Raw genomic sequence first — 140,149 nt, forward strand, 5'->3', positions numbered from 1 at the left:
TGTTCCAGTTCCTGGGAAAGGGGCCAATGCAGAATGAACCATTTATATCATTGCTTCTCTGGAAAGCTAAAACTTGCTGAAATCCTGAGATCTGTGTTAAGTGAAATTTTTGTTCGGATAGGCCAGATGGGCCTATGCTCAAAAGTCCTGCACTTTTTCCTGAACTCTGATTTCCCTGGTACAGGAGGTTACAAACAAGAGCCGTAACTGGTGAGTTTTGTGTGCAACAGTCCCTTGGAGTAGTTAATAACCTAAAAAGCCGTCAGAGTGCCTGCATTATTTGAGCACAAAGAAGGCAAAGCACTAGGTAAAACTGGGTGTAATTTGGCAGTGATTTCAGGCAATTTGTGACATGGATATGAAATTTAATATTTAATCACAATTGATGGCGTAATATGCTCCCACACTTGAGCAGATGCATGAGAGGAAGGCAAGCAGTGTTTAACAAAGCTGATTCTTTTCTTCTGATAGCTAATTGTTATTTTAGTCTTACCTTCGTGCTAGCTGTGGTTAGATTAAATATCTGGTTTGTGTTCATGCCTCATGAGTTACACTTTACAGGCGACTTACATGAATATTTGTCTGCACTACAGAATATTTGCCTGCACGTACTGCTTCTTAATGACTTTTTAATAGTGCTTGGTCAGTATTGAAAAGCTTTCTATATGTTTGCCAAACAGTCACAGTCCCTATTTTTTATGCAAGTAGCTAAAGGTGCTGAACTGATTGCTGTTCATAAAGCTCACTTGAAATGTGAAGCAGTGAGACAGAAATCCTCATCTGATTGTTTGGGAGTAGCTGGAGAAACCTGATAATGGAAAATGTACTTGGGCACGAGAGAGGCCATCTGATTGTTGATATTAAGTGTTAACATATTTAATTGTAGATTCTTGGCACTGTGGGACGTGTTGCAGCTGTTTTGATTCTGACCAAATGGTCTTCCCTGCATGTCCTTTGTGGTTTTGGTGACACTGGGCCAGTCTGCAGCGTCGGAGCATTGGTTGGAGAACATGGGATCTGGTAGTTCTGTAAATGTCAAGTACAAGTACTCCCTGCAGAAGTCTGAAAATGGTGAGTTATTCTTAGAAAAGTGATCTTTTCCTGTTTTCTCCTGCGTGTACGGTTGTGAGGTTGCATTGAATGTGTTTCTCCTCTGGGTTCCCTGGTTTTCTTCATAGCATTGAAGTGAGATTTTGTCTTTCAGTATCCTGTGACAAGGATTGTCAGGTGTCAGGCAGAAGACAACAGGCTTGAGGAAATAACAGCTATTTAGGCGAGGAGTAGGTTAAAATCCACCCAAGCCTAACCAGAAATGAAGCAACAGTTAGAACCAACACCTGCTGGATTAAACACTTGCTGGGTAATGCAGGTGTTGTGTCTGCTGACAGTGAGACAGATGTCACCCTGCTGCTTCCCCTGGATTGTTTTCCAAGGCTCTTACTGGCACAGGATTGGTTAAACAAAAGCGTTAGCAAAGGCAAAATAAATCTGGTTACAAAGAAGGTGAGATGGTGTGGCTATGAAAAGCTGTAAAACAAAAAGTGTGCATTTTGTCTCATTACGTCGGCACAGTGCTCTTAATCTCTGCTAATAATCTAAACTTGTTTGTGGCTCTCAAAGCTGTGGTGATTTATTTTTATGAAGCCCTATGTAATTGTATCAGGTTTGAGGGTGTGTGCCTGTGTCTGCTGTGGAACAAAGGGAGTTGATGAGGGAGACCTTAGATGTAAGGAAGAGTTTAAATAAGCAGTCTTGTCTTTGTTGTTTGAACCATGCAGTCAGGAGCACTGGCAGAACAGCAGCACGGGGCAAACCGTTTGCAAGTGCTTGGAAAAGAAAATAAGGATTGAAAGTGGGGATAAGGTTGTGACTCAGACTTTTGTTTGTTACTGTACACTGTTGAAAACTTTTTACTAAAGTTAGTTTATTTAACTTTTTATTTAAGTTAGACTTAGTATGACCTGTCACCCATAGCACCAGAGGTCCATGGACTTTCCCAACAAGTTCAGGGTTATTTTAAGATGATCAAGTGTAACACAACACTAGTTACTTACTTGAACCCGTGTATTACATCTGATACCTCAGCAAGTTTCCCACAGCAGTAAAGCCTCTCTGAATTTCTAGCTTTTGGTTCTCAACGCCCTTCAGACTGGCCATCCGCAGCAGGGCAGCTGCTTAGCACTTTCTGCCCAAATGCAGTGTGCCTGATGTCATCCCTGTCCCCCCATACAAGGTCTGAAGGCTGTTCTCAATGGAAAATGTAGGAGCAGAGCTCTTCAACTGGCCCTGCCTTGGAGTGAAATCTGGTTTGAGTGCTGCCACTTTGGTATATTTTCAGCAGCTTATATCATATACGGTTCGGATCATCATAAAATGTGGCTAAGTCTTTCTCTGTTGAATTTTTTTTTTTCCAAACTGACACAAATACTTGCAGGTATAACTCACCCAGGTAAGCTGCAAAATTAGAATACCTGTTTTTTTCAGTTGCAGAGTCAGTCTCTGTAAAAGCAGAGTAAAAACCAATGCCTTGCCTATCTGGGGCTTACATGCTGTGGATGGTGGTATTTATGTTAACTGTCATTCATAGGTTGATAACATGTCTCTCAGAGGTTTAATTTTTACTGTTTCGAAGGTTCTGGTTTTCATTGGTATGTGTGGAGTCAACACAAGGAATTTTTTCAAAGCCCAGCAGATCAATAAGCATTTTCTTAGCAAGAGAGCAGGCAAAGAATACAGAAGTTATTCCCGAGTTAAGGCTTGCCAAATCTTACCTTCTTGCCCACAACTTCAGCATGTCTCAGCCCCCTGCTGAACAGCAGCTGTAGATCTTCCTTTTTTGAGCTGTGCAATTCCCAGTGCTGAAAAAGAATCATAATTGATAAGGATTACTATTTTCAATATATAATCCATTGAGATCCCTTCTTTAGGGAAAGGCTGTTGTTTCCTGCTGAGGTACCTGGAGGGCCATTTGTTGTGTAATTAACGCAAGCTGACTGAATTAATACGGTCTTTGTCTCTTACCAGTGTATAGCAGCCTTTGGGTAGAGGTGAGGGATTTTCCTCTTTTTAATGAAGATTTTCCCACACACCTGCCGTTGCTCTCCCTGCTTGGGTGAATGTGGCAAGGGGATATTCCTTCTGCTGCAGGCCTAGTTCCCTACCTCTGTTGTTTCCCTTGGATTTTGAAGCCAGCCTGTGGATACGGCAGTCATCCCTTTCCCCCCTCAGCTAAAGATGACAGAGAAGCAGCGTTACAAGATGTTTTAAGTATAGGGCTCACGGGTGGGGCTCCAGAAAGGAACAGGAAGGGACCCAGTGTAATCCAAGGAGAGATGCCAAGTTACAGAGCAGGTCCAAGTGGGATCAAGGCCAGCTAAGGAGGATGAGAGATTCTAGAGGTAGTGAAGTTCTGTGGAAGAACTTGAAAAAGGAAATGTGAAACTACACCAGTGTATTTCACTTGAAACACGCACACCCCCCATCTGAAATGATCTTTGAAGGGAACACACTGGAAGTGGGAGAATCCAGAGGCTGTGTTCTAAAGATCAAAGGGCAGAGAGCCATAATTTGGTGGGAAGCACCTGGTGTCAGCACTGGCTGTGACTTGAACCTCAAACAGGCACCTGCAAATTCTGGCATCTCGTTCATTCTGTGTGATTAAATGGCAAAAGTTCAGCCTCCCTTTATTCACTGTGGGTATAGATTTGTCTTTATTTTATGGTAAGGTAATTGTATGTTGATATTTCTGCTACAATAGACTCCTTCTGAAGTTCTTCCTCAGCTGCAAAAGCTGAGGTATTTATTTGGCATGCAGAGAGGTAGAAAAACCCCACATTTTTAAGGCTCTAAAAGGAACCTTGGTATCTTGCCTTCTCCCAACTCTTTGCATGGCCTGAGTTAAGTTTCTGGTTTCCTGAAGCCCCAGCAGCTAGAGATGGTAAGATGGACATAAAAATGATCAAGGTAGGTAGAAAGGGAGGATATTGTCTAATAATACTGATAAACTTGTTAGAGCTTTTAGACCTTAAGAGTTTGTTGTTAACGCTGGTGCTGAGGGATCAGCAGTAATGGTTGGAAGTGCTTCAGAGGTGTCAGGTCAACCTCTTGCAAAAAAGAAGGCAAAAAGAAGAGGGCTTTTTACCCTTAGGCACAAGAATACAATTCCTGGAAACTTCTTCCTGAGAAGGAAAGGTTCTTTTCCATGTTCAGGCGTGGGGAAGGAGCCACTGCAGGTACCTCAGCTGCCGGCAGTGCCCCTCAGCAGCTTGGCTCTGTTCTGTTCTGGTCCTCCAGCTTTCAAGGCAGCCGTCTTGATCCAGCAGTGGTATCGGCGCCACGTGGCTCGGCTGGAAATGCGCCGCCGCTGCACCTGGAGAATCTTTCAATCCATTGAGTATGCCTGCGAGCAGGATCAGATCCAGGTATGACGCCAGGGAAAAGAGCAGGTAGGAAAGCAAATAGGAAAGGGGTTTCTGTGCCAGACTTTGGCTTGCTGGCTGGCAGCCCTCTAAGTGCTTCAGTGGGCCAGGGACTGGCCCCTTTCTAACCTGTTAATTCCCTGTCTGCTTGTGTTGCATAAAACACAAAGTAATGAGCCTCAAAAGCGAGCCATTGAACAGAGCTTTTCTGGAATCTGAACAGAATAGGCAAGTCTGTTTGCTCTGTTACGTTTTAACTCGGATTAAAATTCTCTTACACGGCTGCCTTGCTCTCAGGGGGAGGGAGGGCTCATAGCATACTTCTGCCTGTGGTTGAAGGTAAAGCCACTGTTTTGATTTCATCTCAAGATAGTCAAAACTTAAATTGGTACAGTGAGAGCTGCTGTACATACCAGACAGCATGGGAAGGGCAGAGTTAATACTTCCAGAAAGAAGATCATGATAGGTTGCTACTCTGTTGAATTTCATTCCGGGGTGAGTGATGGGGTCTCCCTCTTCCTGCAGCTTCACAACTTCTTCAGTTACCTCATGGACCAGTTCACACCAAGCAGCAGCAAAGAGAGTAAGTTTGTTTGCTGTTTGTTAGATGTGGTACCAGCAGCTCCAAAGGCTGCACCCTGTATTATTCATTGTGCAGTGCTGGGCAATCTTCTGGATGGCACATGTGGCCAAGAGTCTCAAGAGTATAGAATAGAGAATCAGGAATAGAGAGTGAATTATCTGGAGACTACGAGCTGTGCAAGGCATGTGGGGCAGTTTCTGCTCTTAGGAGCTGGAAGAAGGCGTAAAAGCTCAGTATGTTTTCACAGAACGGTGCACACTGCACCATGAAGATTTGTCTCTGCAGCCTTTCCCCCATGGCAAGTTTCGTAGCAGTGCCAAGCAGTGCCCAGCATCCATGGCTCTGATTGCTCCTGAGTGCCAGCCTAACCAAACAGCTCTTCTGTAGCAAACTATTACAATAGTACCTGGAGCCAATCAACTACTTTTTTTTGTGTCTCTCTCTCTCCTTTTTTTTAATCAACCCCACTAATCTGATACCAGGGGATTTTATCAGTCGCATGTTCATAAGTGGGGAAAGTTACAAAGAGGCAGAGCTGGAAAAATACTGTGACTATGAATCTATAGAGGTGCCAGACTCCTACACCGGACCCCGTCTCTCTTTCCCACTCCTCCCTGACCATGCCACGGCCTTGCTGGAAGCTTTCCAACAGAAACAAGTAAGGATCCCAAAAAGGTACCATGCTTTCTCCTTCTCTGAACAGGGCTGTAGAATCAATAATTTGGTCTTAGCTTTCTTACCAAGCTCAGTTGATTGGAGTATAACAAGCTGGCTGGCTGTTAAACAAAATGAGGTTGGAAACTATATGGTATTTCCTAATGGCATAGAGATGTTCTTTCTGAAAATATACTCCTGACAAAACGGAACACTTTACATAGGGGTGTACCAATATCAACCTGAATTTCATTTTCAAAGGGAAAAATCAGCAACAGCTCATGCTGAAACTTTTCATCATTTTTTGTTCAAATTTCTCAATTTGTAAATAAATACAGGATGGCCCGGAGGGAAACAGCCAATTACAATGTTTTGTGCTATGCAACTTGTACTCAGATTTAAAATGTAAATTGTGAGGTTTTTGATGAGGAAGTTTAGTGCCACTCCAGCACTAACAAGATGAGCCTTCATACAACTGCAGTATTCTTCTGCCATCCCTCAGCTGATGTGCTGAACTGCAAAATAGGCCAAAACATCCCTTCTCCAAAGAGAACTTCTAAACCTAAGGTTTCTCCTGTCCCAGCTGTATTAAATGCCTACAGCCTGGCTTTGAGCATGTCTATCACTGCAGGACATGTGGAAACTCACAGACTGGTTCAGTGTGGAAAAGCCAGGAAAGATCTAGAGGAGCAACTTCTTACCTGTGTTACTGGGCTGGATTTTCTGCTGCTCCTGGAGGTGGTGTGGTCTAGTGGGTATAGCCTCGTCCACAAGGTGCTGGGGCTTTAGGGTTGCCTTGCCAGCCCTCTCAGTCCTGAGGCTAGGCTGCCTTGGGCAAGTGTCTGCCATCCTGCTGTTTCCCAATATTTCCCTCATCTTGTTTGTAAGCCCACAGGTCAGCACAGACTGCCATCCCAGGGAGAGTTTCTGCCATCCAGGCTATCCTGGTGGAGTCTTTGCAGCCACTGTGGTGCTGCTCAGAGGCCACTGGTTTCCTGCTTTAATGCCTTCACTTTCTCCTAGTAGCAGCTCCATGCTCGCTATGTCTTAAACCTCCTGCATGAGACCAGGAAGCACCTCAAGCAGTTGCCAAACATCAGCCATGTCTCCACCTGCTACAGTGAGGAGGTCACCGTGTGTGGTGGGTGCCTGGCAGCCTCCGGGGTGGAATGCTCCTACGGGAGGGTGGGGCAGAGAGAAAATGACAGTGAGAGCACGACGCCCCCCTCTGTACGTGGAACACAAATGCTCTCTGTGAGCAAAGTGTGTGATGCTTTGAGAGGCAGCTCGGTCTGTCTGAAATAGCCAGGTGGTCTTTTTTCTCTCACCCCAAACTCGGAGTTGTTTTACTAAACCACAGAAACCACACCCAGCTGAGAACTGGTCACAAAACTAGTAGTGGTCCGATCTGTTCTGTGGTCTGGGATTATATAAACAACAAAATCTTGGAGGTGTTCTGGGTGAGCACCAGCACATGCATGCAGATCCAAAATGTTAATGCATCTTTGCATCCTGTAAGTAAATTTCAGGCTAAGCTTTTTAATGTTCTCCTACTCTTACTAATGTTAAAATGTTGAGATATTTCTGAAAAATAGGTAGCACAGACTTTTGCATGCAGTCAGCCTCTGGAAAACAAACCTCTCTCTCCAATATTATGTTAAATGAGAATTAGATTGTTATTTTGAATGCAAAGCTTTCTCCCATATAATAACAATCTTGTGCAATGTTGTGCCATCACAAGGGATAAATGAACAAAGCTTCTAAATCAGTGTTCAGCAGATGGTATAGGGTTTTTTTACTGTCCTTCTCAGACTGCAACTCAAGCCTTACATCATGTCCTTTTCTGCTAGGCTTGCACTTCCCAAAGTATTTCAGTGGTGATTAATTTGTAAAGGACATAGTTCATAGGAAGTTGTGTATTGGGTTTTTTTAGGTTTAAGGTAAACATAGTGTGACTTGTCTCTTTGTGCCTGTTAGGAGACTTGCATGGCCAGCTGGATGACTTGTTCCTCATCTTTTACAAGGTAGGCACTAAATTTGGAGAGGGATGCTGTCCAGGCATTGCAACGGGTATCCCATGGGTCATGTTGAGAAGTGTTTGCAAAACTGGGCCATTCATGTGCAGTTCTCCAAGTCAATTTGATTAGTTTTAAATGGCTTCACAAATCAGTAGCTTATTCCCTTACTGACTTGGGAATCTGATCTCCATGTCCGTTCTGTTAGTGCCAGTGGGTATTTTTCTAGTGCAGATACCAGTGACAACCCTTTGTGACTGCCAGTTTCACTGCTGGGGCAGGATGAAGATGAGTAAGGATGTGTTGTAACCTGGGACAGTAACGAGAGACTATGCACCTTGGGGAGGCCTCTCGGGTGACATCTGCCTGTTCCTTGCTTTTACAGAATGGCCTTCCTTCCCCTTCCAAGTCCTACGTGTTCAATGGGGACTTTGTAGACAGAGGCAAGCAGTCCCTTGAGATCCTTGTTATCCTCTTTACTTTCCTCCTGATCTATCCCAAGGAGGTTCATCTCAACCGCGGGAACCACGAGGACCACATGGTGAACTTACGGTACGGCTTCTGTGCAGGGCTGAGCACGATGCCGAGGGCGTTGTGCAAAATCCCACTGAGCCTCCTTTCTCCTGTTCCTTTAGATATGGTTTCACCAAGGAAGTGATGCAGAAATACAAGGTAGGCTTATGTTTGTAAGCTGCTTTACCATGTGAGACATGCACTTAGAAGACTTGATGCTTTATCTCTTTTTTCTTTCTCTCAGGTGCATGGGAAGAAAATCTTGAAGATGTTTCAGAATGTCTTCTGCTGGCTGCCCCTGGCCACCCTGATTGATCAGAAAGTCCTCATTATTCACGGGGGCATCTCTGACACCACTGACCTGGACATGCTTGAGAAAATTCAAAGGGACAAAGTAGGTTTTATTTCCCAGTTACTGCAAGAGACAACAGTGTTGCTGATTTGTGGTGAGGAGCTTGTTTCTACATGTCAGCTTAGCTGTTGACAAGACAAATTTAACAGGTCTTCCTAGACAAACTTGTGTTTTAGGGATAGGTTTTGGTTTGTTATTGTGTGTGCATGAGCTGTGAAGGGCTGAAGCATTGTTCGCTTCTGAAATATGTGCTGGTGCTGAAGTAAAAATACAGTGATGATGAGACATTGTCCCACAGTTCCTCAGCCTGTTTTTACTCCCTAGGTTTCCAGAAGGATTTTGATAAATCATTTAACTTGTCTCTGCCTCACTCTCTAGTTGGGAAATACCACTTTCTTTCTCCAAATATAACGACAACTCTTGCATTAATTAACTCTGCATTCTAGTCATTAATGCTTCCTTTGCTCTACTGCATAGTTCCCACTGCAGAAGAAATCTGTGTGAAGTCAGTGAGGAAGGGTGAGATGTGATGGATGTGGGGCCTAGCTGTAAAGGCAGGATGGCTTGTCTGAGAGGATGGCACCAATAGTCCCCCACAGTCAAGCAGCAGCTGATGGCGGAAGGGAGTGGGGCTTGGAGGCTTGGGTCACTTGAAGTCTGCCAACGGAAGCTGTTAGAGTTGGAGATCTGGGTTTGCATGCTGTGTTATCAGCTCCATTTCTCTCATATCTTTCAGTTTGTTTCTGTGTTAAGGCTGAAGAAAAGAAAGGAGTCAAGCAGAAAACCAGAAATACAGGCCATAAATGGGGAGAGGGAATCAGGCGCTGATGCAGCAGGGAATGAGGCAGCTCCCAGGTTATCTCTGCAGCCCCAGTCAGCCCAGGCTCCCAGCACAGCCAACAGGCTGGAGTTCTCCAGGTGGCTCCGACAGACGGTGCAGGAGCAAATCGACACGTGCCGCCGGCTGGTGGACGTCAGCGAGTCAGAGCCAGAGGAGCTCACCTATTCCAGCATGGTCTCCTTGAAGGATGTGGATGAGCAGTGCTGGACTCGCCAGGAGGAGTGGAAGCAGGTGAGGAGTCTAAGCAGGCTCCTGAGCTGGGTGTGCTGTGGGCGCCTCCTGCAGCAGTTGGTCCTTGAGTGGTAGGTAGCCGGAGGGGCTGCTCTGCGAGGCTGTGGGGATGTTTTGTTGGGTACCTTTGTTACCTCCTGGGAGGGGCAGCTGGGGACTTCCTTTCCTTGTTTTTCCAGCCTGAGAGTCTCCTCTGTGTGCTCTGAAACCACAGTTACTTAGTTCACGTTACATGTGACCTTCCAGTGCTGCACACCTTTTCACTCTAGCGCTATATATTGAAGTCAAGGTTAAAGAGATTAAGCTTTAATCCAAACAGTGGTTACTGAGTCAGCACTTGTATTTCTGGAGGCTGCAGAATGTCCTGGCTGGAGAACAAAGGCGTTTAATACTAAGACTGCTAACAGCCTCAGGATCTGCTGGTTGTTCTTGCCCTGGGACTTGTGTTTTGGGATGGAGGAAGACAGGCAAGGTCCTTGGACATCTTAAAGCTAGCAAAGGCAAAGCTTGTATCAGGCCTGACTTATGCACATCCCTCTTTCCCCAGACACTTCGGATGTGCCTGTAGCTCCTGGCCAACAATATTGCCACTTCTGAGGTGGCCCAGATCTGTGACAGCCTCCAGCTGGAATGCAGGAAACATGTTTCTTCCTCTGCACTATGGTTATAGCAGCAGTCTAGGGAGGAATTCAGAGACTGAGCTGTGTTTGCTTAGAGAACTTTTCCAATCCTTTCAGATTTTAGATGTCCTCTGGAGCGACCCCATGCCTCAGGAGGGCTGCAGAGAAAACAAGGTGCGAGGTGGCGGCTGCTACTTTGGGCCTGATGTGACGGAGAAGTTCCTTGAGAAGCACAGCTTGCAGTTCCTGATCCGCTCTCACGAGTGCAAGCAGGAGGGCTATGAGTTCTGTCACAACCGCAAGGTCAGTTGGGGGTGGTGCGAAGGATACTTGGGTTTCCATCCTTGCCAGAGTGGGGTTTCCAGGGGGGATGGCTTGTCTCAGTTCTGCGTTTCGTCCAGTGGGGCTTTAAGCACATGAAAAATCCTTGAATAAGCTTATTGGGAGTTAACTGAAGTGTGTTTCCATCTGAAGTCTTAGTTCAGGGCAGTCTGGAGCCACCTGCTCTGCTGGGGACATGGCTGTGCAGGCAAACCATGTCTCTGGAGTTTGAGAAAAGTTCTGAGCCCACTTGTGCCACGGCCCCCACTTAGTGCAGCTGTTCCTGCAGATGAGCTACAAAAGGGTGTTACTGAGCTGCTGCAGCCAAGTTCTGTTCTCAGAAGATTCACACTCAGGTCAGTGGCTTCGTCAGGGCACTCAGACTCTGGAGAGTGGAATTGTTGGGAGAGAGCACAGGACAATTGCAGAGGCCCAGCACATGGCCAGATCCACAAGTGACCAGTGCCACCCATGAGGAGCTCACACCTGCAAGGCTTCCAGGCCAGCTGCTAACTGACTCTCCCTCTTCTCCATTAAACATGGTGCTTTCACAGTCTGTGGGCTCCGGAGGGGATCGGGTGCGTTGTTTACATGTATATAAATATTACAGGATGTATGTACTGACTGCCAATGCCTCTTTTTTTGGGATTAGGTGCTGACCATCTTTTCAGCCTCAAACTACTACGAGATTGGCAGCAACAGGGGAGCCTATGTGAAGCTGGGACCAGACCTCATCCCTCACTTTGTTCAGTACCAAGCAAACAAGACAGCCCATATGCTCACTATGACCCAAAGGCAAGGCTTTCCAGTTGCTCTGTATTTGCCAAGTCAAAATTCCCAAAGGGAAAACTTCCCGAGCTTTTAGAAAGTTTGACTCTGGGCATGAACTTTCACAGCTTGATTTTCTAAAGAATAGCTCTAAAGGAAGGATCAAGCTCTGTACTTGAAGTTACTGAGGAAAGCTCAAGGGTCGAGAAGGGAATGTTAACAAAATTCCAAAGGGATTTTTCTAAAGGTTGCTGATTTTTCAGCTTTTCTTCTCCGTGTCAGGTTTTAACTTCTGACCTTTGCTGAGGTTCTCTCTTGCTTTGTTACTTCACAAATGAACGCAAGGACTCATGGCATCAGCTGCAGGGAGAACTGTGCCCTGGGCATGCAGTGCCTTGTCACAAGCACTGAGATGCAGTTGTAGCTGTGCAGAGCAGTTGTGTGAGAGTCTGGGAAATCCATGGACAAGCCAGGTAGAGCAGTGAGAGGGAAGGTGCGGATTTTCTTGTGATTCGTGGCAAGTCCTTAACGTGCTTCTCTCTGTTCTGCATCCTCCAGAATCAGCAGAGTAGAGGAGTCAGCCTTTCGAGCCTTGCGGGAAAAGCTCTTTGCTCACACCTCAGCCCTCATCAGTGCCTTCAAGGCCTATGACGGGGATGATACAGGTAACTCAGAGCTGAGGGACGCACGGGTTCATTGCCTGGTTGGATAGGGCTGAAGTGACTCAGTTGAGTTGAAAAGGGCTGGGTGGTCTCTAGAGCCCCTTCATCCCTGGAGTCTAAAATCACTGGGAAGAGGGAAGTGAGGGATGTCTTCCTTGACAGCTGTCTTTGTCAGAGCCTTAAGGAAGGAGCTGAGAGTTCTTACTTCTCTGGCAGACAGGAGTGCTGTGCTGGTGCAGTGACCAAGAGGTGTTGCTGAGAACTGTCCATTGCAGCAAAACTGCCCATAGGAGCCCAGCTCAGTTGTTACAACAGCTGCTAAAATGGGCCGTGGGCTGCAAATTTCTAATGAAATAGCCCAAGTTAGTGACTTGTCTTTGTTCAAATGTTTACAGCCTCATAGCCTGGATTTGCTGCAATGATGAAAAGCTTGCTGAGGCTTGGGTGGGAAGTGTACATGTGCCTGCACTGCAAAATAATGCTGTGCTGTCAGCACACCTAGACTGTGCATGTGCCACAATTCAGGCTTTTTCTTTGCCTTTATGTGCTTTCCCCTACTGTGTCCCAGAGGTGTCTCCCTTTTCCCTCCAGGAAGGATCACGCTGAGCAACTGGGCGACAGCAGTGGAGTCAGTGCTGCGGCTGGGACTGCCCTGGCGAATGCTGAGGCCGCAGCTGGTGCGCAGTACCGAGGACGGCATGCTGGAATACAAATCGTGGCTGGACGACCTGGCCATGGAGCAGAGGAGCCAAGAGGTAAGCACTCACTCCCTTCCATCAAAGCATGATGTGAGCAGCTGCTCACCAGATCCCCAGCACGTGCAAATCCATTATGGTACGAAAGGACAGTGGATGGTTCATGCATAATCCAAAGGCAGTGAAGTTGATAGAAGTCTTGCCTGAGCTCAAATAGTCCTGAGGCACCCAGCCCATTTTACAAATAGGTGATGGATGTGAAATCAAAACTTAGAAGTAGTTTTGGATGCATGCTTGTGAGTAGGAAACTGTATTCCACTCTCCAAGTAGCAGTTTCTTAATTATGCCCAGCAAACGCAGCTCTGCAGTGCTTATAAAAGGCAGCCTGGCTCGCTGTGAGCCCAGAAGAGTGCTGTTAAAAAGGGACAAGTTGCTGATGGTCTGTTCTGCAGCTGCACAGAGGACCCAGTCATCACACACCTGGTTGATAAGGCACTGCTTGGCAAGTTCTTGAGAGCAAAAACTATTCTTATTTGTGGAGACATCTGCAGTAACAACTCAGAGAGAGCGGAGGTGTCAGAAGGATAAAAACTGTGATCGTGTCTTTCAGCACATCCAGTCGAGTTTGCTGGAAGTCATTTATCGAAACAGATCCAACTTAGAGACCATATTCAGGATCATAGACAGAGACCATTCAGGTAAGCAGGTGTGCAGGGGGTGTTGATCACTGTCCTGTGTTCCCTTCTGCTTTGGAGCTTCCTTTAGTGTGTATAGAGGCGTTTTAGTTTAGGCTTGGGTCCTCCTGCTCCCTCCCACACTGCTGAAATATCCTTTTGTATTATGCCTCTGCTGCTTTGAGTTGTGTTTTAGCCAGTGCTCTCCACATTAGGAGATGTAGCTGCAGCATGTAAAACACTCCTCCACAGGTCTCATCTCCTTTGAGGAATTCCAGCAAACCTGGAAGCTGTTCAGCTCCCACATGAACATTGAACTCACGGATGATGGCATTAATGACTTGGTTCGCAGCATTGATTTCAACAAGGATGGGAACATTGACTTCAATGAGTTTCTGGAAGCCTTCCGCCTCGTCAAACAGTGCCCGGCGTGAGAACCTGCTGACGGTTGCCACGTCCCATGCCTTGATTTCTACAAAGCCAGGACTGTCCCACCTAAACTGGAGCGTGCCTGCAGATGGCAAGCGGGGAAAGGGAAGGCAGGTGCCCAAAACAGACATCACTGTAGGCAGCAGCTGTGACCCATTTGGGGAAGGTAACGAGTGAAATAGATGAGCTGCACTTCAATTTGGACTGTTTAAAATAAGCTGCATTTTAAGTAGTTTCCTGCTCAAAGGGAAGATGCAACTTAGCTTCTCTTGTCAAAGTGAGGAAATGTTACAGGTATATTCAAGAGCAGTAAAGTGGAAGTCAGTGTATTTGCTGTAGTTTTAAGGAGGTAGCATCTGCTTGCTCGCAGCTTTCCTTTTAATAAACCTTTTTTTCTAGATTGCTGTTGCTTGGCTGTTCATTTCTTCTCTAGTTAACCTTGTGAGCAGCAGTGCTGTTCTAGTGATGATGCCTACTTCCCTGCTGGTGTTCCTCTGCTGTGGTAAGCTTGTTCTGGAAGTCTGGAGCTACTAAGTACATGTAGTAGAGCAGAATGTTGGAAAAAATACCTCAAATGTGCAACACTGTCTCGAGCAGGGGGACTTGTTTAAGAAATCTATTGAGATAATTTCATTCTCAAAGCCCAGGGTAGTAGATCAACTAGCCCCCTGCTAGGAAGCCTATGCTGCACATTCAAGTTATTTTCAAAGCATGGTAGGACTGCAGCTTGTGAAGTGGGGTGGAGCATGAAGAATTTGCAAAACAAGAAACAATGTGTTTCTCAAATACAAGCAGCACAGTCTGGCAGGGGCCCCAGGGCAGAAGACTTAAGACTGCTACCCTAGCCCCCAAGAGAGAATTCCAGTCTCACTGAATTTCTTAGAGCTCATACCCAGTGCAGACAGTTTACTAACTGGAACTATGGTACCAAAAGGAAACTAATCCTGTTCTCCTTAACTAGAGTTCCACATATGCTTTTCCAATTGTAATGGAATCATGGTTCCACAAACACTCTCAAACGCACAATACAGGTCCCAGCGGATTGCAGCTGTATTTCTGTTTTTCCATCCTTCAAGTTTAATGAATGAAATTAATTTTGATGGCTAATGAACAAAATGATTTTTGCCTCTTCCATGTTTGTTTCTGCTGTACAAACTCCTACTGCAGAGAACACTGTTTTTTTTTTTCAGTTATTTTCAGTGACTTTTGTACTGAGGGGAAAAGCAGGTCTCTCTCCATGGCATGGAGTGAGTAGGTACCTGCTCTGCAGTGCTTGCTACCAGGTAGGATCTAAGGGCCACACCTTTCATTTTGGTTTGGGGACTGAGGCTGCCAAGCAGCTCTGTGGCACTGCGTTTGACAGCCCGTTTCCTGCAGTGCCCGGAGCAGAGTGAAGTGCACTTACCTGCAGTTGTGAGCAGTGTCGCTGCTTTGCTGATGTCACTGAGAGCCAACACCACACACCACTTATTACAAAGTCAGACTGAATTTATTACTCTTGGGCAATTTAAAAAAGGCAGGAGACAACGTCCAGACATTCTGTTACTTAGAGGGGCAGCAAAGCTTTGTATAATTCACAAACATAAAGTGATCAAAACACAACCTTCAGATCCTTGCAGTCCGAAGGAAGGACAGAAACTGGAAACATGAACTTTCGGCAGAAACTGGAAACGTGAACTTTCTGCGGCTTGCCCCAGTAATCAACTGGTATTGCAGAGAACAACATAGCTACAGCAACAAACATCTCTGTAATGATTTAAATTAGCTGTTTACACAATGGTGCTACTTGATTGTTCTGCCAGAAACACAGAAGCGGGCTAAGCTTTCCACAAACCGAGTCATTAGTGAAACAAACCCCTCAGCACTGCATTTGTAGGACAATGCTATTGTAAAAAAAAGAAGAAAAAAAGAAAAAAATGTACAATAGTACATATAGTTTTATAGTAAAGTGATATCTGAACAGATTCAGTTTTCCTTCTTTTGTTAAAGCATATACAGCTTTATAAATTATAAACCTTCCAAAGGTCAATTTTAAAAGCTTAGAAGAGGCTTTGCTAATTCTAAAAGTAACAGACAAAATACCATTATGCTCCTACAAGATATGTGTTTTATTTTACCTCAACAGTTTTAGCCTTGGAAGGTGAGCCATGAACTCGACTACCATGTTCTGTGTAAACCTCCACCAGTCAACTGAAGACTCCCCCTCGGATGGGAATGCTCTCGTTCAGCCCATGTTCTATTAGCTTGATGTCCTCCAAGTCATCCTTGATGATGCTGATTAGGTGACTCAGCCCTTCTTGCTGCTGCTTCAGGTGCTGCAGATAGTTCAGAAACCAGTGTGAGTACTGTTCAGCTTCACAGGCTTAGTAGGTAATGTTCCTCAGAAGTGTCATGACTGGTGGCATTAGCACACTGATAAGCCTGGCATCATTTCTTTGAGGAAGGAGTAACAGCGTTTTCTGTACTAACAGCCTATCTCCACAGAGTGATTTTGTACAACAGCTTGGTGCCCTGGCACTGAGACCAGTTAAAAGGATGACTTCATCAAACAAGGCAAGAACATGACATTCTAGATCCAGTCAGGGGGTGTGTGTGGCTTAAATGATGAAGTTCAAAGAGTAGGCCAGGATTCTACCCAGTAATACTTACTTGCTTGATTTCCCTTAAGAGATCTGCATCTATGTAATAGCGCTCTTCAGCCCGCACTGCTCCGAAGTGGTTCTGCATCCTGATCTGGGACATGAGCTCATTCAGTCTGCCCTGGGAAGAAGAAGAGGCTTAAATCAAACACAACTCATTTACAGCTGGCAGAGCTCCAGTATGTACTGTTCCTTGAGTCTTCAGGGCTGGAAGCATTGCTGCTCATTCAATTTTTAAATGTTCTGGAAGACATGCAAAGGGTAGGCCACTCCAGTATTTCCAAGATCTCAAAACTACTGAAATACCTATTGGCTATTCAGTGAAGAGCATGATGCTACACCCTACTCACACTGGCAGACTGAAAGCCTCCCGCAACCAATAGATACACGTGGTTTGGAAAACTGCCATGTGTTTAGTGAGGAAACCCCGGAGTTGTTAGCCAAACTGTCAGCCACTCACCTTGAACTGTGTGGGTGCATTAAGTTCACACTGAATTGTATCCAACTGTACACGGAGCTGCTCCTCATCTGCTTGAATGGCGTAACCGCTTTTCCTTTGGATCTCCTGCTTTATTAGCACCTACAAAAGAAACCCTCGGTGTTCATTAGAGAACACTTGGCCCATCCCTCTTCCCACCAGCCCATCCACATCTATTGCCCTTCCTTCAGCCTGTTTCTCACTAGGTTTGTTGTGTCATTTAGTCTGCTGCTCTAGGACCTCAGGGCAGTCCTGTGGTTTTGGGTAAGTGAGAGAGAAGGTTCCCAAGTACAGCAGACCTGAAGATTTCCCTGAAAGCTCTGCCTGGTACTTAAATGAACACCTGTTAGCTGAAGTCAGAATAATTTTCAGCACTGGCCTGCACAAGATGGAACAGATTCTCCTTCCCTCTGAGACTGCTTGTGGCACTAGACTGTGTCAAAGGACTTATTTAGATTATCCCTGTTACCTGCAAAGTTCTGTGCGAAAGCGCCATCAGCTTCCTTTTGTACTGTGCAATTTTTGCCATAGTTGTCGTTTGGTTTTTCTGCAGCTCACTGATGTCTTCTGATATTATCTGCAGAGGAGATGGGAGTCAGAGAAGTTTTTGATAACAGAACATGTTAGGCCTCATTTAGAACTGGGAGTTTCATGACACTACACCGCCCAGCAACTTGGTGTCCTTTACCCAGATGATTTTAGAAAGCTTTCTTCTATCTCTACTGTTCTGCTTTGTGTTTATTTTCATATGCAACTGGGATTTTCAGAAGGCACTGGAAAACTGGTTGTCCAAATTTAAAAGTCCATGCCAATACAACTGGTGTGGACTAGCCCATAACAAAACTGTAGGCTTGAACCTGAAACAAATGAAAGCCAAACCACACTGCTCGGTTTTGGGGCAAAAGATCTATTTAAGGAATACATTAAGAACATGGTTCACATTTCAGTTTTGAACACACAGGGACAGGTGCACTTAATAGCACATCCTTTGTCAACAGCAAGTCACGATAAAGATGAGCAGCCTTACATCTAATCGAGTTTGATGCTGCTTGGTCATCTGATCCTGCACCTTCAGTCTTCTCAGCAGTTCCTTGAAACCCACCATTGGCACAGGAATAAGCCTATGAGAACACAAATATTTCTTACAACATGTTTTTATACTGGACACATGATAAGGATTAGTAATTATGAACAGAATCTAGTATAAGGTTGCAGATTATGCTGGTCTTCTATAAATTAATACATAACCGTATCTTCCTTTGCTAAGCTCTAGAGTCCTCACTATTCCCAACAACCTTCTCCTTTTTCATAAAGACACCAGCCCAATTAATCTGTAACTACTGGAGGGTACAAAGGTGCATCACCTGAAGCAATAAGGAGAAAAAAACCCGTAACAGTTGCAAAAATAAGTCACAATAACTAATCCATGCAAAGGGGGACGCCACACCTCCAGGGAACCCAAGTAAGACTCTTTATCCTGACAGCTCCTAAGCGCCTAAATGGGTAAAAGGATTAAGACAGGCACTTCCAGTAATCTTCACTGCTTTCAAGGGGATCAGCACTTGGCCAAGCTGTACTCGAGTAACTCTCTTGCAAGTTAGCTGGAGGGTACTAGGCAATTATTATCTCTGTCTCCCCTTTCCAAGCCTTGTTGCAATACTTCAATACTTGGACAGACTATTGGACTTACTTATCAGGATCAGGATTATCAACTTTGGCTTGTTCCCATATAATAGGATCAACACCTAAAAAAAAAAAAAAAAAAAGGATTTTTAACACGAATATCTGAATAGAGAGATGTTACAGCTGCTAACCAGGAAAAAAAGCTGTGAAATACACACAACCTACGTACTATGCTAACCCTGTTACATATGCCTGTTACACAAATTAAGGTTAATTAAACCAGGGTAGTTCTTTAAAAGTCCTGATCCTGAGCAGGGGCAGTAAATTCAGACCCAAAGGCTGTTGAGCACTCCCGCAGGTTTGAAAGCAGGGGAAAGGAATAATCCATAGGTGCTCCCATTGGATAACCTATACTTTAAAGGGAGAAATTCCTACTGCTCCCACTGTATTCCACACTTGGGTCATCTGTACTTTTAAAGTTGCTTATTGTGTGAAACAAACTAATATTTTAAAAAATCAGTAACTATGTGATCCAAGTACCAAATCAGTTGGCAAAATAATCCCAGTAGGAGTTAGCTTTGACTTTTCTGCAAGACTAGGCCCAGTGCCTTTTCCAATCCAGATTTCATAACCTTTCATATCCTAAACACGGACATATATAAAAGCTATAGACACAAAGGTAAATCATCTAATCAAATGACATGAACTGCCCATAACTACCCTACAACAAAGCTCTGTGTGCACTGTCTGTGGCCACACAGGCAAGTTAAGAGAAAACTAGCAAGCGAGTACAGGACATGATTATTCTGATATTTAACTTTTTTTCCCTCTTATTCTTTTCACGGGTGTTTTCCAGCAGGCTGACACCTGCTTTTTTCCCGGAGAGCCCAAAAGGCCCAGCCCCACGCACCAGCAGGAGGGTTCTGCAGGAGCTGCTTGACTTGTGCCGGGGACAGCTCTGTCCTGGCCATGGACAGGCTGACCCCCAGCTGCTGCAGGGATGATTTGATGTTGGCTTGCTCAAAGTGGGTGTAGAGGGTCGTTGCGGGAACTCTCCTCGAGGTGCCATTGGGCGAGCGCTCCACAACGTAAATGATCACTTCTGTCCTGAGCCAGGCAAAACGCAGAATGTCAGGAAAAGGCCAGCAGCACATAGGAGCTAACGCAATACAGAACCACCCAAAACCCAAGCTATCACTTCTCCCAGGTGACTTTTAACTTCCTTCAGCTAAGCGAGATGTAAAGTACCAGTAGCTGCAGGGTTTAACGCAGCAAGGGAGAGAGAGAGAAACGCTGTAAATACCGCTCCATTGTCTGCTCTCCCCAGTTTTACCAACCATATTCTATGGTGATATCAGTACTATATTAAGAATAACCTAAAATCTCTGGAAAGGTACTGGACTTAATGCCGTAGTACTGTGGGAAGGTCACGTACTGATCATCTGGCATCGTTTTAACACCTTCAACATTGACAGTAAGGGTCTGGTTTCCTCCCAAAATTTTGTGTAGTGATTCTACGAGCTGCTGCTGCTGGCTTCGAATATCTGCTTCTTTTCTGTTAAACACCAAGACCACGAGGCCATCTTCGTCTTTGTTGTTGGGCATTAAACTGTAACCCACAGCCTGCCAAGGAACAAATGAGAAATGAAGGTACATTACTTAGTAAAACATTATCCTTGTGGCATGAAGGGGAGGGGTTAAATCCTTCCCTTTTCAGAGCAACTGGCTCAAAATTTAACTCACAATGTATTCACAGCTGCAGAAACATAAAATCAATCCCCTTTTAAATCATTCTCTCACACAGCCATCAGCAGAGCAGCTTTTGAAACAGTTTGGATTTTTACAAAAAGTTCCTAAGTATCCTTTTCCCATCAGGGGAGTTGCCAACACAGCAGAGCAGACAGCAATCAGGAACATTTTACAAACTGACCCTTTTTCCAAATTGCACATAGAACCAGAGGAGCAGACTTTATTACAAGCAAAAGCAGAGAGGCAGCTTTCACCTCCTCTTGCCTATCAGCTGTCAACCCAACACAGCATTGGTGACAGGGTGGACACCAGGGTCTTTGTGAGGCCCTGACACTGCGTGTGGGTGGGTGACCTGCACCTTTCTCCTCGTGCAAGTTCAGCTGAAGAGAGAAATTAGTTGAGGACATGCTCAGGAGCCCGGTTTTGTCAGCAGAGGGTAATCCCCTGCCATAAGTGAGCCCTGCAGAACCAGCCATCCTGTCATGGAGCACAACAGTGATAGCTAAGGAAGAATTTGTTTTTAAGCGCATACACCTCTGGTATTTCTGTTTTAAATAACTAACTCTTCCACGATCTCTTTATGCAACGCAGTATTTTCAAACTAGAACAGATTGTTTTTACTTTACTGTGGTCCTTCAAATAACAGCCTGTAACACGTATCTCAGCAGCATGCATTTCTTGGTCTGGAGCTGCATGCTTCTCATGTGCAGACAGCAATCAGGAACATTCTACAAACTGACCCTTTTTCCAAACTGCACATAGAACCAGAGGAGCAGACTTTATTACAAACAAAAGCAGAGTGGCAGCTTTCACCTCCTCTTGCCTATCAGCTGGAATTGTGTACAAGTGGATTCCTGTGGAACCCTCCATGTAATGCTTCTTTCTTATCTGATGCTGGATGTTTCCAGAGGCAATAACCAGACTACCTTAAGATGCTTTGCTCCTATCCCTGTGCCACCTTCTCCTCTATTTTTTGCAGGCATCTTCTACTGGCGGCACGGATGGAACTTGTCACTTAAGGCACGTGAATTCATGGCATTAGAAACACTCCAGTCACAGGGACAAGAGTAAACCTAGTACCTGGCATTGTCTAAGCTGAAAACTCTTCTTTTTAGTAAATGAAATTCTAAAATAACTGATTTTGCATCACACAACTTACACTGGGCAATTTCTCAAAGCTCAGAAGCCATGAAAGCAATTTCAGACAATAATTTTACAAGACAATAAGCTTTCAGGTTCATTGCCAACAAAATGTTCAAGGTATCACTGAAAATGGTGATGCAGAAAAACCAAACATTTGTTAGGCAGGCACAGTTGCTGCCAGAATTTTACTGAAGTCTCATAAAGTGCATAATCAACACGAGGCTTAATGAATTATTAACCTACATTCAGGGCACAAAGTTCGCACTCCAAAGGATCAGCTCAGGAAAGGAGGGTATCACCACGCCTGCCCCAAATCCCCTTACAAGCTCCAGGCTTAGCAAGACAGCCAGCAGGTGTGGGATTTGTGGAGGATGGAGAGCCACAAATTCTTCGTCGACATGAGAAGCAAGATCTGGAACTGCTGATGATTCCATACATGGAATGGAGTCAGCATGAGCACTGGCAAGGATAAAGGCACAAGAAGGCTGGAGGGGGGTGGATTTTAAACCTGGCACAGGCCAAGTTCATAGAGGGTTATTTTTATCTGGACAAAGCAATGAAGAAAGACCCTGAAGTTCTTATTCCAAATGTTCACAGTTTCTTTCAGACAAGAAGGTTATTTTTAAATTTCTGTCTTATTGTAACATACACAGATACACATTAAAATTAATTTCCATAGATCTGTTCCAAGTACACACACACACTAACCTGAACGCTAGCACATGAAAGTGTTACTTTCATGATCCACATCTGGGCTCATTATCTAGTCCCTACACACCACCCAGATTTCCAGCATCTTCAAACCTTTTACTAAGCATGCATCAGAACTGTGCAGACTACCTGGAAAAACAGTGTTTCAGAATACTCTTACCAAGGACAAAATCTGATTTAACACCCACAAGACGCTCAGACTCAGCAGACTAAGGGCACTGGTGCCCTCTGTGGGCAGAGGAACAATGCCATACCTTAAACCTGCAGAAGGGGTTTTCCTGCGTGAACTCCACTGGAGCGATGTTGTTGTTGAAGTATCCTTTGCCCGTGCCCCAGAAGGCCTGGAGCTGGTTCCATTTGGCCAGAATGGCATCCCTCTCATCTCCCAGCAGTGTCGGGGCCGAGAGGGCGCTGGCCGTGTTGATGAGCTGGTTGGACTGAGCAGGGGTCTGGGCAGGCTGGTTGAACAACCCGCTGCCTAACGCTGGGTGGGACGAAGAGAAACAAATGAACTCCTTGACCGACCACGCCCAAGCCATCACCTAACCATCTGCCTATCATGGGCATCACTTCTTATCATGTTCTGAGAAGCAAAAGAAAAACTCTGACTGAATAAATGAATTAAACTCAGATCATGTTTCTTAAGTGTCTCTTTAGAGCCATTCTTCACCTACAACAGAAGTTCCTGAATGCTACATTAGAAGAAATCTGTTTGTTTGTTTGTTTGAAATGAGACACCTGTATTAACCCATGTCATCACCTGGCACCCTCAATATCTAAATCTGAGAGGCAGGCTGGCTGTTACAAATTCAGTGAACTCAGAGCCTGAAGGTGTTTATTATCCAATTCCCATTTAAATTAAGCTCAAAGCCTTTTCCCCCCCCTTCCTGTAATGCTGTGGCTGCAACATCAATTCTCTAACTACAGTTTCTACCAGCATTAAACCAAAGGGGTAAATATTGTTGGAAGCTCAAGGGTGAAGCTCAGGGACTTGCTTGAGCTCTAGTTTAAAAGTTTGAGCGTAACAGCCTCCGGTTACAAGACACTCCTGTCCCACCACCCGAATAACTGAAGGTGTCGGTCTTGGGCTTTCACGGCTAAGGGATGGGTAAATCCAAAGGCCATACTCACTGGTCTGCTGCTGCTGCTGCTGCTGCTGGGTTCCAAAGCCTCCAAAGCCTAGCCCAGTTCCCAACCCACTACCCAAGCCAGTTCCAGTTCCTGTGCCAAAACTGGTACCAAATCCAAAGCCTTTGTTCTGGGTAGCACCAAAGAGTCCTGGGGACAAGAAGTAAAGGATTATTGAGAAAAAGAGCACAGCAGGCATGCAATCCAAAGCGCTCCTGGATCTGTTCCAGAGGCAGCGAACGCTGCGGTCCCTTACCGCTGGTGCCGGTGTTGGTGGGAGCAGAGAAGCTGAAGGCCGGAGCCGCGGTGGTGGTGGTGGTCCCAAAGCCCCCGAAGGCACCTGCGGAACACGGACACGGTCAGGCAGCGGCACGCGGCCCCAGAGCCGGGCACACAGCACGACCAACCGCACGCCTCGGTGTTATGGGAACGGGGGCTGACAGACGGATGGCACACGGCACAAGCATGTAGGTCACACTGAGCATGGGGACCGACCTCATCGTCCACGGAAATGGGGGAGAAAACACGGACCACAAAGCCAGAACTTGTATGGTGTGTCGAGAAAGCAAACGGAAAGGCAGCAGTCAACTGACAGCTCGTTCCTTTACCAGGGGATGCGCTTACCCTAGCGACAGACACAACTAACAGTCCTATTTCTTAGGCTCTTTCTCAGGAATAAGCAACCTGATGTTTTGTGAACTTTACAAATAGTCCTAACCTCAGGAAACAAATCAAAGCCTGAGGCCAGGTACACACGGTTGCTGTGCTTACAGGCAAAATTTACAGGTAAGATTCTACAGGGTCCTCTTTTTTTTGAAGTCTTGTTTCCCAGTGATCCTCACCGTTACATCTCATTTGGAGGTTCAACCACTAGTATAGGAAGATGGATGCAAAAGCAATCACCCTTCCACAGATTTACAGGAAAAGCAGTCACAGGCCAGCAGGAGAGGACCTAAGTGAGCGTCTGAGCTCCAGTGGTGCCAACGGGCTGGCCCAAGGTGCAGTCTGTGGAGCACTGACCTGCCTGGGAAACCAAGGCCTCTGTGTTTCATGCTGCTTTTACACGCGTTCAGATGAGGAAAGACAGTCTGCTACAAAGGATTTGTCACAAAGATGCTGCCTCTCCTAACTCACATGTCAGTAGCAAAAAAAAAAAAAATTCTTTAGATCTATTACACTCACAGTCCTCCTGTCCACAAACAAAATGAAAAGCATAAATCAAAGCTGATATGCAATTGCATTTTATATTTCCATTCAGCAAACATCTTAATGGGGGTGGGCACAAGAAATTGTTCCCTGTAACACCCATGTTCCAGTCCTGCCAGCGAGTGGGACACCCTGGCAGGAGAACCAGCAGATGACACCATTTTTAGGCACCTTTGTACTCACAGCAAATTTAGTCATCCTTTCTTGAAAAGGGACCCGAGAGTACAAAATAAATTTCAAAGCATCAAATCAAATACCAGATGGACTATCCACGGTCTCTTCTGGAGCAGCTGAAATGAAGCCAAAGAAAACCAGCCCAAGAGTGTTCACAGCAAACAGACCCCAATGATATCCCTGGAGTGCACTGAACAGATGAGGGGTGCTGACACAGGGAGCGATGACACTGTGGGATGGATGGAATTCCTATACGAGCAGCAGCAACGGGACCCCCCGGGCTAATTGCACACCAACAAAAGCATTAGAAATCCATCCCGTCCAGTGTTTTTATGGGGAATAGGAGATACCTAAAGTGAAACGACATCAGCAGATTGCTCAGATCTGATGGATCTCCACGGGGCCACAAAGGGCTTCCTCAGGCACCCCGCAGTGCACCCATCCTGTGCGGAGAGCTGGGGCAGGGTGGTTTTGGGATGCACGGCGGCTTTCGGGGAACAGGTCACAGCTGGGCTCTGACTTTGTGCCGGTCGTATACAATTTGTTTCTCCACAGAAACTACTGAGGTGTGGTGCATTCATGACAGCCAACGCAAGGCCAATGAGGAGACACGGGGGAAGATGAAAACATGACTGCAGTAGTCCAAGAATCTCATGTCAGGAAACGTGGCACAGGGACCAGCTCTGGGATTGCTCGGGATCACCTGATTTCACTCCCATTCCCGGGACTTTTGGCTACAGGGTTGTTTTTCCTCAAAAGCTAATCCTTGAGAATTTAACAGGCAAAACCCCTCCAAGCCTATGGCTCTCCAACCCGTTCCATTTCCAGAGCTTTTATCGCCAGTCTTCACTGGGTATGAGGATTAGTAGCGGACACAGATTCCCAGTGAGGGATGTCATTCTTGGACCCCTGCCGGCAACATTTACCACAGAACACGTATTGACACATTATCTACCTGCGCTTGCCAGACTGTTACCAAAATTGAATGGTGGAGTTGAGGTAGTGGAAACACCGAAATTCCCAATATTAAAATTCACCGCGGGATTAGCAGTTAATCCGAAACCCCCAAAATTAAACCCACTGGCAGTGGAGTTTGCAGTTTCAAGCCCACCAAATCCTGACGAGCGGGAAGCAGAAAAAGAGCAAGGCAACATTAGTTCTGAGTGAAAGGGAGGTCCCAGGAAAGAAAAGCCGAAGCATTTTTCCATCCCCGTGGGCAAGACAGGCAGAGTTAGAAACAAGAGTAAAAGGTATTAACTGGCATTAAACATTTTTTATCAGACACAAGGAGTACAGTTAAAAGCTTCACACACTGCTGCTGTAAGGACATTCTTTTTCAATTATACTGCGCATAAAGCAGCAGCATTTCCCCACCTTATTTCAAGGCCGTACATGAAACCATCTCTGTGATTCAATATTCACATTAAGAGTAATTTTTAACAGCCTAAGACTGCTCGATACAGCTGCATCTGTGTTAAATGTAACAGATAATAGCAAAATTAATTCATAAACGATCACAAAGGCAAGAATAAATCATCCTCATACAAATAATACCCTCAGATACATAACAGCAGAACAACCACGAAACACAGCTCCAGCAGCTGAGGCAGCACACAAACCTCAGCTGCTCCAGGGTGGACTTATCCAAGTTCTATTGCCAAAATCTCCCCACCTCAGCCTGGCTGGATTTACTGATGCATCCAGCACCCCTGGGAAGCAGCTGAAGCAGGTTCATGCTGGACAGACAACAGGAAGTGCTGAGGTGTGATCCCAGATTTCCCTCTGATATTGGTCTGTGAGTGTACGGGCACAGTGTACAGGCAGCACAAGGTGATTTTTTTGCTTTCAGATGGGGCCAGAGTGTGTGTAAAAGTCCCAGAGTGGAAGAGACAGTAAAATTCAGGTTAACTACAGCAAAGGTAAGTCCTGTCCAAAGGACTTGCTCGGAGCCAACAATTAATTATTCTACTAAGTGAGGGTAAGGAAAGCTCTGTCTTAACACTTCACCATGACTGACAGTGACAAAAGAAGAGGGGAAAAGGCCTTCCTTTACAAGTTAACCCGTCTTTTACCTTGCTTAAAAGTGAACTTCCAAGGGCATCTCGTCCAAACGACGACTTTATTGCAAGCAAAATGCAGATCCAAGGGACCTGCGTCACCTCAGCACAAGCGCCTCAAGAGCAACTCCCGGAGGCGCCGGCGGCCGGGCGGGGCGCGGGACGGCGCCTCTAAGGCGGCCGCCGCTCCCATTGGCCGGAGGGCACGCGCTGCCGGCCACCGCCGCTCCCATTGGCCGCAGGGCACGCGGGGGCCGCCGCCGCCGTTCTCATTGGCGGGGGGACACGGGCGGGTCCCTGAGGGGACCGCGATTCCCATTGGCGGGGGGACACGCGCCGCCGGCCGCCGCGGTTCTCATTGGTGTGGGGGGCACGCGGGGGCCGCGAGCCCCATTAGCCGGGGGGGCACGCGCGGCCCTCTGAGGCGGCCGCTGTTCTCATTGGCGGGGGGGCACGCGCTGCCGGCCGCCGCGGCTCTCATTGGCCAGGAGAGGGGGGGGCGCGCGCTGCCCGCTGCCCGGCTCCCCCCGCCCCGCCCCTCCGCGCCCCGCTCCCCCAGCCCTCACCGGTCGGGTTGGCGGCCCCGGCTCCTGCCGTGGCGCTGAAGTTGAAGGCCATGGGGCCGATGGTGGGACGGCGAGCCGAGGCCCCCGCGGGAGGCGCCTACGAGCCCCCGCGGCGGGTCCAGGCACAAACAAAACCGGCCGCACGCGCCGCTTTTCCGCCGCCGCCAAAGCGCTTCCGGGTGGCGCCGGTGACGCGTGGTGACGCGATCGGCTCGCGCCAGCGGGCCGTACCACTGCGGGCAGCGGGGGGGCAGGAGAGGCGTAATGTCCCGGGGACACAGGGAAAAAAAAGGAGAATAAAGCCAAACGGCTCTTCCCCGAGTATCGGGGGGAAATGTCTTGCTTTGCGCTAAACAGGGATTGTAAAGGCTCGCGCGAAGGAAAATACTCTCAGCTCCGGGTCGCTGGGAGCCGAGGCTGAGCTCACCCCAGCAGACGGTCTCCCCTTCCCGGCATCCGCTCGGGGCCGTGCCCTGCATTCCCCAACGCTGGGACCGCAGCGCCCCCGTTCCTTTGGCTGTCCCCGCTGCCTGGAAGGGACATCACACAGCTTCTTCCCAGTGACGGCTCCCACGGGCATCCCACATCCACGAGGAAGGGCTTCCTTCCAAGAGTGAGGCATGAGGGAGCTGCCCATGAGGGAGGTCGTGGAGTCTTCCCTCTCTGGACACACTGCCGTGGCGGCTGCAGCCGAAGTATCCCACCATGCTGTGAAAAGCAGAGCAAAGCCAGTCCCCAAAGCGTTCTCCCAGGGTTATTCCCAGAAAACGACATCTGGGGGGAACAGGGAGAAAGGGTGACAGTGCTGTCACAGAACCCCAGGAGGGTTTGGTGTGGAAGGCACCTCAAAGCCCATCCTCCTCTGCCCCTGCACTGGGCAGGGCACCTTCCACTATCCCAGGCTGCTCCAAGCCCAGTCCAACCGGGCCTTGGACACTTCCAGGGATCCGGGGGCAGCCGCAGCTTCTCTGGGGAATCCATTCAAGGGCCTCACCATCCTCACAGGGAGGAAACCAAAGCAGCAGCCAGGAAAAAGGCCCCAAACCAAGCCCAAGCAATGCCATCCCCAATGCCCCTCTTTAGAAGACAACTACACGCTGCAAAAACACATTTCACTATCTCACGGAAACATTCCTCGATGAGAATATTCTTTTAATTGGGAAAGGGGAGAAGAACCTTTGTGACTGTTAACACAAGTTTCTGCTTGACGAGTAAAAAAAGTGTCAGGAGTTTCTCAGGACCCTGTCCATAACACGGAGGGGTGCTCTCATCCCAAACATGCCAAGTCCGCATTCCCAGCAAACCCCCACACCACCACCCAATGGCTTTGTCCCCTCCACCCCGGGAACACGGCTGAGCTGTGGTGCCTTTAGCTGCAGAACAAACCCCACACCTGAAGGGTAAAAGCCTGGCTAGCAAGCAGAGTGGGAACAGCGAGGTGGTCTGCGTGGAAAAGCACTTCCAGCCGCGGCCTCGGTTCCACCCGGAGCTGCAGCCGCCGCACAAAGCTTCGCTCTGGGCTGGATTAGTTGCACGCGCGTGCTGTGACAGGACCAAGGACACGAGTAACGAACACTTGGTGCACGCCGGAGTAAGGACACACAACACGTTACGGACAGGACGCCTCTGGGCCCACGGGAAGCGCGTCCCTGTCCCGGGGCCATCCAGGAGCCCGCTGTGTTCCCAGAAGGACGTCCACATTGCCACAGCCATTGGCAAACACCACCCGTGTCGTTCCTGCAGGGAATCAGGCCGGCCTGTGGGCGCCCATCCAGCGGTTATGATCCTCTCTGGCTGCCAGTGTGGGTACAAAGAGGGCAGGGGTGAGAAAAGCAGGCTCTGGAGCAGTTTTAAAATGGAGTTTGAAAGTTGTAACGTAGCTGGCGAGAAAAAAAGTCTCCTCCCTGGCTGACAGTGCAGATTCCCTTCCACCTCGGTCCCACCAAAAGTGATGCCGGACACGACTGCGTCTCCACAGGGGACAGTTGGTGTTGGGTCAGCTCTAATTGTTTATTCTCCAAGCTCACAGGGTAAAGAAAATCTACTAAGACGTCCTGATGAGTGGGGACCTCTCTTCTTCTGTGCTCTGGAAGAACAAAACCACAGCAAGTTAAACATGGCCGTGAGAGACCTTCCAGCGTGGGAAGCTGGGCTGCCTAGACTCCAAGCAGGGAAAAGGAAAGGACAATTCCCTCTAAGAGAGCCAGCGCTGCACTAGGAAAGCACCAGAGGGTGGGTGGAAGCTTGGGCAGGGACCTGCTGTAGCCCCTGGCACAGGAGGGAAGGCCAGAAGCACCCAGGGATCACAAGAAGAGCCGCAGACTGCCGGATTACCTCTGTCTGCAGGAAAAGCAACAAAAAGCAAAGCAGGAAAGCCACGGAACGCGGGTGCCCCTTTGTCGTTTTGACCCCTGTAGAGTGTTCCAGCACGTCCTAGAGAGCTGGTTTGAAGCTGTGCACGACGGGTGGGGCAGGAATTCCCGGGACAGGCCTTGGGTAGTGCGACAGACTGACAGCCTGGCCGAGCTGCCGACAACACCGGCAGGCTGGGGAGGAGAGGGAGAGGCGTCTCTCCTGTACAGTCCCATGGGGATGGGATGGCAGCGGGACCCACTGATCCAGAGGGATGCCCCAGGCACGGAGGGAAGTTGCAAGACAGCATTTAGGGAACACCAGACACACGAGAGCACAGCAAGGCCACGGCAACTATGAGGAGAAAACAGCCTCCTAGAGAACCCAGGCTATTCCTCTAACCAAAGGCTCCACGCTTGGTGCCATCGGAACCCTGTTGTGGTGAAACATTGGCGCCAGCTTTTGCTCTGACAGGGACCTTAATGCCAGCGTGTCATCTTGGGACAGAACTTCCCATAAACAGATTGGCAGGCTGTCCTGTAAACAGACAATACTGCAGAGTATTTCCTGCTGGCTGCTGGTGCAATTCATCCTCAGCCACACAAATCTGCATTATGATTCTGGAAAACGATCCACTGGCACAAAGCAGCTCTTCTACTGAGAACACTGACACCAACTAAATCTGTGCTCAAATATGGTGGAGTTTTTGCATCTTATCCTTCAGGGTCCTCTAGACAGGCTGATTTATTTCACTACCGTTGGCAAGGGAATTGGGCACAGAGACAGGGCCTGCCTTACCAGGCTTCTCAGATTAACTCCGCTCCTTTGCTTTGGCGCGTTTATTCTGAGTCTATTAAAGCTTCCCCTCCCTAGAAAGGTCATTCCCAACAAAAACAACATAAAAACACGTGCAGAAGGACACCAAAAAGTAAAATCAACCATTAAAAAAAAAAATAAAATCAAATGCAGGCAGATGGACAGCAAGAAAAGTCAAATCCAAGATCTGCTTACCTCTTCAGTTGTCCCCTGGGACCTGCACGCCAGCACAATGAAAACAATCCCAAACACAATCCCCAGAGCCATGATTACAAAGGGGATCCCAGTCACAACACTGGCTTCCAGCAGGACGTGCCGGAGTTTGCTGGCAGATGCTTCATCAATCAGAACACTCTGGAGCAGAGAGAGATGATGAGGAAAAAAAAAATACAGTTTATTTATTACTTTGCTTTCTGTAGGATCACTTTTGTGAAGGGCAGGGAAACAACACTCCCACAACTCTCCACCACTGCTTCCTGACATACTTCCCCCCCTAAAATTCTTCCAGGGGGCAGAGGGATCGCCCAGACTGTATTTCAAAGGAAAACAGGGATTTTTAACTTTTGCTCTAGGAATGGGTTAATACCAATTGATTCAGAGATCCAACTACAGCACAGGAATATTCACAACAGAAGGCTCAAAAAAAGGTGTGATCTCCTGAAGTCCTGCCTCTGTCTGAGCCCCCCTTTTCCTCATGGCCTTTGAGTTTAAAAGGAGTGTCTGACTGAGAGTGTTTGGCAGGACTGTACTTAACACTACAACAAGCAGCAGGAGGGTGTTAGTTAAGAAACAGCAACATGTACCTACCGCTGTACAAACCACAAGAAAACCAGCATTTTCTCTTCTGGCTAGCCCAGAGGGTATTTCTGCAAGCATTTACATGCCACAATGCTGGAAAGACACAGCGAAACTATTTACCTCATTTATATACATCACTGGGAAAATCAGCGTTCGGATGTTGCCGGTTTCACTGCGTGGAAATAAAAAAAAAAAAATAAAATTATGGGTTTTGGAATTTTTCCACCCGAGGGTTGTGAAGACAGATTATACCAGAACAATGAACAAGGAAAGCGTCCCTAAAAAACCTCTGGGCTGTTCCTTTTGGCTGTGGATTTTCACGTCCCTGCTGGAGCAGGACAATCTGGATCTCACAGGTGGATAAATTCTGGCTGGGGAGCGGGGCGTATTTCGGGACTTGGTGGGCAGTGAAAGACAGGGATCCACCCAGGGCTCATTAGCAACTGAAGGACAGATTTGTGCCAGGCGGCAGGAATTGAGCTAAGCTGATGTTGAAGGTTACTGCTATTTGTAAAACACAGCAGCTATTGTCCAACCAACATGGGCACAGCAGCAAAAATCCCCCAACAGTTGGCACACGTGGAATCCTGGCTCAGGCAGGAGCTGTGTTACCGTGACAGCTCCTGGGCTCTGGGAAACAAGCCTGAAGAACACCACTGCGTCTCCCAAGGAGACTGGGCAGATAAAATGCTTCTGTTGTAGTTATTCAGCCAAGCTTTGCCAATAAACATCAGGAGGAGCGGCTACCACACGGCATTTTTTACCCTGCAGATGGAACTACAGAATCTGCTTGATCTGTGAGAGGGGAGCACACTGCCCCTTAGAACTGGGGGACTTCTCTCTCTCTCACACTTGCTCTCTCCAACCCATATTCCGTGAGAAACGGAACACTGCAGAAAAAAAAAATCGTGCTGAATATCAGCGTGGATACGAGACTCCACCCAGCGGCAGAGAACACTCACAAAAATTCAGGTAATTTTTGGACGTGAACGTTGACCTGCATCCGCTTGGCTGCCTGCAAGACGAGCCCTGTCAGCTGGGGAATAAAAGAGATCAGCGTTAAAAAAAATCAGTGAAGGTGAAAGAATGAGAACTGTGAGAAAGCAGGAAGAACCTGGTACACACCACACAGCAGGATCTGCACTGGACCTTAGGAGAGGAGCTGTGGAATTTCCTCCCGCTTTAGCTGCACATAACAGCCCGATGAGTCAGAGCACTGTTTCTGTAAACCAGGCAGGTTGTGACTGTGCTCTTTTCATCAACCCACATTTGTTCGCGGGGGTGTAGGGATCACGGCTGTACTGGTTTTAGCCGGGAGAGAATTAATTTTCTCCACGGTAGCTGGTATCGGGCTGTGTTTTGGAACCGTGATGAAAACAGCGTGGGTTACCCAGGGATGTTCCAGTGATTGCTGAGCGGCGCTTGCACAGCTCCAGGCCTTTTCCATTTCTCACACTGCCCTGCCAGTGGGTGTGTGAGACGCTGGGAGGGGACAGGGACAGGACAGCTGACCCAAAGGGATCTCCCACTCCATCCAGCATCATGGAACCACTACAGATTCCTTGAGGTCAACGGGACTACGCCAATACACACCATCCAAGGAGATGGCCTAAGCCCAGGTGCCTGGATCCGTTCACCCATAGATCCCTTGAAAAAAGGCTGCACTTACAGGATTGATATCTAGAAATGTCTCATGGTATTCTTTTCTGGGATGCATGCCCTGTATGTCCTCCACAAACTTTGGATCTGCCTGGTAAAAATGTGGAGCTGACAGGAATATCGGAGCACCTGGAATGCGAAAACACCGAGCCATCAGCAAGAAAAAAAAGGAAAAAACAAAGGCCGAGCGGGACTCGGGGAAGCCTTGGAGGACCTCACAGCTCTGAGCCGTTTACAGAGAAGGGAAGAGGCCCCTGTGGAGCTGCAAACCCCCCACCCCTGGGCCAAGCCCCCCGCCCGCGGCTGGCCCGTACCCTGCCTGCAGACGCTGACGTTGAGCACGCCGGTGCCGGGGCAGTTCCCGGCGGGCACGCAGAAGCCAGCGTTGGCCGGGTTCACCGAGGTGTTGGCAAACACCATGGAGGAGGGCACGAAGCGGAACGCGGGCACCCCGGCCACGGCTCCGGAGCTGTCGTACACCAGGAACAGGGACCTGCAGGGAAGCAGAGCAGAGCCAGGCGCGTCAGGCTGCGGCACACGCCGACCCCAGCTGCACTGCTGCTGCCAGCGTGTCTGCCCCGGTTTGCATTCCCACTGCTTTCTGACTGGAATTTAATGGGCTCTGATCGGCAAGCACACATCTCGTCATCCTGCTGCTGCACAGAACAGACTGGCCCCATGTCATTGCTGCACGTTGTGTGAGTGCTGGTACCTCTGCTGAGAGGGACCAGGAAAGGAACGTGGCCGTGGAGGACGGGACAATCTGAATTCAGCACGTCCTGAATTCAGCCTAACACACGTCTGTACTGATTCAAATAATTTCAGGTCAGTCTTGTTCTTCACACGCTGGGAAATCAGCAAGGGGGGAGACAAGGTGTTACGTAAGGAAGGAAACACCAGGATTTCCTTGGTACGCTTCAGACAGCATCATGTGAAGTCATGGAGCTCTGCAGAGGGCAACCTGGGTTCTCTAAAAACGCACAGCACAGAGGAAGACTTTGGAGGAAAGAAGCTTAAGGAAAGTTCATATAAATCCTTCCATTCCCCTCGTTACTCGCCTTGCAGTCCAGTCTGTCCTTGCAGTTTTCTTCCAAATCTTCATTCTCAAATAACACATCCTTAACTGCAGATTGGGAGGGGTTTTTTTCCCCTAACTCTCATCCTTCCCACCACGAATAAATGCAGAACACTGCGACCGCTAAATGAAACCACAGGAGAACCACCAGCCTAACATGACATCTCAAGAGGAACGGACATAAACGCTCTGCTTTGAAGCCCGAGTGCCACTGTCTTCTCCTTACCTGCAGAAATCGGAAGAAAATATGTAAATTTTCTCATCTTTGCTGATCAGCGGGTGAAAGGATGTCCCATCTGTGCCGTTGATCATGTTACATGCCTCTGTTGTCCACCAGCTCAAGGACCTGAAGAAAGGGAAGCAGAGAGAGCGAGGGCTAAAAGATATCCAAGCAGCAGCCAGGCAATGCCAGCTCCCGGCCAAAGCAAATGGGAATCGGACCTGTACAGTGCCAATTCCTCCTGCCTCAGCCCTGCCAACAAGAAAAGGGATTGAAACGGGTTGCACTTGCACTCTCTTTAAACTGGCACCAGGCAAGCGAGGGGCAGATTCTGACAGAGGCAACAGTACACTGGAAAACTTACTCTTTTCCTTTCCACTCCACAATCCTGGAGAAGTTCAGGTAGTTCGTTTCCCCACTCAGGAAAACATACTCTCCATCATCAGTTCCGTTCATCTGCAAACAGATACAGGAGCTATCAGTGGCTCCACCCGTCCTGCCCCACAGACCTGTGCAGTTCACTGAACTCCACACACCAGACGAGCCTTTTCTCCGTTTGAGAGCTGCCTCAGAATAAAAAGCCCTCAGGAAGAAGACAACCCCACAGAAATAACCTCAGCACTGCAGACATCTCCAGGAAGCAAAGATTCCCACCAGACCAAAATGACACGCAATGACCAGAAACACTGTGCAAGTCAGGAATGGCTCCAGCACAGAAGTAACATCCAGTTTCAGTCAATTACGAAGGAAAACAGGACATTTTTCTAGCAGTTTGCACAACTGGCTCCGTGAAGTCCATGTTATTCAAGCAAGCACAGGCAGGAGTGGAGGGGGTTGTCCTCGGAAAGCTGATCCATTCAGTGCCTAGATGCAGCTAAACTGAAGAGGGAGCACCCCTTTGCTATTCCCACCTCCTGGCTCAGTCCAGGCACACCCTGTAGCAGTGCCACCATTCCCCAGGGAAAGCACCAGCAGGTGTGTGTTGGAGCCCTGGGCACTGAGAATTCCAGACTTTCTGTGCTCACAGGCACTGACCCCCAAGAAAAAGCTGCATTGGACCTGAGGCCGTGGAGGAGGCTTCCAAAATAGACTGGTAGCACTGGGATTATGGGTGTGTAGTTTGAATAGAAGCGTGTGATATCACAGGCTGGAAAACTTAGAGTTTAAGGTTTCAGACTATAGTAACGTATATAAAGCAAGATGGACAATTAGGGGGCAGGCTGAGTTCTTCTTTTTCACCTTCTTCTTCACGGGTCTGGGTGGTGTTTTGTAATTGGGTAGAAAAGTCCACATCGCAGGCCACGGGTGGTTGGTAATTTGGTTAAAAGTAAAAATAATTTAGGTGTCATTTCTTATCTGGACAGTTTGTGCTTAAAAGACCTTGTAGAGAGATAGAGACAGAGCCATTTTCCACCTTGGTAACTAGAACTCACGCCTTGTGAGACTGTACTACAGGTAAGAGTGAACAAACATCTGAGTCCGAACATGGAATCCACCTCTCGAGCATTTAATCCCGGCTCTAACAGAAAAGAAGATCAAGAAACCCAGACCCAGTTACCTTGCTGAAGAGCCCGAAGACGGGATCGATCTCGGGATGCAGGACGTGGATGGTGGACAGCAGCCTGTCCCTGTAGCCCCAGAGCAGCTCGTGCACGCTGCGGACAGTGAACAGGGACTCCTGGTACAGAAGCAGCAGCACCTCCGTGGCAAACTGCAGGGGGGTTGACCTGGTCCACTCCATGGCAGTCTGCCAGGGCATTGGAATGAGGGAGCAATGGTCAGGGTTACCGGGGAAGAAATGATCACAGACACCTTCCACCACCGCACGTTCATTTCCCCAAAATTCAAACACTAGTAGCGCTTATTTCCTTTCCAACTGACAAGTGGGCTTCCAACAGGGCTTTTAAGAGGTCATAACAAAAGGAGGGCATTTCTTTGGGGCTAACCAACCTGTGGTTCCTCTCATACTCCCTGTTACAGTACATCGCAGCCAAAAACCTGAAGGAGAGATAATCCTTACCACCACGAGACGCCTGGGAGGAACTGAAAACACACTGTCTGTATTGTCTGCAACTTTCAGCAGCCTGAGTCCTATCTACTACTACATCCAGGGCGTTTCTGTACGCATTCGTAAACTCAGGCATTTTTGGAAATGCTGGGGGTACGGTAGAAATGAAGGTACCCTGCAACTGAAACTAAACCAGGGTGGAGAGTAAAGGCTGAATCATGCCCCCAGGTACTTGAGTACAGCCTGACTGCCTCTGGCAGCCGTGACAGCTCTGCATCTGCTCGCTCTCATGCTATCCCAGTGTAAGACCAAAGTAATGGTCAGCTCACCATGAGACTCTCTTTTACCTAGCGCAGTCCGAGGGTGCATTTCTGACTTTAATACTCTGAGAGGTCCTTTTCATCCAGCTCTGCCTGGAACTGCTCTGCCGTGGTTTGTTTCTGGTTTGAGGAGCAGACTTGGAGGCAGCTTCTCCGATTTTGACAAAACAACCCCAAGCATTCCCAACTCCCTCACGCAGAAGCCAGAGTTCCTCCCAGGCATTTGACATCACTAACTCCCTGGTTTCACTGACTCGTGGAAGCCCAGCAGGCCTGATTTCCCCTTGTCCCTGCAGAGTTGTGATCTCGTAGCATCAGAGGAAAGCGCTAACACCGCAGAAGCGTGAGGACAGGGAGGAACAAAATAAGCCTCTCCCAACAGTGCAGCCCCAAACTGAGAGCAGCATCTGCCCAGGACATGAGCTGCCTCTCCTGTTCTTCCATCGCAGTTATCTACCACAAAGGGAGAGTCAGGATGAAGCAACACGCTGCTCCTTCTGAAGTGTGTCAGGATGAATTCCAAGCAGGAATGAAAGAGAACTCACCACTGCAGGAATATTTATTGTCCTGATCAGGTCCACTTCAGGATCTCCCACTGACTTCTGAGGTTCAAAGACATAAGTCTTTGGGTTTAGAGCAGACACTTTGGTTCCGTTGTCCAAAAACTGGATGTGCACTCTTGGCCTGTATTCCCTGAAAGACAAGAGCTTGTTCCCTAATCAAGCTAAACAAGTAGACACAGCATTAATTGCAGCTCTACTGCTAAGAGCACATAAAGGGTGGCGTTCTCAGTTCTTTGGAAGTAGATTCATTCACTGACACAAAATCCTCACTGTGTCAGTGTGAACTGAGTCAGACCTCGCAGGGTGTTTCCAAAAATACCACCCTGGGTGTTAATTGCACTTCGTATTCTTGCCTCATCTTTAAAAACCTCAAAGGAAGGACAACAATTTCAGACGGCTCAGAAGGATTTAGAGGCACCGTATATGAGACTGCCCTTGAAGTCCAGTTTGAAAATTAAACTTTTGCCTCTGCTGAAGGCAAAATTCACTCCCAGAAAGAAGCAGGCTGCATGTACGATAGGCCTGACCTAGGAACCCACCAGACTCTTTCTGCTGGCTTCAGAGCACTTGGCACTAGGGCTTCCCTGTGGCATGAGCACAGGACAAGCCCTGTTTCAGTTCTTCTCCTTTAATTCTCAAGCAGGAATCCAGGCACAACAGAAATTCAGCTGAATTTTTGCTGTTCACTACCCAAGGCCTGGGAGGTTGCTGCTGTTCCTGCCTAAGCACTCAGACAGCAAGATAAAACTCAGGATAGCTGACAAACCAGTCCAATTGGCAAGGAACATCAAATGCTACCCGCTGGCCTGACGAGAAAGTCAGACCCTAATTACCCTGGAACACATGTCAGGAGCACAGAGCTCCATTTTCGTTATGCCATTAGCACTTCACCAGCCGGGATTCTGCGGTGGTGCAGGACAGGCTGACACACACGTGTCTCCAGCGAACCCCGAAAGGGAAATGGCAGGCGGGCTGCTCACCACCTGGCACACACAGGAGGTGAAATTCCCCATTTCCTCGGCCTGCAGTGACTCAGCAGGCTGTTGACTTTCACATCCGCCTGGGAAAACGTCAAGTCGCAAGACACGAGGGAGAATTGTTCTGCCAGATGTTGAACTCTGATGTTCCGCATTCGGTTCGGATCGAGATTCTGTCCTGGCTGCGCTGGACCCGCCAGTAATGCAGCCTCACAACGGGCTGCATTGCTCTGGCTCAGCTTCCACATTGCTTTAAAGCAAACTGGAAAGGCCTGTGAACCTAGAGTTGTTAGAAACCAGCCACTTCCCATATTCCTTACCCAAACAGTGTCTCTACCACTCCCCAGCACCCCTGCCACCCAGGAACATTTTGGTGTGGGCAACACTTCCAGCTTGACTTAGCGAGGGCCTATTGGACTGCGATCTATTTTATACCCCAGTGCTGGAACTGCGGGGATGGAAACGGACAGCTGTGAAATGCCTTCCTGAAATAGGCCAGGAGTAACCTGAGACACCTCTCCGGCTCTGGAGAGGAAAATAATACTCCCTGATGAGGGATATGAATAGGAGGCTCTAAGATGTTAGAGTTAAAAAGGTTGAAAATGTGTGCAAGACCGGAGAATATTCCAGTGTTCTTAGGGACTCAGCAGGCTTGGGCAGATAAGAAGTTTGCACTTTGTAATTACTTATTTTACATGCTGCCAGCTCAACTTCCAAGATTTAAAAACACCGGCACTACTAAGTTTTTGTTACAGACTCTGCTCAAGTGCTTTACAGTGTATGCTGGTGACAACTCTGAGCTGCAGGAGGAGACTCTTGAGCCCTCCCACCTTCTCCCCGTCACTAACTGCATTTTTTCCCTCTGCTTGCCCGGCCCAATTCGCTCCCCAAACACCCTGTTTTACAAAAACACAGAGCCATGCGCTTCATGTTAAGGCATTTCAGGTGTTCTGCCACGAGCTGAGGCCAAACGAGCCTTCAATGCTTTGCTGCACGGGGCCTGTGAAAGCAGCTGGACGTTTCTTCCCTGGCTGCAGCGTGGCTGGAACATCCTTCCCTGCTCCCTGTGCTCCCACATGCCTCCTCCCTGCCGCACCCACGGCCAGGCGAGGCTTACCGAGTGCGCTGATAAGAGAGCTCTCTGCTTCCTAACTCTTCCTTCTTCCTCTATCAGACAGAGCAGAGCACGGGGGAATCCTGCCCAGACATGCCAGAATCAGGCTAAGCAAACGAGCCAGAAGCAACTGGAATGGGCAGCCTCCTTCCTTCCCTCCCTGTCCCGCCAAGAACACTGCAGGGAGGGCCGGCGTCGGGGACCCACTCGCAGCCAGCCCGCGGCGCGGGATGCAGGGAAAGGCTCTCCCAGCAAACCAGCGGCTCGGGCCGGGCCTCCCCTGGGGCAGGGATGGGCCCAGCCCCGTCCAGCCTGCTGAGCTCCTTCCTGGACAAGGTGCAGCCTCCCAAACCAGGCTGCGTGTGACACCCAGGAGAGACTCGGAGCTAAGGAAGGGGAAAAGGAGAAGCTGGCAAAGAGAACTGGATATCAGCCTCTGTGGCTCCCTGCAGCTCTGGGAACCCTGGAGCTGCTGATCTTCCTGACACAGAACACATTGCTGACCAATGCCCAGCGTTACGCTACACACACCTGAAGGAAAGCTTGGGACCTTGAGAGCTTGCGCATCATCTTTTCTCCAGCTCTACTGGCTCATGTAAGAGCAGGGATTTTGCCAAAGTACCACATGGAGTTTGCCAGGGCTCGACAGACGCAGGACTGGAATGCAGAGGAGACGGGGAGGGGATTGTTGGCAGAGGGAGAAGCAAAGCTGAGCTGTGGGAGGAAGGAAACCGAAAGGCAAGCCATAATGCAGAAAGCAAGGCTCCCACGAAGGCTCTCTCGCTCTCCTGCCAGCATTTATTCAAACACCAAGAGATTCTGAAAATTTTGCAGCTTAGGAAAAGACAGCTCCTTCCGGCACTGAGCCAGTGCCCGGCGTGGATGAGCCTGTGTGGCCAGGAGCGAGGCTGACAGTCAGGACTCCCCTTTCTTGCCACCTTGTGGTGATAAGACTTCCTCATAACGCCAGGACTCCCAGGACCACAGCCCTTCCTGCCACAGGCCTGCTCCTGGTGTACACGGCTGCAGGCAGCTGAGCAGAGCGCAGCTCCAAAGGAAAACTTGTTTGTAAGGTGACTTTAAAACCTCTCCGTGCCACACAGGACAGCTCTAGGAGCCGGACAATATCTAACACTGCACACAACTTTAGTAAATCCCTCAGTAAAAAATGACGGATAGGTTTAAAACCTAAGCAGGTTTTTCAGTGAGGGTTGGCTCAGGAAGACCCTTTCAGTACCACTCTAAGCATTTTCCTGGCCACATTTTACCTGTGTGGATGGTGCAACTCCAGCTAGGAACCAACTCCTGAGCGAGCGCGAGTCACACTCTTGTGCAACACTGCCCTCCCCATCCTCCCAAACATCATCCAGCTCACGAGACAGCAGGCCAGGATGCATCAGCTTCCTCTGCGCTCAGAGGTGAAGAACAGCAGCAACCCAGCAAAACTTGGCCCAAATTCTGACAGAAGTCACTGGCTTCGTCCGAAAGCAGCTGCAAGTGTCAGCGCTGCCCGCGTGGGCTGTGACCGTGCTCCCCTGGATAAACCCTCCCCGACACACTGGCACCTAGGTTTTCTCCCAGAACAGGATCCCAAGCCTCCTGGATTCCTCACACAGTTTTCGTGCAGTGCGGAACTCCTGAAAGGGTCCTACCTGTAGGTGTAGGGTCCTATTTCCTCTACGAGAGGAGAAGCTCCTTGGAGCACTTCCAAAGGGTTTGTTACATTAAAGAAGTAGAACTGCATGTAGACTGGGGGGGGAGGGTCCTCCCAGGCCTCAAAGGTTTCCGTGCCATTCTTCAAGACTGTTCCCTGAAACAAGAGAAAGGCACATCAGCTGCTAATGCTATCATGCTGCACCATACTGACAGGAGAGACAGGAATTCCACGCCTTGGGAACGGGCACAGGCAGAAAGACTTGAGGCCCCAGTTCTAGATCTGCTTTACCTGGAAGCAGCTCTCTCAGTATCCACCAGCCCAGGCACCTGCTCTCCTGGCCACAGGCCAAGGGGCAGCATCGGTGGGTTTGGAGCTCCACTTCTCCCCACAGGCAATTCTGCCTGACGTTTTCCAGAACGGAGACTGATCAGTTATTACTCAGCAGTCCTGTCTCCCTTCCCGCATCACTAAAAACCCCCACCCGATGCCAGACACCACAAAACGTGCCAACATTACAGATAAAAGTACGACTCAATGGTGGGAGGCCAAAAGAGTCCTGGCCTCGATGATTTCTTTGCCCGAGAACGTCAGATTCCAACGCAGCTGTGAGATTCTGTCTCCAAAGCAATTAGATTTTGTTTTCCAGTGGCCTGTGAGGAAAATTGTGAGTGACCAATTTCTTTCACGTAGGCACTCTAGGATTTGTCCCTTTCCAATCTTTCCAAGGGGAAAGATTGTTTGCCCTCTGCCTTTAATTTCTTTCCTACGGCAACGTCAGACCCACAGTCCGTCAGTCTGTTTTGTAACCAAGCTATAAACCATTATTTTATAACAGAAGCACTTAAGAAACGAAACACTAATCCCCCTACCTCCGTGACACCCCTTATCAGTGTATACATGCTACAGGGAAAGTCACAACCACACCTGTCACATGCAGAGCTCCTTAACAGGGGTCTCCATCTCTCACTTTATTACTATCCCATTCTGGATGAAATTCACCCCCACCTATAAAGCATCCCCACCATCAAAATCAAGGCTTCTCATGTAGTTAGAACTCTGGAACTGCTGCAGGGGTCACACAGAGAAATCTGGCTCACAAGAGTGGATTTTCAGGAATAAAAACAAAGACTACTCTGTCTTGGAAAACCACATCACCTGTAGGCGGAAGAAAGGGAGGAGGGGGGCAATGATTTGCAATTAAATGGGTCTCATCAACACTCGTTCCTTTTTATTCTTCCGAGAAAACAAGTGGAATATTGTGAGTGGAAGCTCGGAAGCAGGGCAGGCTGGACAGCTGCCAGCTCGTGGTCAGTGTTCACGGGGTCTTATCAGCCACAGTTGCCTCAGGACTCATTCTTGGCCTGCCTACTTAGGGAGACGTTTTCTCTCCGTGTAGACTTCAGTTTTGAAGGATGAGGTAGAGAGAAGACTGTTTCAAAGACAACTTATTGGCAGGAGCTTGGCATTGCAGGAGTAATGCTGAAAGGCAGTGAGAGCCAGCCCAGCTGGTGGCATTTTGCACTTGCAGCTTGCTTTTCTCCCCGTAGCATTAAAACACACGTAGTCTGTGCACAACTAAAAATTAATGCGTGTCACATTTGAGGAGCCTGGAGCATCTCTCTGGAACTACCAACACCTCATACATACAACTTTCTACACAGCCTGATGCTTTTGATCCTGTTTTCTTACGATTTATGCCAAGGAGACTCATCTCTGTATTCACAAGTACTCGCTGGTCATATTCATTCCAGATTTATTTCTTGGGTTGCACGGCACAATTTGCATCTCCCACAGAAATTAAGCGTCTATTTATAGCTCTGTACAGCGACAGCAAACGCAGACGCACAAACTTCTGAGCTGGATTCGGAGAGACTCCCAAAAACTGTCGGATAATGAAACGTGGTAAGCTCTTCTGATTTTTCACCAAATGTTACCAGGGATATTTCAGTCTATCACATGATATTCCAAGGCCATCAGGGCTGCTCCTTTCCAAGTGGAGTCCACGCTCATTTCCAGTGTTCCAAAGCATCCTTCCTGCTGCCTGTATTTATCAGCCAGCCCTGAACTCTCAGCTCTCTCATTTGCTGCTGTTTCCTTGCCTGGTCTGCGCTTTACACACAGGAAATAAAAAAGGGAGCTTTCCCTCCCGAATATAACTGCTACTGGCAGTGATGGTGGGAGTGGGAAATAGTACTGAACATTCCTGAAACCTTCACAGAAAATTTAATTACCTTTTTTTCCTGGAACCCTTAAATGTTTCGATTCAAAGATGCGCTTCTCTGCGTTCATATACGACAGAGTTCAACTGTAACTTGTTAAGGTGACGGGGGAAGCATTCAGACCAACATGAACAGACCTCTCTACTCCTGCACCTTGGGAATGCCCTGCCCCAAAGGAGCCTCCCAACGGATCCTTCAGCTGGGCCTTCACACGAAACTCTCCTGAGAGCCTCCAGTATTTTGCATTAAACAACATCAGCAAATAAATGATCAATACATCAGCTAAATCAAAGGAGAAAACATCGTCCTTGTCCCTTTGGGCCTGAAACATCCCAGCCAACTCAGCTCGAGAGATGGCTGGCGACAAGCCCAGTGGAATTTCAGGGGGGTTGAAGAATCAGTGTTTTCTCAGATGATCAGCGTAAGGGACGTGGCAGGAAGGAAACACCTGGGCAAAAGGACCGACTGACTTCCAAGTTTGAAATCAGGAGCACAGCTCCAAGATTGATTGTGTGTGCATATTAGGCTGTACTCATAACCTGCACACCTATGGCAGTAAATACTCCAGCATCTACCCATCAGAGAGCACCAGGAAACACCACTGGCAGCTGGGAATGCCTTTCTCCCGGGGAAGATTCATCCTCGTTCACTGTAGATTTTCTGCCATTAGTCTCTATAGAGACTTTCAGGTGCTAGGCCCTGCTAACAAACGGGTTTTGGCCATCTGATTGGGGTGGCATGTTTAGTTCACAAAAATACAATGAAAGAGCAAAGAATAGGTTGACGAGATTCTGAATGCCTTCTGGGAAAAGTGCTGCCAGTATTCTTGTCACAAACACATCTGCCCACTGATTTTCAAGGGGATGTGAAGCCTTACAGCAGGTCGGATTCCCATTCTTCCCACACCTCCTCCGTATCCCAGATCCTGCCTTTGGCTGGAAAGGCTGTGGCACACAAGCCCCTGTGAAAGCAGAGCCATCCTCAGCGGCTCCCAGGTGCTGTGTTTGGAGACAAAGGTGCTTCAGCTGTTCCAAAATGCGGCTTTCCACTCCAGCTGCACTTGAGCCTGCAAAGACAGCCCCCAACTGCCAGGCAGCTCCGTCTCAGGACGGCTGGAAAGCCCTCAAAGGAACAGGAACTCCTTGCAAAAGCTCAGGTCTCGCCCCATTTCAGAGGCAAACTGAGATTTGTCTATTTGCACAAGATTTTCTGGGCTACACACGTGGTTACACAAGAGACAGCAGCTCTCTAGGCTACACACAAATGAAGGGAAGCTCACGTGGGATAAAGCAAATGTGGAAAGACGCCAGGTCAGCAGAGTGACTGGGAGCACCCTGCTTTGGGGCCCAGAGCTGTGCTTCCCCAGTCTGGGCGGGTGTGGCTCCTGGAGAAGGCCCTGAGGGAGTTGGCAGCTCTCCCTGCAATCCAGATGTGTGCCAGCAGGAGCTGGAGAGCAGCAGGCGGGGAAAGACTGAGCTCAGGAAACTTTATCCTGCATTACTGCAAGCCCTGCTGAGCGAATACCAACTTGCTCTTACATAAGGCTCCGTTCCAGGGAAGGAGCAGCCAGGAGATAATACCCATAAGGAGGATCACCCTAATTCCTGACAGTCCTGCACCAAACCACTGCTTTCACCCCCCTGCTCTGGCAATAACAGCAGGAAGAACACTCGGAAGTACAACTTCTGGGATGCAGAGGAGGGCAGGCTCCTTCCCAAGGAAAGCCAAGACCAGAGGGATGGAGCTGCACTTCCAAGGGCCACAACCTGCTGTAAGCTCACTGCCAACCTAAAACTGCACTTGGCACACCAAACTGATTTAAGACAATGCAGCTTCCATGGCAGGAAATGCTCCCTGCCAACAGCCCAGAGGGAAGAACAGTAGGTTTAGGAGATCACAGATGATCTGGTCACCAGTTAGACAAGAGCACTGGTCAAATCCCTTCACTGGTTAGCTTTCCTGGTTTCTCTGTGAGAATAAGAACTAAGACGATAAATACCTGTTCATTTACAAAGGAATTCCAAGAGAGTTACTAACACACCTGCCCCTTCTCACTGGATAAATGCACAGAGCCACTCCGGGAGAGAAACAAGAGCTCGGCAGAGCAGGAACAGTGCAGGCCTCTGCGCGCACAGCAAGGCCACGATGGGTGTCCCCAAGTGTGGAACGCCACGGTGAAATGCCCGGCTGCCATCCCCCAGCCTGGAGAACTGGGAGACACCACGTGTTCCAGCCCGCAGCACCCCTGGCCGTGCTCCAGAGGCACCAGTAAATGGAGCAGCAGAACAAGTCTGAAAGCTGCAAGCAATTTATGACAGAGATGACAAAAAGAAGGGGCGCTTTAGGTGCCCCCTGCTGTCCTCGGGTGCTGCTGCTCTGGAGAGGGCTCCTCGCTACAGCTGCTGCCCCACAGCCAGCAAAGCTGCCTCAAGAGGAGGCTTTTTTACCCATTCTCACCCAATTTTTAGCCAGCCCAGGGACCAGCGCAGCCGGAGCTCCATTCTGGGCCCAGCCCAGCCGGATGGTGCTGGGCAGAGAGGTTTCACGGCCCAGGGATGCTCCTGCCCGCTCACCCACAGCTGCTGCCAGCAGGGAGCCAGCCCCCTCCCTCGGCTATTTTCAGAAGGAATAAACCGGTAAACAAGGACCGAGACGGGAACGCGGCAATGCTTTTTACCTGCTTCACCTGCAGATCCACCACCGTCTGGAAGACGTGCGCCACCAGCAAGGAGATGCTGGCGATGAGCAGCGTCATGGCCAAGACCCCCACGGTGACGAGACACAGCGACTTCATGGCTGCTGCTGCCGCTGCCGAGCGGGGACCGGCGGCTCGGGCTCCGGGGCGGGCGCACGGCGGGCCCCGCCCGGAGCGCCGGGAGGAGCCGGCAGCAGCCGCCGCCTCCCCGCCCCTCGGCGAGCCGGGGATGCTCCGCCGGCGCAGCCCCGAAGTCCCGGCGCGTGGTTCCTGCCCGCAAGGATGCCTGCCGCAGCCGGAGGCCTCCCCCTTCTGGAAAACAAGCGGAGCAATCCCACCGTTCTTGGGGGGAAACTTGCAGGGAGCGTGGAGCGCCGCCGGACTGGATTGAGCGTCGCAGGGAGCGGATTCTGCCACAGTTCAGCTTGCCACTAACACAGTGGAGCCGCGCTTGAAAAGATGAATCAAATCAATGCGGCTGGTTTTTCAGAAGCCAGTGGGGATGTACTGCTCCGCACTCCCACCCATCACTGCCAGCAGCGGGCAAAGACACCTGCAACAGGGGCTTTCCTAGCCATGGACCTCGCCCTTTCCAAGCCGTGCGACACGGCGCTGCCGGCCCACGCCCCATCAGCAGGCTGCCAGCAGCACTGGTGTTTCCCAAGTCCTGAGTCAGCTCCCTCTCCAAACCACGGGGCTGGCAGCTCGCCAGCTGCAGCCTGGTCCAAGTAATGCCTTCCTGAGCAAGAGGGCATCGAGTGGCCCATCAGAGGGATTTCCTGCTCACGACAGACACAAGCATCTTCCCCTATAAATATTTCTTCCTGTAATTGCGATTGCAGCAACGGCGCTATGTTATTTTGTGCCCTTTCAGATATTTCTGCTTAGGAAAGGTTCTGAGATCACATGTCACAGTTGTTTGGAAAACCAGAATTTCTGTGGTTCCATCCGTGCAGTTTAAAAGAAAGGTTGTTCTGGCAGCTTTCTGTCATTTAGATTCTCATTCCAGAGCGGTGTTCTCAGTCCCGCCTCATCACCATTTCTCCAAGAACCAGAATACATAATTAGAATCTGGTTTTGAAGGCTAATTCAACTACAGCAATAAACCCCTCCCCTTGAAAAGACTCTTCCATAGGAATTCTTTCTTTGGAACCTTAAACCTTCCCTTCCACTGTAAAATATTTTGGCTGAACCCTGGCACAAATATTTATAGATCAAGCAAAGGTTCCTACAGAATTTTGGGTTTGGTCAATTCCGCTTTTTGGTTTATTTTTTGCATAAAAATCTACCCACGTGGTGCACAGAACCACATCGTTTCTCCATACAGATTTTCTCTATTCTCAGTGTGAATTATTTTCGTTTTTGTGGCAAATTATTTTACCTTTGGGAGCCAAGGAAGTGCTCACCAGCCATGATCCACTGCAAACGCTCCCGTGAGGAGTGGCTGCACCTCTGGAGTGCAGCCTGGGAATGCAGTGGGTGCACTGGCGGCTCAAAGGCACAATTGTGTGTCATAATTACAGATCCCTGCAACAAGCAGAGGCACATCTTCCCTTTCCAGCATCATGATGATGTTACTGAGAGAAGAGGCAGACAAGGCCCACATTCTGGACAGCATGGACATGCTGAAACTGTCCTGTCCCGTGCACTGGGATTATCTTTAATAAACATAAAAAGCCAGACTTACTGAGGTTGTGATGTGGCTCCCTCAGTTTGTTCGGCTCCCTGGAGTCTATGCAAAGCAGGAAAAGCTTGCAAGGGAAGGAGTTAGGAAATCACACAGCACAGTATCAGCCGAATCAGAACAGATCCCAGAAATCCTTAATCCTGCTCCTGTGGTTTAGTAACTATCAGACATTTCTCCCGTGGATGTTTAATGCTGCCCACAGCAGGGCTGGAACAGCACTCAGGAGGGTGGGGCGCTGTTCCTCGTCTCTTTGTGTGCATCCGTGGCACTTCATGGATCTCTGGACTTTGACACCCGAGACAGGAATCGTGCTTGCCCTCACTTAATCATCTGCCACTGCTGACAGACCTGTCCACACCACGCCTGACTGGATCCAGCCTCGCACTGCTTCCTGCAGGAGCTGGGACCTCAGGGCACACAGAGACATCAGGCAGCTTCTCCGGGACCAAGCATGGTTTCATCTCAACGCTGAAAATGCAGCTGTAACTAGAAAAGTGCTTTACCCAGTAAACACTCTACCAGTTTCTGTCTTATCTCCAATCTGGGTAGGCTTGTGCACTCATCTCCTGCTGTTGCACGACGTTTGCAGTCTGCTTCCCTCTATGGTACCTGGCTGCTCAGCTCACCCACACGACACAGAACAAATTACAGGGAACCTACAGGTGCTCCCCATCCTCAGTTTCCTGACAAAGAGCCTGTGCCGGCTGCAGTTCCACAGCAGCACAAGCCTTACACGCAGAGCACGCTCCCAGCCTTGCAGGAGCAGCTCTTGGGAAGCACCCAAGTCCATCAGTAACACACAAGGAAAGGGTTTCCAGAGGCTTTGCCCTTCCGCTTTCCCTGCACAGCTCCCGCATATCCTCGTCACACACTGTGGGTATCTAGTACTCTATGCTTAATTAATAAAACAATAACCTAATTATAAGATCCTGATTTCAGCTGAGAGTTGAGACATTTCTGAAAGGTTTGTAAGTGGGCAGCGATCACATTTCACTGTCTCAAGCTTCAGTTTATTCTTCCCACAGAGGCAAATTAATTACCGGCAGGAAAGCAGTTCACTGTAGGGCAGAGCTACGCTGCAATTACTGGCTCCATCAGTGACCTTGGGAAGGGCTGGGAGTAAAGCTGGTGCTTTTGTCAGAGCAGCCTTTGCTCCTGGGTTAGAACACTGCTTGACTTCCTGATTTGGGACAGTGACATCCCAGGAAATGAGACATTTGCCTGCAATAGCACGAAATTTTGCTTCTGAGGAAATTACTAATTTTAACTGTTATGAGATTAGCAGCAAAAACGGTTTTCCTTCTCAAATTTGGGCCTGACCCTCACATTTCTGACACTCTCCAGCCCTCGTGGACTGTAAGCCAGTCACACACACATGCATGTTGCACTTGTGATACAGGCCATGTGGCACATTTTATAACCACACACACACACAAGCATATTCCTTGTAACTTCAGCTGGACCAAAACCAGCAAGTGCAGCCACTCACACCCATCAGCTACATCTGGTTTGGTTTGCTGCTCCCCTGACTCATCTGCTTGTGCAGCAAGAGCCTCATGACTCAGGGGCGCCAAGCCGTGCTGCCTGCGTGAGACTGAGCATTGCTCCAGGCCACCTTTTCCTCACCATCCTCTTCACCTGGATTTCTCCCCTCATGCAGCTCCCTGCTTTTCCAAAGCTGAGTCCCTCATTCAAAACACCTCCTTTCCAGGACTGGCACAGAGCAGTGCCAGAGCCCTCCCAGCTGAACCAGGAAATACCTTCTGGGGGGGAGAATGTCCCCAGTGGGTGTGAGGCAGAGGCCTTGATGGGAAAGGAAGGCGAGGAAGCGGCAGGGCCGGCACTGGGATGGACGGGAGGCTCTGGCAAGTGGCACAGTCTGGGTAACTCACACGGGTTTGCTGAGGGCTTGGATTGCCCTTGCCAAGCCCATCCCATCAGTGAAGCTCCTGCTGTCAGAGTTTTACTACCTTAATTCAGTTTTTAGCTTCTGCAATGCAGATTGCAACAGGAAGAACGCTGTCTTTTCAAGTGCTTGATCTGATACTCTTGAGCTTTGCCCACAGAGACTGACACAGTTTTCCAAGCCCTCAGTTTTCTATACAGCCCTTGAGGCAGCTCCAGGAGGAACTGGGTTTACTTGTTCTGCTGCTGCTTGAGTGCTGCAAACAGCCCTGGACTACTGGGAACATCCTCTGCACGCCAAGGGATAAGCACAGGTGTGGAAGCAGCCAGGGAGAAACCAAAACCACAGCTGATATGAGCCCATGCTGTTCCCAGCAGTAGAGCAAAGGAGAACCTGGCAAAAAAAAGACCTGGAGAAATGCAAAACCCGACCAGAATTGCATTCACTCCTGCCTTACAAACAAGCAACGAAGCCCGAATCACCATAAAAATGTGTCTCTGGTTTTATTCTAGGGAGAGCTATAAGGAGCGGGCAAGGTTTCTGACAGACAGGTAAGTCATGCAGGCCAGGTACTTTATCAGTCACACACTTCCCCATCGATATCTAACACTGCAGAGCAGAGACTTCACCCTCCAGCCTTGAAAACCTCTCCTGGTACCCCTGGACATGACAGATACTATACAGAACCTCTCAATCGAACAGAATCCATGGTGATCATGCACTTTTTCTCCTATAGTATGGCATGCATGCCTCCTAAAAAGGGGAAGATTACAGGATGATCTACAACCCCCAGTGAGACTTCAGGGCCCAAATCCCACAGCGGTGGATGAGCACCCCAGACCCTGGCCCAGACCTTCCTGAAGTGGCAGAGAGTTCCCGTTCCACTTATTTTATTATCCAAAGTTCCACTCGGGACTTTGACTGAGTTTCAACCTACGCCTAAGTTTTAAGGGAACTGCATGCGCTAGGGAGGGCACATTTAAAATGAGCACACATTTCCCTCACGTCAGAGTCCTGTCCCACATAAACGCCACTCCGACATACAAAGGTGAGCGATGCTCCATGGCAGGAACTCTAGGAGTCTCATTTTCATCATTTTGTAGCCAATTCTCAACTGCTTTTTTGATTTGCAAGAGTTCAAGAGCAGACTCTGGCCCTTAGAACACCTGCTGCTGCATTAAAGCCCAGAGGCAGACTACCTCTCCACACAGTTTTACCGAGGAGAAGTGGAGGTCTTGCACGGAGAGCCAGGGATTTTCACTGCTGAGTGCATTTCAGAGAGGCTGCAAACCTACTATCAGAGCCTGCTTTGTTCTGAGCCTGTCTTATATCACAGCCTGAGATCCTCCGCTGTTCCTGAAGGAAACACAGGGATTGAAGGCTGCAATTAGATGATCTTGCCAGCCCGCATCACATCATGATTTACTCGGGCGATCAACTAACTCTAATTAAAACTCTGCAGTCGTAAGTATCTTCTAGCTGGCAGCACCAGGGCAGCAGGGCTGAGCTCTCTGGAGCCTTCCCATGCACAAAACCTGGGATGTCAGCCCTTAAAGTGCACCCAACTCGCTGCCACAGACGAGGAAAGACAAAAAGCTCACATTAGAAGTCTCTCCCTGATTCCCAGTGTCCACTGCACTTAAAAGCACACTTGGTAGGCCTGGAACGAGTCATCCCCATCCCCGGCTGGCCACTGGCAGCCGCTGGAAAACAAACGCTTTGTACGTCAGCCTGGATACAAACAGCTCCTGTCTGCCAGCTCAGACAACGGGGCTGTGTGTGGGACAGCCCTCAGCTCCCATCCCGGGCCAGGGCGGCACTGCCCGAGGGTGGGACAGCCACCAGCTTCCCTGAAAATGTGCCACAGGTGGAGGTCTCAAGTGACGCTTCGTCAGGAGGAGGGAAATGTTGTGCAAAGGGCTAAAGGAACGAAGGGTATCCTAGGGGTCTAATCCTGGTAGGGAGGCTATGGAATCTCCTGCCTTAGGATTTGTTTTCCCCATACCCCCAGCCCCTGAGGGCAGTGTAGAGCCAGGCTGCGGCACGTGGCTCCCGATCCCTGCTGAAGGCAAAGCTTTGGCCCCACGATGTGCCGGCACCAGTGCATAGCAGGGTTTTATCCCAGTGCAGTAAACAAAATCCCGGGACTGTTTGGATGGGCAGGACGCCAGGCTCCCTCCAGGACAACTGCTCGCAGCTGCTGACAGCAATGCTGCCTTCGACTGTTTTATCATCTGCTCGACACAGAAGAGGCACCGAGGAAAAAACACTGAGGGGGAAAGGGAAGGCAAACGGTGCCTTGAGAGCAAAGCCAAGCAACCAGCACCCTTTGGCAATTTCTAGGTCTGTGCTTCTTCCAGAACCCAGCTCCTCTGTCCCCACTCCTTGTCAGATCCCAGGCTCCAGCCCCAGCGCCCTGTTGCACTTGGGTGCCTGCCAGCCTCAGTTCTGAGTACTTAATATCTTAAATATAGGCCAGAAGCAGAGCTGGGCCCTAGGATGGGAGCCACTGGGCTTCAGCACAGTCTGCAGTATCTCGTGTAGGTCAGCTGTGTCCCTTGGCACCAAAGGGAACACTTTGGGGAAGCCAAAAAGCGCCCCTACCACGGTTCTAGCATGTGACCCGGGCCTCAGGACGGAGCCCGACAAGGCTGCCCTCTGACAAGGCTGTGTGGGAAGGCACTTCTTGCTTTGCCCTGTCACCAGACCCAAGCAGCACATGACTAGGTGACCGGTGACGTCCCCCCTCACACACTGAACCCGGGAAAGAGGAACTTGCGGGGACAGATTCAGAACAGGACACGTAGATTTGATGGCAGCGAGACTGCGCTTCAAGGCACACGAAAGACCCCTACTGCGACCTTATTTTATAGCCCCGGCTTTTTATTTTCAGGGAGGAAAGATACGTACCACCAGTGAAGGCATCTCCCTGCAACTCAGTGATGCCACACCTCTAAGCAAACTTACTCAGGTCAGGAAGATAAGCGCTACCATCAGAGCTTACAGACCATTTGGTAGAGTCCTTTCCCAAGAATCCCCACATGGAAAGCAGCCAGGCAGCACAGAAAACAAACAAAAAACCCCTGGCCCCGTCTTGAATTAAATCATGCGATTTATAAAACAATACTACTTTCTTGCAGCTTTCAGGAAAGTGGCACCTGAAACATGGGGGCGTCAAGGCTCGTATTCAGAATTTCTAAAAAGGTTTGGCCTACATCAAAGAAAGAGTGTGAAATAATACCACACTTCACCTGTCTTTCAATGCTGCATTTTCCTATGGGCACGGCAGTGTAAAGAATCCACATGGAAGTCAAAGCAGGATGTCTCCAGGATGTGAGACAGCCATGAAAGTCTGTCAGCAGGATTTTGCTGGGAAATCTCATTTACGATTCAATTTCTAAGAGCTGCTGAGTACCACAACTTCAGTGAAATCCGAGACAAGCTTGAGACAATTTAGCCAAATATTGCTTTATGCCTGGGAGGAGGTAAAAAGCAACAGGCACCAACCATGGAAGGGAACCTGGAATGCAGCTGTACCAGTTGGGGAAATGGAGAATGAAGAATAACAAAATAGGAAGTGTGACTTGCACAGAGTGACTAATAAACTGAAAAAGCTGGCAAATAATGGCTCGCAGGAAACAAACCTAGGAGGAAAAGGGATGTAGGGAAAGCTGTGATTGACACTACTGTCACAGGACAGAAATCCACAGAAAGCCTGGGAAATGCAGTAAGAGACTGGCAGGACAAGCAATACCTCAAACCCAAGAAGGAATTCCAAGTCAGACTACTACGGGTAGAGCAGGGAAGAACGGCATTAGACCTCTTAGGTGTTTTGAGTCAGCTAAGCAAGGATGAAATGCATTCTAACATGGAAAAACAGCAGAGCAAACTCAGAATCGCAACCTGTGTGCTAAAAAATGGATGGAAAACCCGTGTGCTCTGTGCTTCTCAGCCTGGGCAAGACCTTTGGGGGTGACACCTGTGTCCAGGCTGGGTCACTGTTCTCAAAGAAGAATGACACCAGGCCTAAAGCGGACTCCTCAGGTCCCTTTTAGCTGCCTTCCAGATTTTCATGGCTCATAATGGAATGGAGGTCTGGATCTGGGGTGTCCTCATTACTAACCAACCACTCTTCAGGAGGTTAACAGCAGCTGAGAGAAAGCATCTCCTGTCTGTTTGGGAGGGAAGAGCTTTTGCTGCCAGCCATACTCCTCCTGTGCCACCTGCTGACTGCTGTGCAATGCTGCACAAGAGCGTCCAGTGTTCCCAGCTGAGATACTCCAAATAATATGGGAGGTGGACGGGGCAGAACGCCAGTCAGCTCATGGTTTCCTCCACGAACGTGAATACTTTTCCCATTTTTCTGCCTGCTTGGGTAGGGATCCAACACAGAAAGTGTAAAACAAATGCCTGGGAACCTCCACGGCATCAGTCTTGAATTTTAGATTTTAACCTGGCTCCCAGGCAGGCTACTTTAGCCTAAACTCTGGGAGTTATGGTCAAGATGGGAAAAGAAGATGTGACATTGCTCCTTCTCCCATCTCCTATTAACACCTGACTGTTTCCAGGTAAACCGGAAGAGGAATTCTTCACACTGAAACAATCAGTGGTGCCGAACGTGGCTATACCTCGCAGCTGCTGCAAGGGGTAACTCCCAAAGCACAGCGCTGCAGCACCAGCACTTGGCATCTGCTCCAGCAACAGAGCTGCCTGTGGCCCTTACAGAGGACCCCAAAGCACATCCACATGGAGTAACAGGCCCCCCGGATTTGTATTTCTATTTCTTTCTTACTTACTCACGTTTCCATTTTGCTCCGTTGCAGAACTGGACGAAGCACCACACACACACAGGGCTTTAAGAGCATTCCCTCCCCGGCATCAGCCAGCCTCACAGGAGCTCCCCAAATACAACCCCAAGTGCCTCTGTCAGAGCCAGGACAGCAGCACACAGGTCTGGCTGAGCAGGCGCTCCGTTTCTCACCGGAGGTTCCCTGTCACCACACTAGATGGCACAGCCGACAGAGGAACAGAGTTCCGCTGAGACACCGCCCGTGCGCCAGCCCTTCGTGACAACACCTTTGGCCGCTGCCTCGGTCACAGAGCTGGGGGAGTAAATATCTGCCCTCCTGTTTTGGTTTTGGTTCGGAAACGTGGAAAGGCGTCAGGCTGGAGGCTCCTGATCTCGGGCCAGCCAGCTGGGAATTCTGCAAAGTCACGTGTGGCTTTTCCAAATACTTTCCTGCTTTTCCAGCGCTCTCCCACTTGCTGAGCAAACCATGGTGCAACTAACTCAGCCTCACTCACAGAACACTGCTCTCAAAGTAATGCCACATCAGGAACGACTGCAAGAGCAAACTGAAGTCTTGAATTCATTAGAAACAGAATTACATCCCTGAGACTTAAAGAATTTGATTCCTCGTCCCTCTATTGTACAGACACCATGCTCGGTTCTGATAAAAGCTCTAAAAAAAAAAATCTCAGTTGCATTTTGGAGCATTTCTGTTTATCTGCTCTGGAAATCCTCTAAGGAGACAGAAGTCTCCAAGTTCTACAGGATATGAGCACTTCAAGAATTCCTAGAGGGGAAGAGACCAAAGCCTTCAAAGGGATAAGTTACCGTCTGCAATGGTCCACGCATTTCCTTCAGAAGAGGAACCTCAGCCCTCAGTGACCCTTCTCAGTTCTCCCCTGTCCAGCATCTGTGCTTCTAACACTCTGCAACTGATCAGCAGCTCAGGAGTTTCACCCTTAGTATTCACTGAGACCCTTGTTTGACAAAAACAGGAGACAGCAAATTAATTCTAGGCACCCTAAGAGGAGTTGCAAAGCAAACAACTCAGCTGCTGCCCGCACAATGATCACTGCTACAGGCACGGGTAAAACCCATCGCATCCACATAAATCCATGCTGCCTCTCGAAGGGAAAGGCCCTCTGGGGACAATGCAGGACTAGGCTGGGAATGTGAATTACTGAACTGTCCTTCCTTGCCTGTCTCTTTGTCACAAGCTTGGTGACTCCCTCTTTTTGTAACGACACAAATGCATTTGTGCTATCAACAATTACCCTGAGTACTCAAAGCAATCGGGGTGCTTTGCTTTAGTTTCTTTTGCAGGTGCTGGGTGAAAAAGTCTGGCACCAGAAGAGGCCTGAATGAGCATGGAGATGAACAGCAGAGGAGACCTTTGCTCTACCCATTAAAGCAGCACGCTGCCTTTCATCCTGTGCATTTCTGTATCTTCATAATAAACCTTTCCTTAAGGGTTCCTGCAGGAGTCTCTTCTAAGCTGTGTTTGCTTGATGTCTCTTCCTATCTATGCTGTTTTATCAAATGTGCTCCAGGAAAGAAATGTGGGGTTAGCAGCTCCAAACACCACCTCCTCATCTGCGCTGAGGACTGGCAGGAGGATGCCCTTTTAGTGTGATGCTACAATAATTAATGGGTTGTATCTGCTCTGCTGCAGGGAGGTGGCCGGGAAGTCTAAATTGCAGTGCACGCATCGTACTTACAGAACAGCAGGTGGGAAGGCACCCGGACTGGCAATCCCAGCTCAGCAAGGTGGTGCACAGACACAGAGCAGGGAACTTTTTGAAGGCTAGGAGAAAAGGAACCTTAGTAAACTGCAAAATAATCGCCTACTCCACAAAGTTTCAGTAGTCAGTACAGCTCATTACAGCCAAGGGTCTGTTTGAAGCAGCAAGCCTGAGCCGCACCTTGAAGCACCGACAGTGGTAGAGTACACCCAATCCCTCAGTCACTGAGAAAGTGCCCAGGCATATCCTGGCCCCACAGCTCTTTCCTTCCCCTGTGTCACTGAGCAGGAGATGTGAGCAGTGCACTTTCAGCCCATGCCAGGACACAGCCCAGACCGCCAAGTACCAAAATAGATATTTTGACTTAAGCACCAGCTCAGCACTTTGCTGGAGGAGACAGTTTCCTAGCTACTGTGGTAGGCAAAGAAAGGGAAGGTATTTAGATCATGAATTCTGTGTCTCTGCACAGCCACCCTCCTCCATGTCAGCCAGGGAGCTGCCCCACGGAGGCTGCACACTTGTGCTTCTATAAATTCGATTGACATTTACTGTCCCGTTAAGCTGAGGGTGCACTGCTCGAACTGACACTGAAAGATTAAGGAGTTCACACACTGGAAATAGACTTACTGGGACATCCACTTAGCCATTCTCTTGTCTAATGAGATAGTGGGAAAAATCTCATCAGTGGGCTTTAGAGATCCAGTCATGACCACACCTTTGGTCAGATAAAGAGGATGGATTAAAAAAAGACAGTAATCAGAACCGAGTGGAATTGCCTCCCCTCGCTCCTTCCCTAGTGCTAATCTTTGGTATTATAAACATTTTCAGTTTGTCACTCTGGAACTGCCAATTCAAAATACAAAGTCCCAAGGTGTGCTTACTAAATTTCTCGGGTTTCTAGTAAGGTTCACGTGTATAACCTCTTCATTTTGAAATTAGGTTTGACATCATCACCTCGAGAGTAATAAAATGAAGGTAAACCTAATTAAACATCAAATATCCTCTGCATTAATGGACTCTGAAGTCCTGGTAGTCCAAAAAGCTTCCTGAGCATAATACAGAAGCCAGGAGAGCAGGGCTACGTAAAGGAATCCAGTTGTAGTCATTACGGTATGATGAAGAGGCTACAAAATCAGTAGGGAATTCGTCTCGGTTCTCAAAGGTATCAGAGCAGGACAGGATTTTCACCAGCACAAGGATTAAAATTACCAGTCAATCAGTCCCCCTCAGCACACGCCTGTTGGAGCACCTAAGCCCACCAGCACTGCTAGAATTCAACCCGCCCTTCGTGACCCTGCCTCGGCAGGGGGCTTGGGCTTAGGTGGCCTCTACAGGTCCCTTAGACCCCCATCAATTCTGAGAGAAGGCAGAGAAGTAACAAGTGGAAACTTTCTCGGCCCTGCCTTCGGGAGCTCACGCCTCCGCGGCGCGGCTCAGCCCAGCCCCGCCCGGCCCGGGGCGGCTCCTCCCCGGATCCGGAGCGCGGCTTAAAGCGGCGCCGGGGGCGCGGCCGCGGCGGGTCCCGCTGCTGCAGCGCCCGGCCATGGCCCGCGACCGCGGCCCGCCCGTGCTGCCCGCCGAGCCCCGCGGCTGGGGCTGGCTGGGCGCGGGGCTGTGGCCGGCGCTGCTCGTGGGGCTGCTGGCCGCCATCGTCGCCTGGTTCTGGTACGGCGACGGCGACCGGCGAGCCGAGGCGGGCGGCGAGGCGGCGGCGGCCGGCAGAGAGGGGCCCCGGCGGGCCGGCGCGGGGCCGGCGGCCACAGGTACGGGGATGGGGATGGGGAGGCGATGCTCGGGGTGTCCCGGGCTGCCCGAGCCTGCGGGAACTTGGGTTTGCCGGCGCTCGGTTTAACCCGCTGCCGTTCTCCCTCAGTGTCACTTGCGGAGGATGCTGCGGCGGCCGGGGAGCCGGTGAGGCGGGAGGGCGCGGCTACTGCCCGGTCCGGCCTTTGGAAACCAGGAGAGGATCTGGCGGCTGTTTCAAGGGAAGAGCTTAACCACGTACCGAGCGGTGCAGTTCCGGGCGAAGCTGTGGAGCTGGAGAAGCTGATCCCGAAGCACGCTGTCACGGACACGGGGGAGCATCTCGCTGATGTGGCCGGCAGCCAGGCAGGCGATCCGGGAGCCCAGGTGGGACAGGCAAGTGACGGATGGTGCGTGATGAACTTGGCAGGAGCCTCTGACGATGACTGTAAGGACAGAAATGAGGAGCAGCCGTGTCAGCCAGCTGAGAGGAGGGACTTGGACCATGAAGAGTGGGAAGTTGTTTCTGAGCACCTGGTCGAAGGGGAGGATGGCAAGGATGGCAGCATGGAAGACTCAGACAGCAAGGAATGGGAGCAAGGAGACTGCTGTGATGGGGACTCGAAAGCAAAGAGAGTTGCAGCCGTGCCCCCCATGTTCCAGAACATCCACGTGTCTTTCCGTGTGCACTACATCACCCACTCGGACGCGCAGCTCATCGGTGTCACGGGGGACCACGAGTGTCTGGGCCAGTGGCACAGCTACGTCCCCCTCAGGTGTGACAAGGATGGCTTCTGGTCCGAATCCATCAGTCTGCCCGCAGACACCAGAGTAGAGTGGAAATTTATCTTGGTGGAGAATGGGAAGGTCAGACGCTGGGAAGAATGCAGTAACAGGACCCTAGTGACTGAACACGAAGATCAAATTGTTCACCAGTGGTGGGGATACCATTAATGGGAAGGTGGAAGCTGCTGATCTAATGGCAGAGCTGCCTAGGTGAATCACTGAGCCCCTAAACCTTAGGGGGGCTCCCCTTCTTCTCTAGGAGACCCTCTCAAGTGCAGAGCTGTGGAAATCCCGTATCAAACCACGTAAGCAGCAGATCTCTTTAGGAAATCTTTTGGCAACCTGAAAAATCAACTTTGAGCGTGTGCTGAAGAGACACAAGTAGGCTAAGAAGGCATGAGCAGCATTCCAAGCACCTGCCTGTCCAGGTGGATCTGGACCCTGGACTCGAGTTAGTGTTGCTTTGAGTGGGATGCATCTTGGTACCCGCTGCTTGGGCCTGGGAAGCGTACTGGGAGGTGTGGTTACCAGCACTGTAACAGGAGCTTAAGCGTTTTAATTTATGTAATGTATTAAGGAAACAATAAACATTTTCAGATTGACAGTTCACTACCAGTTGACCAGTGACCTCACTCGTTTTGGCAACTTTGATCCAAGTGAGCCACTTGACGTGAAATCTTAGTGCTGAGGAAGTGATTGGTGAGAAGTGGCCCCCCCCCTCTTGCGAGTAACAAGAGGTTGAACCCCAAAATAGTTCATTCTCTACCCCCTACTGTCCAGCAGTCACCTCGGCTCAAATGAAAGGCTTGGCAGGCAGCTCCACTCCTGCTGAGGGGAGAGCAAAGGTCAGAAAGGACTGTCTCGGCTTAATGAATTACTTTGTCAGGGTGGGAGCAGGCTTTAAAAAAAACCTGGAATGCTGTGACGGCTAGGGAATAGGGTTCTGGCTGGAACAGAGTTAGGTGGCACAGTGACACAGTATTGTAAGCAAATACTTGGCTTAACCTTGTAAATATTTTTTAAGACTAAGCTTTTCAGCTTGAATTTATTTTAAGTTGTGGCCTTCTAGTGATGAAGTAGAATACTTCCAGCTTCAGCTAGTTGGTATCTTTATGTGATAGAAGCAGAAAGCTGCTCTGCTTCCCTGCCTTTTGTATTTTTGGGTACAAATACATGATGCCACTTGAGCAAGCTCCTCTTTCCACAATACTGAACCGAGCTCTGGCCTGCAAACAGCCCTTCCCTCGAGTGAGCTTGGTCTGGGAGAGCAGAGTTTTGCAGGAGATCTGAAAGTAATTAACACTTTGGTTTGGAAGATGTACTTCAAAAAGCACATCACTGATCTAAACACCTCTGCTAATTCTCCTGCTCTGTGTGGTGGAGCAGTCTGGATGTGTGAAATAGAATAGCTTTGGTGAAAGACTGGAACACGAACTTCAGAGGCTGACCTCCTGCACCTGGTGAGTTAATGGGCATCCAGTTGGTTGGAAAATGCTAGAGCTGCTGGGAAGAACAAGTGTTGAAAATGTTCTTACTGGGACTTGGGTACCAGCTTTTCAGAGAGTGGGTGGGGCTGCCTGCTCCTGCAGACCTGGCCACAAACTAATTCAAGGAACTCCTGGGAGGGTATTGAGGGGAGGGTGAGGAGGGAGAGAGACTAAGGCCAAGGAACAAGTGTACTGGCAAGATGGAATTTTGATTTTTATCCCGTGAAACAACCTCAGCTGTATTCTTTGCACTTGGCTTTTCTAACTAGAAACTTGAAGTGGATACTATATCTAATACACAACGGCAATAGAAGGCGATCTTCAGAAATCCCTGAAGTCAAAGCAAAACATTTCACATCAAGGTGATTACAAATATCTTCCCCCTAATGCAAGCTCCTCAACCAGTGAGATGCTGTCAGCTTAAGAAGCGCTTGTCGCGCAGCCACTGCCACCTGAGCGTATTTATACACACGCTTGAGGCTTGTCTGAGGAGATTAACTGTGCCATTAGATTAAGTTATTCACTAGAAAGCTACTTAACCTATGCTAGAATAGATTCTCTAATGCAGCGCTGAACATGTCAAACAGACCAACCCTGAGAAGTCTTTCAAACTGAGAACAATTTTTTTTTTTAAAACGCCCTGTGCTTTGATCCCACAGACAACTCACACTCCTCAGGGTTGTGTCGTCTTGCTGAATGATCATCTGTGGTTTCTGCAAAGACCCGCAATGAGCTTTTGCTGCAGCCTCTAAATTATTTTGTCGTTCCCATCACTGCTTCCCCAGCAGGACCTATGCTGTGTAAATTAAATGGTTTGGGTGTGGTGAAAGGAAGCAATCTGGATTTCAGTTTTTCTGGAGGAACCTAGCAGTATTTTCTCCAAGTTCACAGGGGTGTTTTCTCATTATCGAACAATCTGTTCGCTCAAAGGTGAAAGTCGATTTAAACAAAGTTGCCTTGCTGCATAAAAAAGATGCTGCTGGAATGGCTGATAGCTGTCAATGTCCTGGCTGTGAGAGCAGTGAAGCTACATGTGAGAAACAACTTACTGTTGACACTCCTGAGTGGGTCTAACAGCCAGCAGCTCGGGAGATTTCCAAGCAAACAACAAACTGTCTCACTCACAGCTTGGCAAAGCCTGCAACCACAGAGCTACCTTTAAAGGTCACCTGCTCATACCTCTGACAACAAACTTCTGACAAACTAGACAATTTGATTATTTTCATGCGAAACACAAACTATTCCTTTGAGTGAAATAGTTTGGTGCCCAAATGCTGCATGCTGGATGGTGATCTGTGCAAGCAGCCTGAGGGGACTGGGCATAAACCATTTTAAAGTCTCCCACAAAAACCTTCACTGCAGCTAGTTTGCTTTGCAAAACCCACGCCCATCCCACATTCTCTCTGGGAGCTGAACTTACCCTTTGGAGTGTCTCCACACATTAGCCTGGTGTTGGGTTTTCTCTCCCGGGGGTCGGCTGCCATCTGTGGCGTCCTTGCTGTGGGCAAGCTCGGCCTAACAGTCCTCCCGTGCCATCCACCTGCATGACATGGAATGACAAGCACAGAGGCCAGCATCTATTGAGCTGCTCTAAGGCTCATGTGCCTACGAGCTGTTCCTTGCCTGCTGCTGGTGACGGGGGGGAAGCCCAGACATGTCCCCAGCTCTGCTGGTTCCAGCTAAAGGATGTTAGGCTGCTGTTTTGGACTGGCAGATGCCCCTCTCTTCTCTCTGACCCCTCCAGCTGCTCCCTGCCTTTGGCACACAGCTCCAGCTTCTGCAACTCTTTCTAGCTTGGCTCGTTGAACACAACTGGGAGTGCACTGACCAGTGACCTTTCCCAAGGGTTCTTATTCTCTACACGTATTCTCTCCTCTTAAGAAAATTTTGGTAGATTTGTCCAAGATGTGTGGCAAGTCCAAACTGTGATACATGCACCGTTTCAACCAATCCTTTCATTCTCAATGCAACCAATTCCTAGGACAAGGGAGATGCTTTTACTAATATTTCGACTGAGCTTGCAACACAGCTGCAAAAACTATCAAAAACAGTGTAAAAATTATGAGGAAAAAAAACCCCAAAAAATCCACAAAAAACCAAAAAACCTCCTAGGATTAAAATACCACTGGCAATAACTGAGGACATCTTAGGAACAACTCAGTAATTTCTTCTCCCCAGACAAGACTTGAACTAAAATTTGATGAGTCCATTCTTGCTTAAATGAGTCACAGTACGGTATGGAATTCAAACTTCAAGAGGAAGAATTTAGCTCAGACATAGGGAGAAATTCTTCCCTGTGAGAGTGGTGAGGCCCTGGCACAGGGTGCCCAGAGAAGCTGTGCCTGCCCCATCCCTGGAAGTGTCCAAGGCCAGGCTGGACAGGGCTTGGAGCAACCTGGGATAGTGGAAAGTGTCCGTGCCCATGGCAGGGGGTTGGAATGAGATTATCCTTAAGGTCCCTTTCTACTCTGTACTTCCTGCTCATTTAAAATAAGAGCTATAAACAAGAGTTTAAAAATCGTAAAGGCTTTTGTTATTAATCTTTAAAAACGTAACTTATTTTAAACACAGTGTACCTACGTGAAAGCGACCACTAATGCATACAGCGCCTTCACCTGGACAGCCGTCTCTCCTTTTCCTTGGATTTCTTTGTCTTCACCTCCTGAGTTCTGATCATTGGAGACGTGGCTGAAAATAGCAGAAGAACAGATTAGCTAAACACTACCTTGTACTCCCAAGGTTGAGGTCTCAGGTGCAGCCACCTGAAGCTTCGTGAAGTCCTCCCGTAACAAGTTATGCTGTACCTACCAAGCCCTTACAAATGCAGCTTCAGTTTGCAATTCTTTATGTGAATATAGAAAAACCTCTAAGGATATTAACACGGATGGCAAAGAACAAAAATGAGAACGCTTAATTTTGGCTTATTTATATAAATAACTTCATTAGTTTGATCTACATCAGGTCACTTGTACGTCCCTGACACAAATGCACTGCGTGATGAGGGGAAATAATAATTTCCCAAATCTGTGCAACGAGACTTGAAGGAGAAAAGGGGAAAGAGACTGGAATGTGCCATAAGAAAAAGCGCAGAGAAAATAAACCCCATCTCATTTGGCATCCTGCCATCCCAGAAGCTCATGCAACTAAGTTTTGGAAATCTTGCAGTTTCCATGAAAGCATCATCAGCTTGTGAAAAATTCCCCGTGACAGCACACAAGGACACCCCTAAACAGCTGCCATGTTTGACATGTTAAGGATCCTGAAGCTTATTAGAGTTAAGAGGCATTGTGGAGTTAATCTAATTACCCTCCCAGGAGCAGGACAGTGCAGAAGTGGGAACTGCTAGTAAAACTAGTGTGTGCTAGTAAAAGCACAGGTAGAGCTCTGGCAGGTACCGAGAACAGTTTCTGGACAGTGTGTGTTTTTTCAATAAAACAGGAATATTTTTGGTAAATACTGGCACCTTGGTTTTTTTTAGCTGTGATGATTCCACCAGGTTTTGCAGGCTTTCCATCTTGTTCTGTAGCCTCTTTGGTGTGGGCTTTCTAGTTTCCATGGGCTGAGAAGCTAGGGAAAAATAGTAATAATGTTATCATCAATAATAATAAAAAGGCCATTATAAATTACCTAAACGTTCCCTTTGAATTGAAGTTCTTACAAAATAAAATCTACGCCAATATTTTCAGTAAACCCCAGAACTTTACTAAATGCGTTACAGGAACCACAACAGCTATTAGAGGTATTTTTTTTACAGGAAATATTGATGTCACGCATCCTTACAGCCTCTTAATTTGAATAAGGCAATTGACCAGGCCTTAAAATTAGTGGCGTGTGGAATTTATCTTGTCACTGTTAATGTATTAACGTTAATTAATTTCCTAAGGCATTAGGAAAATGCCTGGACACTGCAGTTGGTTTGCTAGAAGGCAGACAGTAATGACCCAGAAGATTTTCTTTAATACTAAGAGGTACAAAAAGAATACCCAGAGCAGTTACTCCTCACACTGAACAGAGTCTATCTCTGTAGCACAGTGGCTTAAACTCTAAATAGAGAACAATATCGGTGTCTGCAGGCAATTTTCACAGAATGGATAATCCATGGGCAAGAAAAGACAAGGTAGTTAAGATTTATATCTTCATACCCTGCTGCTCAAAGCCAGATCCTCATATTTCTTTTGGGGAACAAAATTCATGTCACCACAGTTTAAAAGGTACTGACCATCCAGTACTCAGAAGGAAACCAACAGCATTTTTTGATTCCTCTAAAAAGCCCATCCATACCTAAGAATCCAAATAAAGAACTCAGGAGCCTAAATTTAGGCTCCAAAAATGGGACAATGCTATTGATGCCAATTACACAAGTAACATGGAAGTTACCAATTTTGGGTGTCAGCCTTTGAGGAGCCGCTTTCCAGCAAAATATGGATTTTGTAGCAAGTGCAATAAAGACTTTGTAACAGCACCTGCTGAGAGGCATGTGAGTAAATTCCTAGGAAAAGACACTGTATTGGGGCTATATTCTTTATAATATTCTGTAATGTTCCAGTTTGACCTCAATGCTGCCAGTGAAAACTTACCAAGGGATGTAAGGAGCAGGGAAACATCCTGGGACTGAAGATCTGCGGGATGTGAGTGGGAAGGAGCCCTGAAAACAAAATGAGGGCAAAACCTGCACTCTGGAAGGATTCTGCTAAACTTTGGTCATGCTAGCCAGCATCCACAGTGACAATGTGAAGCTCTCATATGGAGTCTCCAGCTCTCATACATGGAAATTAAAAGCAAACAATGCAAATATGGTTCAGAGCTCTTGCTTAGTGGGATGAAAGTGACATGAAAGGTTTGTTTTGTAATTCCCAGGAAGCTCTTAGCATTATGAATAAAACAATACAAACAAGCTCAGGATTGGGGCTGTATTAAAAAAAGCCTTAGAAACTGAACCTCAGATGAGTACTGTAAGAAGCAGGTTACTCTGCTAAGTGAAAGCACTTCTCACTGTCCTGAAGTAAGAAATCCTAAAGTTCTCACTGTGCTTTCCCACTGTGCTTCAGTAGCAGCCTCTCCAGCTGCAGTGTTGATTTAATCCTAATCAAAATTCATTAACAACATTTTCTTTTATGAAGTATCCCAACGATCTGGATTAGAAACATCATCATTTGTGCTGTATCGATTTTCATGTGCTTAGTAAAAAAAAAAAAAAAAAAAAAAATTCCTGCATTTAGATACTTATATATGGCAGGAAGAAAAAAGAAGAACGGAGTTGTGAACAAAAATAAAAGCAAGCACTAAAGGCAAATGCTGTGGCCACCTTCTATTTCCCTACCACTTAAAGCATCAGAGTAGTCTGGCAAACAACAGAAGCTTTGGAAGTTTGCAGATTATCTCAAGCTTATGTGTAAACCTGACCTTGCAGAAACACATCCCACTCTGCTCCTGAAGCACATCAAGAGCCAGATCCCAGTTTCTGAGGGCACCGTAAATACACAGCCCACAACAGAAATAAATCTATTCTTCTTACACTGCATTCCTCGTGGTTGTTAAAGGGGATTTTCTCCCGCCATGGCTGCTGAGATCCATGGAGGGAATGTCACTGTCTGAGCTTGTCAATTCTTGAAGAATCCTCTTTAGACCCTGCAATGGCGCTTCCTTCAAAATGTCCAGCCTGCAAGGCTTCTGAAATAAAATAATTCAGTTAAAAACGATTTACAAAGGCACTCTGTTGTCAATTCTTACCTCAGCTCATCCAAGTGGATATGTTTTTTTCCCCCTTGACTCTTGTTTTGTCCTTTTTAACCCATCACCTCAAGTGTCGCTGTACAGGGCACAGACACAGCGTTGAAGGAGACATGGGAGCACCTGAGGGTGGATGTTTTCCAGACACTCATCCCTGTAGCAGCTGAGCTGTCTGCACACACAAACCCCTTTATTGCCACAGCCATCTTGGACATGAAGTGCAGTATTATTCTCATTTTACTGCTCTGGACTTGAGGCAAAGGCCTGGTTCAAAAAACTTTTTCTTCCAGTGAAAACTGGATTTTTTCACTGCTGAGAACTGGATTTTTCAGCATTTCACATGTTCAAAGCACTGCTCCCACTGACCTTTGCTACATCTGGGGATGGAACTGGTTGGAAACACTTTGCTACCCCATTTTCATTTTTAAAAAAAGGTATTTTTTAAGGTGAACACACTGGTTTCAGCAGGGCTTATAAGGGGAACAAATCCTCAGCTTCACAATGGGTGAAAGTGACACTGAGTCAGACCAAATCCTCCTTTTCCACATTCCAGCTAGGAAACCAGACGATCACCCAGATAGAATCTGTCTCAAGTGTTGGAGCTGCTTCATTTTTACAATAACTAGTGGTGCAAGAACCAAAAAGATTAAAGCAGACTTTGATTCAAGTCCTTCTGCAACCTGTTGGGTCCTCACTGTAGTACTAAATTAAAATCAGTCCTTTTTCCTTCTTTATCTTCAGAAGTATAAATTGATTAACTCAGAGAAAAGAGAATGGGAGTGCCTGATGCTGCAGGGATTTCACAGAAGGAACTGTCCTTTGTTCCTTGATGTAAATGTTTGCCACCGCATCAGGAAGTAAACCAGAAAACATTCCTGAAAAATGAAATGCCTGCACTAACTTGTGGCCTCACATAGATTTTGAGGCTGAAATTAATGAAAATACCTGGGAGACACATCAGGTCACTTCTGGGGATTTATACAAAATCTATGAAGAAAATAGCTAAAGAATTATTTTTTTCGATGGGAGATTAGAGCTGATGTTTTCTGTAGTGAAAAACCAGAACAACACTAGAATTTCATTGAAATCTAAAGGTAGAAGTACAAAACCAAAAGAAGAACAACGATGTGGATAAAACTGATCAAAATCAATGAAAGCCAGCTTGGAGGGAGATTCAAATATCAAGTAGATAATTAAATGTATCAAGAACTATGTACAAATCTATTTTCACTGTCAAATGTGATTTACAGTCCAGATCCCGCTTTTTCTCTATTTTAAATAATATATTCATATTTATGTATTTCAGAAGTCTTTTTAGTTTTGTAATTTTATACACCTGTATATATTTTAATAACACATCTTGATTGAGTTTCCCACACATTAGCTGTGAAAACACTGAAGTTAAAGCATCAGCTTTTAATACGTGTTGCAGCAAATCTGCAACAAAATAAAGTTTCACTATAATTTGACCAGAGATGGTTAACGGGATCCAGTACTGCTCTTACATACTGCTCTTGAAAAAAAAAAAAAAAGGCTCAGGTTGCTATTTTGTGATTTACTAGATCTGCTTTTTTCATCTGCCTGACTCGGGCAGTTTTAAATATTTTTGCTCATAGTGAGATGGGCCATAAAGATTGCGTTCCCCCCCTTCAGCGCCAGAATCCCACGCCATGACACAGCTCCCTGGAAGAATCTGACCACCCTGCGCTGGCAGGAATCTCGTCCTGTACCAGCAGCCATATTTGGATTCAGCCAGCAGGCTGCTCTTTTATTTTTAACATGAGCCCAAATTAGCAGCTGTGGGAGCTGAGCCGAGCTGAAGATCCCTACCTGCAAGGCCAGCTAGCTCCCTCTGGCCAGCCCGGAGCTCCTGCAGGAGCTCATCTTTTTCCAGTTTTGCATCATTCAGTGCCTGGAGCCTCTCGGTGCATGTGCTATCCAGCTGAACCTTGTCCAGCTCCAGCTCACTCAGCCTGGCTTCCATCTCATGTATCCTGGCTTCTTTCTCATCCCTTGCACTCTGCTTACATAAAAAAAAACCCAATTACACGTAATACACATAATTACGTAAAATAACCACAAAGATGTGTGGACACCACTACTTAAAATCCCAGTTTGGGGCAAGAAGGAAAACCAGAGTGAAACAGACAAATTACTTGTGTGAAAACTGCTAAACCAGGCAAAGAGGGTGCAGCAGAATTGGATCTGATGGCTTTACAGAACAATGAACCTTACCAAGCACGTGAACGTGATTTCCATTCCCAGCTTCACAAAAGAAGACGAAATTCCCTGTGTGAAGTGATTTTTCTTGTGAAGATGCTGACCTGCATGGGAGTACCACATCCTGTATTTCTTGTCTGAGAAATAACCAGCGTCCTCAGTCTGGAATTCTGAGCGCTGCCTGTCCGCTGCTTCTCAGTAACACTTTGTATTTCTGTTTCTGTTCCGGCGTGGACACTCATCTCACCGAGGTCATTCCAGCCTGCATCAGCCTTTTGGCAGCTGCTTTTCACCAGAGAATGATTCATTGTTAGTGGCAATGTTATAATATTCTCCTCCTCAGCCCACTAACTGAGTGCTGTTAGAATTCCAGGAGTATTGCCTGACCATAAGGCTAAAGAATTTTAAGTGAAAAAACTTGACTGGCTGCTCTGTGAAGTTGGGGTGAAAATAATTACATGAGGAATTGATTACTGATTTAATTCCTGCAGGCAGCAATGTGCACCATTTAAAGCCCAAAGTACTGTGATTCAGAAACTGGTAAGAGTGCAAAGTGCAAACAGAAGAATTGAGTGAACTTCCTGGTGGGAGGACTTCCAACAAAAAATAATGGATTGGGAAAATCTAGAATGATGTGTGAGTTAGCTCAAACCTATGGTCTGGTTGAAAATAAAGGAATCAACTGGATCTTTATTCATAATGCAAAGAAGGTTATCTAATTACAGCTCATTTTTGACAGGTTGAAGTTTGGAAAAAAGGGGAATGTAAACGCAGCATTTACTTTGTCAGAAGGAATTTTGTCACAGCACTCGCCGGTACAGAAATCCTTCATTAATATAAGTAAGCTTTATTACATTTTATACACGGTTTAGAAACAAAATTCATTACATTTTCATTAAATACTGAATTAAGTAAAGCATTATGAAAGCCTTTAATTTACTAACCACTCTTACAGACATGCTCACTGCTGAAAATATCACATTCAACAACGTGGCTGGTAGATCTGGTAGCATTAAAGTTTCTGGAAATGCGTAAAAAGTAATTTCGGAGGTTTAGAGCCAAAACCACTAACCTGGCACTCCATTTGTCTGCGACACTCCACCCTCGTTTCCTTCAGTGCCTTTTCCATGCTCTGCAGCTGCATGTTTCTGTTGCTCTTCTGATCCCAGAATCACTCGTTCTGCTCTTTTTCTAGGCTTAGTTCTATCTCTCTTTTAATGGAGTTCAGTCTACGAGAAATTAAAATAATCTGCCTCCTAAATAAATTTAGGATTCTTTTTTCTCTTAACGACAATTTAAAATGTAAATAATGTTGAAAACACTAACACACTCATTTCAACAATATGAATTTACAGTGTGGCCCACACTGAATTGCCAATGGGCATTTCTGCTAATCATAACTTCTGCTGTTGTTGACTAATTGAATATTGCATAAGTCTTGCAAAGTATGTGTTAAGGGACCAAGGTTCCTTAACAGAGGGATCTATATTGTGAGGTTAAAGTGGAGGTAGCTCAGCATCTTTATATAATTTGCATAGGTTTCTGTGGCTTTGAATTTATGACAAAGTTAAGTCTTAATTCTGAACGTCCCTCGTTGCTATTGGCAAAGGCCCTCAGGCTAATTCGGATTTCTTGTTATAAATAATCCTCAAAGTTAATTAAAAGGGAAAACGAGCAAGTGCAAATCTGAACACCAGAAATAAGGATAGTAATTTTAGAAAGCAAGTTTTTTCAATAAAATCACTTATTTTTACCAACAGTTGATGAATCTGGTAATTCAGATTTCCAGATTCTTGGCCACGTTGTGCCTCGTCTGTCTGAGCTTCTGCTGTCTCAGAATGAGCTAGGTGCAACTGCTTCTCAAGATCTTTGACCTAGAAAAAGGCAAATATTCATGAAGAATTATCTTACAGCATTCTATTTAAACAGCACATTGGGTTTCTCATGGGTTCCTTCCAGGTCCTACTTGAAAGAAGTACAAATGCTATCTTTTGGCACAACAAAGTTATTCCCTGGGTGTGCTCATGATTGTATTGTCTTCTTTTAGTGATTAAGCTCAGTTTCATTTCAGACTTAACCGAGGTTCTGGAGAGTAATTTGGCTTCCACCCTGATCCAGAGCTCTTCAGAAGTGCCTTATCTACAAGAAAAATGCCGACTGGAATGGTAAAATAACACTTTGGGGGAAAAAAAAAAAGACCTTTTTTCACAGAGGACTATTCCTTCACCGCGGCTACATTCAGAAATCTCCAGGCAAACATGTTTTGTATCAAGTAGGGTTCACTTTCTCTGAAAGGAGGCGACTTCTGCTAGGGTATGAGATGATGGACCAGTCTACAAGGCCATCTAATAAAGATACTCCTATGTGCAAAGTTTAAGATAATGTAATTTATCCTATTATCCAGACAGTTTTTCTGATCCCTCATCAAAAGGGAGGGATCATCAATCCCTCATCAAAAGACTTTCCTCCTGTCTCTGGAACATTTCAGATCTCCACGCACTCATTTTCTAGCAGGCAAATCCACACACACCTTGTTTTCACAGATCCTCTTCACTTCTCCTAACTGGGAACGGAGCTGACAGACTGTGGATTCCAGGTGACAGACTTGATGTGGACGCACCAAATCTGGGGTTCTTGCTTGTTCTCTATGGGAAGTTTGAGAGCTGTAAGAACCATCAAAGGAGAAGCAGCCTCCTCATTCTCAGCCTGCTTAGCACACAGATGTTTTGCCTCTCCTCTATATTGTGTGTTTTTGTGGGGTTTCTGGTTTTTTTTCCGTTTTCAGTTCACACCCTGCGTGACCAGTGCTGCACCTAAACAAAAGCACTGAGAAACCAAAAGAAGAGAGCAGAGAGTGGAGTGTAGGAGCAGCCTAAGCTTCCTCTCAAAATAAAGTGACTCTTCAGATTTTCTACACTACGATCAAACCCCAGATTTAATGATCTGTCTGCACCGGGCTTGGGATGGTACTTGCAAGGCACTGTCAGCTTTCAAATGAGGCAGTGCTGCCACCTCGTGCTCATTTCTTAGCTGCTCAATCCTCTTCCCAAAAGAATACACCGGCTATAATTCCACCTTGGCAAAGAATAGCTTCTTCAACTTGTCAGAAGAGTAGTCATTTCGATGTTCTGCTTTTAAGCACCAAGCTATGGATAGTTTTACTTTGAAGGGGTTACTGTATTACTCAAGTGGGTCGCCAGGTAAAAATTAGGACATCTCAGACAAGAAAGGACAAAACTCCTAGAGAAACCAGCAAGAAAAAGCTGATTTGACCACCAAAATTACTTTCTGTCTTGTCTTTTAGTGGTGGAACTGGTGTCCCAAAAAATTCCATGTGTCCACTTAAGCGACACTTGGAAAAGTAAGGTGTAGAGATTCTTCCAAAATAGAATTTTTGTGGCAGTAAATAAACCAGGAGATTGTCAGCATGGAAGCAAAAAAGCAGCAGAGAGTCATGAGCAAATAAACACCTTGATAGAACAATTATTGAAGTCCTCAAAAACATTGCTTGCTACCCCCTAGTCACCCCACCCCAAATACCATCATCATCATGATGATGAAGGAATTCCCTGTGGAACACGTGAAAAATGTCTGGTTATGCCTCATGAATAAAAAACCAGAGAGTGGGTACCTCATTTGATGCTGCTGGAGCAGAAATTCCCTTTGGGCCTGTGAACCTTTAGTCAGTGACTGCAGCTCTTCCTCGACCTGTTGTGAGCAGATGACACAGCAAACCCCTGAAGAAACGGCAGTCTGAACAGCAGACTCTAGAGTGTGATTTCCCCCCTTTTGCTGCCACCCTGAGCTGTGGAAACGTGGTAAATCCCAGCAGAAAACCAGTGTAAAAGGCTGCCACCTTCACTGCCAAGTGGCACTTGCACCTCTTCATGCCATAACCCTTTGCCCAGGCCAGGCAGGGAGGGGGCTCAGGGAGTTTTCAAATATATTTCCTGACAGCCAGAACACAGAGCGCTGGCAGGGAAATTAGGGCTTTGTTCACTAACCAGGACCAGCTTTCCTTTGAGATGGGACACCTGTGAGTCCAAATCCCGCAGGCCACCACAAAACGCTGTGCTCAGGCTGATAATGTCCCCAGGCTCACAAAGCTTCCTGCCCGCGCTGTCTTTGCAGTCCATTAGGATGCCACGTAATTCCAGAAGTAATTCCTCGAGGCCGTGGTCCACCTTTGTCAGATGTTCATTTTGGCTGCCAGCCTCCCTCAGCACCTCGTCCTGCTGCTCACTGGCAGCTTCCAGCTCTCCAGTAATGTTTTTTAACTGTGTTTGTAGATCCTCTCGGCTCTGCAATTCCTTTCGTCTGAACTGGGAAACAGAAATAAAATAATTTAGAAAGCAGGATTCACCTGGAGTTTTATCCTCACAGGCTGATACTTCAGTTGATTAACTGCAGGTTTTTACAACTAAATACTGAGTTGTTTTCTAACCCAGGAGTGCTATAGAGTTATTCCTGGAGGGAAGTTCTCCCTGAGGAAGCCTGCTGTGCCTCCCAAAGCTCATACAAACACTCCCCATAAATCTGTCTCAGCCTTCATACCTGCTATCCTGGAATTCATCTCTCTCCAACTGCATTTCCAGCAGCTTGCTCTGCCAATCAAACTGAAACGGATTTCCTGTTGCTCGCATAGATCAGTGGTCTGAAGGAGAAAAAACAAGGAACCAAACTAAACCAACCAAAATACTGAAGACATGACCTAAATAAAAAAGAGGCTGCTCAAAATAGTGCTGGTGGGATTGTCCAAAGACTCAGCAGAGACAAGGACTCACCTGAATTTAAGAAGCTGCCGCAAATTTCAACTCACTTCATGCAGCCTCTTCTGCACATCTCCACCTTTCTGAGGGAAACTATAGAATAAGAGGAGAGTTTGGTTATATAAAACCTTGAGCACCAAAGGAAGGAAACTCGAGCCAATTCACACTGTCTTATTTTATTGGAATTGATCAGACAATGGATTATTTGCTCCATTCCTGAGGGTGTGGCGTCAGTTTGAATCATCAGTCTGAGTAAATCAGTAAATCAAATCTCAGTTTGCCATCGATTTTCAAACTCATTTATGACCCTTCTGTGGGAGAAACTTCCAAATGTTAGATATACAACTGTATAAAAATCACTAAACTCATGCGTTGTCTTCTGGGGCAAAAAAATAACGACACGCAGCAGAGACAGGAATTTTCTAATAGCAAACAAATCCTGTGAACTACCTGGATATTCCTGTTCATTGGAACAGCACCTGTGAAGAAAAAAGATGTGTATTTGCCTTTTAATCTATTAAGAGTCAACTTTATGAAAAAAACCCCACCTATTTCTGCCCATCTAATTTTAAAACTGCAGGAGGACTTCAAGGTGTATTTTTAGGGGAGGTAAGCTTCCTCTTTGTCCAACTCTTCTGGTTTGTTTCGTCAGGACGACGCCAGATGCAGACAGAAGAGAAAAGAGAGAGGAGGAAAGGAGAAAAATCCGCAGCTCAGCGGCAGTTTTAAAATCAGACGGCACCGCTAAGTCTCCCGTGGAGCTCGTTTGGGTTTTCCCGCGCCACTCGTCCTCTGGAGCGGTTGTGGCCGCACGGCAGGCCACGGGGCAGCTCCGGCAGCACCCGCCGCACCCGGCCAAGCGAAGCCCTCCAACAAACCCCTCCGCCCGCCACAGCCGCCCCGCGGCTGGCTGCTTCCTGCGGGCGACACTGCGGGGACAAGCGGAGCCCTTGCCGCCAGAGCCCAACCCTGAGGGGCCAGCAAGGCGAGCAGAGGAGAACCTTACCCGCGAGCCCTTCCGTGGCCGGCCTGCAGGTGCGAGGAGCCGCCTCCTTTCAGGCGGCCCACGTCCCGTCCTCGCCCGCCGCGGGCCGTGAGGGACCGCAGCTCCGCGCGGCTCCGACCCCTCAGCGCTCCGCAGGCCGCTGCTGCCGGCCCGCCTCGCCCTCGGGAGAGCCGCCCCGCTCCTGCCGCCTGCTCCCCCGCGGGAAGGGGCCAGCCCGAGCCGCCCGCTCCGCCGGGAAGCGCGGCGTCGAGGCCCCCGGCCCCGCCATGGCCGCCCTCCCCTCACGGCGTGGGCACCATCTTGTGGTGGGGAGGCCCAGGTGGTTTAGCGTTGGCGCGCTTGAGGCCGGAGATGAAGATCCTCTCACGGGGGTAGGGAAGGGCCTGGAGCATTTTTCCATGTTGTATTTGGCCGCTAAGGTGGCACGTTTTGCAGGGGTGAGCCGTGAGCTGACTGAAGGCGGAAGTCGGGGTGGGGAGATTTTTCTCCCGCCAAAACGCCCAGAGGCTCAAAGGCGAAAGATTCAAAAGCAGTTTGCCCTAAATCCAGTTCAGCAATAAAAACTGGAATGTTTTTGGTTTTTACACCGATCTTGTCAGAGAGGACAAGTTTCTCAGTAATGAAAACTGGGATATTTTTATTTTTTTACACCGATCTTGTCAGAGAGGACAAGTTTCTGTGTTCCCTGGTATTTTCAAGGGGAAGGAGAGGGTGCACAGTCATGAGGCGACCGCTTCAGCAAAGGAAATTCCATGTCTGACTGCGCCAGTTTGGATCTCGATTTCAGGAACGAACACACAGGTGTCCGTAGGCTGTCCCTCGTTTCAGATTTTTCAAAAGACCACCTTGATAAAAGCTTCCAGGAACAGGTGTATGAACTGGGCCCAAAACAAAATCCTCAGCTGGAGAGATCAAGCCTGAGAAATCTCAAGAGACAGACAGGTATGTTGATTTATTTAAATATCTGACTAAGATTTAGAGCACATAACCATTCCTCAGGGGTACTACATCATTTTCATTTACAAGAGAAAAAAATAAATCCACCTAGGCCCGAAAGACAGATGAAAGGGGGAAAGTGATTTTACGTGGACTGCCCAAGAAAAGTAAGAATTAACCAGCTGCAAAGAGACCCCTCCGGTCTCCATTCTCCTTGCTGCACTGCAATCACAAGTGGAAAACAGCTCGAGGAAAAGGCTTTTATTGCACCACCCAGAAGCAAAAAATATTCTTCTTATCCACAGGGATAAGAGGCAAATGAGTGCTTAGGTAAATACAATACCCTACAATATCCTGAAGCTCTGCGGTATCCTCTAGCGAGATTTTAATCCTCCAGCAGTCCCAGGTGTTAACGAAGCGTGAAAACTCACCTGGGAGGGGGCCAGCACCTACGTGTGGGCAGGCAGCGCTGGGCTTTGTTTCTCCGGGATTTTGGAGAAACTGAGGTTTTGCTCCTTACTGTGGGGCTGGGAAAGAAGGGGGGCACTCATCACCCCACCTTCGCTCCTGTTTTTTCCGTGCTACGGGCTGGCAATCCAGCTTGCCAAGCCCTGCTGGGAGCCATCTGCTCCTTACTGCAGCCCCTCTGCCTGACTCGGTAGCCTTGGGAACGAGCTCCTCCCTCAGGAGCCGATCATGTGCGTAAGGGAGAGCCGGTAAACGCCATATCCAGTGCCATTCAAAGCCTGCCTTCAGCGGGAAACTTGATAGCTTTTCCCCAGCGGGATCCTGGCAAGGTGCTTTTTAGCAGGACACCACCTGTCTTGACTGTAGTTGCCTTTTTTTTTTAATCCCTTGTTTCCTGGGAGTCCAGGTCTGGAGCGTCCAAGCAGCCCCTGTCATTCCTGAAACAGAGTAACTCTCTTAGGATCAAATTCCTGTGTAACTTTCCTCCTGTTTGGGAATACCTCTGAAAAGGCATCAAGGTGCAGATATGAACTGCTTGTGTTTAAAATAATCCATTCCTCGCAGAGAGAGGACGGTGAGCTGTGCAGGGGGATGGAGCTCCAGAGGAAGGGATCGGAGTGATTTATGCCGGCGGAGACAACTCAAATACCTGGGTCATACCCACCAGCCACTTGAGAGTTGCTTAAAGGTTCTAACAGTGGCTTGTTTAGTCGTTGTCTTATTTGGGGTGGGAACGTTGCACGGTTGTGGTGTTGCGCTGTGATGACTTTCGATTCCTGGTTCCTGAGTCGAACTCTGTTTTCAGACAGATGAAAATTCAGATGCTGAGGGAAAACCTGCAGTTCCTGGGTTCACATCCTTCAGCTGTGGCAGCCCTTGCGCTCTTCTTAGAGGGGTGGATCCATTCCTCACCTTGGCTTCTTGCCTTTCAGTTTGCTCTGGGGAGCTGAGCGACCCACAGCAGTAATAGTGCCAGAAGCAATATTAAATGGAGAATCTCTTTCGTGTTCTCCAAAGAAAATTCTTTCCTTTCAGGCTTCAAAGACGAGTGCCTTTTCCAACACCAGAAGGATATGGATTCATTGATTTCACAGGTCACTTCTGTTTCTCAGCTTTGTTCTTTCCTTTCAGATCTCTGTTTTCCCCTTTCTCCATCTGTTTTTTCACATTTTTACCTCGGGCATATCCAGAAAAACAAGCTTATTCTGTGGTTTGGAAGGAAGATGAACTCAAATCCAGCTGGGAATCTGAGTGGAGATTCCCTGTGTAGCCCTAGGAATTTTTCTCTGAAAACACCTTTTGAACATTAGTTGATGATTGCAATGCCTTTGATACCATGCAGAGCCTCAACATGTTTTCCCTCCTGTTATTTCTTCTTTTAGATGCCAGACTGACATTTTCCAGAGCTAAGGAGATGGATATGTAAGAGTCAGCCTCAGCTGATTGGAGGCAAGTATAGGAAAGCCATATTTCTTATTTATTTGTTCCTGATTTTTAAAATATAATAAACTTCCAGGGGAATTGCTACCCCAAGTTGGAATGGTTCATTCCTGAAGGGGTCCTGGACTGATCCAGGAGAGCTGTGTCTTTTGACACTTGTGTTTTGTTCCACCCTACTGCAGATTTAGGTGAATGACTTCAGGACTCCTGGTGAGAGGAAGAAGCTGGGCCCACTGGTGGCCTGAAGGATGTCCATTATTTAAAATTCCTGACGCTCTTTAGCTTACACATAGCCCCGTCTGGAAGGAAAAGAGTTCTTCAGTGATAAAACCAGGGACCAAGGGAAAAGGAGCACTTCTTTTTCAGCCTTTTCATGCTCCTTGTGTGGCCGTCAGCAAGTCACCCCTTGGGTGTCTGTGAAAGGTAGGAGGGCTCACGTTATTTCACAAAACTTCTCCTTAGAGGTAAATTGTGAATCTGCTTCCTCTGAACTTACAGATAGATCTAACCAGCAGGTGGATTTAAACGAAGCCTAGCATGTAGTTCTCCTGCCAAAAAGGCAGTAACAAGTGTGTAGAGAATTAGCTGAATTTCCTGTCTTTGATTAGATCAGGCACTCAACACTCAGGACAGAACCTGCTTGATTTTTGAGAGGGAAAAGCGTAGTAAATGCCTGTTAAGTGAGGAAATGTTAGCATGTAAATAGATCGGCTTGAACTGTGACAATTTCTGGTTCCAGCAGACGGGGGCAGTGTTGCTCTGATGAACTTCACTTTCAAAAGAAACCTGGACTATTTGAAGGAATTTAGGAAAAGACAGAGCGGTTGCCAGCTGCCTCGACTGATGATAAATACAGGGTTTGATTGGGACCTCTGAAAAGTGAAATCAGTGGTAATTTTTCCTGCTTTAGGAGCGTAGTGTTCGATGAGGGAAAGGGTTCTGACATGGCTGTTCCAAATTTATTTTCCCTCACATCAAAACTGTGCAAAACTTCAAATATGTTGTTCTGTGTGGAAAGCACTTTTCTGAGCCCGGGTCTCTTTTGGTTGCATCCCTTCGGGGAGTATCTCAGCTCTGTCCTGAGAGGAACTCCTGTTTGGAATAGGAGCCCACTGAGGGAGTAGCACAGTATTTGGCAGCCCTTTCTGGGTGATTGATCAAACCTTTTCCCTTGGCTGGTTGTGAGTCTCTGATACATGGAAGCACCTGGATGTGACCCTTCTAGAGCTGGATTAACAGGGTGAAAAAATAACAGATCTGGAGGTGGTAAGAGGAGAAAATTCTGTGCTTGCAATGGTGACAGATTTGATGGAGTTTTTGGCAAAAGTGATGTTGGATTCGGCGCTTGAAATGAACCACAGTGCTGGAGGAGAAGTAAAGCTGTCTCTTGGAAATATGTCGATAACTTTTAATCATCAGATGCAGCAGGCCCCGTAGGAAACACAGCTCTCACTGGAAATCGGGTGTCCGCAGACAGGTGTGGTGGCAAACGTTTTGTATGGGAAATGGGTGTAATGCAGAGAACTGCCTTGGCCTGTGACCAGGCTGGTGTGTCCTCACACAGCCTTAACTCGTCCTGCTGGCTGTGGGGAGGAGGAGGCATGGCCCCGAGAGAGCTCCCGGAGCCTTCGCCTCTTCCTGGAAGGGCTGTGCAGAGCATGGAAATGAATTGCTCTTTGTGGTGGCTTGGAGTGAGGGTTTTCACACTGAAACATTAGGAGTGTAAAACCTCAGAAATGCGATTTGAGTCAGGCTAAAGGGTGAGTTCTGGATAATAACAATCCGTAAGCCTGACCAGGGTGTGAGGCTAATGAAAACTCAGCCCCTGAGACTGAAGCTGAGGGGGCAAAGCTCTGTGTAAGCAAGGGCTGAGGAATCATCTGCCGTGAAAAATAAAGCGAGGGGCCTCTTTTCTGTATTTGTCTCCGTGGCTGCTGGGAATGAGACCTGGGACACGTGGGGCACATAGAAGGCTCTGGGAACCTGTAGCATCTTAAAGGGAATGGAGTGGGAATGGGGTGGCACGGACAAATGCAACGATTCCTGTGTTTAGAGTCTCAGCTCCAAAGCTTTTCCCCCACCGTTCAGTAAGGTTGTGTTAACACCAGGCCCTGAGAGCTTGCAAAACCGGAGGGAGAAACAATGCACATCCCATGCACGGTGAGATCAAAAGCTGGGGATGCCTTAGAGGCAGACACACTACGTTGCCAACAGGAAGGGCAGTGGGCTCCGTCTCCTCTCTCTATTGTACCATTCGAGATCCAATTAAAAATCAGGAAAGGTTTTGCGCACCTTCAGTGATACGTGCTGTGATGTATGTTAAGTGATGATCCAAGTCCCTAAGTCCACGTGCACATATGGAAGAGCAGATGCACCCACATCCACATGTTCTACAGTGGGCAGCTGCCTACATCAGTAAAAGTATCCGGAGTTTTTGGTGTTATTTCTTATTCCATTTATTGAGAAAGCATCGGCCTTTTCTGGCAATGTAAATGGGGAAAAGAAATACGTCCGGGGAAACCGGTAGGCTCCATGCAGAGGAAAAGCGCTTTATGAGAGCAGAATTATTAGCAGTGCTCCACTGAGCTGATTTGGAACAGGTCCATTGTGTTTTCAGCAACTGGCAGTTTGGATTGTTACAATTCCTTGGCAAGGACAATAGAAAGATGGTGGTTTCCGGGGGCATAATAAAAGGGTGAGCCCCAGCTTTTGCACACTGCATTTTATAATTGCGTGCTTGATGTGCACAATTGGGCAGCACTGCCTTACTTGCCTTAATCCATCTCTCTCTCTCCCCTCACTTCCTCACCCTCCCTCAGAGCAGCGGTAGCTGCTGCAGCTCTGGCAGCTCATCGGGGAGAGCGCCGAAAATGAAAAGAGTTCAGCTATCGCCCGAACGTTTTTCCCAGAGGATTCATTTCACCTGCTTCTCCAGTTTTCCCAATAGCTTTTCTTTTTTCACTCTTTAATCCAATAAGTATGGAGTTATTTCACATTGTAAACCCCTCTAAAGGGTTTTAGGGACGGACTTGCTCTCTCCTCCTCCCCCAGCCTTTTTTTTTTTTTTTTTTTTTGACAAGTCAGAAAATTGTGAAGTAAGCGAACAGAGTAACTGAGAGCTGAGAGGGAGAAGACGCTTCCATTCTTTTAGTGCAGTGGGCTGAGGCAAAAAGGCCATTGTAATGGTAAATCGCATGCAGAAAGGAAGAAAAGACTGATAATCAATCACAAATGAAGCATTCGTTTGGATTTTGGCAATTTACTGGCCAGGGGCTTTTAAATCCATAAACTTTTTTTCTTTTTTTTTTTTTTCTTTTTTTTTTCTTTTTTTTCTTTTTTCTTTCTTTTTTTGCCCCCACCTTTAAAAGCAGTTTTGATTTGCCGAAGGCAGGAAGAGAAACCTTTACCAAGCTCTCATGCCCAGAGTACCTGGGAATGGGGAGAGCTCAGTGCTGAAACTAAAATTCTGACGGAGAAGCAGCGTGGTGAAATGTTGACGGGGCTGTTTTTAACCCATCAGCTTGGACTCTGGCTCTGAAGCAGAACTTTCCACCTCAGGCTCTTCCTGTTTCTCATTTTCAGGGATGACTTGCGGTGGGCTTCTGGGGATTTTGATTTCCAACCTGGTCGCTCTGTGACTACCTGAGTGGGTCTTTTGTTTGCCTGAGTATGTGATTAGGACAGATGAGGATGTTAGACAACATTAACACCGGCATATCCCCTTCAGAGTGCAGCATCACCCACAAGGGAAGATACATCTACCTGGAGGCACTGCTGCACGGAGGTGCTCCATGGGGATTCACGCTGAAAGGTGGGCTGGAGCACGGAGAGCCATTAATCATCTCAAAGGTACTGTTCTCATTTTCCATGCCGTGCAAGCAAGGTGGGAGGGGTGCCCGACTCAGAGGGCAAGAGTTGTAGAAGTAACACTGAAATGTAATAACTGACGTTGTGTTTGGCCTGGGTTTTAAGTGCTGAGCACCTGTTCAAGTCAGCAGGTTTGCTCAGGAGCAGCATATTTGAGAAACACAGGAGAGCTCTCGGCATTGTTTAGGTGTCCAAGTGCAGGTTTTGTCCCGCAGGAGGTATCGTGGCTTGCAGAAATTGGCTGTATTTATTTCACTGCTATGAATGGGAGGGAGCAGGGGACTCTCATGAAGCGATCTTGTGTCATGAAGTCGTGGCACATTTGAGTATGGTCAGTAATCCATCCCCACCACTCCTGAGGTAAAACAGAGTGAGTGCTTTCAGTCCCAAGGTGGAATGTGTGTGAAACAGTGCAGTAAATACCTGCACCTGTTTTGTAGGTGTATATATATTATGCTGTGCTAGGGGTTTGCTCACCCTACTTACTAAATATCTGTTAAGTATGGTGCGCCTTCAGGATTTTTATTATTTAATCATTGGGTGTTCTCAACAGGCAACTAGTAGCATAGCTCACAAGGATATTTTGAGGGGGAAAAATGGGAGAAGGAATTCCTGGTTGTCATCAGAACCGCTCTGTTACCCAGGTACCTCAAGATGCAGGTGCTGAAGACCACTGATTTTCAAAAGCATCACTTCAAATCTTTGACTATCTAAAATATGTTTGACCTATGGCCCTAAAGCTTTTCTGAAAATAGGATATGGGTCATTCTGGAATTTCGCCTCTGATGGGTCCTAACCGTATTTGTCCTGTGTCATCAATCTGGTGCATTCTGTGTCTGCAGTGTGTATGTTGAGCTACCAGTGCATAGAGGGACTTATGTCCAATCTTACTCCCTCCTGCAAACGGGGATGTATGTGGGGAATTGGACGGATCAGAACCAGCCGCAGATAAAAGAAAATGCTGGTACTCACAACCAGTGTTGTTCAAATCCTTTGCCTTTTCAAATCCCTGTGCAAACACACTTATGTGAAGACTGTCAGTCACTAAGTAAATTAGTTATGATTACTATAGTTATGTGTTAAAAGTAAAAAAAAAGTGTGTGTGTGTGGGGGGGGGCTCCCATTAAAGTCCTCTCATTGTAAAGGGATTTTAGAAATTTCACACAATCATCTTTCTTGCAGGACCTTCTTGGAGGCAGTTTGGCATAGCCACAGACAGCAAAAAGTAGCCTCACTGAAATGGTGTTACAATTTTTCTGTTATAAACACTTGGGATTAACACAGGCTGTTCACTGTTCCTGGCAGTGCTCTGTAGTTGTGGGGAAAGTTTCTTTTTGCTCTGACATTCTTCTGTGATGTAAAAATCACACTCCCCCTTTTTCTCCTTTTTTCTTTTTCCCTTTTTTTTTTTTTTTTTTTTTAATTGGGGGCAGGGAGACAGAGAGGAAGGATGGGAGATGGCTCTGGCTGCTGAACATTAATTAATCTATGGGATTTGGTTTCCACAACAACCAGGCCCCTTAATGTCAAACATGCCTGGAGTGTGCATAGTGCCACTGGGAGCTGTATGACTTGTGCCTGCCTTTCCTGAAACAACACTGCAAAAATGTGCTGGGTTTTATTTTTGGTTAGGTTTCCCCTTTTCTCTCCTTGTAGTCCCTGCTTGGTTTGTGCTATCAGTGTCAGCATTTCAGTGTTTTGCTCATGCATGGCTGATGCAGAGCTGGAGAATGGCTGCATGTGAAAGCTCTGCTTTCTGGAATTCAGGCAGCTCCTGTTTCCTGGTTTCCAGTTTCAACTGAGAAATTCTTCTGGTGCTTCAATTCACTGTGTGCTCTTCAGAATTAATGGCATATTAGACATTTAGTTAATTCAGTATTCCTTGCCTGAGTGTACTGTGAAGTAATGAGGAACTGTGGGGAAATGATGAATTATGTTGCAGGTTTAATTCTGTACAAGAGTGCTTGGAGAATCATTGAAAGTTTTAGGTTGAAAGGGACCATTAAAGATGCAGGCACCGGGAATGATTTAGACCAACAGTTCTAAATAATGCTACATATAAACACCAGAAAACATGGATGCCAGTTTTTAATTTCTGATTTTTCATAATTAAGTTTTATTTTCTGCTTTGGCTCCATGTTCTGTTAGCAAATAATTATATTTATGTCTACTTACCTGTCTGTCTGCCCTGACAGAGTGGTGTTAAATGGCCTTAGAGTGCATAAAAGTGGACATTGCAGCAAATATCTAAGCTGGTGCCCATGACAACACTGATGTATTGTTATGGAATAGAGAGATAACAGATCTGTGGGAATACAGTAGCTCTTTCTAGCCCTCAGGAACTGCTGGGGACCCGGAGTACTGACGTGTCTCAGCTTCAGATCAAAGGCTGGAATGGAAGTTCGAAACCAAGAGGGGCGAATTTGCAGAAGGCCCACATGCACAAAAACTGGTTCTCACAGCCCCGGGCAGCCCTTGGGAAAGACACATTTCTCCACCAGTAACATGCCAAGAATTTACCCAAAAGTGAGGGAAGCAACAGTTGGGAGTGTAAGTGCAAAAAGCAGGCCTGTATTCTGAGCTGGTGGGAAGTGCTGGTTTAGAGAGCCAGCTACCAGAGCTTTAGTATATTTTAGTGTATTTCATTACTATTGCCTTCCAAATAAGAACAAGTTGTTTGCTGCCTCTGAGTCAGATTCCCTAGCCGGAGGTATTGCTGCTCCCCGTGCAGCAGGACAGGCTGCCTTGGAGGGGGCCGGTGGCTGAGTGAGCACGGATGGGCGAACCTTGGTTGAAACTCGTCAGAAACGCCAGGTGTGCAGCTAACGTGACTTTGCGTAGCTAAAAGCGCACAGATTCCCTATGCTAATGCTGCTCTTCTTTCCCCCCTGGGAAAGACAGCCCTGCGCTGCAACAGTTCCATGGCAGCCGATTCAAAGTCCTCCAGGCAGGTCTAGTCATCATTTATTTTGCTGGAGGTGGGAGCAAACCATAAATTTATTCCGTCTGACTCACGTTTTTCCCTGAGAGAAGCCTCAGAATAAGGCTTTGTGGAATCCTCCCAGCGTCTGTTTTTGTTGCACCAGCGGGATAGGAATGGAAGGATGGCAAAAGGTAGTCAGTTGTACGTTCCTTTTCTGCTGCAGCTCAAGGAAATGTCCAAAACTCAGTACCTAAAGGAGCGCCAGAATGTCGCTGGGTAGCAGAGGGACACTGCCCAAAAGGGAGGCAAATTAACACGGTGTGTTTTCCCTTTTATATTGATTCCGTGGTATGAAACATGTAGTCAATGCCATGGTGTCAAATAATCCTTTGGCAAGAAGGTTCTCAAGTTTTTAATTGCTTTCCTTTAAAAAAAAAAACAAAACAGGACAGTTGCTTGGTTTGTTTTTAGTGTTTGAACACATTTGTGCTTCAAAAGTAACTCAGTGTCCTCATTGTGTCACTAGGGCTCCAAAATGAGTAGAAGTCAGATTCCCTCAAGTGACCTCCACTCCTCTGTTTCCAGACCTTGGGTCCTACAGTTGAATTTCTGATTTTTTTTTTTTTTAATTACAGCTGCTTAGTAATTTAGAACCTTGTAATTTTAGCCTGATTTAGGGATATTTGCTTGCAGTGGAAATTTCATTAAACAAGTGGTTTCTTCATCTGGAAATAGAACTTCAGTGACAAATGCCAAAGTGATTGCAGGTGATACCAAGTGTTTAATTAGAATCCAATATTCTGTGGCCTCAAAATCATGATAATACCCAGAAGTAAACCCAGATTTCTATTTCCAAATTACTTTTTTGGCTTACCCTTAGCTGCAAGATGAAAAATACAAAAATGAAAGCCCCGACTGTTATAGGCAGTAAAGGCAAACTGGTAACAGAAGGTTTCATTCCCTCTCAATTTTCTCTAAGAATTTTTAACTTAAGGTAATTAATGTTAATCAGTCTCAACCATTTTGGAGCCAGGCGAGGTATTTCTGTGGTGTGTTTCTCCTCGCTGCACAAACCTTTGGAACAGTTCTGGCTGTTGTAGGCCTCTGAAACACCCTTTTATTTTGAGCTCCGTGTTGACGACACTAACAAAGGAGTTGTTTCTCTTGCCTAGGAATTAAAGCATCCAAAGCCTTCTCCCTCGGATCGTGGCTGTGCGGGAACACTTTTCACATGCTGTGCTGGAGTTCATGGGTTCCCTTCACTGAAAAGGGCAGGTCGTTTGCAGGGACCTCATGCCAAAAGCATGACACAAACTCTGAGGTTTACCTCTCAGCAGGGAGGTAGGAAGCAATGAAAGTTTAATAATAATGGGGATAGTTTGGGACAGGGCCTGAGAAATAATCTGGAGTTCTTGTAAGGTGTTTAAGCCTTATCTGGAGCCTGATCCAAAGTGATGCAATGAACAGCGGTCAGTGCTTGCAGGAGCTGGACGCAGCTGCCTTCACAAGGCTCCCCTGCCCGTGCTGCTTCTCTGGTATTTTTGATATGGAGAGCTCACAGAGCACTTAGTGACGTGCAGTGAGAATTGTTCCACCATTCCTGACAAAACAAAACTCAAAAGGCCATTCTGTACCCAGCTGGTCCACAGGCACTTATCCCTGTCTCTGATCCAAACACTGGGGATCAGTGTTCTCCCAGTGCCCGGACCTCATGGCTTTCCCCACTTGAATGCCCACAGTCCCCATAAACAAAACAAAATTATTTTATGCACTGGCAGGTAATGTTTCTTTGCATCTGTTCCCTGTATCCCTTGGTGTGACAAGTGGCAGTTTAGGAACTGTTACTCTTTTTGTAGGGCTGCAGACACAAAACTCATGGCCCGTGCTCACATTAGGGAGACTTCTCTGAAGCTGCCAGAGTCATGAGAGGCTTGTTGGCCTGGGCATTAGGACATGAAACTGAGCCAGAGGCATAGTGACATCTTCTGTGATTTTTTTAAGATTTGTTTTAATTTTTTCTTTGAACATTTCTGCCCTTGTTCCTGTCTATGTGGACTTTATTTTTCCTCCTTGTTGCTGAAAAATAGCTTGGGGACTGTGTTGTTATTGTTTTTTAAGAAGCACCCCTTCTCTCCCTTTATCTTCCAATGTTCTGGTTATGGGGAGGGGTTCATGGTGCAAAATCATCTGCTGGCACATCGGGCTCTCGTGGCAGGCAGTGCACGAGGCAGATGGCTGATCCCAGGGATCAAGGAAATCTGGATGCTGCAGACTGGCAGCTGCTGCTGTAGTTGCTTGAGGAAGCAGGAGGCAGTTCCTCACCACTCCTCCTGGTTTCTCAGGGCTCGCATTAGGGCCTCCCCAAAGACTGCTGATGCCAGCACAGGGGACAGGATCCCTACCTTTTCTTAAAGCGAGGGAGTTGCTGCATGAAAAGGCTTCTATTGTCAGCCCCTCCATTAGGCTGCCGGGCGTTCTCCGGCACAAAAAGACTTCTGTTCACTTCCACAGCGCTGAATAGCAACCGCAGGCAAACAGGCAAACCCAGCGCCTGACATGAGCAGGGCCCGGTGGGCACTGCTGCCGCTCCAGCAGGGTCAGGGGCAGCTTTCAAACTGCTGATGGATCACAGGGAGCCTGGCTACAGGGAAAACCTTGCTCGTCCCAAGCTGTGGATCCCTAGGGGCACAGACAGCTCCATTATGAACCCGCCCGTGAAAGGAAATGGTGAATAAAATAATTTCTCTGTGCTGAGAAGGAGTGGCGATGGTGTCTGCCGGGTGTTGGTGTCCAGTTGGCCAGCCATGCTTTAGAGTTTCCTCCTTGGCAGAGGTCAGCCCAAGCTGTGAAGTTTTGGCCTAAATCCCCAGAGACGGCTGCTCTGAGAGATCAGGTCTCCACCCCTCACTGCTACCACAGGAGTTACGGAGTGTCATGTCCTTCAAAGCCGCAGAAAGATATAAAAGAAGAAATATTTTCTTCTCAGGACAGTGAAGAATCCTGTGTGATTAAACATAACATGTAATCCTTAGGGTCAAGAAATGAAGCCTTCGTAAATCCTGCCCTGGCTTTAGCTTACGTGAGAGAATAGACAGAAAAATGCCACATATCCTTGTTCCCTTGGCTGTAGTAGATGCAGCCAAAGTTGAGGTTTAACAAATGATCCTAAAATGAGACCCAGGGAATGAACTCTTTAACTCAGTGTTTGTGCACAATACATGTTGGTTTGGGAAAGGATCCATTACTTTCAACCTTTCCCACAGTTCTTGGGAGCCCAAGGCACAGGGAGAAAACCCATCATTGGTAATAGAGCTGGAGCTGAGCTAACCTCATCTCTAATTTCATTGGTGCTTGCCTTCAGGAACTTTTGAGGAAGCTCAAAATTGTGAAGCATCAATCCAGCATAGGTCTACTGCCTGGGAAGTATTTGACCAGTGACAGGATCCCAGGGAGCAGCTGGAGCTGTGTCAGGAGATCTTTGGCTGAATATTAGGAAAATGTTCTTCACCCAGGGGGTGGTCAGGCACTGAACAGGCTCCCCAGGGCAGTGGTCATGGACCCCAAGCCTGCCAGAGCACAGGGACTGCTTGGAAAATGCTCTCAGGCACCTTGTGCAGAGCCAGGAATTGGACTTGATGATCCTTAGGGGTCCCTTCCAACTGAGGATATCCTCTGAACTAGTCAGAATTGGGAAGGATCTTTGAAAGTGAAAATGAGGTGAACTCTAATTTGCTTTCCAACAAACACGGATAGTCAAAGAAACAATGTCCAGAGGCCTTTGAAAATAGACTGCAAAGGCAGAAAATTTCTGTAACTCATTCGTGTACTTCCAAAGCCTTGAGTGAATCCCCATTCAGCGGCAGCAGAGAGAGTATCCAAGGAAACCCTGAAAGATACTTGTACCCATCAGAGTACACCAGAGAGGTGGAAAAAAAACCTTTCCAAATGTTGTTTAAGTAAGAGAAAGCTTGTGTCCTTTCATTCACACAGCTGAACTGGAAATAGAGTCCCCATCTTTCCACTTTTAGCTAGCCACTGCCTAAATCATAAAAAAACCCCCCAACAAATAAATGATTCCAGGTTTCTTGGTCAACTGAAATTAGGAAAAGAACGACAGGCGCAGAACAAGGGCAGCTTATCCAGGACACAGCTTGTTAACATCCTAACTGGTATTCAGGCATCATATTAATTTTTCACACTTGCATTAAAAAATCCCACCCCCCAAAAAAATCAAACCCCAGTGAAGAATGATTCCTGCTGATAAGAAAATCACTGTGCTTAAATTCATTAATAGAATAGGCTGTGGGATACATTTCAAAGCACGGGGTGAGAAATAAGCTCCCAAATCCCATTAAGAAATAACAGGATTTGTGTGCATTCCTCCCATATATTAACTTTCCCCTCTGGAAATGTCTTGTGCTGAGCTGGTGCCATTTTTCAGGCAGGTGCAGTGTTTTGCAGTTCCCACAGACTCACCAGATAATCTGCCGGGCTGAAAGCCATTGCCCATTCTCTGTCAAGAATGGGGATTTTCCGAGGCCCGGCTGAATGAGGAGTTTGGCTGACAAGCGCCGTGGCTGGGCGTTGTGGCGGGGTTCAGTCACACATTCTGCAGTGATGCCGTAAGCTGCTCCCGCCTGGCCACGTCCGCCGCTCCCGTGTTTTCAACCCCGGCCAGCAGAGATCCAGCAGATAGCGGGCTTTAACAGCCGCCGGCGGGGTGGGGCATTTTCTAAACCTGACATGCAGAGGTACCATTTGTGAGCTGAAGTCTTCGGGGAATTGCTTGATAGGATCAGCAGGGTCTGAAAATTTCCCAGTACCTGTGGAGAACTACTGACCCCCTGAGAGGGAGTGCTCACGGTAGCCACCTGGAAGTTTTTTCCTTGGTTTTCTGTTGAGCTTTGTAAGCAGCATTTATTCTCTGTATCATGGTAGTGGCGGCAGGATAAAGGTAAAAGCTGCAACCCCTTTAATGCTGTTTATGAGTGTAATAAAGAAATCTGCTCCCAGGTGGTTGGAATTTATAGTTGTGATACAGCCACGAGATGTAAGTATAAAACCCCAAACGTGGGGATGGGTGAAGAATGAAGCAGGAGTGAGTTTGCAAATGCAGCAGGGAGTTTACTTCCTCCTACAAGAATGATGTTGCTTGAGAGTTATACATCATTTAATACTGGGTTTTAAGATGTTTACAATGGCACAAAAGTGCTGGAATAATCGTGGCCTTGAAAACTTGCAGTAGTGCCGGATCCATTGTTGCTTACTTTTAAAATTTTTTCTGTAAAAATACGTATTCTTTAAAGGAATGCTGCATTTAGAAAAGCGGATTGGTCCTCAGTGTCAGACCTCATGTTTTCCTACATTGATTGATGACCAGTCTTGCCAGTGGACTGAGATAGACCCACATTTCTCAAATGCAGTCTCACAGAAACTGGGAAATGAGCTGATGGAATCCAGACCAAAGATCTGGCTGTTTTCCAGGGTCGAATACACATTCCCAGTTTCAAGAGAGCAGCTTGAAATGGAGAAAGAAATGTGAAACATTTGGACAGCGAGGGATGGGGTCGTGGGGGGAATCTTCATTTTCTCAATGGTCTCTCTCCCCTCCCTCCTGCCCTGCTCCGTTTGGTGTTTGCTTAAAAGCAGTTGCCAGTGTTTGTTGAATAGTGTCAGCACAGAAGGGATGCAGCCGCTGACCTGACTAAAAGGCAACAGCAAAAGGTTAGCAGAATTAGTCTTGTACTGCAGACTTGTATTAATAGTTGTATTGTGGGGTTGTTGGCACCAACTCTGCAATTAAATAAGTTGTTGGCACTCTTCCCTAGGTTAAATTACTATGGCTGTTCCCCCTGCTTGCAAGTCAATGAATACAACACTTTTGGGGAGGCGAGTTCAAACATTTTTGTTCTTTGGGGATTCTGCACATTTCTGGTCTCAAGCTAAGAGGTTTCTGCTGGCTTTCCAAGCGGACCTCTGTTCTGTCTCTGCAAACAGCCCGTGCAAACTAATGCTGGAATAACCAAGCAGGGAAGGAGTGGGTGAAGGAAGGACACCACAAAAGACTGATGGAGAAACAAATGCCCTTAGAAGAGGTCCTTGCTTTCTCTCCTGCCCAGATCCACAGATGTTTCTTAGCACTGGGCTATTGTTGGAGAGGATTAGTTTTCCATCACAGCTTCATCAGGGGCAAGTTACCCTTTTTGTTAGGCCAAAAAACAGCCACAGACAGGGGAGGGAGGGAGGGAGGGAGGGAGGGAGGGGAGGGACTCCCTGCTTCTCCTTGCCGTAAGTGCAGAGCAGCTCCTTTTTCCAGCCCTAGGCCCTCTTCCCCCTCCTGCTTTAGTCAGTGGCCGTTGGGTTTAGCCCACACTCACTCCTGTGTGCCATTCTGCAGGGGCCACTCTCGGCAATACACCTCCACAGTTGGAAAAACTTTGGATTTCCAATTTATTAACAATTCCTTCTACTTTGGGTACAGAAGTTCTTGCGCTCCTTTCTGAGTCTGCCTCTAATGTAGCAACACGTTGACCTGCCAGCAGCACCTGTGTCCTCACCTGTTCACTAAGGGGTACATCCAACAATCGCTCTTCCCTCCACGTAATCCAGTCCTCTGGGGTAGCAACCTGTAAACTTCAGGCACAAGAACAGTAGGTACTTCTGTCTTCCTTTTCCTGTGGCCAGTGTGGAAAGGCAGCAAGACTGTGGGGAGACTGCTCCGTACAGTCTGAGCTGAGAAACCCGTACAGAGAACATCCAAGATTTTCAAGAAACTGGTGCTATGCAAAAAAAAAGTCTGGGCACAACCTTCATCTGTGCTTTCCTTAAGACTGGCTGTTATTTAAGCAAGTGTTGGACATTAATTGTGAACTGCAGTTAGAGGTTTCTGTGCCCACCAGGGCCATGGGCTTTTGGTGCTTTATTATCAGTGTTTGATGGAGATTGATGGAGAGTGAGCCGTGGGCACAGCAACAGAAGCTGGAGGTTTGGAGGAAGGAGTAAGCAGGAGCAAAAGTAACTGCGCTTGAATGACTCGGTGTCTCTATGACTTGTTATGTATCTCATCAGCTGCTGAAACAAAAGGTTCCTGTGCTGGTTGGAGCTGAAGAGAACCGTGGTGAGCATCTGTTGTTCTGTGGGTTTTATTCTTCTCAGGTTGGGATCTTGTCAGCTCTGATTGGCTTGACAGATTGGATTGTGGGATTGTGTCACCCCTTGGATGGGAGACTTTGCAAGGCAAAGAGAAATGACACAAAGTGGCTCAGTCTGTGGTCCTGCTCCCGCTGAGTCAGTGCTGCATCACTGACCCCTCAGGGTTTGGGGGGAAGAGGGTGTGATAGCACTGCTGTGTGAGACCTTCTGCCTTTGGTGATGAGATATTATAGAAGCTCAGACGGTGGCATATTGTACTAGGGGAAAAATGTGATGCCACAAGCTAAATTCTGGTCGGGATAAATCACATGCCAACAACAGCATTATCATCTTGATTTTTCCTGAGTCACATTAAGTTCTCTTTGTAATTCACAGGGGCTTGTAGTCTGCCCCTCTACTTTTTGTGACCCCTTGTAGACCAAGCACAATCCTCAGTCAAATGTCTTTGGTTAGTTGCTGACTCTTTAGCACTCCAGAGTGAATCTGCTTCTCTTTAGGGTAGTTTGAAAATGGGGGCAGTATCCTGCCATTTCCAATAAAAGCATTACCTTCCATTATGCCTGTGGCGGTGGCATTCCCTGGTGACTGGAAGGCAGCAAATCAATCCAGTGGCAATTGGAGCTGAGCTGGCTCCCTGCATCCCTGTGGGATGTCATTGGCCAGCTTCACAGCAATACCTTGAAATCTGCAAGGTGAGTTTATTGTGCCAGAGGGCGGCTTCAAAGGACTTCCTAGCAAGGTAGTTCGAGGCAATTACCTCTGCATCTGCTAAAAGTTGGGAATGTGGGAGCTAGGTAAGGAAGCCAAAGTTAGAAAGACACCTTAGGAGAGATGAGAGACTGGCCCCTTCCAAGCTCTGTGGCTATCCCTGCAAATTCCCTTGCCAAAAAAAAAAAAAAAAAAAAAAAAAAAAAAGAGAGAGAGAAAAAACAAAGATGAATAAAAGGAAAGTGTGGTTGTCTCATAGCTGCTCAACAGGCAACCCTGAGATCCCTCTGGCAAGAGCAACTGAAGCTGAATTTGTCATTGTTTGGCTTGTGTCACCCAGCTGGTCGGGTCAGAGAGCTTCTCTGACCTGAGTCCGGGAGTGATGGACAGGTCTGTAGCGGCCATTATCACAACATAATCACATGGAGTGAAAGGAAAGCCCTGTGTGCCTTTCTTAACTTCTTCTCTCCCTGTTCTCCAAATCTTTAGGATAATACGTCTTTTCTTATTTTACTCTGAATCCGTTAATGCTTCTGTTGTGTAATAAGGTTTTCACAGCAAAATATGGCCTGGAGAGTAGTAAAGGGAATTCTTCCAAGGATCCCCAAAGATCTGTAAAGATTCTGTTGCACTGCTAAAGGAAGCATTAATCATGGTCAGAAATATTTCCTGCTGGGTTGTAGTGTGCTTTCTGATTTCCTCCGTCCCTCAGGCACTAGTGGAAATTGCATCTGATAAGAATGGGGGTGGTGGGGAGTTGCTGGTTTAAGTTAGCGAAATTGGTTTTGGAATGGAACAGAGGGTCTGTAACTTCTTAGTGGTATTACTGCTCTTGCCAAAACTAACAGCAGCCAGGAAGAAAAATGCTGGAAACCCAAAGACCCTGGTCAGGAGGAGAACAGAGGAGGAATTCTCTTGGCCTGGGGGCTTATGAAATTCCTTTTCTCTTTCTGTGTATCTGTATATATGTGTGTTGCTGGCTTGGGGGCAGTGTAGGAGGAGATGTGGGTTTGGAGCAGGCAATGTCAGGAGTTTGGCTGTTCACTTGGATTTACAGTTTTTATTTACTCACAGAATATTGACCATGGCATGAATACTAATTTTTAATACATGGAAAGCTTAAGGAGCATAGAACTATGTAATATTCTTGCTTTGGTGGCCTGTATAAAGGTACTGGTTCTTGTGGACCCTGAAACAAAATCACAGCAAGATGGAAAGAATTAAAAAAAAAAATGGGGGACTCATGTTGAACTGACAAGTTTTGTTTGACCCTGTGTAATAAATGCAGGTGAACTTCGAAATGAAAATGATCACCAAAACCAAACCTGAAGTATTCTGCTTTAAAAATGTCCAAGTCTAGAGTTTCAACCCTTTAAAGTTATTCCTTCTTCCATGCCTTTTGGGGATCAACACCCCTTACTGCATTTAACCTGCATGAGGAAGCAGCCTTGTTCCTGCCACTGGAATCACTATAGCTAAATAAGGATGCCCCACTTTTGTCTTTTAAACTAAAGCTCTGCTTGAATGTGGAGTAATTTAGCTCTCATCCCACCTATGAATGACATTCCTTATTATCTTTGGGGCTTATTTTGACCTTTTGTCTTCTGGTGAAATGGAGCTGAACCTTGCCAGAATCCCCCTTTGGGACCTTTTCTTCATAGTACAAGGGGTATCTTAAGCTCCTAGGAAAGCTTACCTAGTGAGGCAGAATTTTCATAAAGGAATAGATGTGATGATATCACTGGATATTATTCCTGTGTAAGTCATATTTCTAATGGAGAAAGATATTTTGCTTTCTTTATTATTACTAGTAATTGGAGCTGAGTGAAAAATGGATTTTCAGGTCACTGCATGTTAAAAAAATATTTGCGCTTTTTTCAGATGGCTTGTTTCAATAACATTTTTCGTTTTGACAATTCCCAGAGATAGCTTCAACTACTAAAATCAACTCAAATAATGACACGCTAATTTAAATGGAAAATTTGTAACTTTTTGTTTTAAAAAGTGACCTTCAGGCTGTTTGCTTTTTAATGAACATCTTATCAGAATCTGTGTGTGTAGGGAAGTGTTTTCACTATTAACATGACACCGATTGGATTTAATCACCTGAGTTACACGGGCATTAGAAACGTTGTTGAGCAGTCTTTAAAGCAACATAGATGAGAACCGGATTTGCAGGAACTCTCAGTGTCCACGGAGGTTTCCCTGGTCCTTATTTGAACACTCATAAAAATATCTGGCTTTCTCATTCATGTTCCCTGTTGGCAACTGCTCTTATTTATTCACACCCAGAGCTCTCGCCCGTGATGCCTTCCCACCCAGAGGGGATACTGTGGCCCTTTGCCCGTGAATGCTGCAGTGCAGAGAGGCAAGGAACGACATCCTGTGATGACCATCATCCCCAGTCTGTCAGGGGGACTGGAGTTCTCTCTGCCTGAGCTAGAAAGCTCCGCTCTGAGCAGAAGCTGGTGCAGAGCTGGGTAAGGCCAGAAAGGAGGCACTGTGTGCTCAGCATCTGTGTTTAACCTCCCCACACAGACTTGGCTGCCCAAACCTTGTTATTTCAACTATTCCAAATAACTTGTGAGATTTGTCTTTAAGTCTGGGGATAGCACTAATCCAGGCAAAGAGGTTTTGGTAGTGTAAGGCCTTGTCAGTGGAGCACCTTGTGAGAGTGAAGCAGCTTTTCTTAAAGCTGGTGTGTGCACACCGATCTGGTACTTGGTGCGGTGTGAGCCATTGCCTTTGTGCATCCTGGAAGCGTCCAAGGCTGGGCTGTACAAGGCTTGGAGCAGCCTGGGATACTGGAAGGTGTCCCTTCCCATGGCAGGGGGCGTGAAACTACATGGTCTGTATGCTCCTTTCCGACCCAAACCTCTTGGTGATTCTAAGACAGATACACCCCTGTGGACTTCACTTGCGTGGGTGCCATAGATTTGGGTTGCAGTGACCCAGGCATTGAAATGTGCCTGCAGCTTGCCACACCTTGCAGGACTTTACTGGCTTGGTGGAGCACGCTATGGAGATGAGAGCTCCCTGTGTGCTGGTGCCCAGCAGAAGGCTGGAGCAGCAATGTCAGCTGTGGAAGGTCACGAGACTTGGTGTTTGTGCCCACGCTTGTTCTCAGTTCAGCGTTGCTCCGGCTGTAATTCCCACCACGTGAGCTGCCGCCCTCAGGAGCTGCCCCCCTGGCCGGGCTTGCCTTGGCTGAGGAGCCGTGGTGGTTGTGCCCCGCCTGGGCCAGCCGGGGTTAACTGAGGACAGCTGCAGCCTCACTCGTCCCCTGCCCACGGCACACGGGAACAGGCGGGACGGCGTTTGAGGGAGCCTGGGATGGGTGCGTGTGTGTGCTAATGAGGCCCAGAGGTGCTGCCAGCCAGGCCTCTGCAAGGCCGCTTCGCACATGAGTGCACCAAGAATGCACCGGCTATTCAACGGTAATAAGTTTTTATAAGCACACGTTTCTGACCATGTCAAATTTTGTACCCATTCAGCGGCTAAAATCCATGGAATTTGACACTGGGGAAACAATCACATTTGAGAGGAGCTTGTACAAAGGGGAGCTCACATTGCTTCCCAGCTAGAGCCTGAGCAGTTGATTGGCTTTTCTAACACAATATTGCACATTTATTCCTTAAGCAAGATTAAAACTTTAGAAGAAGAAAGATTAGTCAGCAAGATTAGAATAGAAAACATTCTTACAGAGTTGTATTTTCCGTAAAGAATCATCTGCTCTCCACAACTGCAAATATAAAAGGACAGTTTTTTCTTCTGGTTTTACATAGCAGAGGTCTTCAGACACACAAATGGGGGCTAGCCCGTTCTCAGCTCAGAAATCCTGTTATTTTCTCTAATATTACCTATGTGGTTAAAGTAAAACATGCTGAATGGTATGATTAAGATGTACAAACAGGAAAGAATCATGTTCCTAGAAGTCTTGGTGTCCCAATACCCAGACAACAGCAGCAGATGCTGATGTGCCCAAGGGGTTTTCACACTGAAATGAAGCGAGTGCGATATCTTCTCCACTAGAAAAAAACACAGAATCCAAATCATGGAAAGTCACTGGTGAGAGAGACCCGGTAAGCATCAAGGAGTGACAGCCTTCACCACTGCACTAGCAACAAGGTGTCGTACTTCTTGTAGACAAAGAAGGCTCTTAGGTTTGCTCTCTTTTCATTCCTGGATGAAGTGGTGAAGTACAGGAGATGAAATCTTGTTTCCCACACTGCTGGTCTGATATCAGTTTACCACAATAACTGCTCTCTGGAAGAATAAACATTAGCTCAGCAGAAGGCAAACTGCAGAGCACGAAGAGATGGAATATTACGGAAATGGTGAGCAGTCACTTGAGCTTGCACTGGAGCACTTAACTTTCTCACCCCAAGGGCTCAAGCGGGGTGAGAGGAGTTCCTGGGACTCATTAACCACAGATCCATTGTTCATTGGAAGCTTTTGCTGTGGGCTGATCGATACTTCAAAACCTGTGTGGGAACTGATGGGAGATTAGGAACAAGTAATAAAAGTGAAACCCGCTTACAGGCCTGATCCTTTCTGTGCTGTGGCTTTGGGCAGTTTAATTCCTGGGCAGTGAGGAAAGCAGTGTGGTTCAAGAGAAGGGGCCCTGCAGCAAGACCAAGGAGCTGCTGCTTACAATCCAGTCCTGCCTTGGGCCCTCACTTGTGCCCTCTTTTACCTAGCTTCTGCTTTGGGGCCATTTGAGGTCTTCTGCTGGCACACAGGAGATGCAAGACAAGAGGAGACACGTAACACAGTCTTAGTTGTAGGTGACGGGGCCATGAGAATAAGATGGACACAAAGGGCTTTTTGGGGTGTTGCACAACAAGGGCTTTGAAGAAATACCCTTGAGTGCCTCTGTGAGGGGTGTTACGAACCATCAGGGTGGGAGTCTGCTCTTGGAATTGTCCTGTAGTAAACCTGGAAAGAGTGAGTGAAGTGTCAGCAGTGTTTCTCCTGCTGCACCCTGATGTAACTGAAGCAGAAGTTGCTTCGGGCTATTTAAGTGTGATGGATGAGCATTATTATCTCTCTGGAGAAACGGAGACATGACAGCAAAGTCATCCAAGGACAGCCCTTGGGAGTTGGCCAATATCCCAAATCTGCCCTATGGCTTCAAAACCCAACATTTTCTGTCTGGGCTGCTTCTCTCGCAGCAGCAGGGGAAATAACCTCTCTCCTGCCCTGATACTCCTTTGCTTCACATCTCCCCTGCTCCTTCCAGACCACAACTGGACTTGGAATTAGCTACTGATGGGAGAAAGAGAAGTGAGTGCTGTTGCTGAGCTATGGAGAGGGGACCTTCCATAGGACAGAGTGGCCAGGCCTTAGGAAATAAATTACGATGGCCTTTTTTCTTTGAGTTCTGAAGAAAAACTCTTATGCTGCTGAAGAGCCATGGGACCTCTTTCTTACATCCTGGTCCTATATTGCCTTCTCCATCATTCCCAAGAAAGCTCCCTGATTCATCAAAATCACCAGATACAATGCACGGAGCAATGACTTCCAGATGCCAGCGCTTTAGCTGATGTAAATAAAAACGTTTGTCATACTGGAACAACACCAGGATCTCAGCTGAGAAATTGCCCTGCGTTTTTCTTTCACTGGAGTGAATAATGTGTCCCTAAGGTACAAAGCAAGATACTTAGGCGTATTGCTGTGTCACAAGGAAAAGACTCAGGAATTCAGGTAGGCAGGGTTAGGCATGAAGCTCAGGCGCAGTGTTCAGCATCTTGGAACAGATGAGTTTCCACAATAGGGAAATCTGTGTAATGAAAGGTAATAGACAAGGATATTTTGGGGAGCTTCACTCTGTATATTTCATGGCTTTTGTTCTCTGCACACAGTGAACCCTCTGCATCTAGTGAATCCTGTGCCAGACTTCTAAACCTTCTGCTGAGGTAATGCATGCAGCTAGACAATGCCAGACCACTTGGTATTAAAACTTGGTCTGTGTTTTTGGACCGATAAGAGAAATGTTGGGTTGACTGCTTTAATGCATTCTCCTGTCACATTGTGTTTTCTGTAGGCATTTATTTATTTGTTGTCAATCAAATAGTCAAATGCTGGTTTCAAAAACAGCATTTTAGAATCTGCAAAGGAGTGTATTGATGTGTGGCTTCAGTACTTAACTCCAAATGGATTTCACCTTTTATATATTGATTTCTTTGTACTTCTTGAATGAAATAAGCTTTCCTGGGTATGTAGCCATGAGGTACAAGCAGACACCTAAACATATTGTGAGGATTTCAGTGAAAGCTCTTGCTGGAAACAATAGTTATTAAACCATAGCACAGGGCTGCAGTTTTGCCAGCGTTTTACTTTTTCATTGGGCTAGGGAGAAGCCACACTTGGAGTTGCACTAAACCTGCAGGTTCTCCGGCTGTGTTTCAGTCTGCCTCCCAGTCAGACTGGCATTTGTCTCCCAGTTCCAGAAATGTTCCTGTGATGATGATGTGTGAAGTGGAAACAAGACCATTGGTGTTTCAGACACGCCAAGCTGGCACTGGAACCAACTTACCTGAACTCCAAGGGAACAAATCTGACGTGGAGCCCATTCAGCGTAAACAGCAGCCTCAAAAGAGCAGCGCACCTTTATTTTCTGATCACGGTGGGTTAACAGCTGCTTGTTAGTCCCAAGGTATTCCCTCCTTCCCCACATCCAGTCCTTTGGAAAAAGGAACGGGGTTTGCCTTTATTACTCCGATTAAGAGTTTAGATGGTGAAGTGATGAAGCATATGCTGTGAGCTATTACAGCTTCATTGGCAAGTGACAGGGCAAAATTGTTCAGGAATGGATGATAAGAGCCTTTTCATTTATTAATCACTTTAATTCGCATCTAAAACTCAGCCAGCTGAAAAATAACCAGCTCTGGAAAATGGGCACATAGAGCACAACATGGTCAGCTCGTAGCTCAGTCATGATATCCGTGTTTTACTATTTGTACTTTGGGAGGCTGTGCCAGGATTAATGACTCTGGACAATGCTGAGAAAGTGTTCATTATATGTGGAAGTTTATTAGATTAACTGACTAAGAGACATTTTGTGGAGATCTTTGCTGGGATGCTGCCAATCCCATGTTTCAAGCAGAATATTAAGTGTTTTCAGTTTGACTACAAAAAATACATCACCAGTAGCTGGATGCTGAAGGGAAAAGATTAAACTGAAGGTGGGATTTTTATTTTTAATATTTTTCCCCCCAAAAAGAAAAGTTTCATATTGGTTTATGCAGGAATTAATTACTCATGAACCTGTGCTGAATGTTCACACATTTAACACATTTTTAGCTGTATGCTAGAAATCTTCCAAGACTTACATGCCCTGTAGTCCATGGAGATGGAGATGGCAATTGATTCCTTGGATAGATGGGATAGCTGATGCTGGGAGGCTTGTAAGCTCCCACAGCCTTGGAGGAGGAGAATGGTCAAGGTTACAGACACCCATCAGCCACACGCAGCTGTCCTTGCACCAGGGTTACCCTTGCTGCTACTTGGAGGGGAGGGAGAAGGAGAGGATTTAAAACATTTTCGTTCATTAAAGTATGACAAAAGACCTTATTCTGCCCAGGCATGCAGCCCACAAAGCTGTTTAGGGCCTGAAAGAATCAATTGAGGCGATCCAGAGGCAGCGGGACAAAAGACCTCGGGCAGTGTAATTAGCTAAGTACTGCATGCTGCTCCTTCAGTCCCCTCTCAGTTAATCAATCAGGACAGGGATGGCTGGGTGGAAAACATCGCTGAGATCATGCACTGGCCACAGTCACCTGGGCTCCTCTGAAAACCGTGGCTGGCTTCTGGGGTTTATATATTTTATCAATGATTGAAACCAGCTTCCCCACAGATGGACATCCAGACTTAGCTGTTCTTGTGACAAATGGTGACAATGTCAGTGGCAAGTAGAGAGGAGGGACTCCATCGCTGCGTTGCACACTGTTTAGCTCTGAAGACTAGCACCAGCACAGAGTTACGTCTGCAATTCAGTAAGGATCTCTAGGATCCAACAGGAACAGTCAAGAGGCCACCACAACCGCTGTGCTGTTTTCATACTCGGTATTTTGGCTCTCCGTGCAATGCAGGCATTCATCCTGACCTCAGCAAGGGCCACTGTGCAGGAGAGAATCAAGCTGCTCAGGCTTTGTTCAAATCTGGGGGTCTGTCCTGTCAGCAAAAGGGAGATTCAACTGAAAGAGTCAGCTGGCTCTGCTCCTTATTCAGCTTGAGGAACAGATGCTGGGATTCTACTGGAACTGGTGCTCCTCGCCACTTTTCAAAGGGCCAGCGCTGTGCATTTTTAATTATTATGTTGGCAGGAGTGAGAGCAAACAGCAGCAGTTCAATATTAGTGTTCCCCCAAAGTCTCTCCTGGGACAGCTGAAAACTCACACTTGCAGCCTTAAGGTTTGTTGTCCCATTTCCCTGTGGTTTTGCTCTTCTCTTGACAAGCCCTTTGAACATGAGCTGGTCTTCAAAGCTCATCCAAGCTTTTCACAAGTTCAACACAGTCTGCTTTGATACAGACCAGTCAGTGCTCGGCTTTCACCAACTCACGTAAAGACACTTCCTCAGAGAGAAATGGTATCTTTAAAAATTTGGAAGCCTGGAGGAAAGGTTGCTGCTGGCCATCTGTAGCCATAGCGAAGGAAATATCCCTTCCGAGCCCTCTTACAGAGGGATTTTTTCCCTGAAAAATCCTTCTGTGTTGCGATAATGAGCGACATTATCTCTGTTCCAGGCAAGTAACTCTCCCACAGTTCCCTTCTACTCGGCCTAGGTAACAGGCTGGAGCCATGTTTCAAGGCCTTCCCTTTATACAGCCTTACCTATTGGGAACACTTCGGTGTAGGCTTCATCCAAACCCCATGAAATGGAAAAGGCATATGATGAATTTAGCAATGTGTGGTCAAGTCCCTGGAAGGATATTAATCAAACTAATTCCAAACAGAACTGTGTCCGCCACAGTATTTCTGCTTTGAGGTCTCCAGTGTACTTTTTGTTCTTTCCTCTTAGAACTTTTATGCAATCTTCAAGTTTTCTGCAGCTTGTTTGTCTCAAAGCTGTTGTTGCAAAATTGTTTGCCAGAAAGGACACTGTCATCATTCACAGGACCTATTTTTAAATTCTGCCAAGATTCCTTAAGTGAGAATGTTATCCCAGAGAACTGTACATCCCAGAGATGCTGCAAAGCGACTTGGAGCTGAAACAATTGACCACATTCACTAAAGTGGCAGGGAGACCACAGGGAAACAGTGTAGTTACCTTCACTGGAATTTGGCCAGCGTCCCAGCTACCACTAATGCCTCTGCTCTTACAGGAATGTCCTGGGATTTTCATTAATGTATAATTCAGCTTATAAAAACATGTGCCTGCTGCCTTATCCCCTGGAGCTACAGCAATTAAAGAATGCTGTTTAGACTGTGTAGTGGCTGGCTTTAGCAGGCACATTCCCTTCCTTTCTAGTTATTCCTGCTCCTCTCCTTCCTCCTCGCACTCCAGGATGCCAGGGTAAAGTTTCCAGTGCACTGTGTAAACAGCGTGAAGCAGGAATACGATTTTTCAATGCTTAAGGCTGAAGCTAAGAAAACGGAGAAGGCTGTGCACTGTTTGCACATGAAGGGCTCCTTGTACCCGGATTCATCATCACCACATGTCTGTGACAATAACTCCAGAACCTGGCACCACATGCAAGAAGAGAGGAGGCCAGTGAGCCAAATGTCTTTCTCATGGTGCAGGACTAAGGGCTCATTTTGTCTCAGATATGAAACTGGAGTATGGAATCTTTGTAATCCAGTTCTTCCCTGACATTGAGGGCCTTTTGCTGCCGAGAGCCAAACACACTGCCCTTGTTAGTGGGAATCTCGGAGCTGTTTGTCCTGTCAGTTTATTTTCAATGACATTTTTGGAAACAGAAGAGCAGGAAAAAAAAAAAAAGGAAAAGAAAAAAAAAAGAGAGAACTGTGAGAAACCAGGAAAAGAGACCAAGCGGAGAAGGCGGGAAAGGAATGTGTGTGCTCAGTTTGTGTTTGCAATGTTTTTGTGGGACTTGTCCCTGGCACAATATGGTAAAACAACAACTTGAAACCCTTCCTCGAGAAAAGGGTTTACATGTCATCCTCGATGCAGGGCAAGGTGTAAATCCAAAGCACACAGGAAGGAGGAAGACAGCGGGCGATGTGCCTGGTGTTTTTACCTCATCCATCTCCGTGACACCTGACAGCTCCGGAACCTTGGACCTGCCTCAACCTGAACTGCAGCTGAATTCATCTGTGTGTCTACTGCAGCTAAAAATAGTTTTGCCAAAAAGTGTTTGGCTTGGTGAATGAATAAGCTTGGCGATGCAGATATAAATTCCCCTCCCTAAAATGTCTGGATAAGACAGTTCCAAGCAGGATGTGGCTACTTCAGAAGATTCAGGCAAAGAGAGGGATGGGTGCCGTGTGTGACTGTGAGAGTGGCTTTAGGGAGCACCTGTCCCTGTCACCCACATCTGAGGGGATTGTTTTAAAGGCAGAAGAGAACAAATGTCTTTCTTCTCACACCCTGACAGTTTTTGCCCAATTATGTCCATATCTGCAGTATAAAATTTAACAAGAAAGTTCCTGGAATGCTATGAAATGCCTTGCTAATCACTAGCTAAGCCTGCTCTTACCATCTTAGTTTCCCAATTTGCTCCAGCATTCTCTTGGACTGGTGAAAAACCCTCCCATGCAGGTTAAAGACATTTTTTTCTCACACGTGGCCAGGGAATTTCAGAGGCTTTTGGGCAATAGTTCAAGATTCGGCACAGAGCACGGACACAATTAATTCAGTGCTTATTAACATGGATGTTCAATAATTTTTAGCAGCATAAGGTGCTTTTAGGACAAACTCATAGGGAATGTGCTCTGAGCCACGAGGTGAATGATACTACCAGGAAAAAGAGACCTCAGAGATCATGTCTGGGAGAGTGGCAAGCATTGAAAGATAGCAGCCAGACAAACTGAAAGGCTCAGGATCCCTTTCTTCTTATTTTGTACGTAGGCAGAAGACTGCAGCACTTCCTGATGGGTCTGCCTGGGTTTTCAGAATTTAAACTGAGGGATAAGGTAAATACCACTTCTTAAACAGTTTATTCTTGTTTTCTCACACAATAAAATCTATTCAAGCATCTGCCCTTGAACCTTTCGGGTATTTTCTGTGGCTTAAGTGCAGCACTGCTCTATTTTCACAACACCAGTAACAATTGAAAAATTATTTCCGCTGAAGAATGAGTTCCACGGAAAAGCAGTCGTCCCCTGAACGTGGAGCAGCCGCGGGGTGGCAGCCGAGGACAGGGATAGTGACTGCAGGGACGAAGCCGCCAGGGTTGGGTATCTCCCTCCTAGGGAGATCCTACCTATTGCTCCATCTCTCTCCTGCCCTCAGGAAGACCAGGAAGCATTTCAAGACACCCACACGGCCACAGCAAGAACAGGCGCGTCAGTTCCCGTGCTCTTTTTACTTCTACCTGGATAGCCTGCCACACGGAAATGCTTATTTTATAAAACTAGCTGCTGCACTTGGATTTGTGGAGCTGCCCATCCCTGAAGATCTCAGAGGACGAGTCTTCCTTGGAGACAAAAGAGACTGGGAAGAAGCTGGCAGAGAGAAGGGGTGACAAGCTGATCTGTAGGCAAGGGAAAGGAATCTCCTGGGCTGTGAGCCTGGCATCTTTCATGGACACTAAATTCACTTGCGAAGACTTTTTAATAATTACAGAAGGCTGTAAAGAAAGGGTTTGCCAAGAGTGATGTGATGACAATGGCTTGGACCGTGACATTCCTCTTTTGTCCCGGCACCGTGGCTCTGAGCCGTGTGCTGTTGCCGTCTATTCTCTGGTCTGAGGGGAGCTCTGGCTGTGGCATTGTGCAGGGTGTGTGACCTGGCACTGAGTCAAGATGCTGGGGTGAGCCAGCCCAGCTCCTTCTGGAAAGTCCGTTAGCTTTTCCTTCTCATCCCTAGGGATGCCAGCAGTACTCTCCTGCCCTGAAGGACACCTCTCTGAATGTTGAACTGAGTTTTATTTGCTGTTGGCTGCTCTAAGCTTTGATCTTCAAAGAGTGACTAAAAATTTCGATGTCTGATTCTCATTAAAATGAGAGAGAAGTGCATCTGAGTGCATCTAAATCCCTTCAGCAGCTATTGAATCCTGGCAAGAGCTCTAGTCACTTCATCAAGCACAGCTCTGCTTCATCATCTGTTTTTATTTCCTCTCAGACACAGACTGTTTAGTGGTTAATGGTTTGTGTTATTGGGCTCAGGGAGGAAGAAGAGCGTGATAAAGAAGGGCAAAAGGCAAAAAGGGAAATGATAGCATCATGAGGGAGAGGACAACCACAGCAAATAGAGGAGAATTAAAGCTGTGGAGACAAGTGAGAAACCAGAAATAATGATGCAAGGACGTCCAAGAGCACTTCCTCTTGGTTGTAGCAAAGAGAACATTGCTGTGAGAGAAAATGTCCCAGTGCTGGGAACGTGGATGGAATATTAAAGGTGAGGAGTCTGGTTTGGCATCAGTGCAGCGTGACCTCAGTCAGAGCAGAGAGTGTGGCTCCAGAACTGCTGTGTGGTGTTTTCTGGGACCCTGGAAAAGTTACATAAACATGGCTCCTGTTTTTAGTCCTCTCTAAGTTAGGAACAATACTTCCTGGTGTCTCCCCATGGTGTTGAAAGGTCAAATTAGCTAATGGAAGGAAAAGTTCTTGAGGATGATTACTGCTGTTTTCATTACTGTCATTATTGCTATTTATAATAGGTATAATGAAAATGTTAATATTGGGGAAGGGAAATGAGGGGAAGAGAAGTGGCAAACATCAAAAGCAGTAACTGGCCATGCTGGGGCCAAGGATCTGTCTACAGGAAAGGTAAGAACTACCTGTTCCAGTAGCCAGAAAATCCCATCGTTTGAGATCCACCTAATTTATGGAATTACCTCATTGTAGGGTGGATTTTGTTGACATTTCTGCTTTGAATTCATGTGAACGATTCGCCAAGGCAGGAAGTTCACTGCTTAATCATGTGATGAAAAAAAATCCCCTTGACAACTGTACTTTGAGAGCTGCTGATTGTCTCCTTTCTCCTCCAAACTGATCCCAGGTGTGTACGTCTCAGCCGTATTCTCTTACCTGGGAATATTTTCCAGTCAGCCCAAAATGAGACAATACCAAGGGAGTATCCTGGAAGTTGGTCACCCTGTCAAACCTCAGGGCGTTACAGCAATATAGGTCATAAAAGCAAGTATAAAAAAAAGTAATACAAAAGTCTGGGAAAACTTGTTAAACATCCTGTAGAGAAGGACACATTGCCATTTGTGCCTTGATTTTAGAATAAGCAGGAGATAAAAGCAGTGACTGAATTTCCTTCTATGGCTGTTCCTGTGACGCTAGGGTTGGCTTTCCCAAACCTTGAAAAGTTGTCCTTGGAGTAGGGAACAAATACAATTTTGCAGACACATTTCCAACTGGTCTGCTTTCCTAGACGGCAAGGGTGGCCAGGAGGAGGGGACGGAAGGTACAGAGGGTCATGCAGTGCACAGCAAAAGAATCTGCCAACAGCAAAAAGTGGTGACATGTTCCTGTACTGATCCATTTGCACTCGGTGCCAAAGGGGGCATTTTTGAGGTGGGCCAATTCTTGCACCTTTAACCTTTTTGTCCGTAGCATCCCACAGTTTGAGGGATACACTGCAACCACCAAGGGCTATTCGGGGATGGCGTGTGTGCTCCGTACTACTGCCTGTGGGAAGGATTAGGCAACAACTAATGCCACTGACTGTATATCCTAAGACTCAGAGGGTTCAGGCAGTCCCTGAACAGTACCTAACCTCAGTTTTAGTAATTACAGCTGCTTCCACAGGCCCATCTCCATTTTTGAGGGATGCGTGGCACTGAGTGAGGAATACTCAGTGCCACGGACTCCACAGATGTGATAGGAGTGCTCTCTCCTCTGCTGGGTGGCCACAAGTTTGATAGCCTCTTGCCTTGCTGTAATGGGCTCACTGTCAAAACGTTGTAGGAGCTGGGGTTTTAATTACTGAAACCTTGTGAGAAATGTGAGGAAGGACTGTAAGGTTGTGGGCAGGATGGCAAAGCAGGGTGATAAAAAGGAATCCTTGGGTGTGTTTGGAGCAGAGCAGAAGATCTTTCCAGCAGACTCTTTGGCAAACAGCTATTTTTAACTCTCCCTTTGCAAAGCAAATATTAGCTCTCAGCCATGTGCAGCCACTGGCTTTGTGTGCTGTGGAGAGGGGTGAGCTGTATCAGCTACAACAGAGGAACAGGGAATGAGTTCTTGTAGCCCCTTGAGCTGATAGCGGCCGATAATCGCCGCAGACCAAACAGGATCAAGTTAATGTGCTCCAGGCCCCAATATTTGTGTCACCCGGTGCTATGCCCTCTGTGGCACGCTTGGAATGGATTGTTTGCAAAAACCAAACAGCGAGCAGAGAAGTAAGGCTCTCTGATTCCCAGGAGCATGGGCAGGGTGTGTTCTGCAGGCTGGGATTGGAGCTGGAAGCAGGAAGAACAGGACGAAATAGTCCCTCAAAGGGCAACCACTGCTCTGCACCTGCACTGGCATCGATGTTCTGCAGCTGACCCAGGTGCACCTCGCTCCTTCCTTGCCTTGCCTGGTTGCTGTGGGATGTAAGCAACAGGAGGGAAAGGCGGGAAGAGGCATTGGTGATGGATTTATGCTGGCTGAGAACCAGCTGGCTTTGCCCTGTCCTGCAGCTGCCCTTCTCCCTGCCCCGAGGTTCGGTCCATATGTTGCCAACGTATAGCCGAGAGCTGATTTTGGTGCTGCCTCTCTGCTTGCTCATCACGGCCTTTCTACATCTGTTTTCCATCCCTCTGTTTGTCAAACCTGCCCACTGATCCTGGAGGGCAGGAATTGTCCATGAGGAGGTGTTTGTACTAAGCCTCTAAAAGCAGGACCTGATACGGCTCGAGGTGTTACCCGCAGCAAACACAGATTAGTTCCTTGTCTTGTATATATGGAGAGGGGTGGAGAAATTTTATTGTTAGTTTTGCCTCTTGTTACAGAAAAGATCCTGGACTCTTCCTGAAGGCCTGAATCAAAGCTGCATCAACATCTTTGTGCGTTAGTTGAAAGAAGATTTGATTTTCCCTGCTCCTTCTTCTTTTAAATGTAGAAATCTCTGTGGGAGCCCAACAGTTTTGTGCTTAAGAAGGTGGAAAATTATCTTAAGAGCTAAGCCTTCTTTCCTCCACTGACTTAGGAATTTAGAGTCACCAAGAGGAGTCAGACTCATCCAGGCATGTCTCCTTATCTCTTGGAGCCGAAGCCAGCAATCTGTTTCCCATTCACTTCTAGCCACTTTTTGCTGAGGGGCTGGCTGCTGAGATTAACCTTGCTCCCAGGACAGGAAACAATCTCGCAGGAAATGGAAAGGTGTGGAAGTGTTGGAGCCTGCGGGGCAGTCCTAGGAATGACCTTGAATCCTCGCCACTTGTCAGTAACTCGCATCCCCGCTCCTCCCATCCCCGCAGGGATCCCACTGGGGTATCTGCGGCTGCATTGCAGCTTTGCTGCCCCCAGTCACTGTACCATCTGTACCACTGCACTCACATCCTCACAGGTTCAGGCTGAGTGTGGGAGAAAATGCCTTCTTTGCCTGTGTTAAAGAACAGATTGACTTTGAAGTATTGGACAGGTTTCATAGCACTGCTAACCCTTCAAAACTGTGGAGTTCAACTTGTTCTTCCACTGAATAAAGTTCAGCCTCTCAAGGTGAAGTAATTCAATATGAACCTCGTATGATTACCTGGAATAAATTAGTCTGCACGCTACTATGCTTTGTACTCGGGAGCAGAAATGTTATTGTAGAGCAATGCAGAACGTTATGAGAAAAAAATGCCTTCCTTGCTTAGCTGCAGCATAAAACAATAACTAATTTGGAAACTCTGTCCTTCGCTTGGAGTAAAAGGCAATAGCTGAATTCGCTCAAGATGCATGTATGCACCAGGGATGGGGAAATCCAGCAGAGACGTGGCTCCAGGGGGAGACCTTTGACTCAACTATTGCTTGATTGAATTGTCTTAACTGCTCTGTCACGCTGACACAGAGGTTGGGGACAATGGGGAGGAATTTCTGTCTGCTGCATGTCACTGCCCCCCAGTTGTGACACGGCATTAAGGTTGAGCGAGGGGAGCAGCATATCCTCCGGAGACATTCAGCAGCTCTGCAACTTTGTTTTTAGGTTTGAGAACCATCTCTGAACTCCACAGGGGATTAAAAATCTCCAACACAAAGCCCACATCAATTCAGCAACTCAGTGAGTTTTCTGAGCAAGCCAAACTACGCGTGCCCTGCTCTGCGCTGGGTGCAATGCACGACTGGTCTGGTGTGGCTCTGCTCCACCTCAGAGTGGACAGGTAAATGCAACATCCCAGTCTTCCAGTTTGAAGTTCCAGTCCGGCCACTGAAAAGTGACTAAAACCGTGGCTGTTGGATTTGCAATGAATGCAGTCAGAGTTTCTGGTGTAACCCTTTCCCTTGCATTGCACTGGTGATGATGATCTTGTGAAGAGATGAGCCCCAGATTCAACGGAAACGCATCTTGCCACTGGAAATAACGGAAATGGTTCCAGTAAAATACTTGAAAACAAGAGGTCTAAAGCAGAGAACGTTTTTCTGCAGTGCTGCTCCGGGGAAAGTCAGGGACTCCTTGCGTCAGAGAAAGCTCCCTCTCTCTATTCCTTCATGGGGCAAAATTTCTTCCTCTTTCACCCTGTCGGTTCCTATAAAATCTTTTCCAGCAGCTCAGGAGTTCTGAACAGCCACCTCCCGCAGTTCATATGTGATGCTTCTCTTCCCATCATTATAACACCTGACACGAAAAGGGCAGTAGTTTGTCCTTGCAGTTGCTGCTGCTTCCATCAACACCCTGCTGTGCTGGCTGGCTGTTTTTTCCAGGGCATCTCCAGGTGTCCCCCAGGTACTGTCCTAACCTGCTGCGTGGCTCTGCTCTCACCTGTGCAGCTGCAGACAGTGTGCGCACATCTTTGCTTAATAACTCCTCTTTTTTTGTTGAGAAACTCTCGCAAGTAAGTTTGCAGCTTAGGAATCACATGTACCATTCATCACAGAAAGGACACAAAGATGGAATAATCCATCTTAAGAGCTGCAGAGAATTTGTTGTTAGAAGAGCTCCTAGAAGAAAGGGAAGAGAGGGATAAATGAAGAAAACTTCTTTAAAATAATCAAGAAAGGCTCTCAGCCAGTGTTCTCCAAACCTACAGTAACCATAGTGAGCCAAACAAAAGGCAGTAGTAGTTAAGTCTTGTGTATCCTTGGTGATCTGCTTAAGCAACTTCTTGCTTTTACAGTAAGCCAAAAAAAGGGGAAAGGCATGGGTTTGAAGTCTCCTGCAGGATCTATTGAGTGACAAGAAGCCTCCTCTTATGCAAGAAAATGGCCTGGAATGTTCATGCAAAGCAGGACCAGGGGTGGCCTTCGGGATTTTCCGCAAAGGGCAGTGGGCATGGAAGGCTTTACTGCAGAAAAGACAATGGCAGGACTGGAGTTTGTGTCAGCCCGAGGAGACTGTGGAGCCCTTTGGAAGTGGGCGTGTTTTAGGAGAGGCCAGCTCGGCAGGGAGCTCCTTGTCCTCTCCTTCCAAAAGAACCTGACAGAATTGGCTAGATGGGTTTGTGGTAAACAGGAGAAAGAAAGGTGTGTGGGATATGCTGGAATCACGGAAGTTTGATGGGATTTCATAAGAAGTAGGAACCATCCTAATGATGGGTGGTGGAACACCCTCTGGAAAGAGATACTTCCCTGTTGCATGTTTCTAATTGGCACGGACTCTTCCTAGGGCCAGGGCCTGGCAGCTGGGGATTTGCAGAGACATCTGGAATAAGAGCCATGATCTGGGTCATCACCACCCACACATAAGCGCTCACATGTTAATTAGACAGGACAGAGCAAGGTAGAACAATTGTGTCCGTTTCCAGGAGGGAAATTGAGGCGTGGAAAACAAGAGTCTTTATGCCGTTGACATGTTTTGCTGTACAGATGCTCCTGCAGATTTCAAGGAGTGGTTCTCCCCTCCTGGCACTGCCTGGGCTCTGTTCACAGCACCTGTAGTAAGACCAGCCACTGAATCCAGCCCTCGTGCAGTGAAGCAGGTGTTCATTTCAACAGGTTACCTGCATGTTGAGCTTTGTTTGCCTTGTTGATAATTGTTACACTGTGACAGAGCTTTGTGCAGCTTTGTGCAGAGCTTTATAGCGCAGCTTCTTTTGTTTGCATCACTCAATCCTTCCCATGCACCACTCCTTAAACACAAATATTTTCTGAGGCATACAAAGAGGGAGAATGGACATGGAGCATTTGAGCTTTGCTTTGGGAGACAGGGCCTTGTTTCTGGACTTTTGATGGAATCTTCTGAGTCTTCTTGCCTTTTTTGCTTCTCTGAGCAATAGTACCGGGTCACAGGCCTGTTGTGAATGTCTTCTTCCAGGAACTTTCAGGAATTTGTATCCAGGTAACCCCAGCTGGATAGATGACAGATGAGAATGCTAACAGGTTAGTAACAGATGAGAGAACTGTGCCAACAATAAAACGTAAGTCCACATCTCCATTTATATTCTAAGTCTGTAAGGAATACAGGTTTGGTGCTGCCATCAAAAGCTTCCAAAGGCAGAATGTGGGTCTGGTTTTAGGTATTGAACAGTTTAAGTACACAGGAGCAAAGCAACTCACTTTAAGCCTCCGGAGGAACTTGCAGATGCTAAGAAATTTTCCTTTAAGGCATCATTTTCTCTGGTATTGTGGCTGGCTGCTTGGCCTTGCAGGCTGCAGTTTAAGAGCCTTGGCAGAGGGATAAGCTGGAATGCGTCAGAATTTGAAGAAAGATCTCTTTCAGAGCAGTTAATAACGTTATCAGCAGTATCAGAAGTATTGCAGGGTTTAGTCTTCCCTGACAGTGTTTGATTTCACGTTATTTATAAAGGTGAACGTGGAAGAATCCAGATGTCCATTTTCACTGAAAAAGGAGAAAAAGAAAGGTCTAGCCCATGTAGTTGCAAAGAGAACCTTAAAACAGCGTTCCTGTAAAGTGAAAAACCACAAATGTATAATTACAATTGGAATTGTTAGATGATAAAGCACAGGTCACGATTCTGTTGATTTTTGTAAGGTTAGGGTTCATCCAGGCACAAGTTAATACAAACGCTTCTGATGAGTATCTCAGCTTTTGAAGTAGCTGGTATTTGTTACAAAACATATTTTTCCAAGCAGGACTTTTCTCCAGTATATGTGCTGTAACATTAAACAAAAACAAACAGAAAATCCCTTCTGTTGACTATATCACAAGTTCATCTAACCCCTAGTACCCCACTATTGTATTTCATTGAAATGATACCCACCTGCTCTGCTTTACAGCAGCAATAAACTGCAGCAATACTGCATTTTTCGTTTGTTATTTATTTATACTGGCAGCAAGGGCTAATGTTTCATCTCTCACCCTTCCTGGTAATTGTGATACCAGGCTCTTTATGGGAAGGCTCATTCCTGTGGTTTTATCCATTCTTAAGGAGAAAAGAAAAAACTCATTCATCAGTGGAATGACTTCCTGGTAAGATGAATGACAATGATTTTTACCTCCCTTTGTAGGGGGTTTGGAGAATTTATTGGCTGATGTTTGGGGAAGTCAGATTTTACATTTTAGAAGGTACCTGGGCTGGAATTCCTTGGTTTAGAGGACCAGACCGGCTTTGCCTGTGAGAAATCACCATTCGACACCGAAGCTAATGCCCTGGTGAAAACCTGGGCAGTGTGTCTGCATGTGCTGAGTTACATGTCTGGGGCACGGCTCAATTACACACTGCTTGGCGTGACTTGAAATAAAAGCACCTTCCAGAAGTATGTGTGCAATTTCACCGCCCCGAAAATCGCACCCCTGCAAATAGCTGCCCGTCCTGCCTGCATCCGAGGCGGAATCCAATCCAGACACATCTCTTTGAGGCAGCAGGATGTCTGGGAAGGTGAGTGCCTGAAGGAAGCGCTTATACTTCTGCTGGGCCAGGAGATCTTACACAGGAGTGTGGGTCCCGTGACATCTGCTAACACAGGTCACAGCCTCTGTTGAGCAGGGACTGCTGGGTGCTTTGAATAGCAGATTTTGTGGTGGCAAGTTTTGCAGTCAAAGTAATTATCAGTTGCACTTGGAGCCCGTGGCACTCCCGAGTCTCCTGGAACTCGGGATTTGCAGTGCCTAACCTGGCCTCTGCTATGCTAGTGTATGCCTTTGCAGACAGTGCTTTAGTGCACAAGGCTGCAATTCAGAGATCCTGGGCCAGATTTTCTTGTCCTCTGCCTTGTCACTGACTTCTTTCCAGTCGTGGCGTATTTCTGCTGGCACACAGAGGGGAGTCACTACTCCTTGTACATGATGGGCCATGCAAAGCAGAGGGAAGTGCCCTAGGACTCTGCTTCTAGCCTTGCCACTACATAGCCTGGAGCAGGCTGCTTACTTTCTCATAAAGTACAAATAATCATCTACTTTCTTTATATCCCTAGCTGAAAAACCCTACAGAGATGCTGAGCTTCATTAACTACCTGCACCTGAGTGCTCCTGCTTTGCTGCTGGCCAGTAGGAAAGAAGCTGTTGTTCATCAGGCATCTGGATCTCAAAGGGGAGCTTGAACAAAAAAAATCACATCCAGGCTCTCCTAATCCTGGCTCTGCCTTTGGGCTGGTGCCTGGGTATTCTTATCCCGAGGCCTTCCATGGCTGTTTTGCTGGTGTTTACTGCTTCCAAATACCAAAGACTTTTCAGGCTTTTTCTAAACAGCGTTTCTTGGCAGAACTCTTCTGACTGCTGATTCCAAGCTCCCATCTATTTGAAACATAGGGGTGGCAAGCACGGACCTTTGAGTGAGCTGACTGGCAAAGGGAGACCAGGTTTTTTTAATCCAAGAGCAGATTTTGGGGCTGGTAGATCAATCCTTCCAACAGAAACACACGCTCAGCTCTGCAGGTAAAAGCCAAACCACGTCAGGCATGTCTCACCTTCTTCCCTCTCTCCTGTGCAGATCGAAGAGGGAGGGAAGGCAGATTCTCTGCCTTCCAAGCTGCGGGCTGGCGATGAAGTGGTGAACATCAACGAGGTGGAGCTGAGCAGCTCCAGGAGAGAGGCCATCTCCCTGGTGAAAGGCTCCTACAAGAAGCTGAAGCTTGTCGTCCGCAGGTAGGCAAGAGCCACAGTCATTCCCTGCCTCCCTCCTGCCCCGCAGGCCACCCAGCCCTGCCCCTCACTTCTCCAGCTGGAGGCCTATGGCTTGGCCTAATCTTAGCACAAGTCTTGTTTTGAGCACACAGGGGTGAGCCCAAGGGCAAATGCACGTTCTGTTATTTCAAGTGATTTTATTTCAAGTCACGCCAATATTTCAATAAGCCAATATTTCTAGCACTCCTTTGTCACTGATACGTCCAAGTCTGTGAAACACCCAATTCTCTTGCACTGCTCCCCTGCCACATGACACTCCAGGATCCCTGTTCAGTGGTGTACAAGCAGTCCCCTCTTCCTCCAAAGTGCTCGGGCCTCCCTGCCAAACGGTGACAGTTCTGTCCATTGCTCTTGCCTCATTTGCTGCGTGTTGTCACCGTTGCTGTGGTGGCAGAAAGATTTCCACTGGCCTCAGCAAGATTTGTAGCTGTTTGGTGTTCTGCAGGTGAGTGGCTGAGGATTTTGAATCAAAGATGTTTGGGTCTGGAATTTGTGTTCTTTGGTTTTTTTAAAACCTTAATAGAAATGCTACCTCTGTGTCTTTTGCTGTGGCCACGTCCAGTTTCTTTCTGTGCCAGTAAAGCGTTAGTTTTAGGTGTCACTTCATGCAGTGCTCTGTCCTCAGTGTCCACACTTAGCTGAAAAGGAATCTGGGTAAAGATCAGCACAGCTGGAGAGCACAGCTGGGTCACTAAATGGCAACAACTGAGTAACATCTGAGTGGTGATGCCTGAGCTGGGCAGGTATGACCAGCTCAGACACCCTCCTGCTCTCTGGGCTGTACTTTGTGCTTTTGTTGACTCTATTTGGTTGGTTAATTAAAGCATCTTTAGGTAACCTTAGAGCAAATTCTGAACATCCATATACAGAGCTGTTACGTGGTTTGTGCACCCATTGGGAGACGATTTGCAAAAGGAGTTCCGTGCAATTTGAGTGCTTTCCAAAAATACATGGTTTTTACTTGAAGCCCAGGTAGATTGTAATCCAACTGTACTGACTGAACAAAATGTTTAATTCAAGCTAACTTAGTAAAACTATGAAACAGAACCTGGTTTGTAATGCAATAGTTTCTCTGCATTTTTATATTCCCAGGACCTTTCCACCTTTTTTTTGTTGTTGTTGTTTTCTCTCTTTAAAGAGTATGCAAGGGGGTTTGATGTTTTTTCTGGTTGGGATTACTATAGTGAACATGGAGAAAACTTGGTTGGGAGTCTTTCATGGCTTCATTCATCATCACTAGAAGGATCAAGCACATTGACTTTTAGAGGTATTACATTCACATACCATCCCCATGCCAAGTCCTTTGAGTCCTTTGCGCACATTTAAAGCTCATTGATAATCCATAAATTTAGAACTGGAAAATTGCAATTAAGAGCTAAGAGCCCAGCCTTCAGGTAATTTGACCCAGTCCCAGCTGACCCTGCAGTGCTGGCACGAAGGCAGCAAAAATCAGGAAACGTGAGCTCCTGACTGCTCTGTGGGCAGTGGGTCGTAAGTTTCTCTGAAATCTCTACATCACCAGAAGGGGCCAGAGTCAGCACACTGGCCAGAGTAGAACAAGAGATTTTGTCTCCAGTTGTAGAGGGTGAGAAGGGGTGAAATTAGGATTCCAGAGGAAGGAGGTGCAGATTACCTTGACCCCAGACAGAATGAGTTTAGCCATTAAGCCTGGTAAAGGCAGCACTAAACCTGCTTCCCACCTGGGGTCCGGTTTGGTTGGAGAAGATGATACTTGCAGCACTGCAAGATCTGAAAATAAATTATTTTTGAAATGCTTGTGATGCTGATTTTTGTAAATTTGCCATAATGATTGAATTGAAATGGATTAGGGTTGCTTGCTGCAAGTACAGCAGTTTGAAAACTTCCTGACCTGTTTGTGGCCTGAATTTTTTTGTCAGTGCTCTCAGTATTCACAGAAACTCTTCCTTATGGAGTGACACAAAGGCCCAGAGACATGGACTTTACTCCTTAAAAGTCATACACAAACAACAGCAAAATCTGCTTGGTGCGTGTGGTTGTGGTTCTTTGCAGAGCATATTCCAGGTCAGCATGTTTTTGAAGGTTTAGCTGTTGGTTTTTCAAATGAAAACCTCAGAAGTTCCCTGTAACGGTGTGGTGGTGACACCAACCATCACACCAGACACAAAGCACACATTTTTCTAATCAGATGTATTGTGTCATAGCCAACAGAGCATACTCGGATTGCTATTTAATCTTGGTTTTTATTTCAGGACAAAGGTAAGCCTTTAGTACTCCAAGCATGAGCCTCTCCATGCGTTACTAAGCAAAAGTAGATGTTACAACACCTTGAAGGTCTGCAGACCGGCTGATGCAATGCTGTGGTACTTCCCTTGGAATGTCAGAACTGATGTGTCATCAGTCTTCATCCACTTGAGTTTGATTGATCAGTGTAGTGGAGGGAAAAAGTGGGAATAGTTTCAATGAAAGGAATGTGGAGGCAAAATCAGGGAAAATTCAGGGTGAGAAGGAAGGGATAATGAGAAAAATTTTCTGTCTCACAAGGATATTTATTATGAATAAATACCAACGGTTTCAATTAAATTACCAGCACCAGAATATTTAGCACATGAGGACCATAGTCTGCCTCTCGCTGATGTGCAAATATCCTTCTGTCCCCAAGGAGGAACTTGCAGGAGGAGAGACATGAAGCTGTGAATTTATATTTTATGCTTTCTTGCTCACAGACTTATAGTAGGGCAGAGGCAGAGAATGACCTAATGAGCCCCAGTGTTAAGTAAACCCTGTGCCTATTCCTTAAGAGGATCCTTTTCTTGAGAGAAAAATGATGAACAGTTTTCATGGATGCTTTCTAGCTGCATTTTGTTTGCCTCATTCCCAGCTCAGAAGCCTTCAGTGAGTTTTCAAATGTTCGTTTTTCTACGCTTACTTTAACAGGGCTACTCACATCGCCCTTGTTTCAAAGGCTGTTCCTTAAGCCGGGTCCTGCCTCTCTGCCCATTCCTCACTTGTTTTGCCTACTCACTTCCAGGACAATGGACTCAGATATGAGTGTGTTTGCTCATTCCTGTGCACCTCAGGCCTACGACTGGTGTGCTCTGAGGAAGCTTGCTGACACTCACTCATTGTGCCGAGGCCAGAACCAGCTGGAGTAGGAGCTGCTCTGCAGCCCAGGGAGTGACTCCGCGTGTCTGAATCACTGCTGACAACAAATGTCTCTCACCCTGGGTATGAGCCCAACCGGGCTCATCAGGCCTGAGGAATTCACAGGCTGATGCTGGGGAGGTCGCTTTGCTCAGGGTTTGACCATTTGGAACAGTCCGTGTGAATCACAATGGGAAACTGGAGAGACCAGTTTGTTGGATCTTGTAGCGGGAAGCTGGCCTACTGTCCTCAGCACACTGCCCTACAGAGGTTTTGATACTCGGTTGATCTTTAACCAGATGGAGGAAAAGCTGTTTGAAAGCCACAGCCACAAAAGAAGTAAGACTTAGCTGGTGTGTTGTGAAATACATTTTTTCCAACCTGTTTATTTTTTTTTTTCCGTTGCTTCCGCTCCGACAGCAGTATCCAGGCAGAGCTGGATGCATTTAAAAAAAGACTCCCTTCAGTGGTATCAGCCTGATCTAATTGTGTTGTGCATGCCTTCATCAGCTGAAGATAAGGCTCAAACCATGGGCATGGCCTTGTGTTCTTTACAGCCCCCACAGTGGCCTGGAGCAGTTGCCAAAAATAGGCTTTAGCACAGGTCAGCAGGCAGGAATGGCTGCGGGAACATCACATTGTTTACATGGCTGGACACGCAGCGTGTCCGTAACAGCGGCAATTAGGGCAGCCAGGCGTGGTGGCACAGGAGCCGTGCCACCAAGGGGACCCGCGGCCACGGGGGACAAGTCCCACACTCCCTTCCCAGCGCAAACGCTGCCTGAGGCAAGGCCTCCCACGGGCTGCTCCTCAGCGTTGCGGGAGCAGGGCGGGCAGAGGGCACAGCACGTGGAGTCGTTCTTGTTGAGGGGACAGTGCACTGTGAGGGGCTTACAGCAAAACTGCTTGCTCCAAGATGCACATGTGTGCTCTTAGCATGTATCCAGTCACTCTGACACCAGCGACTGCAAGAAGCCTGATCAAGTATTATTTATGTGGTATACACAATATTCTAGCGAAGATCAGTAGTCAAGGTGGATGGTTTTCTGTTTTCAGTGGTAGTGGTTTGTGTCTGCCTCAGGCTTAGCAGTGCCTGCGACTCTTTTCCTTCTCAAAGAACCTCAGACTAAGAATATGAGTCAAATAAAGGAGGAGGGGGGATAGAAAACATCCTCCTTTCCCTGTTGTGCTAAAAAACTGTAAAAAAGGAAGGTCAAGTTTATCCTAGGCTATGACCACAATCTGCATGTTTGTTTTCCTGCTTCTCTACAGATTCCCTGCATCTCTTGGGTTATTTGGGTTATTCTCTTGGTTCGTCCCTGCTCCTGTGCACCCTTGCCTGAAGATGAGACCTGGGGGAGATGCTGGGAGGGAGAAGGTGCTGGGCTGAGTGGGCCTCCCGGGGCCAGTGCTGCGTTTTCAGACAGATCTGGTTCTAATCAACTCATCTAAACACCTCAGTGGCAAGATCGGGAATTAAACCCAGACATCCTGAATACTTGCACTTACGCCATAGCTACGGAGTTGTTCTTTGTTCGGCTGCAAATTACTATAGGAAAAATAAAGGAGAAAAGTCTTCCACTCCACCTGATAAATGGCGCTACGGAGGTGTTGAAGGGCGGGAGGAAGATATCAGTACAGCTGACATCTGCAGCTCAGAGCTGCTTCAAGCCCATGGAAAACGGTGGAAAGATTCCCACAGACTCCAAAAGGCTTTGGCTCAGACCCTCATTGAGCAGTGATTTCCCTCATTGACCAGGAGAAAATGGGCTATTCCTGGAGAGAGGGGAAGCTGCTGGCATTCTTACAAAAAGACAAGTGCCAACACAATTCTTCAAAGGAGTCTGTCGACTAATCCTTTCCTCTTATGACACTAATGTAATTTTGTGCCGTATTTGACAGCGTGCCAAAAAATTGCATCGAATAAATCCAAGTTTTGTGAATGAAATGAATTAGAATTGGCGTTGGCCCACGCCCCTCTCCGCAGCAGTGCAGGAGCGCCTTCCCAAAGGGCTGCTCTGTGGTGTGGTTGGGTTTTGTTCAGTGGAGATGACTGGGGCAACGGCAGAAAGGAAGGCTTCATGCACATGGAATGTTTCAGACTGACAGCTTAGGGGCCAAAGCTGGCATCCGAGGGCTGGCAGGGTGGTCTGTGTCTTGCACTGTTTTATGTTTGTTGTGAACTCCTCCTCGGCTTTCCAGCGTGCCCCTGCTCATGTCTCCTTGTGTCTCAGCTCTTTTAAACACTAAAAAAGTGAGCCTTTGGTTAGAGTCTGCAGCTTCTCACATGATGCCAGTGGGTGTGACCAGCCAAAGCCCACCAGGGGCCTCACCCACTGTTTGGATGGGATTTCCAAGGCCTGTAGACCCTGTGCCCAGGTAAGGAAAGGCCTTAAAATTTCCTCTTGTCTTGGATCAAACTGGTCAGTCTTTAATATCTCAAGCATTAGTATTTTCATAGAGGAGTTTTCCATGCATTCATTGAAATGTTTGCAGTTCCTGTCTCATTAGGAAGGGACAGACAGCTGAGAGGTGAACAGAATTTAATTTTTAAATCACTGGCAAATCCTTACTGTCTAGGATTTAATTAGCTATGGCTCAGGACTGACAGGCTTTTAGGAAATTTACCACAGGGAGTAATAAATGTGAGGAAGATCTAGATACAATTTTTGAATAAAAGAAACTTTTAGGTCACTGTTAGGGACAGTGGGCAAATGCCTTGGAAAGAAATAAATGCCAGCAACCATGATGTGTTATCGTCTCTGGGGTGTTACAGACTGAGCCCTCACCTGAAGCTGCGTTAGTGACCCAGGAATTTCCAGCCACTGCCATTCCAATTAGCTGCTCCTCTCACCCAGTGCCTGTGGATTAGTTTGCCTTCTTCAGGCAGTAATCAACCTGGGGTTGGATTTCTCAGCAAATGACTCTGGAAAAGCTCAGAAATCTCTGCCAGAGGCGTACAAAGTACTTTTTACAGTGTGAATCTCCTTCACACTGGAATTTCCCAAGGATTAGGTTGGAGCTGGATCAGATCACAATAGTATGAAAACTCAGACAAACAAGCGTGTGTTCTCCCAGCACTCCGTGCATCGTTCACTATCTGCGACGGTGTCTGGGGTGACCTTTACTCCACAGGGCAAATACTTGGACTGGAGAGGGCTTCTGGTGACCTGGCCAGGTGCAGAGGGGTGCAGGGTGACACCTTCACTGGGCAGCTGCAGGGGAAGCTGAGAAGAGCTGCGTTTCATCCTCCCTGCTGTAAGGAGCCTCAGTTGCATGGCCTTATGGCCGGGAGCTGACTGTAAATACAGATTTCTCAGGGGTTTCTTGGTTGGGTGGCATTGATGTGGACAGATGTATATGTGTACACAGCCACAGCCAGGTTAAATATTTAGTTGCTCAGCTACTAATATAAAATAGTTTCGCAAAATCCTTCCCTTGCTTTTCCTGCTTGGTCCAAGGTTTCCTCTGAAAGGGAGGTGGGGTCAGGAGAGGTTAATGAACACTGATGTAATCCTACTGATATAAATTGTGTTTGCCCAGATTTACTTCAGTAAAACAGATGTTAGGGTGCAGTGATGACTGTAACTCCTTTATGTTTTTTATGAATGGGCTCGTACAGGTCATCCAAATCCCTTGGTATTGTTCCTCCTTTATGGCTGGATACATGGAATATCTCAGGCAAAAGAACAATGAAGAGCAGACACTGCCCAGAGAGTATCAAATGGTCTTTTATATGCACAGCTCTTCCTGTGTGTAGCGCAGAGCAGCCTGACTAACTCACCCAAACACAGACGGACAAAGAATATAGAACTCTTTTTTTTCCAATCCCCCTTTCTTCAGCTTCCTGCCTGACTTTGGCATTAGAAGGGAGGCAGGGCTGATCTTCAGTGCATGTATGTAAAACATTTTTAGGTAGGTTATACCTGCATAAACCATAACTTTTTTTTTTTCTTCCTGTTGGGAATGCGTAAGGAAATGAAAATCAGAAATAGTGGTTAAAAATTACATGTTTCAGGAGATGAAAAGAGACTGTTAGCTCAGAGTTACCACTTAGGCATTTGTGTTCATCAGGCTTTTAAAAATTATGACTATTGCCAGGTGAAACGTCAGGGGGTGAGTGGAAGCATTCAAGAATGTAACCACGTGGAAGAGGATGATGTATTCCCTTTACTTGAAGTAAAGGGAACTTTGGAGTAGAGAAAATGTGGTGAAAAGTATGGGCGAGATTGTGAATGTTTTGATTTTACAGCCGGGCTGGAAAAGAGAACTATTTAGGGTTACATGGAGATGCAATTGCGTGTTCTGTTTGGCCTGAAATGAACCATTTTGCTCCTGGTAGGAAAAGCATGTTATTTTAATGTATATAATGTATATTTAATGTGTGTTTTCAGCTTTCTCTTGGATGTTAAGGCAGCCTGGCTGGGTATAGAGCACTTGAACCTCCGTGGCTGCACTAGGCTGACTTCCTCTGTGGCAGGATGGGTCCACTGGATTGAGGGCCCTGTGCTTGTCTGGGATTGTATCCATGGACTTCAGCCAGTGTCCACAGCCTTCTCCTGTGGCATCTTTTTCAGCCCTGCCCTTGATAGCTGAGCCTCAACTTAGGGGCCAGTGACCAACAGGGACCAACATCCCTGCTACACCTCTCCTCCATCGTTTTTTATCCTCCAGCCTTACTCCCAATTACATTTTTTTCAATTGCAATTTGAGAGGTCAGCTTTGAGAGAAACAACAGATCATTCCTGGCCGGCTGAAAACACTTTTGTTTTCTTGGGTATGGTTTCTTTTCTCCGCCCCGCAAAGCCCAGCGTTAATTATAAGAGGGGCCAAGCCCAAATCTGCGGGGAGCCGGGGCAGAGCTGACTGGCACTTTCACTCAGCACATTCCCCCTTTCCTCACGGTCCCTGCTCCTGTCTGTCAGGCCTGCTGACGACTGCTGGGTAGGAGGGCAGTAATCTGAGCTGCCTGCGCCGAGCGAACCTCCTGCTTTTTTACTGCGGGCCCAGCACCTGTACGTGCAACTCGTTATCGCCGTGCGCCGCGGCTCCGCGCTCCGAGGCCGTGCTGCCGCTCCCGGCCCGCAGCACCGCGCTCCCCTCGGGCAGCCTTCCTCCGCCGCGGGGATGGGAATACCTGAGCCTGGCTCCGCGGGCTCCGAAGGTAAGCGGCCTCTCGCCAGCCACGGCAGGGCCAGGCGGGCGCGCCTTCGTGCCGCCGGCGGCAGCTGCGCCGCGCCGCGGGGCTGCGGAGAACGGAGGGCGGGAGTCTTGGTAGGGACTCTCTCTGTCCTAAACGTCACGAGCATCGTAAACTTCGGAGCAGATGAGTGTTCATGCAGTGCCGGGGGGCGTTTTTCGGCTGGGTCTGTCACTGGGAGGCTGTTGGGCAATCTAAGCAAGTCTCTCAGACTTCGGGCTAGAAAAGTGCCGGCAGCTCACAGGAGAGGTGAACTTGGGATAGCCTCCGGAGCCGTGCAGCGTGTGTAGGGCCATGCCCAGCCTCGGTGTCCAAGGGTAAGAGTAATGCCGTGCCCTTGGGTCGCTGAGTCTTTGCGAGAAGGGGACCTGACTCATGTCCGCACCGTGATTTGTAGGATGCAGTTTGCAGTTTTACAGTCCGGAAGAATCCATGCTCAAGTTCATGGTGCTCCTTTTGGCCTTCGCCTTTTATAAGTTGGGAGTCATTTAAAGTGGGTGTCAAACCAGGCCGGCGCTTTACATCACTGTGCAGCGGAGATGCACCGGCCCCACAATCTGGGGCATGGTCCTGTTTGATCAACATGGCAACATTGCAGGGAGCAGAGAGAGATTGTGAGAGAGGTTGGCTCATGAGAGATGGCGTTCAGCGCAGCACAATCACTGTAGCTCCAGTTGGGCCTGCACAAATTGGCATTCCGTGAAGACCTGTCGCGTATTGTGCACACACCTATACGCCCTTCTAGATTGATCATGAATCATAAAACTAAGTTCATTGAACTTTGATTTTGATTCTTTTCTGACACATGAACTCCTTTAGTAAACCCATTAACTAATCTTTAAACTCATTAGCTGCTTCATTGCTGTTTGGATATTTTTAATTTGAAGTTTGTTTGGGGTTGTTTTATCTTTGACTATGGGCCAAAGCTTTAGCTGTGCACTTCAAGGGGAATTGTAAATGGGTTTTCTTCTAAACTGTGGTGATCCAGTGCGCTTAGGGAAAGTTGGCAGTGCAGGTCTAAGCAAGCTGTAGTGGTGCTAGTGGAGTGCTGGGGCAAAACTAGTGCGCATGGGAGTATCCCTAAAAATTTCTGAGGCAGCAGAGCTGACAAGGATCCAGAGCATGAAAGAGGAGGTTGTTTTACAGCGCAGATCCCATCACCCTGCCACCTGGCCTGATGCCTACAGGGGTGAGCAATGAGAGGAACCTCCCATCTGAAATTTGAAGTGTTGCCTGAATTAAAGAGATTTGGTGGTCGCTCCCTTCAAGCAAATTGAAAAAATTCATCTCGGGCTGATGCTACTGTTCTCCCTGCGCTTTATATTGTGTTAAAGAGAAGTCGTTTGGATGCCTTCAAAGGGCTAAAGGCAATACCTCATAGAAACCCAAGTGGCTGAAGAATTACCAGATATTAACATTTACCTCAGTTGCCAAAGCTTGGACGTTTCTTTCTGCCTTTCATAAATTACAGCCTGCAGGGACCATTTAGTAATAAATCGTAGCAACTTGGCTGTTAGAGGGCAGCCCATGTACAGAGGCACTTCAGGTCTGTGCCAGCATCTCCTTTGTTCAATAAAAGTAACAGCAGGAATTTGATTAAAGACTGATAGAAAAGGCAGGGAGGGAGAAACATGGGAAAGATTAAAGAAAGAAAGAGCCACCTGGAAACTTCATTCCTCCTTTATTTCTAACTTAAGCTCGTAAATACCGAATCTAAACCATTGTGTGTGCGAGAGGGAGGGAAAATTTCCTGCATGCCTGCACAGAGAAGACTGCACATGCAGCCACCCAAACGACTTTTAGCAAAAGTCAGATTCTTTCTTCCAGCTTAAGGCTTGCCCCATGTCTGCATTGGAAAGAAACTAGAAAATAACATTATGCCCCCGGTGCTTTGGGAGGACGGCATTTCGGAGGGTCAGGCGAGTCCCATCCCCGAAGGAGAGCGGCGCTGGATTTGGGCTGAGCCTGCCTGGGAGCAGCGAGCGCAGTTCCCAGGCTGCCTCGGAGCAGCCCTGCAGCTCAGCACAATGCGATGGCCAGCTGCACACGGCCAGCCCACAGCATCTGCCCCTTTGTCTCCATCATCCTTGCTGTTACACCCCCCAGAAAAAGGAAAACCCGGTGACTCCGGCAGCCAAATGCAAATTAGCCCCAAAGAGCCCCGCTCTGTGTGATCAGCAAGCGACAGGCAAATCACGTTCAAATTCCTCGCTGCAGGGCCGGCCCGGCTGTTGTTTGGGTGTAGGAGACCAGAACGCTACCATTAAGTGTCCAACGGGAGTGAGGGTGGATTTGCCTTGGCCTGGCTGTGTCCTGGGAGCCGGGAGAGCTTTGCTGGGAGTCGGAGGCACGTTTTTGTCCCCAGGCGAGATTTGCAGGGCACAAAAGAGGAAGTCTGGGACTGTGAACACCCCGGGAGTGGGGAGTTCAACCCTCAGCAAGGTTTTGCATACTTTGGGGGCTCTTGCAGGTAATCTCGCCCTACTCCAGCCTAGATGGAGCAGCAAGGCAGAATCCTGTACCTGAAGTCTTTGGCTGCTGCATTTGGTGTCTCTTTTCTATACACCTGGACATCTCTGCTGCTTAAATTGCGCTTTTCCCCACCTGCCACTTAGTCCATCTTTACACTGGTTTCTCTCTGCTCACTTTCTCACTCTTTTGAGCTGTTTGTAACACCCGTTGGACAGGGAGTCCTTTTTGGCCATGGCCTTGGCTCTGAACTGTGTCCCCCTCAAGTGTTTAGGATGCGATGATGTCTTTGCAGCAAAGAGGATGTCTCTGCCTCGGTCCAGCCTTCCCCACCTCAAGCACTTATCCTGAAGGCTGCTCCCTCCTCCATGTAGGGAGCAGGAAGATGCACAGCCCGGCATCACTATCTGGACCAGGCCCTTCGGTGCTGTTTTCTCACCCCCAATCAGACCACCACAAGGACGCCGAAACAGACGATGTCCAGGGCCGAGCCTCCGGTTAGCAAACCGCATTCTCCCAGTCAGTGAAACTCTCAGAAGGGAAAGTACCGAGATCCTGTATCCCGACAGGATTTGTCGTCCCGCTGCTCCTCACATCCCGGCACCTCGGGGAGAGGAGAGGGCGGCGCGGTGTCCCGGGGAGGGGACCGGCCGCCCTGCGCCGGGGCCGCGTCCCGGCGGAATGCGGGGAATGCGAATGGCATGCTTGAGTGGACGGCTTCAGAGTCGGGCGCAGGGATGGCTCTCCTGCCATCTGTTGTGAGCCCCGCGGGCCCATAGCAACAGCGGCTCAGGAATGGGGCTGCTGCTTTTTTTTTTCGTAAAGAAATTCTTCCCGGCCTTCTTCCCCGGCTCCTGCATGTGCACACTCATGAATAAGCGGGAATGGGGCTGGGATTCCTGCTCCAGAGTGATGCGTGCTGAAGGAGAAAGGACCTTTTAGAGCTCAGCTTGGGTTTGGTTTGGTTTGGGGAGGCGTTTTCCTTTCTGTGCTGGGCCATGAGCCCACGTGTGTGATTTATTGTTAATTGCCAAAATCTTGTTCCATTCAAATCAAGTGTGTACCTGTGTTTGCCATGAGGTCGGTAAAGTCTCCAGTGGATGTGCAACCACTTTACTCTCCTCAATGAGAGATCACTTCTGCCTTGTTATTACAAGTATCAAGGTTATAACTGATGTAAATAATCCCGGTGTGCTGATTTGTTGTGCCCATCATTTTCTTCCACCCCACAGCTCTTCTTTTGTGGCTGAGGGGTTTTGCTGCATCCATGAAGGGGTGGGACCAGATTCTCTGAAGATACAGGTAGCTCAGCATCACTGGTGGTACTGAGAGATGCCAACTTTTGTTCCAGGGAAGATTTTGCCGCGTAGGAACTCAGTCTCCTGTTCACCAGTGTGAGGTGGTGTGCCATGGGGAAGGGTTGGTGCTGAAAGAGCCTTTATTCTGTCAGCAGGGGCAGGAACAGACTGTCAGTCTATCTGAATGGTTTTACTCCTTCCTTTCCCCTGGAAATTCCCTTCTGAAATGCAGATTTCTCCTCTCCCCACACCTTAGCCTTTTTTTCCTGCTGTCAAGCAACTGAGGCCTCATTCCTGCGAATTGCTCAACCTCTCGCTGTGACTCAGCAAAGTGGATTGTTTTTAAGTGTTTTAGTTCCCTTCAGATGAGCACTTGTAAGTTGTAAATTTACGCGAGCATTTCAAGAGGTTTGACTTGAGACATTCAGGAGTTAGGGGTATTTAACTTTCCCAAACAGTGTGTTGGTTTCTTTTCTAGTATTTTATTTCCATGCCTAACAGCATGCAATAAATACCAAAACTTGCAGAGAAGCCCCCATGGACAAGAGAGGATCCCAGAACTGGCAGTTTCGTGCCCTCCGCAAAGAGATGTCACGAAGAGGAGAGGGGAGGAAACCCACTAGTTTTTCCCCCAGTGCTCAGGGCTGTGTTTGAAGCTGGGCACACAGCTACGGTGGCTTGATCACAGGGAGCAGGGTACAATTTCAGTGAAAGCTGATATGTACAGGGAGGAGGGATAAAACTCTCCCTATTACAGGTATTTATTATCACTTGACAGCTGTCAGTTTGCAGTAGGGGATTTGCCTTCCTGTCAGCTCTCTGAGAACCAGATATATTTGCCTAAGGTTGTAGGGAAGGATAGAAATCCTGCTTTCAAGCACAGGTATCATTTAACCGTGATAAGAAGGCAGGTAAAGCATTTCTTCTGAAAGACGGCTGTGGAGAACAGGGGAGTAAAGTCTTTCTGGCCCTGCCCAGATGGGAAAAAACAAGTCATTAAAATCTGATACCTACCTGCTTTTAATGAGAGAAATGTTGTTCGAAGAAATAATCTCAGTCCTATCACCACCGGACTATTTTCAGGAGCCATTAGCCTTTCACCTCCTCATATGTTTTATCTCTTACTTTTGATCTCATTCAGGGAAAACGGCAGTGGCTGCTGCAACCAGAGCTTTGGGCTTTAATCAGGAGCTTACTCAGTCACAGCCGCGCTCTTTGCAGCCGTCCTTCCCAGTAAATGACCCCCAAAAAGCCATGGGGAGTGGGGTGGAGAAAGCAGCAGTTAAAATCCAGCCCTTGGTGTCTTCAGTCATGTTTAGTTCTTCACTGAGCCAGCATGGGTATTCTTACGGGTTCTGCAATGCTCCCTTCCTCTTCAGCCTCTTCTCCCGCCCCAGGAACTCTTGCACAGCTACTGGGGACAGGGGACTGTGAGCTGCCAGCCTGAACTACAGGCACAAGGCAATTGTTTTCTTGGCTGGAAAAAGCAGAGAGCGAGAGCCAGCTGTGGAGGGATGTTCTGAGCTGCACTGAGCAGTCACAGACTCTGGCTCAGTTTAACTGTAGCCCGACATCACGTTGTATCTTTGCTGTATTCTCGACCTAAAAGCTGTTGTAGTGTAGAATAAGATCCTTGATCCAGGCACGGATGCTCCCACAGTCCCCCAGCTGGAAGGGAAAGAAGCCGAGTTGGGTTGTTTTGGTTTTGGACAGTGGGATCAGCAAAGGAAGGCTGTAGATGTCCGAGGGCTGTTAAGGTTCAATCTCATCCTTTCTGTTCAGTGTTTATCACAAGTTTTGTTCTTTGCACCATTCAGAATAACACTTTAAAACAAAACCAGAAATGTAGGCTTGAGACAGTTTGAGTCTTCTGGCTTATTCTGCCCAGGAGCCCCCTTCTCCCTATAACATGTTGCTGCTGTTGTTGCTGTTCCTGCACTGCAACATGTCTCCAGAATCAACAATGTTCTTCAATATTTTCTGCCTCAGCTCCAAAATGCTGCATTGGATGGTCTTTGATGCTGATTTTTTTTCCTTGCATCTGTTTAATTCAGACCAGGATCCATTTTAATACCAACCCAGTTTGATTTCAAAAGTTATCCATCATCAGTGTGTGAGGATAAACAGAAATGAGTGAAAGAAGAGCGTGAATTATAAAGGAGATGTAATACATACGCATTTATTTGGGCGCTGCTTGTCCATATTTATTTCTTCTCTTTATCTGTGGATATCAAAAGCACCAAAAAATGCCAGGAATGCCACATGCCATTGAAGTCCTCCTGATGGGACGTTCAGAGCAACCCACGGCAACAGCCGTACCGCCTATTTATCCTGAAGCAGAAAATTGTACACGGCCCAGGACAATGCCCGACGTCACCGACCGACACGGGGGCCACGTCTCTGTCACGGTGGGAACCGTCCCTGCGCTCCCCTGGGCTGCTTGTGTGCACAAGAATCATGCTTATCATATTGCTGTAACACAGCACTTTGCATCTAATTTAAGCAATACTGGGGCTTTTGTTTGTCTCACGAGGTCTAACCTGGAGACAAAAGCCGTGGTCCAGCCTGAAGGTTATGAGACGTTACCAGACATTCGTGTTCACACATACACGCTCGGTCAGAGGAATTTATGGCCATTACCATGTTCTCTAATGAGTACAAAATGAGACCATTACATATTCACATAATTAGTTTGACAGATTTTCATTTAAATATAAAAAGACTTCTAGTCTTCAGAGAACAAAAGGAGGGGTTTGTTTCCAGGGCAGTTTTTGACTCGGCTTTGCTGGAGCAGGAGGTTGGGAGTGACAACTGAGGGGAGACAATTTAGTGTGAATAATTCTCAGCTTTTGATTTCATGTTGCCATTTCTTTGCTGCTTTTCCAGTTCCCCTGGAGCATCTTGAGGAGACTTGTGTGATGGGGCCTTTCAAGTGCAGCCAGGAAAGCCCAAGTGTCATTTTTTGTTCTTGGATATTTGAGCATCAGAGAAAAAGATGTGGTATTTTTTATTAATTTACTTAGAGTGATTTCTCTTTGGAAAGGTTAGCAACAGCTTGCCAGCTTGCTCTGTACCTTTTCCCATGCCTTTTTCACACCTCTTTTACCTGTGGTCACTTGTCCTTGAGGTTATCTTTTTGTATTTCAAATGCTCTGCTGGCATCGCTTCAGCTGGGCTTTTCCTTAATTGGCTGGAATATGCAGCTTCTGCAGGCGCTCATAGAGGAGCACTTGCTTAATTTCATGCCTGGGTTTTAGAGGCCACATCTTGGCCTGGCCATCTCAGCACGATGAGCACTAAACGTGACACATTCCAAGCAGGAATTCTTAAAAGTCAACGTGAGGTGTCCTCCTAAGACCCATGTATGTACCCAGTGTATCCAGACCGAACCCCCTTGGATTATGGTAGATTCGGATTGCCTTAGGCTTGGGTTCTACAGTAGTAAAACTGAGTAGTGCCCTTAGACCATGTCAAGTTCCTGTGGTTCATGGTGTGCGTCTGTGGGGCCACTCACCTTTGTGTAACCAGCCCACGTCCTTATCGGAGCTGACAACGTTTGTTCCTACACAGGGGTTACATGCTGGGAGCCAGGACTAAGCGCACAGCTACTTTATTTGCACATCTAAGTGCCTCTTGGACGATGCTGGCAAATTCCAGGACGCTTGACGTTCTCTGTGGCATTTCAAAAAACAGCTTTAGTGTGAGAAGATCTTGAGCAAAATCCGCACAGGCTCAGTTGGGGCACTTCCCAGCCCTCCCTTTAACCGGGAAATGCTCAGGGCCCACTTGGCCTTTGGGTTGCTATGAATGTCCCATCCCAGGATGTGCCCACCATACACTGTGCCCAGCTGAGAGTTGGAAAAATTTTATTCACGTGTCGCACGTAATCACGCTGTGGAAATAGAGCTGTAGAGAGCAACAAGGCATTTTGTGACTTCCATGTGCTAAATCCTCAGGAGGGCCTTATGTTCATCACCTGAGAAACGCCTCTGCCTTGTTCTTCCTGGACATTGCCAAGTAAAAAGTGTCCTTTGCCCACGCCAAGTGCGAATATAGTGCATTTGTGTTTCGTTCGGGATCCAAGCACTTTTATTCTATGTTTTTTTAGCTCTGTTGTCCTTGTCTGGCATAGACTTTTTAAAATGATGTCATGGAAAGGAGTTTGGGCTTAACGATGAATTAGTGTTATTGGAATTTGAACTGCTCTTGTTTTTCAAGTTATTCTTATCAGAGAGGCCTTGTTTCTGGAAGGGGAACAGCGGTGGCTCCGTTCAGTAAAGCTGACAAAGCAGGAAACAATCACCAGCCCTTCACAAAATCCTAGCTGAACATTTACTTAGAGCCGCAGTGGGAGAGACCCAGACCCATAAATCAATGCATTAAACCTTCAGACATGAGTTTTTAAAACCTCTCAGGCATTTCTTTTTCCTGCTGCTCTCAAGAAGTCTTTTAAAGGCACAAGCTTCATGATGTCATTAAAGACATGAGCAAGTGATGTTGCTCCAGGCCTGGAATCAAGGCACTGAGTGACCTCACCCCTCCAGAAATGAATCCCGGCAACTTCAGCCCTGGGTATTTATTAGACACAAGCAGAAGCTGACGTGGGGTGCCAGTTTATCAGGCAGGAGGGGTGGTTGTTTCTGTGTAGAAAGGGTAGAATTCCCTGGATTGTTTTAAGGTTTGTGCTGCCTCTTACGGCAGGGTGTGAAGGTTAGGCCTGGCCTGAGTGAGTGGCTGAGGGGAAGCATCTATCCTGATCCATCTGTCCAGAGCCAAGCTATGGTCTTTTTGCAGTCCAGTTCTGCACTGTGGAGGACAAGAGGCATTTTGGTGTGTCTGAAAAGGAGCCCTTCAATAAGCCCTGGCTACGGTGTTAGTAGGAGTACCTCGTGCTCTGCAGAGACACACCAACCCTTCAGGGGAATGTTTAGGGGCAAAGAAAAATACAAACTGTGAGCACTCAACATTTAAATTTGGAGGTAAGGCAGCTAGTATTATTCCTTACTGTTTAATCCCCGTGGAAGATGAAGGAAAGGATAATTAATATCTGCTGTTAAAATATCAGCAGTGTACTTCTTTCCTCATCGACAGCATTAAACTCAAGGCCTGTAGTTACACGTGTAAAGCCTGATTAGTAGGTGTGCAGCTATTAGAGAGCCAGGATGCCTGGGTTTTATTTCTGCCTGTGCCACATACTCACTGTGGGATGAGAGGCAAGATGTTTCCTGCTGTGTATTTCCATTGCTCTGTCCAGGCAGTACATGTGACAGCCCTTCCTAAGGCGAGGAATGCTGTGAGGCTTAATTGCCGTGTGTGGTGCACTTTGCAAAATACACTGCACCGCTGAAGGTATGAAAAGGCAATTAAAAGAAAAAATATAAGGTCTTTCTCTCTAATTTTCAGAGGAATGTCTTTGTACTTCTGGCTGCTGTAACCGCAGCCCAGATTTTCCTGCTAAGTAGATGGTGAGAACTGCTTCTTAGAAAAGAAAATATCGCCTTCCTCGGCTGCAGTCACCCAAGAATGAGCCTTTGGTGGCTAAAAAGAGGAGCAGATTCTTCATCATTCTCCCTCCCATCCAAGGCTTGGAAGATGGGGCACTGCTCACAGGCCCAGAGTATTCCTTTTTCTTCCTGCTTCAGCTCTGCCTCAGTGACTGAGTGGTTATTCTCTCTTTGCCGTGGAGCTGCCACCACGAGCACTACAAATGTGGCTCATAGTTCCAGTGCTATGGATAATAGAGACCCCAGGTGCCTCTAGCTCTCCCTTAGTGTGAGAATATGTAGGACACTGGTGTCTGGACGCTGCTCCTGTCATCTCAGTAGGCCCTTGGCTGAAAGTTTTGCTGCTTGACTTGAGATCTCCGCTGGAAATCACTTTTAATTCCAGCGTTTTGCTGTCCCTGAGGATTTCTGCAGCACTTCTGAGCGCAGTGCTCACAGGGTTCCCCAGGAATAAAGGACGCGTGACAAAGAACTGTAAAGGAGGTACCATAAAGCAATTCTGCTGCAAAGAAGAACCCAGAGAAAGTCCGCTTTGTGCCTTCCTTTATATCTTTCTTTGCAGTAGAAGATAAATCATAAGCCAAGGGGCTGGAAGCTCTTCTACAACTCCTGGTGTGTGGGAATGGGTGTGGATGAGTGTGGGCACATGTATTGCTTCACAGTAAACCAAAAGGGAGCAGTGCTGGGTCAAAACCAGCGAGGAACAACGTGGAGTCGGGTTTTGCTCTGCAGACTGCCCGTTTGTCTCTTGGGGTATTTTGTTCATTATGCAATTTACATGCACGAGGCCAGCAAGTCACGAAAAGCAAGTTGCAGCTCAGACAGGTCTGTTGATGGAAGTAGGGAAGCAAGAGCCTCTTCCTCTCCCTGTGCTGTTTAGGAGGGCAGCAGGAAATGCTGGACTGACCCTGTGACTGGTGGTGCAGCTTGAAGAGAACTGAACAGCCAGAGCCTGGGCATCACGAAGGATTTCTTCACTGAATGGGTTGTCAGGCACTGAAATGGGCCACCCAGGGAAGTGGTGGAGTCACCATCCCTGAAGTGTTCAAGAAGCAACGGGATGTGACTCCCAGCACTGGATGTGCTGTGGATTAGCTGACAAGTGGGTGGTCGGGCGGAGGTTGGACTTGATGATCTTGGAGGTCTTTTCCAACCGGAATGAATCTCTAACGACATTCATACACAGCACATCCAGCCTGTGATATGTGTGGGCCATCAGGAAACCTTGCCAAGGGCTTTTGCCTCACTGACAAGATCAAACACTAGAACAAAAGAAAGGAGAAATAGAGGGATGAACTGGGAAATGCAGTGAAGTCCCAACAGGAGAAGTGGCTGATAAAATGCCCCCATGCATGTCTCAGCACAGTTTCCATGGCTGAGGGCTCTTCTCCTGTAGGATTACATGGACACCCCCTCCCTCATGGCTGCGGTGGGGCTAATCAGACAGTAACGATTGCTCGAGTGAGTAAAGCTTGCTGGCCTGAGCTGCCTGCCCACACTCCTGTTTATTCTTCCCAGCCCTGATCTGGGACATGAGCAGAGTGCTATTTTCCAGGGCCCTGAACCTTTTCGCAGCAGACAAAATGTTAGTTCGAGCTGTGTCTTACGACCTTGTGACCCACAACATGCTCTGGGGTGAAAGGTGCTTTGTTCCTTGTCCCAGTTTTGTGAGAGCCTCTGAGGGACGGGCAGTCAGATAATGGACACTGGTCCAGCAGTGTCAGCTGTACTTGGGGCTAATGACCAAGCCTGCATTTCAGTTTTAGCAAGTGGCAGGTTGGAGCAACTCCTTTGCAATGTCCTAAATCTTTTTTTACAAATGGCTGGGTCAACTTTGTGAGCTGGTTCCTGTCCAGTGGGTGCTTTGGATCAGGTGTAGTCCTGCAGTACTGGAGTGACGGGACTAAGACCGAACATTGTGCAAGTAAGCGGGCAGTGCCCTGCAGAGAGGTGTGCTGGATGCAGGAATCAGGACTCTGGCTTTGAATTATTGCTCATTGTTATCTACGTGGTTGTATCTCGTACAAACAGGTGGGTTAGGAACCAGCCATAAAAGCAGAGCAGAATCTGAGCCAGGCCCTCAGGCAGCAGGAATCTCCAGGTGTGGCATCAGGCAGTCGGCATCAGCCTGGAGGGCATTACGGGAATCTCCAGGGCTGATTCAGCAAGTCGCTGCTTACTGCTGACAGAGTGTATCGCCTGTGAGCGTTCGTTTTATTAGTGACACTTCATGTGAGACCGGCTCTGAGGAGGGACATTTTGCTAAGTGTGCTGGTGGGTGGCAAACACCAGTAGCTCCAGCTCTGTGCTGGTCAGGGGTGGTGTCACTGACCCTTGCAGCCTTCCTCTGCTGTAGTCCAGACACGGGAGATCCCATGGCACTCCCAGCTCTTCCCCTCACCTCCAGGGTGGCACCAGAGTTGTGCATCACCTTTGCCTAAAGAAAAGGCCTAAGAGCTGGGTGTTGTTTTTTTCATAGTTAATGTAAGAGGGTCTTGCTTTAATTTCAAAGTCATTAACGTATTTTCTGTCGCGGAGCTTAACCGGCAGACATCTTTCATCTGACTCACCCCTCTGTGTGGGGAGGTGAATGAGAGTTTCAAAATGTAACAAATGGCTTTTTAAAAGAATGAATAAGGGTTCCTAGTTACCATAAGCTGCCTAAGAATTCTGAAGGATCTTATCTTTTTAATGAAAGCGACTCTGGCTTAAATCTGCCAGCTTGGAGTTCATGCTGTCACATTTCGGGTTCCTTACCAGCCTTTGCTCTTAGGGGCTAGCATTCCAAGCTGGATTCACTACGGATCAGATTGGCTTGTTGAGAAGACTTTTATTTTTCAGTGTCACTACCATCCCAGCTTCCCTCCAGGGAAATGAAGAGTGCAGTGTAATAGCTGCTGCTGGCATTGCTTGCTGGCAGTCACAGTTAGTGCTGAAGGGAGGTGAGATGTGATGATGCTTCCATAAGGCAGGAATGAGTAAAGTTTGCAATAGTTTTCCAGGAAAGGAACACACTGGTTGCCTTTAGGAAGATTTCGCTGTGATAATGCACAGGTTTGCTGCTTTTCCCAGTTCCTGAGCTCTGCCGCTGGTTCTTCTCATTTAGGCAGATACCCAACATTTTACTAGTTCCTTCTTCTAGAGTAGGAGTGGGGAGTAGGGTAGAGACTGGAAAGAGGATCCTTGGGAACTGTCCCCATATTTCATCCTGGCATTAAAAAAAAAAAAAACAAACAAAACCCAACAAAAGGCCTTGACTTGACTGCTGGCCTGTATGTTTTAAGGTCAGGCCGAGCAGGATTCCTGATCAGGGCCTGATCTCTAACAGTTCTGATCACCTGCCTTTATCACCCGACACAAGCGCAGAACAAGAGGGCGGTGGGGGACATCTGTTCCCTAAAAGAAGGGGCAGGATTTGTTCCCGAGGTCAAGGGACCAGCTTGCCTCTTTGCCAGATTGGAAGCACAGTCCTTCCAACCAGTTTGTCAGCTCAATTGTTTACCAACCTGCTTTGTTTATGCTGTAAAACCTAGCTCCTGCATTCAGTGCGGAGTGCCAGAGGGCACAGGAACAACAGAGTGAGCTGCTTTAAATCCTGTGCTTAAACTCATCAGGCCTCAGAGAGGTAAAGAGAAGACTCTCTCTAGCTGATAGATTTATTCCCAGTCACATTCCTGTGACGCCAGCAGAGGAAACAGCCTGAGCAAATGGGGCAGAATACGGCTCCTGGGATGTGGCTGCAATAGCCAGAGCTCCAGAGCAAAGACCCAAACACGTCCTGCACCACTGGGGATTAAAGTCAGGCTGTCAGTAGGGCTTTAACTCCCTGCAGATCTTTCACCTGACATTGTCTTTAAATCCTTTTGGGCTCTAACAGAAACGAAGGTAAATTAGAGGGAGATTTTCCTTGAAACCTGAGCTACAGAATTTTGAAGATGTCAATGCTTACCTTGGGCTCAGACCTGCAGCATCCTAGGGTGATCCCCTGCAGGTCAGTGAGCTGCACCAGGCCTGGAGGTTTCCTTTACTCACAAGTACTGATGTAGCCAAAGGCAAACCAAAAATTCATGATTTACGCTTCAGTCTAGCTTTGACCTGCCCCAAAGTCTGGCAGTTGCTGCCCTCGTGGTTTCACTGCGTTTATCTCTTACTGCGGGTGTTTGCTGGGCTGCTCAAGCAAAAGGGCTCGTAGAATATGATTCACCGAAAGGAGTGCTGCCCAAATTACCCGGTGCCAAATATTCTGGTTTGATCCAGCAAAGCTTTTCAGGTCACAGTCAGCTTTAAAAGTGTGAGTAGTTGCACTGAAATGCTCTGGATTACCCCAGTGCTGGTGCGGGGACAGCGGGCACAGCCTTGCAGGATCAAGCCCTTGGACACAGGGCCAGAGGCCATGTGCTGGAGGAAGGGAGAGGGGTCACTGCCAGCAGTCCTGTCACAGAGTAGCACCCTGGAATTTAGGGCAAAAGCACATTGGACTTTTTTGTTTAGTGCCAATCTGGCTGAAGTCCTCAATCTGTGTAAGCCAAGATCAACAAAGGAGGCTAAAACCTCTTAACACTGGTTTCTCTTCTTTGCTGACAGTGATGTCAGGCACAAAATCAAATTCTTTCTGGGTGTCAGGTAAGTCAAAGACTGCAGAGTGCCCCAGAAGGGGATTCTCGGGGATTTATGTTCCATCAGCGAGACAAATGATAATTAAAGCTTGAATATTTCTGCTAAGCTGTGAGACAAAAAAGAACCGTCTTAATTCCTTAAATTCCTCATGCCAGGCTGTAAAATATTCTCCATTCATGCCTGTGTCTTGCTGCTTGTTCTCTCTGTGTGTCTTTCTTTAGCATTCAGCCACCTGTTTGTAAGCAGTGTCCTGCAGGTTCTCAGGGCGCTTTCCTCCCCGCTCTCCCTGCCCTTGGACGTGCTGCTTTGACACTGAGGCCTCCTTGTCTGTGGCAGACAGTCCATCAGAGCTCCCTGGCCTGCTCCACTCCCATAACTTCATTCCTGGAAAGTTTCTGAGTTTCCCGGGTGATAAAACATCAGCAACATTTGCTCTGACCGGAATCATTTCTGAAGGCATTGAGCCCTGTTTTGTTATGAAGGTTAGTCAGGGTGGGTGGTGGGGCATGAGAATTCCCAGTGATGGCAATTCCTGACAAGTGTCAGAAAGTCGCTGCCTGCACCTTTCACGCTGCAGGATTGTTTTGATTAGTTTCTTAGTGCATGCTGAAAAGTCCATGTGACAAGCTGAGGGTGAAAGACGCCAGCAGAACAAATCAGCACGTTACGAGATTGTCTGCCATGGCTTAGCCCCGGCTTTCACCAAAAGGGGAAAAAAAAAGGGGGGAAAGGAAAAAAAAATTCAAGCCCCAGCTCTGTATATACAGCAGCTATCAAACTGTCACAGATCACCACTGCTACAGCTGGGGTTAAAATAATATAATAGCAGAGTGTGTGCTGGTCTTGTAAAAACCTCTTGTTATTCACTGGAGACCAAACTCATGAATCAAGAGGACAGTGTTTAAAACTGTTAAAAAAACCCCTATAAAATGACAAAAAACCCACACACAGTAAATAGCTCTGGAATGTTGTGGGTTGACTGTGGGATTATTTTTTTCTTTGCTCTGCATTATTTATCCCCTTAAAATTAATACCGTCTGCATGATAGGTGGCTTGGGGCTTAGAGAGACTTACAGAGCGAGTTCACTACCAGTTCTCAATTACTGTGGAGTCTGATTCTGTTCTCATTTACTCTCGAGTACGTGGGAAATGATTGTTTTCCTTGATACAGTATATGCAGGGCATAATAAAACCTTGAGTGTCTGGCCTTTGCAAAGAGAGACCTAGGCCACTCCAAATAGTCTCAGTGAGTTTCTTTAGTTCTTACTACATTTCTTGTGGTGATGACATGCTGCATCTCTGCTCCCAGCCCAGCTCACAAGACCAGCATCACTTCTGGCAGAAATCAAAAAGCTTCAGGTTTGAACTTTGGAAGTATTCAGTCACGTGTCCAGGCTTTAATAAAAAAGCCCAACACCATTTCCATCCCGAGGGGTGTTGCCTGACCGAACCTGGTAACTGAGCAACCTTGCAAAGGAATGCCGCGGTGTCAATTCCCACATCCATGGCAGAGGTTGGGTGGCACTGGCTTTCCCCATGAAAATAATCATCATTTTCTGCTCAAAGCAAAACATCTACTTTTTAGCTTGAAATTTCATTTCCTCTTGGAAGGATGAAATCTTAGGAACGGGATTATTTAGCAGTCAGACACCCATCATACAAGCTGAGTTGGCCTTTCCTGAGCCTTCCCACCGCACTGGCAACTCCTGCCAGCAGGGCTGAAAGTCATCCTGCAGCATCTCTGCCATGAGGAAACTGGAAGGTCATAGCTAATACTGTGCCAAATTAACAGACAGGGTTTTAATTCAATGCCTGTTATGGAGGAATACTTGCATAAGGAATCCCAGGCCTGCTTTAAGCAAGGCTCCTGGGCACGCAACTTCAGGCTAACCTAAGTACAAGTCCTTCCTTGTGTTGTGTCTAGGAAGCGATGAATGGCAAGTTGCCTTCACGCCCTCTTTTCAGAAATCCTATTGCCTTCAAAGAGTGGGAATTTTACTGTGCTGCCGGTGGAAGGAGGTGGAATGTTAGACGGGAACCTTTGTGCCCTTTCACTACATGAAGGGAAAATACGGTTTTTCCTCTGAGTAAACTGCTTTGCCTGGATGTTGACTGAGTGAAAAGTTTTATTATAAGGATGTTAATTTTTTTTTTTGCAATATGGAGAGCCCATCCAGCAAAGCATCTTGTGAAGTATTAACGAGGTCCTGCTTGGCATCCACAGGGATCTTTAGTGCAGGCTGTAGCTGCTTTCAGCATTAGCAGCTTCGGAGATGTATCAGAGGGAAAAACTATACCAGGCTAATTTGTGAGAGCAGCTGGCTACCTGGCAGTCTGGGGACCATGTGTAATTAAAAGCATTCCTGTCTCCAGCACAAGGCTTATAGATCTGTCCTGGCTGTCTGTAATTAGAGATGTGGAGTGAATATATTGGTTTGGGAGTGGGATTATTTGTACTTCCCTTGTTTCTGGTCCTCCTGTTTTATGGTGACGTGTTCTGTGGGACACGCGGAGGAGTTCAGCATCCAAAGTGATCCCGGAGGGAGCAGGCTGAAGATCAAAGAGGGGCACTGCCCTGCGCCATGTGTACCCTATAAAGAAAGCATGCTGGATTTCAGCGCGTGGTTAACGAAGCTGGAGGTACCCTGATCTCCTGTTACTGATACAGTGAGGAGACACAGCCTCCTTGCATGGGGATGGGAAAATAACCATAAATTCAGCGAACACACCCTGTACTAGGGCGGTGGAGCTGAGCCAGTGATGTGCCTTCATTTTGCTTAACCCTGTTTCCCATCCCAATCCTGACTCACGAGCTTTTCATCAAAACGGATCCTTATCTTTTTCCTGCTTTTCCAACACTGTGTGAATGGCTGAGACAGAGTCTTTGAAGTCATCGGTGGGGCTGCAAACTGCTCTGTGCTTTGGAAACTATTTTAAAAGATCTTTATCTATAAATTTAGCAGTTCTTCAGCTTCACTGTTGGTATGACAGGTCAAGTAATTCCTGCTTCCTCCAGGGTCGGAAGTGCTCTTATTTAACTTAATGTGGATGGGTACAAGAGTTGCCTAAGTGAGGCATTATCTTTCAAAATAGAGTAAGATATGAAATCCTTTTAATACATGTTTTAATGTACCCTCTATGAGGCAAAGAGTGGTTAATTTGATAAGATGGCACCAAATATGCCCAGAAAGGTTATCCTGTGTGATTCTGTCAGGTGACCTTTTCTCTAAGGATTCCCTTGTCTGCCTTTCTCCGTGTTTCTTTGTGGTTTCTCTCATTTATTCTGATGTTTCCTTATGAATTTCATCCTACTGCTCCTTTTTCATGCCTTTGCCCCTGAGGCAGAGGAGAAGCAGCAGCAGAGGAGGAGGAGGAGAGGGATACATGTGACACCAGCTTTTCCCCAGTCAGCCCTGCAGTATCACTCCGTACCAGGAAGCTCAGGACTTTCCCAGGACTGGTTCTTGTTGCTGGAGGAGGAAAGGCAGTGTCTGAAGAGGCAGTGTCTGAGCCAGGAGAGATCACACTTGTTACCCAACCACCGTCCTGACGTAAGGGCTGGGCCGAGAGCACCCCTAGGTGTGGTTGTGAAACTGGCAGTAAAATTTGTTCCTGAGCTCCCTTCACGGGTGTTGGAGATCACACAGGGAGCTGATCGAAACTAGGAATGAAGGGAGACCCACTGGCATTGCCTTGGCTTCTTTTTATTATCATTTCCCAAGGAGCTGTGACTCCACTGTGACACTGGTATAGGAGCTTTTACAGTTCTGAGATCAGTTCAGGCTCTGGAAAAAGTGTCAAGATGAGGCTGGGCTAAGCCGTCCCTCCTTTATGCAAGCCTTTGAGGCAGCGCTCATGTGTTTGAGCTTGGACAGCTCAGGACCACTGAAACACAGGGTCCTTCCTTAGCTTCAGAGTGATGGCAGTGCTTTTCGGGGGGGTAACAGCAAGGCACCTTCTCCCTCCTGCATCCCTTCTGCTGTTCCTGCCCCAGTTTAGTCGCCTGCCTCTGCTGTGCTCTTGTCTCATCAGCTTGGTGCCTGCAGCGAGGGCAATTACTCCAAAGCCACGGCTGGCTGGCTGCTGGCGAGCGCAGCTCTGTCATTAATCCTGCCTGCCTGTTAAAAGGGTGAGCGGCGCTGGCTCCTTCCCTTCCTGCCCCTGTCCTGGCTCCCCATGCGCTGCCTCCCCTTGCCCGGCACCAGCTGCAGCGCTGCTGCCGGAGGCTGGGAGCGGGCTCCCGGCAGCGCTCCCCGTGATGCAGCCCCACCTGCACGCCCTGAAGAAGATCCTGGCCCTCTGGAGCGCGTCCCCACGGTGCGTACCCGGCTCCGCGGGATCGGGGACGTCGGTGTGGCACTGCAGCCCCCAGCTGGGCACCCTCACCTCTCGGGAAATCTTCAGCTCCCTTTGGCCACGGTGGAGAGCAATTCACTGCTGCTTGTTTTGTCCGCCTGCTTTGGTGAGGGATGCTGTCGCCTCTCATTCTCTCTGGCGTCGTTTGCGCGTTCTTTCAGACGCGAACCTCTGTGGTGAGCTGGATCTGTTGTGCTGACACATCCGGCTGGGCACAGGAGATGGCATTTAGCTGTGGGGCAGTGGCAGCCTGCCCCAGCCTGGGCATGCTGCTGTCAGCGGGCTGTCCTGCTGGCTGCTTTGTGTTGTGCTCTGTGTGGGCTCCATACTGTGAGAATCTGCCTTTCTGATGTTTAGATGAAGACAGGCTGATCAGAACAGCATCATATCAACTGGGAGGGTAATCACAGGTGGCACTGTGTCACTCTGACAGGTCCTGCCTTTGCTAGGTTTGTGTGCTTGGTCACCATCCCTATCAAGTGCGTAGTATTTGCTCCTTTTCTGCTGCCGTGTTTGTCCCGGGGTGGGGGTGAGATCCAGGAGATAGCTGAAGTACAAAAGACTGCAGAGAGATCTGTTTTGAGACTTAATACTGAGTTTTCAGTCCTTTTGATCCAGTTCTGGAAAACAACTTCCTTTGCCTTTGCGTGGGTGCATAAATAACTGTGGTGGCACTGAGGATTTTCACCCAACGGGAGTTAGGGCCTCATGATACCAGGTGTGGAGCAGCCTTGTTTTATAGCTACAGAGTATGTTATAATTTAATCTTGACCTTATGAAATTACAGGACACCTTCCTTTTCTGCCAGGGCACCGTGCCTGCCAGTGGCACGGTACTTAGGGCAAATTGCTCCGGGGTTTTGGCAGGGTGGCCTCTCCCTTAGAGCAGATTGAGGGCACAGGCTTGTTTTCAGCCATTAAATGATGCCTCTTTCAGAGCTCTGTTGTCACGTAGTCTTGAATTGCTGTGCAATTCCTGCAAACATCACTGTTGAAGTGATTACTTTCCTTGCAGACCAAATATTTGGGAATTGAGATGTACCTTTTTAAAAGTACCTCCTATCCGTGACAATCCCAAGGAAATTACTGTGAGCTGCAGTTTAGAAGTATTACATCAAGGCATTTTCTTTATATGTCTAAGGTTTTAGTTTTTACCTGTTTTACCCAATTCTAGGTTATGTCATTCTCTGCCACTTGGAGAGTCAAGTGTTTCTCT

The 140,149-nt window shown here is 47.5% G+C and overlaps 5 protein-coding genes and 1 long non-coding RNA gene across 9 annotated transcripts; 2 read left to right on the plus strand and 4 right to left on the minus strand.

Annotated features, from left to right (window-relative positions):
- The first annotated feature begins 1,010 nt into the window (after nt 1–1,010).
- Nucleotides 1,011–14,178, plus strand: PPEF2 (protein phosphatase with EF-hand domain 2). The gene is made up of 16 exons (XM_066185064.1): nt 1,011–1,071; nt 4,294–4,421; nt 4,944–5,001; nt 5,484–5,659; nt 6,682–6,796; nt 7,633–7,679; nt 8,056–8,222; nt 8,306–8,342; nt 8,428–8,577; nt 9,272–9,607; nt 10,345–10,530; nt 11,201–11,343; nt 11,875–11,981; nt 12,570–12,733; nt 13,284–13,371; nt 13,600–14,178. The coding sequence occupies exons 1-16, from the start codon at nt 1,011–1,013 to the stop codon at nt 13,779–13,781; spliced, it is 2,145 nt and encodes a 714-aa protein (XP_066041161.1). The 3' UTR covers nt 13,782–14,178.
- Nucleotides 14,179–15,243: 1,065 nt separating this feature from the next.
- On the minus strand, nt 15,244–27,421 carry NUP54 (nucleoporin 54). 2 transcript variants are annotated; one of them, XM_066184743.1, is made up of 13 exons: nt 27,251–27,421; nt 25,583–25,744; nt 23,504–23,587; nt 23,251–23,397; nt 22,374–22,603; nt 19,952–20,139; nt 19,427–19,623; nt 18,584–18,638; nt 17,921–18,014; nt 17,363–17,470; nt 16,876–16,995; nt 16,426–16,536; nt 15,244–16,091 (listed from the first exon to the last, which is right to left on the minus strand). In XM_066184743.1, the coding sequence occupies exons 1-13, from the start codon at nt 27,300–27,302 to the stop codon at nt 15,963–15,965; spliced, it is 1,677 nt and encodes a 558-aa protein (XP_066040840.1). In that variant the 5' UTR covers nt 27,303–27,421; the 3' UTR covers nt 15,244–15,962. The 2 variants fall into 2 exon arrangements, with proteins under 2 accessions (XP_066040840.1, XP_066040841.1); XM_066184744.1 differs by lacking the exon at nt 25,583–25,744.
- Nucleotides 27,422–28,385: 964 nt separating this feature from the next.
- Nucleotides 28,386–45,866, minus strand: SCARB2 (scavenger receptor class B member 2). Of its 2 annotated transcripts, XM_066184745.1 has the most exons (13): nt 45,706–45,866; nt 40,805–40,962; nt 37,044–37,191; nt 35,729–35,917; nt 34,535–34,626; nt 34,177–34,296; nt 33,190–33,368; nt 32,886–33,004; nt 32,179–32,252; nt 31,337–31,388; nt 30,614–30,772; nt 30,401–30,471; nt 28,386–29,336 (listed from the first exon to the last, which is right to left on the minus strand). In XM_066184745.1, exons 1-12 carry the CDS (start codon nt 45,820–45,822, stop codon nt 30,442–30,444), a joined length of 1,437 nt encoding a protein of 478 aa, XP_066040842.1. In that variant the 5' UTR covers nt 45,823–45,866; the 3' UTR covers nt 28,386–29,336; nt 30,401–30,441. The 2 variants fall into 2 exon arrangements, with proteins under 2 accessions (XP_066040842.1, XP_066040843.1); XM_066184746.1 differs by lacking the exon at nt 30,401–30,471 and having other exon boundaries at nt 45,706–45,860.
- Nucleotides 45,867–57,353: 11,487 nt separating this feature from the next.
- Nucleotides 57,354–58,980, plus strand: STBD1 (starch binding domain 1). The gene is made up of 2 exons (XM_066185065.1): nt 57,354–57,610; nt 57,721–58,980. The coding sequence occupies exons 1-2, from the start codon at nt 57,391–57,393 to the stop codon at nt 58,542–58,544; spliced, it is 1,044 nt and encodes a 347-aa protein (XP_066041162.1). The 5' UTR covers nt 57,354–57,390; the 3' UTR covers nt 58,545–58,980.
- Nucleotides 58,981–62,459: 3,479 nt separating this feature from the next.
- On the minus strand, nt 62,460–65,480 carry LOC136290755 (uncharacterized). The gene is made up of 3 exons (XR_010721367.1): nt 65,379–65,480; nt 63,327–63,430; nt 62,460–62,551 (listed from the first exon to the last, which is right to left on the minus strand). It is a non-coding gene; the product is annotated as an uncharacterized lncRNA (long non-coding RNA).
- A 2,000-nt stretch (nt 65,481–67,480) lies between these two features.
- On the minus strand, nt 67,481–73,609 carry CCDC158 (coiled-coil domain containing 158). 2 transcript variants are annotated; one of them, XM_066185066.1, is made up of 10 exons: nt 73,589–73,609; nt 72,598–72,675; nt 72,368–72,467; nt 71,818–72,130; nt 71,445–71,521; nt 70,344–70,458; nt 69,568–69,687; nt 68,886–69,042; nt 67,829–68,098; nt 67,481–67,613 (listed from the first exon to the last, which is right to left on the minus strand). In XM_066185066.1, exons 3-8 carry the CDS (start codon nt 72,454–72,456, stop codon nt 69,028–69,030), a joined length of 729 nt encoding a protein of 242 aa, XP_066041163.1. In that variant the 5' UTR covers nt 72,457–72,467; nt 72,598–72,675; nt 73,589–73,609; the 3' UTR covers nt 67,481–67,613; nt 67,829–68,098; nt 68,886–69,027. The 2 variants fall into 2 exon arrangements, 1 of the variants encoding a protein (XP_066041163.1); XR_010721369.1 differs by lacking the exons at nt 67,481–67,613; nt 73,589–73,609 and having other exon boundaries at nt 67,845–68,098; nt 68,886–69,687; nt 70,344–70,639; nt 71,445–72,130; nt 72,598–72,679.
- Between the last annotated feature and the right edge of the window lie 66,540 nt (nt 73,610–140,149).

Source organism: Chamaea fasciata, unplaced genomic scaffold (genome assembly GCF_029207755.1).
Source record: "Chamaea fasciata isolate MVZ Bird 193981 ecotype frontalis unplaced genomic scaffold, bChaFas1.0.hap1 SCAF_6, whole genome shotgun sequence".
In the NCBI taxonomy this organism is placed as follows: domain Eukaryota; kingdom Metazoa; phylum Chordata; class Aves; order Passeriformes; family Sylviidae; genus Chamaea; species Chamaea fasciata.

Bases quoted from the DNA above. Each gene is read 5' to 3' on its own strand.
- PPEF2 (XM_066185064.1), top strand. From the start codon at position 1,011: ATGGGATCTGGTAGTTCTGTAAATGTCAAGTACAAGTACTCCCTGCAG. The intron at 6,797-7,632 runs GTGGGTGCCTGG...TGTGCCTGTTAG, and splicing joins TGAGGAGGTCACCGTGTGTG to GAGACTTGCATGGCCAGCTG. The intron at 11,344-11,874 runs GCAAGGCTTTCC...TGCATCCTCCAG, and splicing joins ATGCTCACTATGACCCAAAG to AATCAGCAGAGTAGAGGAGT.
- NUP54 (XM_066184743.1), bottom strand. From the start codon at position 27,302: ATGGCCTTCAACTTCAGCGCCACGGCAGGAGCCGGGGCCGCCAACCCG. The intron at 20,140-22,373 runs GTATGGCATTGT...GTTCCTTGGCAG, and splicing joins ACCCCTTCTGCAGGTTTAAG to GCTGTGGGTTACAGTTTAAT. The intron at 16,996-17,362 runs GTAACAGGGATA...TTTCTTTTGTAG, and splicing joins TTTCGCACAGAACTTTGCAG to GTGCTAATAAAGCAGGAGAT.
- SCARB2 (XM_066184746.1), bottom strand. From the start codon at position 45,822: ATGAAGTCGCTGTGTCTCGTCACCGTGGGGGTCTTGGCCATGACGCTG. The intron at 31,389-32,178 runs GTGAGTGTTCTC...ATTTCCACGCAG, and splicing joins CAAAAATTACCTGAATTTTT to TGAAACCGGCAACATCCGAA. The intron at 29,337-30,613 runs GTAAGCAGATCT...TTGTTCTTCCAG, and splicing joins CCCAGGGGACAACTGAAGAG to AGCACAGAAGAAGAGAGGTC.
- STBD1 (XM_066185065.1), top strand. From the start codon at position 57,391: ATGGCCCGCGACCGCGGCCCGCCCGTGCTGCCCGCCGAGCCCCGCGGC. The intron at 57,611-57,720 runs GTACGGGGATGG...GTTCTCCCTCAG, and splicing joins CGCGGGGCCGGCGGCCACAG to TGTCACTTGCGGAGGATGCT.
- CCDC158 (XM_066185066.1), bottom strand. From the start codon at position 72,456: ATGCGAGCAACAGGAAATCCGTTTCAGTTTGATTGGCAGAGCAAGCTG. The intron at 71,522-71,817 runs GTTAGTGAACAA...TGCTCACAACAG, and splicing joins TCAAAGGAAAGCTGGTCCTG to GTCGAGGAAGAGCTGCAGTC. The intron at 69,688-70,343 runs GTGTGTGTGGAT...GCCTTTTTCTAG, and splicing joins AGAGGATCTGTGAAAACAAG to GTCAAAGATCTTGAGAAGCA.